Source organism: Myotis daubentonii, chromosome 3 (genome assembly GCF_963259705.1).
Source record: "Myotis daubentonii chromosome 3, mMyoDau2.1, whole genome shotgun sequence".
Classification (NCBI taxonomy): Eukaryota; Metazoa; Chordata; class Mammalia; order Chiroptera; family Vespertilionidae; genus Myotis; species Myotis daubentonii.
The window spans coordinates 194350277-194494455 of NC_081842.1; the positions used below are offsets into that span (position 1 = coordinate 194350277).

The following is a 144179-nucleotide window of genomic DNA, read 5'->3' on the forward strand; positions in this document are numbered from 1 at the left end:
AATATCTGGTACCCTTTCTTTGACCTCATTCACTGAACTCTACCCATGCACTGCCCCGTGGGCCAGGGATGCTGGCTTGCCATCAGCATCTCGCTGTTGACAAGCTCAGGGTCAGTTGGAGCAGCATTTACATGACCTGGTGGTAAACGGGCCAATGCATGTTTATTCAGAGCCCTTTGGGAAAGCCAAGGAGGGAACAAACAGCTTTGTGTAGTGATGGTGGCTAGGAAGCTTGAAGGTCCCCAAGCTTCATGGACCCCAGCCTCCTAGAATCACCAGAAAATTCCAGCCAGGTTCCAGCTGACTCCTTAAGTCCCCGCTGGAGAAAGGTTGTGGGGCTCTGTTCTAATTCCTGGGAACTGGGTTTCGATTTCAACCCCAGAGAACAGGCGGAATCTGCACCGGAGATCTCGATTTTGAGCATCAGGGAATATGCCACCACCTAAAAACAAAGTGATAATGTTGTTGACATTTAAACAGAAATATTTCTTGTTGGATGCTAGAGAGTAAGCCAATGTTGTTTTCTTAGAACAGGAAGAAGTGTGAGGTGTGAGTATAAAGCTTGATTATGTAGCATATGGGCCCCACCAGCTGTGTGTGGGAGGAGGGGTCAAGATGGCATCTCAATATTGTCCTACCAATGCCATGTCCCCTGGCTATGTCCCTACCTGTGGGGACTCCAACCCTAACTGATTCATCCCAGTAGATCCTGGGAGTTTTTGCCTATCCTGATTTGGGTTCTCCCAGAAGAAAAATCTGAGACAAGGTGTATGGACTCAATCTGACAGTTGCAACCACCAACAGGAAGAAGCAAAACCATCATATATGCCTCCGAATAGGTGCTTTCCTGAACTCTGACTGATACACTTTGTCTCTGATTTTCCTTCTGTTACAAGGATCAGAATTTAGACATCATGAAAGGCTGTGGTCACGGTGCCTGGTATTGGAGGCTGAAGACCAGATGGCAGGCAGTGGGAAGGGAAGATGGATGGAAAGGGAAGGAGATCAAGGACAAGCTGGGACCCCACCAGAACTCTCTGAATTTGGGGTCTGTTCTTGTTGCCTCTGATGGTATGGAGTGTCCTTCAGAAGTGGGGCCTTTGTCACAGAGCTAAAGACATACGCCTGAGGTGGTGGTCAGAGAAGCTGAGGGAATGTCCAGGGAAGTGGAGCAGGTGTGGACCTCATGTCAACAGGCCAAGTCAGCAGTTCAGCCCCAGTGTGTGCGAGCTAAAAACAGCTGCGGCTTCCCACTGCTCTCCACATCTCCCACATTTCTTTGTGGCCAACCTCAACCGGAAACACACAGGTAATGGAATTCTGGGAAATGTAGTTCAACTGGGTCAGGCCCTGCTTGGAACTTGACTTCTGCAGGTCCCGACTCCTGGGCATGTCCGCATATAACCTGTATGGACCTATGCCCAAATGCTAACATTCTTTGAGTTCTTTTTCCAGAAGTCTCCTTAGCTGCTCTGACCACAAAGTAAGTGTGTGCGTGTGTGTGTGTGTGTGTGTGTGTGTGTGTGTGTGTGTGTGTGAAGGACCCCTGGATCACGCACCGGGCTCTGCTTAGGACCTGCTGGAACACCCCGTTGCTGTTGAGTGAATGAACACATTGGTCCCCACCCTGGCCTCTCAGGGATGCTAGTTAAACAGTGAGAGCCTGGAGGCCAGGGGGGAATGGGTTCTTGGACCCAGTTCCAGTGTGTGTGTAGATTCCTCACACCAATAAGCACTTCCCAGACCCCAGCAGCGCGTTGGAGAACTCAACTCAATTCTGATACTATCTACCAGGAGACAGAATCAGGTTGCGTAGGTGAAAGTCTCAGTCCGACAAGACTGCCCTCCACTCCAGACACCAGTGTGAAACCCGATTTGTTACCTGGGCTTCTGACTGACCTGCTACAGATGGGAGGTTCCAATAACCCTCTCCAAGTCCGGATGCCAACAGGAAGTCCAGGTTGTTACCCGTACTTCTGATCTGCTGGCTATGAATTAGAGGTTCCCACGGCCTCTCCTTCGGTTCCATTAGTTTGCCAGAGGTGCTCACAAAACTCAGAAAACCTGTTTACTCACTAGATTACCTATTTATTACACAGGATGTTAAAGGGTACAAGTCAACAGCCAAATGAAGAGGCACAAAGAGTGAGGTCCTGAACGAGGAGCTTCTGTCTTGGCGCTCGGGCTGGCATGGTGCACGTGCAAGCATTCTGGGTCCCCAGCGTGGAAGCGCCCCCCAGAGGGCTGGCAGGCGGTCTTTTCTTTTTTCCTTTTTTAATGCAAGTTCATTACATCATGATTGACTAAGTCAGTGGTCGGCAAACTCATTAGTCAACAGAGCCAAATACCAACAGTACTTCTTCAAAATAGACTCGCCCAGGCCGAAAACCGACTTCTGCGCATGGGCCACGAAGTTTCAATCGCACTGTACGTGCGCCCGCACGTGGTATTTTGTGGAAGAGCCACACTCAAGGAGCCAAAAAGCCGCATGTGGCTCTCAAGCCGCAGTTTGCTGACCACGGGACTAAGTCATTGGCCATTTTTGACTGAGTCAACCTCCACCCTTTTTCCCCTCCACAGAAGTCAGGGGGTGGGACTGCAATCATGTGGTTGGCTCCATTGGCCGCCAGCACCCATCCTCTGGTGCCTTCCCAAAGTCACCTCATTAACCGAGAGACATCTTAGGACATCCCAGGGTTTTAGGAGCTGTGAGCCAGAAACAGGACGAAGACCAGATATATATTTCTTATGAAAAGTTACAGCATCACAGGGTGGGTGAAAGAATATCACTGCTGTTAAATGGCACCTTTAAGTTAGGCTCTGTTGACAGCCTTCTGGCGCCTACTATTTGGGTAAAGTTGAGCCAACTGCATAACCTCTCTGAGCCTTGGTTTCTTCTGTAAAACAAGGTTTAAAAAAAGTATGCCGTTTGGCGTTTGCAGTCTTCATGCGCGGCGTGCGATACCCTGCTTACTTTTTAGGGCTGTGGCAGGGAGAAAGTGGGGTTCTGTAGGACAGAGGTTTCTCCGTGAACCGTAAGCCTTGCCTGTAAAGGTCTGGGTTTGAGACAAAATCAGGTGTTCACAGTCTCCGGCACCATGTCTCGTTTGTCTGGCCTCAAGCCCAGCGTGCCCCTTGCCCGTTAGCGTTAGCGTTGCTGCTCGGCCCCAGTTCGGTTCTCGCCATCTCCTTCCATCTGCCGGTCAACTCCCGCAAGTGCCTCCGCGAGGGGATCCACAGGGACCTGCCGGTGACCGGCACACAGAGATCACCGGCCAGTCTGGGGGCGCTGGCGGCCTGCGCACCCACCTCAAGGTCACAGGTGCTGCTGGCCACATTCTGTACTCCACGGAGGAGGCAACCCAGGGGAAACTTGCCTTTACCACTGGGGTTTAGGACATGTTCCAAGTGTGTTTTGAGAGCAAGGGAGCAGGGCTGCTACCCGACCAACTCGTGATCCTAGATATGAAGCATGGAATGGAGGCGAAAAATTATGAAGAGATTGCAAAGGCTGAGAAGGAAGGAGGAGCCAGGAGGAGCGAGGAAAGAGGACACTGGGCAAGAGGCCAAAGGAGAGGCATGGGAGGATAGCTCGGAATTGCCCCAGGGATCTGCCCTCCAGCAGCCCAGTCCCACCGACCCCCAGTCCCAGGGAGAGAAAGGGGGAAGCAGGAACGGAAGGCGTGGTTCCTCTAAGAGCGGGCGAGGTGGGAGAACGTCCCAGGCCGTCCCATGGCACCTCCAGCTCCGTCCTCTGGTGGCCCATGTCTCCGCCTGCTCCCACCTCCAGCTCCTCCCACCCCCTGGTCCTCAGCTGCGCTCCCGCCGCGCAAGCCAAGCGGAAGGAACTGCGCTCTCGGCAGAGCGGGGAAAGCGGCGCAGATTATTTTGGGGCGTTTAGTCTAACTCTGATCATTGATCAAAACCAATTTTTCCTAATTTAGTCAGATGATTTCCTTAAGAACATTCGCGGTTTCTACAAATGCATACATTTACATAATCTATTCCATTGTGACATTCCCGCCTCCCCACACCTGCCCCATCCTGCCCCATCCGCTCCCACCCCACGCAGCCTCCAGGAAGCCACACAGCTTCGGGCTAATTCGATCAAGATGAGTAAAAGCAAAACCATCTGGTTTCCTTCGACAGCTGATTCGAGAGTCGCTATTGTAAGAGACCTGTCTTCCAGGTGGGCCCGTGATGTGAGGGGGTGTCTCTCTTAGCCGAGATGAAAGGGCTGTGCCGGCTACAGAATGCGGCCGCGCGGGCATCAAGCTCCCAGTGAATCACATCAAAGGCCTCCCTGCCAGTGCGTGGCCCCTGCCAGCTGGGGGAAATGGGCTCATTGAGGCAGGAAGAGTACATTGTTTACATTAGGCCGTGCTGATGTGCGAGGCTGGCCTGCTTCCCCGCACCTGGAGCTGGGCTCAGGAGAGCCCCCCACTTGCCCCAATGGCTCTTTGGAAGGAGTGCTGTGACTGCCCGCTCCCGGCTCTCCTTCCAACACTAATTAGGTTGTTACCAATTGAGCAATATCTGGGGCTCCGGCAGAGACTGGCAGGGGGACTGTCGGCAAAGGCCTCTGCATAATTGTGTTGATTAAGAGGTACAAGGCTGGAAATGTTGCCTTCCTTCAAGATCAAGTCCCTGCACTTGTGGGGGCCTTGATTTTCTGGGCCAATTTGTCTGTGTTGGCCTACTTGCTCAGAAAGGGCACATTTTCACAGAAGTGGCAGCCTAGATGCTGTACTCCTGCAGCCGGACCCCCAGGACTCCCAGATGGGCTGTGGGAAGTGGCCATAGGTCTGGTGGTCAGAGGTCAGAGCGAGCGTGGAAAAGTTACACCAGGGCAAATGGCACTAGGGAGAAGGCACAGTTTGGCTACTCCCAAACCATCGATGGCTGCAGCATCAACACTGGCTTTTCATCTATTTACTATGGACCATCATTGTAAAGAGAAAGCACTTTGTGTGTGTTATACTTGATCTTGACATTGACCTTGAGACACAGGGATTATTGTCCCCTTTGTGTGTGTGTGTGTCTGTGTTGGAAGAGACAGGCTCAGAGGAGTGGTCACGTACTCAAGATCACACAGCTGGTAGCAGCTGGTGGAGCCAGAATTGGAACCCAAGTCTGCCGGCTCCACAGCACAGGCTCTTGACCAGTGCTCTCTGTGGGGCCTCCCTGGCCCCAGCAGCCCCATCTGTGCTGCCCTTGGCCTTGCTCATAGCTCCTAGTCATGCTGCTTTCCTCTCTGATCCCTCCCTGATTGAAGGGCTTTCCCAGCCCAAGGCCTTGACATATGCCGTTCTTAGATCTGCAGCCCTGGATTCCTCCCCATCCTGTAGGTTCCACCTAATGCCACTTCCCTGAGGAAGACTTACCCCCAATCCGATCAGGGTTCCCTGGCTGTGACTTCTCAGAACATCTTTTCCTCGGAGCTGTTATCACATATCTTTATTTGTAGTAATTTGTGTCAACTTAGTTTCCCCTGCAGGCTAGGAGGTGCAGGAGCAGAGACAGAGGGCTTTAGTTACAATTGTCTCCCCAGTGTCGGGGACAGGAGGCCCCACACATTTGCTCCTTTGTTCTGGGACTAAAGGGGTTCGTTTGCCTGCATGCATCCAAGCCCCCAGTCAAACTAGAACGGGAGTTGGCAGCAGAGAAAGTAAAGGTTTACTGAGGAAGTGGTGCCACGCCCAGAGTCACAGGTGAGCCTGCGCTCAAAGACCTGGCTGCCCATGACTTCCCGAGATGGGTGTCTAGGGGGAAATCATGAATCATGGTGACTAAGTGAGTCAGGGTGCTGGTTAGGTTGGTTGTCTCTACTGATTGGTTGCTGCTACGGTAGTTGATCATTGCATCTGGTCCTGCTGTCAGCCACGGCGTGGTTCTGTCTGGGCCACTTTCCTGGGTCCGAAGCTGAGACACAGCTGAGGCTGGGTGTTACCTTTCTCTGTGGTCAGTAGACCTGAGGCTTCGTTCCCGAGTTTAATACTGACCAGGACTTCATTGTCCCGCGGGCTTAATGATGAAGGGAGCAGATGTGCCCGGGATGGGAGGCAGATGAGTCAGGGTGCTCTTTAGGTCGGATGAGGCCAGTTTGAATCAAAAGAAAAAGAGAAGCAAAGGTCAGAATAAAGAAAATGGAGGTTTCTGTGCATCACACCTTCATCTCTGGGAACTGGTTCTGTCCTTGCTGGCTCTGGGATTCTCTCAGTGGCCTCAGCATCTCAGTTCTTTGCCTCTCACTTGGGCTCTGGAGGTGAGTCCCGTGCTGACAGGGGATCAGGCCTTTGTCTCTGACAGGGGAGGCGGGGGCAGTCCCTGGCAATTCCTCTGCACTCTTTCACTGGGGTCTGGAACAGAGACCTGGGGTTTGACATACCTTTATGCCAGCGGTTCTCAACCTGTGGGTCGCCTAAGACATCGGAAAACACATATATAATTACATATTGTTTTTGTGATTAATCACTAGGCTTTAATTATGTTCAATTTGTAACAATGAAATTGGGAGTCACCATAACATGAGGAACTGTATTAAAGGGTCGCGGCATTAGGAAGGTTGAGAACACTGCTTTAGGCTGTGACCCATCATCTCCTTTGACTGGGACCCCTTCAACCCCCCTACCTCCCCCCACTGTATGATTTGGTGACCCCTCACATATGTGATGCCTTGGCTGGTGAGAGAGAAATTGCGTGCTGACATCCTGCACCACGAGGGTCTCTGCCCGGCGCAGGCAGGAGATACTGATGTTATTAAGTCAGTTTTTAAACTGGACAACATTCTTGACATTTGGGCGGAGATGCCTGATCAGGAGAATCTTCTCCCCTCCTGTTGTGCATCTCCAAACAGTAACTTTGTAGCAATATGACTCGACTTAAAACCCTGGGGCAGTTGCTCATAATTCTAATAACCACCCAGAATTAGATCTCTTCACATTCACCTGATTTCTTCCCTCATTCATCTTCTAGTCAGGTCATTAGGAACTCCACGATTCTTCCCCCAACCTCAGCATTCTATTATTTATACATGATACACATTTCTCTATTGAGTCCCTGGAAAATGGTGAAATGGACACAGAGAATGGGCTTTCTTCCTAATGACAGCCCGGGAAGCAATCTCTTCTTTATCCACGGATTCATTGGGAGATTAAAACTTCCAACAACAACAACAACAACAAAATGCCAAAGGGCTTCTTCCTGGGATCCTAGTGCCCACAGCTCGGTGTGAGGGGCGGGGGGTGGGGGGGTGGGGAGACAGAATGTTACTCAACTCCTTCTGTGGCCCCAAGCAGGGCTTTGGGTGTCACCCTGTTGATGTGGCCATATTGTGTAAGAGACATTTTAATGTGCCCGTTTGACAGGTTGGAAAGCCACCATTGCAAGATGACATTTATGTCTATTGTTAGTTAGGTTTTCCTGATGCCAAAAGAAACACATGCTCAACTGGGAAAAAAATTCAAACCGTACAAAAATACATAATCCTACCACTCCTAGAGATGACAGCCCTGTGGGTGACACTCTAGACTGTTTCTATGTATATGCAAACATAACTAAGGATACACAATTGCATACAATTGTTTTGTTATTTAAAAATGTGGGCCCCAGACATCTGGGATTCACACTCCATTTCTTAATTATTAATTTCACTAAACTTTTGGGGCTGACGGCTGGATTCGGGGTTAAGAATTAGGCAAGGATGTTCCTCACACACAATGCTGGTCATAGAGAAGATGAATAGCAACGTGTTTAGTCCACGTCAGAAATGCCTCGTCTCCTGCGGCTCCCTAAGTCTCCCATGAGCACCCACCTCGCCTTGCTTTTTCCTCCATCTGGCCTCATGTGGCTCCCAATATCACGGCCTACGGATCCCAAATGTCCCTTCCCCTGGGCCCCCCACTCTGGACCCCTCCCAGCCTGCTTCTGAAGTCCAGAAAAGCGCCACGTAGAAAGAGCAAGTTGCCCTGGAGATGGGCACAGCTCTAACATTGCCGGAGTTCCACCTTTTTTCTCTGAGGTTTGTGTCCTCGGCTATGATCTGACTGTTGGTGCCCCCGCCAGCTCCAAATTCCTATGTCGAAATCCTACCCCCACCTCCCCCCGGACCCCCATGTGATGGTGTTAGGAGGTGGGGCCTTTGGGAGGTGACTAGATGGTGATTAGGCCCCTCATGATGAGGTCTGTTTTATGAAAAGGTCTGAGAGAGCCCCCTCTCCCCTCCCACATGTGAGGACATACGAAGTGGTGCTGGCTGTGGACCAGGGAGAGAGCCCTCACCAGAACATGACCTTGCTGGGGCCTTGGTCTTGGACTTCCAGCCTCCAGAACAGTAAGGAAGACATTTCTGTTGTTTATACACTGCCCAGTCTGTGGAATTTCGTTATGGCAGCCTGAATGGACTAAGACAGTTCAAGGCAATAAACACCTTTGTTTCCAATGAACTTCCACGTCACACTTTTAAAGTCTTTCTAAAATGCAAGGCTAAGATAAATGATACTTGGTCTTGGCTGCAAGGACCTGACTTTTCACCTCTAAGTTTTAGTCCTCGCATCGAGGTATTAATTTAACACACTGAATGGCAGAGCAGATGAGCTCAGTGTGCCCAGTATTTTCTCCAGGAGCGAAAAGTATTAACAGCAGCAACAACAAAATAAGACAAATGACGTGGAGGTCAGTAGGTTTGTGAAGTACAGTATCTAATGAGTGTGATAGCGGATCTTCTTCCGATACGTCATTGCTCAAGCGAGAGACATTCCTTGTCAATATTTCACAGCATCAGACCAGGAACAAGTCACCCTGAGTAGCAGAAGGAGCTCATCTCACCTCTCACATCAGTTGGGCAAGTCAACTGCTCTCTCTGAGCCGCAGCCTTTCCTTCGGTGAGATGGGGTATAGGCCCTGCGCTGCTATCTTCTCAGGGCTCTTGTGGAAGTCATAGGAAGTAATTAGGTCACAGGGTGGACAGCAGATGTGTGTCCAGCATCCATATACTTTTCCTACTTGGGAGCTAGGTGGGAGGGAACGCTCTGCCTCCCATACAGGGAGGGAAGGGGGTCAGGTGCCCATGTGCATGGGCCTGAGCTCCACGCTCGGCCAACTGGATGCTCTTTCTCGGTGCAGCGATTCTGGACTGAGCGATGCCCAGAGGTAGGGGAGTCCATAGACCTGCGGCTTCCTCCGGGGGGCCCACAGGTGGAGGTGGTGGCTCCAGGAGGGGCAGCAATGTGTTGTTCTACCCAAGTTCCTCTTGGCTTCTGGGTTTCTACCTGCTTTTGAGCCACGTCTCCCCATTGGTGCTGTGAGCTACCTGACGCTCTTCCTTTGCTCCGTCAGTCACCTCCCATCGGCCTGATTTTCAGTGAAGAAACCTGACCTGGAGAGAACTCTGTGAACTGTGCACTGTGCGGGATTTCCTTCTGTGGGTGTGGCCCAGTGGTTCCTCCCCTCCGCCCGCCCCTGAGGCCCCGAGGCCGTCAATCATGTGGAATTTGGGTGTGAGTGGTTCTTCAAGCTGGGAGGGACTCAGAAGTCACAGTCTTGGTCCTGCCTCAGACTCTATCCAGGGCACAAAGGCGATGTCTTCTTTTCGGAAAAGTGCACAGCTGTGTCTCTTCTCTTCCTCTGGCTGGTCCCAGAGTTCCTCCCAGCTAGTTAACAGGAGCTTTATGCACAGGGGTAATTATTGCAGCATTGCATATTTTACAATATAGAGAGCTAGGCCTGATTGCCCAAAATGAAAAGTTAGGCTAAAGATTAAGTAAGCCATGGCTCGGCTACATGGAGGAATATTATGTAACTGCTGAAAGTGATGTTTGGGCAGAGATTTTTAGTACCATGAGGAAATATTTATGTTACCAATTAAACCTGCCTAGGCAAAAAGATAAAAGAAAACCTGCCACAATATTTATAGTGCAGTATAGTGTTTTTTTTTTTTTAAAAAAAACAAAATGCAAACTTTCTTTTCCTTCTTTCTCTTCATGATACTCTAGTCAGTCAAACTGGTTTGTGTGTATAGAGAAGTTGCATCAAAGTAATCATGGAGAAATGTTGACTGGTAGGACAGTGGCAATTTTAAGGGCAAGCATAGGGCTTGAATAGTTATGGGCTATTTATTTCCCCCTGGGCTTTCTGCCCCCAGTGGGGCAGCTGCCACCGATGAATGTGCAGGGGAAAGTGTAGTTTGCCGTGAAGGTTGAAGGCCAGGCTTGTCCTGAGTGCAGAGAACATTAGGCTGTATGGCATGATCTAGCACTGTATGATTTCCATATATGACTTGTTATTGAAATGAAACCAATGCTTGAAATAAACTGTTTTCCAGCTTGTAAGTAGTATAGATCAAGAACATAATACATTTCTATATAATATATAATATCTTCATTCATTAAAAATTATATATTTTTAGTCTTAACTTTTTTAAAAAAAAACTTGCCATGAATAGGTAGAAAATATTCATTTATTAGTTCATTCATTCATGAGTGATATATTTACTGAGAACAGAGCTTGGAACACTCTTCATTCACTTGCATCGTTTCCTAAGGTCAGAAACTTCTGGAATTTGTTCAGGCTTAGTCTCAGCTCTTTAAGGCTTTTGAACTCTGGTCTTTGCTCAAGCTGTTCCAGCTTTTTTTTTTTTTTTGTCTGCTGAAGAGGTTTTGTCCTCCCTTCTCCTAGTGCTTAGCTGAGAAGGTAGTCCAGTTAGGTTAAGTTACTCTCCCAGCAGCCCTGGGCAGAGCCTTCGCCCCACCTACCCTCAGCTTTCACAGAGGGCAAGTTCTGCCAGCCACCCTCTTCCCCTTCAGGTGTGTATGTCAGGTTGCTTCGAAAGACTCAGAGGTCCGTTCTAGCCCAGTTTAGTCCATTAAACAGGGATGTTTCCCTGAGCCGAGGGTGGGGTTGAGGTGGATATAAAGAAGGTAAGGAACTCTAAGCATTTTTGGAGGCAAGACAAACATACAAGCAGTGAGGTTCTATGAAATGCTCCAAGGACACTTCTTGGCCCTCCGCCCCAGCATGCTGCTGCCACTCTTGGTTAGTGGTCATCATTTAATCATTCATTAATTAATTTTTTGACAAACCTACTGTGTGTTGGGCAGGTACTGTGCAAGCCCTGGTAGGCCAGGAGTGAAGAAGAGTCAAAAGCTCACAGTTTTGCAAGGAAGATAAGATGTGCGTAAATAACTGTGCAATAAAATGGAGAAAATTATATTCCCTGAATTTCTGCTGATTCCACTTCCTTATTAGCTCTTTTTTTTAAAAATATATTTTTTATTGATTAAGATATTACATATGTGTCCTTGTCCCCACGTTACCCTCTACCCCCCGCCTCCCCCCCCCCCGCTCATGCCCTCACCCTCCCCCCTACCCCCCCTGTTGTCCGTGTCCATTGGTTAGGCCTATATGCTTGCATATTAGTCCTTTGGTTGATCTTTCCCCCTTACCCCTACCCTCCCCTACCTTCCCTCCAAGGCCTGACAGTCCAATCAATGCCTCTCCGTCTCTGGATCAGTCCTTGTTCATCAGTTTATGTTGTTCATTATATTCCACAAATGAGTGAGATCCTGTGGTATTTATCCGCTCTCCAGTTCCATCCATGCTGTGGCAAATGGTAAGAGTTCCTTTTTCTTCTTCCTCTTCTTAAAGAATACCTTTCAGCATTTCATATAATGCTGGTTTGGTGGTGATGAACTCCTTTAGCTTTTTCTTATCCGTGAAGCTCTTTATCTGACCTTCTATTCTGAATGATAGCTTTGCTGGATAAAGTAATCTTGGTTGCAGGGTCTTGCTATTCATCACTTTGAATATTTCTTGCCACTCTCTTCTGGCCTGCATGGTTTCTGTTGAGAAATCAGCTGACAGTCGTATGGGTACTCCCTTGTAGGTAACTGACTGTCTTTCTCTTGCTGCTTTTAAGATTCTCTCTTTATCTTTTGCTCTTGGCATTTTAATTATGATGTGTCTTGGTGTGGTCCTCTTTGGATTCCTTTTGTTTGGGGTTCTCTGCGCTTCCTGGACTCGTAAGTCCATTTCTTTCACCAGGTAGGGGAAGTTTTCTGTCATTATTTCTTCAAAAAGGTTTTCAATATCTTGCCCTCTCTCTCCTTCTGGTACCCCTATAATTCTGATGTTGGTATGCTTGAAGTTGTCCCAGAGGTTCCTTACACTATCTTCATATTTTTGGGATCTCTTTTCTTTTTTCTTTTTCGGTTGGGTATTTTTTGTTTCTTTGTATTTCAAATCTTTGACTTGATTCTTGGGATCCTTTTGTCTGCTGTTGGATCTCTGTAAATTATTCTTTATTTCAGTCAGTGTATGCTTAATTTCTAGTTGGTCCTTTTTCATGTCCTCCATGGTCTCACTATATTTATTGAGGGATTCATTAAATTTATCGGCGGTTTCCATAAAATTCTTGAAAAACCTTATAAACGTGGCCTTGAACTCTATATCCAGTCGTTTGCTTTCCTCCATTTCTGCCATTTGTGACCTGTTTCTTTGTCTCCGCATTTTGGCTGCTTCCCTGTGTTGATAGAGTGGCCCTGTGTGCCAGGTGTCCTGTAGGGCCCAGTGGCTCAGCCTCCCCAGTTACCTGAGGTGGACACTCTTGGTGCACTCTTGGTGCCTTGGTTGTTGTAGGATCACTGGGAGGAATTGACCTCCAGGCCAATTGGCTGTGAGAATCAGCTGTGTCCACAGTGGGAGAACTTCTATGCTGAAGACACCCTTCTGGTGCAAGACTTGCTTCAGTGGGGCTTTGGTGCTCACTGAGTTTGCCCCCTGGGTGTGTCCCTTATGGATCTGAGGAGTTGCAATCTGGACGGTCCCCCTCTGACCGCTGGGTACAGTGGCTCCTGGATCTAAGGAGGTGCTAATTTAGCCTCTGCCTGAGGCCACACAGCAGGAGCCACGAAGAGGCTCAGCTGTGAAGCAATGCAAGCCGCTGCAGGGCCTTGGGCCTTCTCTTGGAAGTTCCGGGTCTGCCTGGCTCGGCTGCAGTTAGGTAATTATCAGTTTGCAAAGGGCTGGTACATTCACATGCAAAAGCCTCTGCCGCAGCCTGGGTGGGGCGGGGTCTCAGGGAATCAAAGGGCGAAGCAAGCAGCTATGGCTGATTCTTCGCCCAGCCCTAAGGAGTCGCGCGTCTCAGTGACCCGATAATTGCTGCAAGCACCTCTGAGGGAAAGCCTCCCTCAAGTTCGCCCGCTGCCCGACAGTCTAGCTTCTCCTCGTATGAGTCCTGGGTCCCCAGAGACTTCCCGGAACCGGAGTTCAGAGCAGTTGGGAGCTTGTGATTCAAAAAGACAGCCGAGTCCTCAGGTGCCACCCCCTATCCGCGTGCACGCGCGAGCCGCCGTACCTCTGCACTTCACCTCCGCAGCTCCTCTGGCTCTCAGTGTGCTTTTCTTTCCTTCTAGTTGTAGAATTTACACTCAGCCAGCCTTCCTGTTGTTCTGGATGATGTCCACTCTGTCCTTTGCGGTATTTTTCAATTGTTGTGGGAGGCGGCAATTTCCCGGTGTTTATCTATGCTGCCATCTTAGTTTCTCCTCCCTTATTAGCTCTTAAAATGTTTTTCTCTTCGTTTCCACTGCCATCTCTTTTCTCTTTTGGATGACTATGTAAATTTCCTAACTCACCTTCCTGCCTCTAATCCAGCCCCCACATTCCCATCAGATGGATTTGTCTAAAATCTAGACAAGTACTCTCTCATTCCAAATTCTCCAATCTCTACCCAGGGTCATCCATGAGAGGGCCTCCACCTCCCCTTTCTAGCTAGACCTCTTGCCCCACCTGTCTCTATGGTATTTGTATATATGCCTCTGTGTCTTTGTACCTGTCAGTCCTCTCCCTACTTGTTCTAAAAGACTTTTTGGGCTCCAAGACTCAACTCATGTACCAAATCATCTGGAAAAACTTTCATTCATTCATTCATTCATTCATTCATTCATCCATCCCTTCATTCAACAACTCTTTAGTGAGTATCCACTATGTGCCAGGCATGATGCCAGGAATATGAAGGTGAGTCAAACCAATAGGGTTGACCTCATAGCGCTTCAGGCTGAGTGGTGGAGAGAGATGATCATTAAACAAGTTTTCACATAAATGTAGGATTATAAATTGTGATAAGCAGTATGAAGAAGAAGAATGCAGCGTGCTCTCAGGGGTATAGTCAGGGCTCTTCTCCCAGAATGTTGTGTAGCTACAACCCCTACTGGGTGCCAGCCTCTCACCCTAAGGAGATGGTCTGAGGTGCAATACAATAGTAATGGTTTGGCTTGGCTTTGGCTCCATGTGTTAGGCTGCTGCAATTGTCTGTGGGGCTGTGACAGTATAATCCCAGATTCTATCTAGCTCCCAGTGGTCTTCCTGAATTGCCTCCCTCATCCTTGGCTACACCCCCCGCTACCCATGTCTGTACTACGGTTGAATGTATCAGAATGGACACTTAACCCAAATTTAGAGATTCAGATTCTTTCTTCTCAGAATTTGAGACTCCAAGATTCTAGTACAGACTGGAACCGTCTTTAGAATCGACCAAGTTGGAACTATGGAGCAAGGGATGGCCATTTCCTTCTGCCTTGTGAACTGAGAAGCAGATGTGCTGAGAAGAACAGAAATGAGACACAGAGGAAGGTTTCTCTCAAGGTCTGGTGCTGTTCGAGTTCTGGGAAATACTCCTGCATCCTTTTAATGATTTTTCCTGCTGCCTAGGCTTGGCTTATGTTGATTTCTATTTCTTGCAGGTTAAGAATTCTAGCCAAACAGATCCCGGACAGACAGTCATCAATGCAGGCAAGTTGATGTCACCTAAGCAAAGACTTGAATGGACCTACTCAAGGCACATCAATCAATGGAGTCAGAGGGATAAGATTGGCAGCTTCTTGGCTGACCTTGACATGTTTCTTGGGTAGTTCTGGCATCTTGTGCACCTCAAGTCTATTCTAAAGTGAAATTTCCAGAGAGCTATTAACAAACCCATTAGTAACTAGTCTTCCGGGTCAATGGTTGCTTGTTACTTGTTTATACATCTCCCATGTTTACATAGGTGGAGCCTTACTTTTTTTGGAGGAGGGGTTAACTCTGCAGAATATACAGTCTTGTTCTAATCCCTGCAGGGGTATTGATGTTCTGTGCATCCATTGTTTGCCAAGTCAAATTTGCTCCTTTCTGTTTCTTTCCTTTTTAAAAACAAACAAAAATTCCCCCTCCTATATTATAAAGAAAATGCTTTTTATAAAAATTGGATTTTTAACAGACCCTTATGATTAAAATTAGCTGCCTTGACTTCTGGGATTTACTGTCTTGTTGGGTTAATTTTAGCTCCTCGGTGGCAAAATAAATCTCCTAAAAATCACACTTCCTTTCACAGTCTTGGAAAAATAAATGCTAAAACAAGTCCTATTTAAGTGGCCTTGTTATTTCTTCTACTTGATTTGCACAGCGTTCGTCTTCTGCTTTTGTCCATACAAACCGCAATACAAAGGTCACAAAAATCCCTTGACTTATTTAAATGTGGTAATAGCATCATTGATGCAAACATGGGGTTAACCCAAATATTTCATAGTTTGGAGATTTTCAACTAATAAGAAGAATAAAGTCCTGTACTTGGGGAAAGATTAAGGTCACTGGCCCTCATTTAAGTTGATTGGTCTCTTGAAATGAGATGCTAATTGTGAAATTGATAGGCAGATTTCCATTTGATTTTACCCCCAATAGTTTATGTTTATAATTAAAATAATAAAAGTGGAAAATGTCCAGTTCAATCAGCATAACCTCCCATCTATTCTCAAGCAACGTAACTGAAGTGAGATGCATCTGTGCATGTAAGTTGCAAATTCCTTTTACGTTGGCTCTGTTGGCTGCAGGGAGGGGGAGAGATACATTGCTTATAGTCTAGATATGTTGACATCTCCACAGAAGCTACAGAAAACCAACCACAAGGCTAACATTAAAAGAAAAACAAAAATTTGGGCCACTTTTATATAAATAACAGAAGATTTTTGTTGTTTGCAATTAAGGTTATTATTTCATTCATTCATCCAAGCAATATTTTCTGGATACTACTTCTGTTCTGGACACTGTTGTGGCACTAGGGGTAGAGAGGTGAGTGTGAAAGTTGTGTCCCAGATCTCAGGGAGCCTGCATTTTGGTAGGGAAGGGTTGAAAACAGAGGAGTGGCATGATCTGGTGCTGTTTCTGATGGCTGCTCGCCCTGGCCGCCTTGTGGAAAGTGCACTGGAGAGAGCACTAGTGAATGTGAGAAGACTAAATAGGAGACTCTTGCAGTGGTTCAGATAAGAGAGGACAACGGTGTAGACTTGGTGATGACAGTGCTGAAGACAGGAAGTGATGGATTTAGCAAATGTTTTAGAAGGTTAGTGGAAAAGACTTGCTGATAAATAAAATATGAGGGATGACGAATAGAGAAGAATAGACATGTGCCCAACCAACTTTATGGTGGTGCCATACTGCAGGTGGGAAGACTAGGGGAGACATTAGGAGTGCCATTTTGGATATCTTGGCTCTGAGATGTATTCAAGCTGATTGACAGGTTACTAGTTGCCTAGTTTCCAGAAGGGGCCGTGGAGCTCAGTCTTTGACAAGGCCTTTTGCCCAGTGACAAGGGAGGCAGTCATTCTAGCTGTGGGGAGCACTGGAACATGATTTGCATGACAATTTAAAATGAGAAAAAAATCTTGGCCAGCTGGTATATTGGGCAGCACCTGAAAAAAAGTACTTGAATAAAGGCGAATGAAAAATTCTAAACCCAAAGACAGAAGGAAGGTGGGGAGGTTGGGAGGGAGACAGGGGCATTTTGTATTATAAAAGGAGGGGTTTAGGGAAGAGTAAATACCATGGGAGCCAAATGTGAAGAGTATGACAAAGAGAGTGTGTGTCTGTCCTAGAGCTCCCTGTGTAATGGAAAGAGTCCTGACTTGGAAGTCAGAGAGACTTGGGATGTAATCCAGACGCCATCACGTATACCTCTGTGTCTTCCTGCCAGTTACTGAACCTCTTGGCACATACACTTTGAAAAACATTTGTCTCCCCCAAACATTGAAGTCATTAGGTAAAAACTAATTTGTTTCCATGTCTAGTGTTGAGCAAAGACACATTAAGCTGTAGTTTGAAATGTCAGGTCAACTTGAGAGAGTGTGACCACGAGAGTTGAAATAATTGTAGCCAAAAGCAAAGGCAGTTTTCTGTAGGCATAGGTCCTATCTTGCATGAGTGAGTCATTTCAGCTGTGATTTTAAAAATCTTGAGACAAGCTTTTGTACCCTTGAGGCTGTCTTCTGAGATGCCAAGGTAGGGACCAATGGGCCATTTCCCAAGCGTATACCAGGTGATTATCCTAGGGATGCCCATAACCTTGACACTTCTGTGATTAAGAGGGGACCAAAGGAAATGAGGTACACTCTTCCTAAGAATTAGAAGACCTCCACAGCAAAAGCAAAATAAACAAGTAAGACTACATCAAACTAAAAAGCTTCTGTACAGCAAAGGAAACCATCAAGAAAATGAAAAGACAATCTACCAAATGAGAGAAAATATTTGCATAAGGGGTTAATATACCAAATATATAAAGAACCAACATAACTCAATAGCAAAAAGTCTGATTTAAAATGGGCAGAAGTCCTGAATAGATGTCTTTCCAATGAAACCATACAAATAGTCAACAGTATATAAAAATGTGCTCAATGTCATAATTATCAGGGAAATACAAATTCAAATCACCATGAAATATCCCTTCACACCTGTTAGAATGTCTATCATCAAAAACACAAGAGATAACAAGTGTTGACAAGGATGTGGAGAAAGGGAACCCTTATGCACTGTTGTTGGGAGCGTAAATTGGTGTGGCCACTATGGAAAACAGTATGGAGATGCCTCAGCAAATTAAAAATAGAGCTACCATATGACCCAGCAATCCCACTTCCGGGTATATATCCAAAAGAAATGAAAACAGAAGATCAAAGTGATAGCTGCACTCCCATGCTCATTCCAGCATTATTTACAATAACCATGGTCTGGAAACAACCTAAATGTCCATCAACAGATGGATGGGTAGAGAAGATGGGAGGTTACATATAAAATGGAATATTACTCAGGCATGAGATGGAAGTAAATCCTGCCATTTGCCGCAACATGGATGAAACTTGAAGGCATTATGCTAAGTGAAAAAAGTCAGACAGAGGAAGGCAAATGCTGTGTGGTATCATTTATATGTGGAATCCAAAAAGAAAGTCAACTTCATAGAAATAGAGTAGAAAGTGGTTACCAGGGGCTAGATGTGGGGAAAATAGGAAGAGGTTGGTAAAAGGCTACAAACTTTCAACTATAAGATGAATAAGATGGGAAGATCTAATGTAAAACATGGTGACTACAGGTGATAACGGTGTTTTCTAAGAGAGTAGAACTTAGAAAAACACACAAAGAACAACAACAAAAAAGAATAATATGTGAGGTGATGGATGTGTTAATACACTAGATGGGTAGGGAAATCCTTTCACAATGCATGTATCAAAGATGTGAACAAATGAACAGTTTAAGTATCTTACAATTTTATATGTCAATTATACCTCAGTAAAGACGAAATTTTAAAACCATAGATTTGCACATTTTAGGAAGAGGTATGTAATGCTTTCCATGTCCACATTCTAGGAAGGCCTTAAGTAAAGAGTATTGATCATCTCTCCATCTCCATCTGTTTTTACATCTCATTAGGAATAAGGAGAAACTTTTCCATTGTGGGAACTCTCTTGGATTATGTCTGTGTGATGTTACAACATCTCAACTTAATTTCCTAATCGGGTTGTATGGCCCACATGATAATGAAGCTGGATCCTCTTTCACCACTGGATTTTATGGCTTGATGGCTCGTGCATGGACACTGGCCATGATGAGTCACCCATGTTCCCAATGCATCTCAAACTTCACTGTGCTCATGGACAACTTGGGCATCTTGGTAAAATGCAGACTCTGATTCAGCAGGTGAGGTGGGGTCTGAGGGTTTGCGTTTCTAACTAGCTCCCAGGAGATGCCTGATCTTGCTGGTTTGGGGATAGCACTCGCACTTGAGTAGAAAACTTGTAGAATCCTACTCTGCTAGAGGAATACAAGTTGCTCAAGAAAAAAACAAAAGAAAGAAGGGGGCTGTCTATGGACAAATAGCTTTGGGGAAAATTGTATACTCTATCTCTTTCTGTATATTTAAAATGTAGATTTGTTCACATCTTGAAGGCTCTGCGAAGTTCTGCAGTTAAAAAGAAACTGTTTAGCCTGACGGGTGTCCTGAGTGGTTGAGCGTCAACCTATGAATCAGGAGGTCACGGTTGATTCCCAGTCAGGGCAGATGGCTGGCTTGCGGGCCCCATCCCCAGGAGGGGGCATGGTCTCTCATTATTGATGTTTCTATCTCTCTCTCCCTCCCCCCTCCTCTCTGAAACCAATACAAATATATGAAAAGAAACTGTTTACTTGTTTGACTCAATGTCACACTCATTTGATCATGAAACCCTTTTTTTTTTCAAGGAAAGCCATTAACATTTAGTAGAATTAGTGTTCTTTGTATCAAGTTTTGGAAAATAATTTGAGGTATCAGAGTCATAGACTGTCCACACTCATGTTGATTGTAAACAGTAACTAGGCAGTCACTTAGGAAGATGCCACAATGTGTGATAATTAAGAAGATGGGCCCTGAAGTTGAGTCAGAGCCTAAGGTTGAATCTTGGCTCTTCTCTTAGTATAGCTGTGTGACTACGTGCCAGTCATTCAACTTCTCTGAGCCTCGATTTCCTAGTGTATAAAATGGGAATAATAAAAGATTCTGCAAAAGAAAGCTGATATTGTAGTTGCCTGAGTTGGCAAGACAAATGATGTTGAGCATCTTGGCTAGAATGAAGAGCGCTCAGGTCAGGGGACACCCAGGAATACAGAAATCTAGAAAGGAATGGAACTTTGAGCAACATAACAGAAAGAAGACCAGTCCTAAAACTCTGGCCTGAGCCTACTGTGCCCTCCATCCCACCGTCCAGCACATCACCAAGTCACCCAAGTAGCCCCTCCAGGTTTCCTATGTTCCGACATAGCGTTTTGGCGTGAAAACCTGGGCTTCATGCGTGAAGTCCAGGATCGGCGTTATTCTTGGGCCAGCGCTGAGCGTTTGAAGCTGTGGCACAGCAGGGGAAAGTAATACAGATTTTGCATGTCAGCACCTTTCCCACAGAGGAGCCCAGGTGAGTGGCCGTCATTGTAGCCAGGTGAGAATTCTCAGCGTACCAGGGTCCTCATGGAAGTGGTGGTGACCTTCAGGACATGGTGCAGCCTGACAGGGACCCTGCAGAGCCTGGGCCAATCTGTAGGGACCAGGGAGTGCCCGGAGCCCACTGGGACACTTTCCCATGGTGAGGGCTGCTGGGATTGGGGCATGGTGAGATGTGGGGGATAGCCTGCCAGGACTCTAGCTCAGCCCTGCTGCTGTGGGGACCAAGGGCACCAACTTATTCTTTCTGTGTGAGGAGGCCGAAAGGACAAGGACACAATGGCCCCATGCTTCACAGTTTCTGAAGGTCTTGGCATCCGGTTTGAGAAAAGACTCAGGGAGATGACATGCCCAGGTGTAACCAGTGGTGAGGCAGCAGCAGCCTGCTGCCCAGGTGTGCCTGCCCTGTTAGCCCCAGCCCTCATCTTCATGCAGCCGTCTCTAAACAACCAGATGGGTGCATTTGGTCCATCTGAGGGCTGTTACCTCCTATAAACATTATTCCTTAGCCCTCTCACTGCAGGCGGGAGGTTGGGCAGGGCCCTGGCAGCCTGGATGAGCTGCTAAAGGATGGGCGACCCAGGACAAAACCTTGCCAACACCCTAATCACATAATGCTGACGTGGGAGGGAGCTTACAAAGTTCTTCCACATCCATTTCCTCATTTCTTCCCTATGCTAGCCCCCCAAATAGACAGACGTGGGTTTGTAATTCTCCTTTTTACAGATGAAGGAACCTGGGCTTAGAGCTGGCGTGATCAGCCCATAACAAGTTACAGGGGAGCCCAGGGCACTGGGTTGGTCCCAGCCACCAGGAGCTAGATGAGAAGTCACCACCTACTTGGCCAGAGCTCCTCTGCCAGAGTCGCCTCCAGGGAAAGCTGTGTCCCCTACAACAGCTGCTCAGCGCCATGCTTCTCAGCATTGCCCACTGCCCGGTGCCAAAGGACAGAAGTGCGGGCTTTAAGAATCTTCTTGCGATAGCCCAAGACCGAGCCTGACCCAGAGTCAGGCAGAATGCATGCGCACACGTGCGTGTGTGTGTGTGTGTGTGTGTGTGTGTGTGCGCGCGCGCGCGCATGTGTGCGTGCGTGTGTGTGTGTGTGTGTGTGTGTGTGTGTGTGTGTGTGTAGGGGTGGGAGCAGGGCTGGGAAGGGGAGGGCAGCAAGAACCCTGGGCTCCGTGCCCAGTGCCTGCGATTTCCCAGGAGGGAAGCTGGCCTCCAGGCAGAAAGGCAGGAGTCGCCCAGGCGGCCCAGCAAATGGGTCCTGGAGGAGCTGTCCAACGTCCCTGCTGCTGATGGGTGGCATGGGGGCGAGGAGAAAGGGCACGGCTGCAGCCCCCCGGGCTCCTGCCCAATCTGGGAAAAAGCCCACATATTTATCTTATTTCCTGTGCACCATTGTGACTTATTTTCCTGGTCTGAAGAAAGAGCTGTAGCGTAAACGAGGGTTCTGATCTAGGGGGTCTGTTGGCTCCTTGGAGTCTATAATTGGGGCATTGAAAGGATACAAAAAAAAAAAAAAAAAAAAAAAAAAGCCCGCAGAGGAGTGGATGATCTTTTATACTTAGAGTTCCCCTCTCTATAAAAGCGACATATTACAAACCTCTTTCTCCTCTCGAACATTTCTTGCTAAGTGCATTCTGATGCCACATTGAAACGCAAAATAGCTGGAATCAAGCAGGCACCGAAGGCTATTTATATGCTAATCTCTATTTCCCAAGCTGAAGCGGGAACCTGGAGCTGGGTGCTGCTTCTAATGATGGCTGGCTTTAACCTCTCTGGAAGAAAGAAAAGTATTTTCCTTAAGAAAACAACTTGGTTTCTTTAAGATGAAATGTAATTATCTATTATCAGATGTCCCTTAAAATGCAAGGCCTATTAAAGCTGCTAAAAATATTGAAGCCCTAATTTCACCATAATAGCATTTTAATTTCAGCAAATCACGGCTCTATTGTTACAGGACATTTTGTGGCAGGAATGTGGTAAGAGGTCCATCTTAGCTTTTTTTTCCGTAACATTTTCCTTTCTTTGAGAAGCACAATTAAATCATTGCAATCATCTAACCTTGCTTGACACAAAATTTTACTTATCAAGTGCGAAAACAATGGTCATTAGCATTTAAAAGAATTTGTTTTAAAAGTAGCTAAAGTTTAATTGCTTGAAATGCGTCTTGTTCGAACGTGCAGCTGCTGTTGGCTCAACGCTGATGTTAAAGTCGGTGTTTAATTGATTGCTGAATTTCACTGAAAAATATTTACTTTTTCCCCAGGCAAAGTACAAAGAGAGGGCCCATCCAGGAGGACTGGGTTTGGGGAAAACTGACTGCATGTGGGAAGTTGCTGGCAAAACTCGTAGGCAGTTAGACAGACATGAGCAGAGCAAGGACGAATGGCCAGGTACAGAAGGTCACAGGGTGGAAAGCCCTGGGTGCCGAGTAACAGGCAAAACTGGGAAAACAAGGACCTTGTCCCCAGGGTGCCCTCTCCTCCCTTAGCATATCACTGGTCATGTGGTTTTGACCCTCTGACCTTTCATATCGCTGATCATGGGTTCCGACCCTCCCCTGACTTCCTTCCCGTGACATGTCACTAGTCGTGCGGTAGACCCCCTTAGAGGAGGAACAAGGGGCTGAAGAGTGGCCCCACTCGACTCCCATTCAGGCCTTTGCATGACCACTCCCTGAAGCATTAACCTCTAAGGACAACATTTGGCCTCAGTTGTGTTTCAGCTCCAGGTCCAGAAAAACAGCAACGCCAGACAAGTGATGCCATGGCTGACATCAGCAAAGACTGCCGGCCCCCTTGTGACCTGCGGTACCATTCGTCCTTGCTCTGCTCATGTCTGTCTGTCTAATTGCCTACGAGGTTTGCCTGGTGCCAACCAATCAGTAGAGACCACGACCCTGAAAGGGCCCCTCTGGAAAGCTGATGAATGTTCTGTTGAGATCTTCCCTGGGACCTCCCCTAAAATTCCCACCCTTGAAAGGCCTAATGCCTCTCCCTGCCCCCCTTCCCCCAGGTGAGTTTTCCTTGCCTCCCACTTTCTCCTAAGCTCCAAGGGCCCTTCTTTTGCTCCAGCTGGCTCACTTCTTCTACAGCTCACTTCTCCCTCTCTGACTTTCTAAATACTAGTAAACGTTTGCTTGTATTTGAGTCTTGGCTCGGAATTCTTTCTTAGCCAGAACTCAAGTACCGAGGTTGCTGAACTGAGGTCTAATTGCCAGTAACGTTCTGTTGCTGTTTTTTGCCACCAACAAAAAGCACGCAGCTTTGCTCACCTCTGCATTGGATGCATTCTTGGGAACTTTTCTAAAATGAACCCCCACCCCACCCTGTGCCATACTGCAAAATCCTGGAACTTGTATTCTTGTTTTTCAGAGACCCTGTAGGTGTTGAGGACATAAGGAGGAGCCCACTTCTCAGTGGGCTTACCTTTTCAGTGGATGGATGAAGGGAGGGCTGGGATGTAGGCTGGGGTCACTTTCCGGACAGGTCTTCTGCCCGCACCTGTTGGTGAAAGCAAACTCAGATCAATCCACATCTTCTTCCTCTCTCACTTAAGATAGCACTTTAGGCCATCTTAGTGGGGCTGAGTCACCACTGAGTCTCACCAATTTTGCAGCACTTCTGAGTTCCTGGGAGAGGCTCTGACAGGCAGGAAAAGGAGGTGGAGTGGGAGGGGATTCAGCTCAATAGGCTACTGATTAGGGTTGGCAAAAAAGGTGTGACTGGGACCCCAGTAATCAGTTCTATTTATTAAGCCCTAACTATGTGCCTGGCACTGTGTTGATTTCTTTATTTGCATCATTTCCCTTAATCTTCACAATGCATGCTATTATCTCACTTTTCCAAATATGGAAACTCAGGCTCTGAGAGGTGGATCTGCCCAAACTTATATAGCCAGAGGGAAGCAGAACCTCAAGTCAATCTGAGGTTCATCTGGAGACAATGTCTGTCCTGTGTGGCCTCTTAACAGTTCCTGTCCTCAGCCATTACCTTAACTCAGGCCCCAGACCCATCTCACACTGAGGGCTAGTTCCGTGACTCCACTCTACTGACTTCCTGCCCGCTTCACCCCAGGGCCCTCTGCACCCATGTACATATGGAATTTTAAAGCCCTCCCCCCGTCATTCTTTGCTTTGTGGGTCTCAGTTTGCTATCTGTGCAATGAGGACCTTGGATGACCTCATCTTCAAGAGCTCCCCTAGGTCCAAGTTACTATGGACTCAGTTCAAGCCCACTAAGTGGGTACTGAGTGCTCACTCTGGGCCGGGCCTGGGTGGGCCTTCGGGGTGCAGAGATGGGTAGTCGGGTCCCTGTCCTTTAGATGAACCTCCCAACAGCCAGCTCAGTGCAGCTAACTGTCCTCCTGCTGTGCCACACAGCTGGACAAGGGGGACTGCACCCCGCACAGTGTGGGCTGGGTCCTTCAGGGTCACAGGGCGATCTGAGATTTTGCTTGGGTTTCCTCTTTGTTTGCTGGACAAATTCCTGCTCCTATTTCAACATCCAACTCAAGAGGTACTTCTGGGGAAATTTTTGCCCCCCTCCCCCTTTTAAAATTTCCTTTTTAAAATTTAAATAACTCTGTATTGTTGAAAATATTACATATGTCCCCTTTCCCCCCCCATTGACCCCCTCCAGCCCGCCCACCACCCCAGGGCCTCACTGCCCCATATATGCATGGCCTCATCTGTGTGCATGGGCTTTGGTCCCCTTTGAAGCCCAGGTTCCCATGGTTCCTCCAGCATTTCTCTGTTGTAGCCTCTCCTCCTATAGCAGAAAAGGAAGAATGTAGCCCAGGTTAAGTAACTGGCTCCTCTCCCTACCAGTGGATGATCTCAGGTAAGTCCTTTAACCTTACTCAGCCTGTTTCCTTTTCCATACAGTGGGGTAATGATAGTGTGCACCTGCCCCTCTGGTCACGGAAGTGACAAATCAGATTTATATAAGCTCCTAGAACATGCCAGCAGGTCATGAGCATGACTTATTATTAATGTAGTAAAGGCACTTGTCTGTGGGTGTGTGTACACACAGCCAGGCTGTGAGCTCTGCAGGTCTGGCATCACAAGAACCTCACTGTTCTACCTGTAGCTACGCAGAGACTGCTGCCTAGTGCAGCGATGGCGAACCTCTGACACGCGAACTCATTTTTTTGGTTGATTTTTCTTTGTTAAATGGCATTTAAATATATAAACTAAATATCAAAAATATAAGTCTTTGTTTTACTATGGTTGCAAATATCAAAAAATTTCTATATGTGACACGGCACCAGAGTTAAGTTAGGGTTTTTCAAAATGCTGACACGCCGAGCTCAAAAGGTGCGCCATCACTGGCCTAATGGAAAGTACTGCGGGGTGGCCAGGAGCAGGTGTTCAAATCCATGTCCTGCCACTGACCAGCTGTGTGAGTGACCCTGGGTAGGTTCCATGACTTCTCTGGCTTTCACTCTCTTCATTTGTAAATGGAGATGCTTTCAGTGCCCTTGTTGTGTGATTATTGGGAGGATTAAACGAGGCCAAGCTGGTGAGTTAAATCCTTGCCCAGTGCAGTTGTAAGAGCTCAACCCTGAGTATCTATTAGGTTAACAGACTCTCATTAATAACTGACATCTGTATTCCACTTTCGCATTCTTATCTTATTTGTTCCTCACAACGTTTCGGGAGGGGCCTCTGTTATCATCTTCTGGTCCATCAAGATCTTACAGCTGCTTAGAGGCAGGTCCCCGCCCCCATTGGCCACCCCATGCCTGACATCTCATCTTGTGAAGGCAGATGCATGAGAGAATGATTCTCAAATAGGCCAAACAATCTTTCATAAAAGTTAGGTGGGGCTCAGGCTGGTGGCCCATTAGGAATACCAGCTAAATTGATTTCATAATGGCGGGTCCTGAAATGACACCTCCATCAAAAGCTGCACTTGGCTTTTTATACTCGTCAGGGTCTGTTATAAATCTGATTATATCTGAAATAGCAGATTTCAAGTTGAAGTCCCCTTTGTCCACACTGGAATTCAGATTTATTTCTAAGAGACCAGTGCAATTTTCTTATCTTTGTTACAAATTACTACAGTCTGGGTTAATCTCTCACAGCAATAAAGCTGTTTGCCTAGGAAGCTTCCTGCAGTGTCAGAGCTGATGAATGGCTCCCTCTGGCTATAATAATTCAGTCTAGAACACTGAAAAACAACAACAAACAAACCAAAACTGGGTTCTTCTGCAGGAAACTCACTCCACCAGTATGTTTGGCTGCTGAGATTGTCAGAGATCAGAGACTCTCACCTCGGTCAAGGAGTCAGAACCTTTGAATGGATGGGGTCTCAGGTGCTGCATGATGAATGGTGGGCCACACGGCCCCTCTACTTTGTAAAGAAGGCTGTCCTGTCTGGAGTTTTCTGAGGGTGGCTGTGGATCAAGTGAGTACAATAGAAGTCAGAACAGGGAGAGGGTACAGACAAGATAGTTCAGGAACAAGGGAGTGAGTGGGCCTGTCTCAGAATTGGAGAAAAATGGGCTGCAGGGCAAGGAGCAGAGGGCTGGTGTTTCATTCATTCAATAATTACTGTAGTTTAAAAAATCTAAAACACACCATTGATTATAACATGCACTATTGACTTAATAAGAACACTTTTTTTGGGGGGCCAGGGAATGAAACACAACCACTTTCATGGTGCACATTGATTTTAAGACCCAATGTTGACGGCATTCTAGGGAGGTTGAGATCTGAAGGAGACTAAGAGATGGTGTGTGTGTGTGTTTCTGAGCAGTTGAGGGTGTTTGGGAGAAAAAGCATTGAGGCAGAGAGAACAGCGTGCCCAAAGCTCTTGAGAGAAGAAGGCTTGCTCAAGAAACTGAAAGAAGGCCAGTGTGACTTTGGGTGAGGAGGGTGTGGGAATGTGAAGCGGGGGTCAGCTGGGCCATCTCATGAAGAACCTTGCAGGCTAGGTAGAGAGTTTAGATGTTGTCCTGTGGACAATGAAAAGATATTGAAGAGTTTTAAGTAGAGGGTCTATATATATTCTGTATTTAGGCTTCATGGGAGGCAAAGCAAGCATGTCAAACTTGTGGCCAGTGGGCTGCATGCTTTGCCAAGCGAGTTTGACATGCTTGGTTTAAAGTATTACACGAGTCTCCTTTTTCCCCCATTTTAAAATAAAATATTTTTATTGATTTCAGAGAGACAGAGATAGAAACATCAATGATGAGAGGGAATCACTGATTGGTTGCCTCCTGCATGCCCCCTATTGGAGATGAAGCCTGCAACACAGGCATGTGCCCTTGACTGGAATCGAACCTGGGACCCTTCAATCTGTAATCCGATGCTCTATCCACTGAGCCAAACCAGATAGGGCCCCATTTTTTTTAAAGGCCAAACTCTTAATTCTTTTTTTTTTTTGTTTATAATCATTTAATGAATGATTAAACACACCTTTATTGGGCTACAGGTGAATTTTATGGTGATGGAAGCTGATGAACCACCTGCCCAAACCACCATGATTGATTACTTGCCGTTTGCAGAAACCTGGGTACCAACCAGAAAGATTCGGTAAGGAACAGCATGATCACTCAGCCAAAGAGGTTCCTTGGGATCCTTACCTTCCTTCTCCTCCTCCCCTAAGGACCTTCTCCAGGGGTATGGATGCTCAGGAGGCAGAAGAGGCTGGGGGTGTCCCACCGCAACAGGGCACAGAGGAGTGCTGGGAACCCCACGCCCCAGATGCAGTCAGAAGACATGGGGGCACAGGCCCGGGGCAGGCCTGCTCAATAAATAAACACAATTCCCAGAAGCCACCATGGGGGTTAGCGGGCCCAGGGACACTGAGCTGGCGGGGCCACTCTCGGAGGCCCGGCCTCTTCACACTCACTCCATGTTGCACACCAGCAAAGGGTCCCAGGAGGAGCTTGTTGAAGATGCCGTGCACCCACACCAGGTAGGTAGTGAAGGGCTTGATGTTCTCGGCGAAGGTGTGGTTCTGCAGGGCCAGGATGTAAGGCACAGAGGTGTTCTCCCCCTGCTCCTGGAGCCACACCGCATACCTCACCTCCCGCACCTTCAGGTCCTTGAGGTTCCATGGGATCTGACAGGAGACAGTGAGGCGGCCTCGGAGGCGCCTCGCACCGACGCCTGGGTAGAGGCCGACTGTCTACTTCTGCTTCCGCGGCCCTGGCCGGCCCATCACCACGCACCGTATGGTTTGAATGAGGGATGGGATGTCCACCTTGGTCTCCTGGTAGATTCGGAACAGCTACTCGGTTCCGGCAACAGAGATGCCGTCGGACCTTCCGGCTCTGCAGGATACGGGCCTGCTCTGCCTGGTCTAGGTGGGCAATGCCCCCCTCATCCCAAGGCCGCTCAGGGTGCGTGACCATGTTCCCTGGCACCACATTCCGCCAGGCGACATAGTGGAGGTCCACACCAGGCACTGTGGCCAGCGTTTTATGGGGGGTGTAGTGGTCAGGATTGACGGCATATGGGAAGAGCTCAGCCACGGTGGCCCCACGGGGCAGGAAGAGGGCCGTGACCAGCGGGGCCCATGCATGCTGACCAGCATGGAGGCGTTGCTGACCAGCCCCAGGACATCTGCAAAGGCGTGGTCCTCCGGGGACACCCTCACCGTCTTCACCTGGAACTCCTGGGCCAGCAGCAGCTCTGCCTCGTTCAGGATGAGTCTGTTCTGGGTGCGACTGAAGACCAGAATGGACGACTAGCCTAGCTGGCCCCTGCGTGGCTCCCATTTAGCTTTTCCATCACGAACCCTGCAAACTGCTGGATCTTATGGCCTGAGACCAGGAATTTGGCTTTTGGGCCGTATTGGTACCAGGTGGTGATCTTGGAGGGGCCCACGAACACCTGGGAGAAGCACAGCAGCCGCCCGGGTCTTCAGCTGGGCCCGCAGGAGCCGCTGCTTGGGGCTGAGGAGCTTGCAGAGGTAGAAGGGCGCGCCCTCGCCCCAGCCCTCCATGCAGAAGCGCGGGCCTCGCGGGCCAGGCCGGGGAACTGGCGCAGGGTGTAGGCGAGGGGCAGCAGATCGCCGTGGAAGTGCGTGAGGTTGTCGGGGTTGAAGCGGTTGGCGACCAGGGCCGCGCCCGGCAGGAACACACACGGGCTTGGGGCAGGAAGCCAGGGCGGCGGCCGGCAGCTCCATGAGGTTGAAGTCCTGGGGGTGGTGGCTGTCCGCGGGGGACAGGTCGAGCAGGGCTGGCTGGAAGCGCCGCAGCCCAGGCTGCGCGGCAGGACGGAGGAGCTGCCGCGGAAGAAGATGAGCTCCTGGGCCTCCTTGGAGCAGCAGAGCCACTTGAAGCGGCAGACGCGGTGGGTGTGCGCGCGCCCTGTGCGCACCAAGTGCGCGCCGCCCTCCACCAGGCTCTGCAGAGACTTCGGTCATTGATCCTTGGAGCCCAGGCTGCCCGGGGCCTGTCGCCCGGGCCAGCTCCTCCTCCAGAGCAGCCGCAGACGCGTCCACTGACCGCTCCAGCACCGACACCAGCAGGCGCGGGCACCGCTGAAAGCTGCATCCTCACGCTGCCACCTCGGGGCCTAGTGAGATGATGGCCCCTGGTAAGTGCCACAGGCCTGGCGTTCTTTACCCATCCCCGTGGGCACCCCGAGCTGGCAATAGCCGGCGGCTGGGGCTCCGCGGGGCTGAAGACACTGCGGCCCAGGAGAGCTTTCTGAGGCCACAGCTTTGGCTGAACCTGGTGCCAGCTCCGAGCCAGGGACGTCCAGGCAGGGAGCGCAGGCCGCGCCACCTCCGGTCGCCGGTGCCCGCACGCCGGCCCCACTGGCAAGCCCAGCGCGGCAGTCCGTTCCAAAACTCTTAATTCTTAAAAACGACAAGATACTGTTACCCTGGACACACCCTCCCCCCAAAGCAAATGGAAATAACAAAGATGTAATCTTTTTAAAAAAACTAACCTATTAAGTGAGAAAAAAGATAACATCGATGTTGAAAATGTTGCAGTGAATAAGATATTTTCTTGTGCTCGTGGCATTAATGCTGAGTCAAAAAACTGGCCATTCCTTTTGACCCAGTTACTGCATTAATATCGAAAGGTTAGCCTAAGGAAAGAATCCCAAAGACCAGGGAAGGAAACAGTAAATACAAAGATGTTCGCTGCAGCATTACTTATGATAGAGACATGTTCATCAATAGATTAGCCAAGTAAATGATGTCACAGCCTCATGAAGTGTTAACAGTCATTAAAATGACAGTTATGGAGAGTATGTATGATACGAAAAAATGTCTTAGGGCGTAAAATAAGGCCCCGAAAATTGGCTACATAATTGTGAGAGCACCATGATTACAACGAGGTAAAGCTTGGAGCTTAGGCGCCAGGAAACACATCAAGAATGCTAATGGTGGTGGTGGCAGGGTAAATGAATTATGGCTTATTTTTGTTCCTTTTCTTTCTATTTTTCAATTCTTCTGTAACATAAGTTATATTATTTTTTATGACGAAAATGATGTATTTTTTTTAAAAGCTGATGAATAATTCCATAGCTGAGTCGTGTTAGCAGCCAAAGGTGACCTTGTCTAAGGAAGACATTCTCCAGCCTTGGATCGAATAGGCCGGGCTGACACTGCCCTGGGGGTGTGAGGGGGTGGACACCTGTGTGTGTCCCGTTACACTGGAAAACCGCCCACAAGGGACTGACCCCAGGGCCCTGAAGGTGCTGCACCCTGAGCGATGACCTAGCTTTCTGGGTAACGAAAGCACCCTGGACCACCCTTCCCTCCGGAGCACCCAGCTTCTGCAGTTGCTATGTCTCCTCACCGGTTCTGGACAAGAGCTGAGCATCAAGTTCAGAAGGTCAGGGAGGGAGAAAACCAGCCACAGCGTCTCCATGTTTAATTAAAAGAAAAAGCCAACAACAAAAACGGAAGCTGGGAGAAGACACTCAGGGTGATTGATGGCTTGGAACGTTTTTATGATCTGCTCAGTTAGTTGAAACTTGCTCTGTGGCGTTTGACCGCCTTCAAGGTGGCGGTTGTTTCTGACTTTTAGCCATTTTCAGGTCTTCCTCAGATCAGGGCTCTTAGGGAGGCTGAGAAAGCGAAGGAAGCGGCTTATAAAACTGCCTCAGAATTCCGGGGGGGGAGGGGGGGGGCGGTGGGTGGGCTGTGCTCCCTCCGAGGGAAGGTAAACGCAGAAGGTAAGAAGGCGGGCTTTGGACTTAAACACAGCCGGGTTTGAATCCTGTGTTAGCTACTTACTAATTGTTGCTAAATTATTTGGTCCCATTCCTGCAATTGGAGCGTCAGTTTCTTTTCCTGCAAAATGGATGATAAGGATGGTACCTGCCCCAGAGGGTTGTGGTGAAGTCAAATGAGTTGAGGTGTACCGAGCACGGAGTGTAGATCCGGCACATTCTTAGTGATCGATGAGTGCCATTATTATTATTACTGCCACTATTACTATTTAATGAACATCTCTGCCCCTGGTTCCCCTGCTGATATAGGTGGGTTTTTTTTTTTTTTTTTTTAAAAGAACTCTACTAAGGGAGAAAGAAACTTTACTGTGGTAGCAGACGCTACGAAATAGCCCAAAGACGTCTTACGCCCTTGAAGTTTTGTGCCTCACACTCTGTCCCTGCAGAATTCTCTTTTGCAAACGTTGCTAGCTACTCAGGATTTTGGTCTGGTTTCCTCTTTTTTATTATTATTATTTTTTTTATTGCTTAAAGTATTACAAAGGGTATTACATATGTGTCTCCCCCCCCCCCCCCCCCCGCCCTTGACTATCCCCTGGCCTCCCCCACCCCCCAGCGTCCCATGTCCATTGGTTATGCATATATGCATGGTTTCCTCTTGATACCCTCCTGGCCTGCCTCCATATTGAAGGCAGTTTCTTGTTTCCCACCAGGAGCCGTTGATCTCCTGGGCGTTGCCTCCTTCCTGCCAAGGACTCAAGACCACAGCTTCCCATGCACAAGGTACTGTGCTAAGTGCGATGCACACAATTTCCAATTTAGTGCTCTCAGCCTCTGGGGTGGCACTATTATTATCACCCATTTTAAAGTCAAGGAAATGGAGGCGCAGAAAAGATCAACCAGAGCAAGGGGTCTAATCTCGGTCCATCTGATCACCAGCCGCTGCTCTTACCCCCGGCAGCTATAGACGGTGACAGGAGGTTGTGGTGGGGATTGTGAATGAATGTGAGAAGCACACAGTAACCTCGTATGTGCTGGGCAAATACAACGGTGTAATAGCATATAACAGCACAGACAGGGGAAAGTACAGCACTGTGCTTATAGGCTTGTGTTCGAATTCAGCTCCGTCACTTATTGACCTCTTATCACATAAATGACCTTGGACATATCAATAAATGTTTCCAGGCCTCAGTTTCTTTCTCTCTGAAACAGGAAAAACGGTACAAGGTTGTGGTGACAAGTATGGTAGTATGGGTGAAGTTCTTAACGTCTGGCACATAACCAACAATACATAAATAAACCTCTAGAATGTGAACTCCATGATGAGAGAGGGAACTGGTTTGTTCACTGCTGGGTGCCTAGTGCCGAGACCAGCACCTGGCCCACATGGTGTGCTCCTCGAATCTCGCTGCTTGAACGAGTGGTGGTGGCCCTAGATGCCGTAGCCATATGTCTCTAGGGCAGTGATGGCGAACCTATGACATGCGTGTCAGAGGTGACACGTGAACTCATTTCTTTGATTTTGTTAAATGGCATTTAAATATATAAAATAAATATCAAAAATATAAGTCTTTGTTTTACTATCGTTGCAAATATCAAAAAATTTCTATATGTGACACAGCACCAGAGTTAAGTTAGGGTTTTTCAAAATGCTGACACGCCGAGCTCAAAAGGTTCGCCATCACTGGCCTAGGGTGGCCATTCTCTTTGCAGGGACACCCAACTGGGATGGATCCCTATGAACAGCCAGGGCTGGCTCTGTCACTTTGACAAACAATTTGGTGGATGGATCTGGGCAGCTCATAGACACGATGGCCTGAGTGGCCTCATGCAGGGGCAGGACTTAGGGGACAGTCACAGTGACACCCCAAGGACGGCTTCTACCTGAGAGTTCATCATTTCCTTGCGAGCCGAGTCTATCCAGGAAGTTCTTGCTGTCCTAGTTGGAGTTGCTGGTCAAAATTTATTGTCTGGAGTCAAAGGGAAGACCCTTATCACATTAGGATTACATAGGGCTGTCGAGACCACCGGGGCTTGGGCCTCTACCCCACCCCTCCCTAATAGGAGGCCACGAGTAGTTAGAATTCAATTAAGCCCCGGTGAAGGGAGTTTTCGAGGCAGAGCTGGGGCAGGCCCATGTCTGGGCTGAACAGAACAACCGATTTAAGCTAAATCAACGCCTACTTAAGTGAGCCGTAATAAGCATTCTGGGGGCCAAGCCAGCCTGGGGGCGTCATTTATCACCGGATAATAGAAAACCCTAATGAATAATAACTTGGGCCCAGCAGCCGGAGCGCGCATACATTATGGGGTTCGAGCTGCCGCTGTCCACTCAGCCAGGAGGATGGGGTCTGAGGCCTGGGTGGCGGGGTTTGCATATTGAATTCTGCTGCTTTGCAGGAAGGCCTTTGTTGCACAGGAAAGCCATTAATCTCACGCCCGCTTTGCCAGTCTTGCAGTTGGCGTGGGGAACACATGGTCTGTTTGCTTGTATTGCACGGAGAGGGAGCAAGATGCCCCTGAGGAGAAAACCTGTTCTGGAGAGATGCTGGCTTTGGCTTCTGCCTTGGCCGGTGTATGAGAATGCAGACCCCAAACCAGCTCCCTTCTGAGGCTGAATCAGAGTCCGGTTTCAAGCAACACAGTCTGAGCACCAGGGGGCACACAGTTCTGTGTTGGGCATGGTGGGGGGAAGCACGGGGACGGGCCTGTGAATTTCCTGCCCCAGCACTATGGCATTTGATAACCACTAACTGCTTTTGAGTAAGATGTGATATTTGTGCCCCATTTCACAGACAAGAAAACTGAGAGTCAGAGGGGTTAAATGGCTTGCACACGCAGCTAGGAACTGAGGGTCCTGGAATTTGAATCCAGGCCCTCTGATAGGAATTCTGAATCCTTTATCCTTACCACTTCCCCTCCCAGGAAAATAAGGCTCTATCTAATGCCTCTTCCTCTGTTCCTCCAGCATTCGTTACTGCCCCTCCCCCATCGAGTCCCTGCTGACCACGCCCCCCTTTGGGAAATTCTTGAGCCCTCCACAACATGCCTCTGCCAGTTCACCTCGCCTTTCTCCGTGGGATGATTACTGGCTCCCTGCTGTTGTGAGAATAATGCATCAATGCGGGCTAAGCCAAGATTCTGGTCCCATTGGCCTGGGATGAGAGCGGCCCCTAGAATAATTACAAAACAAAGTCTTCCTGACTCGGACCCCATCACAGGTTTGTTCCCAGTCCTTCCCCTAGTGTTGTTTGAGGGTTTATGGGGTACCTCATGTTGCTGGGCCTTTCTGCTGCCCCCAGAGCCTCGGTGATTTCCTACTCTCCCGTCCACAGCCCCCTGAGTGGCTTCCAGTTCACTGTTGAGCTCTTCTGCCTCCAACGCTGGCTTCTTGGCTCTGGGTCTTTGGATATTGTTCTCGGTGTCATTGACTGGGCTGACTTCTTTTTTGTTCTGTCAAATGTGTGTGTGGAGAGTGGCGGTTGCCTTCCTGCACATGCACTAATTCATTCAGCAAGCAGCGCTGTGCACCTTCTGGTGGCTGAGCATTCAAAGACTTAGACCATGTCTTTCTACACCAGACAGATGCCTTCTACTGGGGCTGCCCCTTCTCACTCATCTTCATATTTGATATTTAGACCTGCATTTGTTTTTATCCCTGAAGAATCAGCTGCTGCTGTTTTTTCTTTCTTTTTTAAAAAAGTATATTTAATTCATTTTTTACAGAGAGGAAGGGAGAGGGATAGAGAGTTAGAAACATCCATGAGAGAGAAACATCCATCAGCTGCCTCCTGCACACCCCCTACTGGGGATGTGCCCGCAACCAAGGTACATGCCCTTGACCAGAATCGAACCTGGGACTCTTCAGTCCACAGGCCGACGCTCTAGCCACTGACCCAAACTGGCCAGGGCTTTCTTTCTTCCTTTCTTTCTTTCTTTTTTTCTATCTTGACTGGCTCTTGACCGTAAAGTCAGCTCCTCAGGACCCACAGTGAGCTCCTGGAAGCCTGGAGCGGTGTGTGAGTACTGTGAGCTGCACTGGGCTCAGATTCCCCCCTCCTAATCTCAGCCTCTGTGCGGGCCTACATTTTCATTGGCATCTTGGACTTCACAATCCACTTCAGGAGCATACTTCAGCAGGCTCGTCATAAACCACTTTAGATAAATAAAAAAAAATTGAATTCACTTTCATCAACCATAAATTGATAAAACCAAACAATGCCATAAGAGAAGTGTTCTAGCTCTTATTTGAATTGTAATAGCTTAGTTTTGACCTACATTCTTCTACTTTACTCATATTTCAGACTCATAATCCTTTGACTCCTTAATGCCTTACTCCTAGAACAAAGCTTCTTTATGATGAAGTCAGCCATGTGATGGTGGGCTACTCAGCTTTTCCTTCAAAAGAACTGCCTGGCCAGTGTGGCTCAGTGGTTGAATGTCAACCTATGAACCAAGAGATCATAGTTCAATTCCTGGTCAGGACACATGCCCGGATTGCGGGTCTGACCCCCTAATGTGGGTGTGCAGGAGGCAGCTGATCAATGAGTCTCTCTCATCACTGATATTTCTATCTCTCTCTCTCTCCCTCTCCCTTCCTCTCTGAATGAATATCTATCTATCTATCTATCTATCTATCTATCTATCTATCTATCTATCTATCTATATAACCACTGTGAGCAGAGTTGGCTGATGTGCTCAGCTGTAGCTGTGGATCCCCTGTGATGCTTCTATTACAGCAATCGTTTCTACTGCTATCTTTTCAAGGCCACCGATCCTTTCTTTTGCAGTGTCACACCTCCTGGCAATCCTATCCAGTATATTTTTCATTTTATACATTGTATTTTTTAATCTCTAGAATTTGCATGCGCTTCTGTGTCTTCTATTTTTTCTATTTTGTATCTTCTACTTTTTCTTCTTATTGTGGTCATGTTTTCTTTACCGTCTTGAAAAAGATGGGGTATATTTATAATAGCTGTTTTATTGTCTTTGTCAGCTAGTCCCACCATCTCTGGGTCTGTTTCTACTGATTGATTTTTCTTCTTGTTATGGAGAATAAAAGGTTCCTATTTCTTTGCATGCCTGGTAGTTTTTTGGATTTTTTTAGATAGTGGATATTATTAATTATACATTGTTGCTTGTAGGGTTTAATTGTTTTTATTTAAATAGTGTTGGATTTTTTTATGGCAGGTGGAAAGCAGTTTTTGGCCGAGGCATAATTTTGCACCAATTCTAAGGCAAAGCCCCATGTGTTGCAAGGTCTACTCCCAGTCCTGTGTGTGCTCTTGGGATTGTTCTGCTTTTTTTTCTGATGGTTCTCCTCCATCTTTGGATAGGCTTTGCGTATGTATATGCAGATCAGTCCTCAGCCACAGACTTGAGGGGGCAACTCTGCAGCTCTCTGAAATTCGCCGTGTAGGTCCCTCTTTACTTAACACATCGATTTGCTGTTTGACCCCTCCCCTATGATGTCTACAGGCCTCTCATGCTCAGCAGGTCCACAGTAACACTCTTGTTTTATTCCTCTCTCCTCCCAATGTGTTCCCCTCACACTCTTTTTTTTTTTTTTTTAAATCTTAGTAACACAGTGCATGCAGTCACTCATCATCCGCCTTGAGGCTCACAGCAAACACTAGAGTTATCTTCACTTACATTTTTCTTCTCTCACATCTAATCCATTAGTAAGTCCTGCAGACTCTGCTTCAAAAGTGTATTCCAGAGCACCCACCTTCTGCTGTGGGTTCTACCATCATTTCAGTTTCCGCCACGGTCATTTCTTGCCTGGACCATTGCAGTAGTCTCCTACCTGACCTCCCAGCTTCCGGTCTTGCCTGTTCCCACATTAGCCTATTTTCCCCACAGCAGCCAGTGACCTCTTCGAAATTTCCATCACATCCCTGTTTCAAACTGCCCAAAGACTTCCTATCACATTTAAAACAAAATTCAAATATCTTACCATAACTATCAGGCCAAACATGATCCCCCGCCTACCATTCTCTGACCTAATCTCCTAGTATTTCCCCCTCTATTTACCTAACACAGTGAGACCCAACTTCTTTCTGAATCCCAAACACAATTCAGAATTTTTCCTGCTCAGGGCCTTTGCACATGCTGCCCTCCCTGCTTGTCTACCTAATCTTTGAAGCTTAGCTGCTCTTTCTTGTCACTCTAGTTCTCACTCTGAATATTGTCTCGTCAGAGAGGTCTCCTCTGACTAATATAAAGGAACTTCTCACCCCTGTTGCTTTCTTATCTCATTGCTCCCTTTCATTTTTATCACCCCTGTCACTGATGGAAAAAATGGCCACAAATTTTTTAATCTCTCATCGACACCTCTTTGCAATGTGACTTTGCAACACTTTCCATCAAGAACTGGAATCTGTTTCCTCCGCCCTTGAATCTGGGCTGGACTTAAGATTTACTTGGGCTGATAGAATGCTTTGGAAGGAAAGGAGTGCCAGCTCTGAGCCTTGCAGTCTTTCACTCCTGCTCCCAAGATCAACTGCCAGTGAAGCAGGCTGAGCTAGGATGGTGGAGGGTGAGAGAACACGTGGAGAAAATCTGAGGCGCTCCAGCCAGTCGCCAACCTTCCCTGGAAACAGAGCCACCTAAAGGCCGACCGAGAGCCAATCTCAGGTGCATGAAGGAGCCCAGACAAGACGGGTAGGACTGCGCGCTGACCTGTAATGTTACGAACAAGAACACGTGGTCATTCACAAAATTATTAAATATTAGTATGGTTGATTATGCAGCAAAAACTGTCCAATTATATCACTATTTGAAGTTATTTATAGGCTCACTTCTTCATTGCGTCTCCCCCACTAAAGTATAATTTCCTCGAGGGCAGGGAGTTTTGCTTATCATTGCATTGGAGTGGTATAGGCTTGGATCAAAATGACAATTTGGTCTTTTAAGAAAGACCTAAATATTGGCATTTTATTTAAAAAGTGAGGCATGGCTACCAGAGTCTCCTATACTTTGTCCCAAGTTTTTCCTGGAGGAAGGCCAGGGCAAAGGACTGAGAGAGTTGAGTTCTTCTGGGAGAATGATGATCAAAATGAGCTAAAACAAACCACCCTCGGGGTGGAGGAAGCAGGCAGCACAAGGGGTCTGGCTCTTACCTGGGAGGGGCGCAGAGAGAAGGGAGCCCTGGGAAAGGCAGGTGGGGCGATCTGGGGACCTCATTCTTTCCTTGTCCCTCCGTCACACCCCAGTCCTGCTGCCATGCCCTCCTCCTGTTTGCCTTAATGTCCTCTCACCCACCAGGGCCCTCAGGAAAACAGCAGAACCCAGACCGACTCTGAGAGGAGTATCAATGACTAATAACACACAAACCAAACAACACAATGTGACCAACACACCAATGGCCCAGGCCATGGGATTTTAGCAAGAGCAGAGAGAAATGCAGACAGATGGATCTCCGAAGGAGTACATCTTTGGCCAACTAGAAATTTTGGTGTGATATACAATTTCCTGGGTATCTCTCCAAAGGTAATAATTCAGTCTTCAAACTTTAAAAAGACTGAAATAATGGTATTACCCCACAAAGCATGACTATTTGATACTTTAAGTTGGCACGCTATTCTGGAATGCCCGAACACCTACAGCTGACCTGCAATCACAAGTCACCAGCGCCTAGAAGAGTGCCTGGCAGGTTCTCAATCGAGGAATGAATAGACAGATGAACAAACGCTTGTGGGATTTGGCTGTGGGAAGGGGCGGGGGGAGGTCCAGTCCAGGGGAGCACACACAAACACCCCTCCACACACACAGGCCGTCTCCCCAGACAACAGCTGCCCTCCCAGGCGAGCGCCAGCTCTGACAGGAGAGCAGGAGGGACACGGAGGGTGCTCCAGTGGGGTGTGCGTCCAAGGCCAAGGCTGCACGTCTAGCGGAGGTGGTGATGCAAACCCGCTGTGCCCTCCTGGTCAGGCAGGACCGAGGCTTGTGGCAGCGGCTCCCGTGATACCAGCAGGGGTGGAATTGGAGGAAAACACTAGTAAGCAGCAACAGTAATGACCTCCTCTTTGGTGCTCACTGTACACCAGGCACTGTGCTATGCCCTTTTTTTTGGTACTTTATTTTCATCTTTATAGCAGTCCATTTTGTGGATGAGGAAACTGAGGCTGAGAGATGATAAGTCACTTGCCTTATTAGGAGGTGGCAGAGGTCAGGATTCGAACCCAGGACTTCCGGTGCCACTCCCTGAGGGCTGTGCTGGGTGAGGGCTTCCCTTGTTCACCCCTCCCTTCTTCTATCACCCGTGGGGGCCAGACCCCTGCTCTGAGCCCTTAGGTCTTCTGGGCCTGCCTCTGACTATTGTTCATTGGGCTTTATGTGGAGGTTGTTTGTTACGCAGTCTGAAGGCCATTCCTGGTAAGAAGCAGATTTCTCTTTCTGGGGTTGCAGTTTCATTGTGGAGTAAAGGACGATGATACAGGAAGGGACGGTCTACCATGTCCCAGGTTGGCTTTCCCTCCCTCTGCCACCTCTGGATGAGCCTCAGGACTCCTGGATGCGACTAACACTAATATCTCAACAATTTGTGTGAGAGCCTCTCACCCCAGACACAGCTCCATGGTCTCTTGCAGTGAAGTGGCAGAATGCAGAACATGTTGCTTTGGTTTTGTTTCACCAGCCTTGCAAACTAATAGTGTCTCTCCAACCGCCTTGCACCTGCCTGAATTCTGCCCCAATCCTGGGAGTCTCATTGCTTATTCCTAATTCTCCACCCTTACTCTGCATCCCATTCTGGGCCAGACTTTCCTATGCAGGAGGAGGGGAGGATGTGTGGGAAAGGCTGTTGCCCCAATTAACTGTGAAGAGAATGGGCATTGGCCTAGGCCTCAGCCAGGGAACAGGGCTGAGCAAGTCAAGGGCAAAGAGGACCCCAAAGAGTCCAGGAGAATATGCAAAGCGCTGCATTAAAGAGGCAAGGACTCAGCTTTCCAAGTCCTTTGCTCTGAAGTTCAAGCAGAAAATGTGCGAATTGATATGCTAAATGGATGCAAAGAAAGAAATTCTTCTAGCTGGTCCCCGGGACTGAGAATTTCCCCCTGAATGAAGGAAAGAAAGGTGATGTGTGCTCTAAAGCAATTTTAATGGACATTTCTCAGAGGAAGAGGCTGTTTGACCTTGAGATCACTAGGTTGGGAGAAAGAAACTGGAGCCAAAGCTGGGTGGGGACTTGTCTGAAATCAAACACAGTTTTGGGGGCACAGGAGGGACTGGGAGCCAGGTGTGCTAGGTCCTGATTAGGCTCTTCCTGTGCTGAGCAGGTTTTCAGGACCAGCCTGGTCTAAGACCAGGGCAGGGTCACCACCCCACATGGTTCAATTGTCACCCATCTTCTTGCTGGAAAATGCTTGTCTTTAAGGCATTCTCATGGCATGGTCCTGCTTCCCCCAGTCCAAAGGGTCACCGAGGTAGTTTGTGCTGTTGATGACAGGGCTATGCACTGTTGTCCCCGAAGCCAATTACCCCGAACATTGCTGCTGCCTGCACTGCTGGTGCCTGGGCTGCTGCAGCCCTGATGCTGCCAATCAAATGCGGAGGCTTGCTGAGTGGCTCTCTCTGGCCCACCTTGCATGGTCTGGGCAGCCCACTCTCCTCCAGTTTTTCCATTTGATAGTTTGGGGCCAAGGAAATCCTGGTGCATAGCAGAGAGAAAGGAGTTTTCTTCTATCTGCAAATGCAGGAATGTTTCTTTTTCCTGGAGAATATGGACCCCCTTCTATGCAAGATCCATTCCCATCCTTGGGGAGTAGTATTTCTCCCATGGTCTTGGTAAGATAATCACCAAATAGTCCAATATTGATATCTTTCTAAAGGTAGAGCTCTCACTAAGTTTTATCCATGGTTACTTTATTATTCTCATGTAATGAATGGGGAACTGAGGCCCAGAGAGTGCAAATGGCTTGCCTAAGCTCATACTGCTGGTTATTGTTGGAGCGGAGGTGTTATGGGATAAATGTTTGTGTCCTCCCAGAACTCATAGGTGGAAACCTTAACCTCCTCATATGATAATATTAAGAGGTGGGGGCCTTTGGGAGGTGATTAAGTTCAGATGAGGTCATGAGGGTGATGCCCTCATGATGGGATTAGTGCCCTTTAGAAAGAAAAAGAGACCATGATCTCATCTTCTTCATGAGCACATGGTGCAGAAAGGCTACATGGTGGGAAGGTAGCAGTCTATAAGCCAGATGGTGGGTTCTCACCAGACACCATATCTACTGGTACTTTGATCTTGGACTTTCTAGATTCCAGAACTTGAGAAACAAATGTTTGCTGGCATGGCAGCCTGAACTGACTACAATAGGAGTTGAGAAGCTTGGCCTTCTGACTCTTAGCCCAACTTTCCTTCACCACAGTCTTTTGGGGAAGGTGGTAGGTGCAGGGTCACTATCGTCATTCAAGGTTTTGTTTACCTGACTCCTCCCAGGATGGTGAGTTTCATTCTGTCCTTCCACTGGGGATGGTGGAGTGGGCGTTGCTGAGATCCATCAGCTACAGTGATGACACAAAGTTGGAAAAATGTTTTTCTCTAAGAACACTTGTGACAAGAGAGCAGGAACAGACATCTTGCTGTCCAACAACCAAGGTAATTAATATTCCATTAACAAGGCCATTACAACTCCTGAATAGAAATATGCTTCGTCTTAAGGTGGGAAGCCCACTTCTAAGTGAGGTGTAACAGCTGAATAAGCATACCTGCTGATTTATGTCCATAAAACTTAATTTATTAGCAATGTCTTAATTGTGATGGTGCGTAGAGTCCCCGAGCCATTAGCAAAATCCTCTAAAAGCCACTGACGAGAATAATATGCCTAATAAATGGGGTGAGCAGCACTTTTTCTGCCTCTGAGGCTATAGACTTGCTAATAAGGCTGGGCTGCTCTTTTAATGGAGTGGCCAAGTGGGCGGGAGGGAGCCTGGAGACTGGGATGGAAGGTGGCCTCTTCCTGTGTCATACTGCTGTGTTGTGAAGGGTGGGTGACATTTGGACAAGGGAAGACTCCAGGGGAGGGGGAGGAAGCAGGAGAGGGTTCACGCAGTGGTGGCACACAGGTGAATCCAGAGGTGTGCAGCGCCAATGAGTTGTTCAGTTTGGCTGGAGACCAACTCCCGCCCCCCTTCCTCCTCCCATCTTTCCTCCTAGCACTGCCAAGGACTTGGCCCTGTATGGAGCACACGCAGCACCTTAGTACTGGTGTCTCTATGAATGCCAAGTGGTGGACCCTGATCCCCTCTCACATGGATTCAGACGTGGCCCCACTAGAATGCCTGAACGCAGAAGAAGGAAAGCCTGGGTAGAGCCAACAACCCACAGGATTTGAAGGGCACGTATTTCACACACTGCAATATCCATCTAGATGACTTTAGGCTGCAAAACAGAGTGTTCTACCTCCTCTGGGAAGTCTAATGGTCAAAGAGGACTCACGTGCCTTCTTCTCCCTGCTTCCTCCCCACGTGGGAAGGGAAGGTATCAGAATCCTTGTAATCCCGGAAAGTAATTGCTATGGCTGCTGCCAAGGTTAGGCACCCAGAAATTCAACATTTCTTCCATGGGCACCATTTTAAGAGAAGAACAAATGGAAAAAATGGGTAGAATATATCTACTCTCATGCTGCCCTGGTGGCCAGCGTTGTCTCCCAGCTCCTGGCTTGCAGCTATGAGCCACTGCTCCCTTCGTGCCGCTGTCCGTACAGAGGGCTCGAGGCTTCCATGCTCCTGGCATGAAATGCACTAGAGTCCTGCTGGCTCTGCCCGAGTTGTTCTAGCCAGCACAACTGTTCTTAAACTACTTTGAACTGGAATTCTGTTACTTAAAACCAGTGGTTCTCAACCTTCCTAATGCCGCCACCCTTTAATACAGCTCCTCATGTTGTGGTGACCCCCAGTTTCATTGTTACAAATTGAACATAATTAAAGCATAGCGATTAATCACAAAAACAATATGTAATTATATATGTGTTTTCCGATGGTCTTAGGCGACCCCTGTGAAAGAGTCGTTCGACCCCCAAAGGGGTCGTGACCCACAGGTTGAGAACCGCTGCTTAAAACCAAAAGAATCTTGGTTAGTGTAGTCTGCCAGGTTTCGCCCAATACTTTTCTTACTAAACAATGTGGGGGGGAAAGTGAGAAAAAAACTAGCAATATAAGGAATAGACACTACCCTTGAGAAGCTGTCAAAATCTTGCTCCAATGTCCCCCCCCCAAAAAAAACCCCAGTTTTATTGGGGTGTAAATACAATAAAATTTCCATGCTTTAAGCATACAGGTTGATGACTTTTGATAGAGGTGTATACCTGTATAACTACCAACTCAATTAATATATAGTACACCTTTAACTCTGCAAAAAGTTTCCTGGTGCCCTCAATGCCAAATTGTTGTCTGGCTACCACTGCTCTGATTTCTGTCACTGTGGATCAGTTTTGTCGATTAGTTTAGTAAATCATATAAACCGAGGCCATAAATCATACAATATGTACTCCCTTTCCTGGATTCTTTTACTCTGGATAATTATTTTGAGGTACATTCATGCTATTGAATGTATTAATAGCTCATTTTTATTACAGAGTAGTATTCCATTGTTCTGAAACAGCATAATTTGTTTACCCTTTCACCTGATGAACATTTGTTTTTTTTTCCCCACCCGAGTTTGGGACTATTATGAATACATATGTTGTAAACATTTATGTACAATCTATAATAATAAAAGCATAATATGTTCATCAGACCAGACACCCTTCTGGACGAAGCTGGGGCTGTGAGGGAAGCCTGGGTCCTGGGTGCCTTTCTTCATTGTAAATAAAGAAAGAGCAGGACAAAGTCTATGACACATCTGTTTGCAAACATTGACAACTGGCAATGCAGAATTTTTTTAAAAAATATATTTTATTGATATTTTACAGAGTGGAAGGGAGAGGGATAGAGAGTTAGAAACATCGATCAGCTGCCTCCTGCACACCTCCCACTGAGAATGTGCCCGCAACCAAGGTACATGCCCTTGACCGGAATCGAACCTGGGACCTCTATCCACTGAGCCAAACCGGTTAGGGCGCAATGCAGAATTTTGATCACTGAGAGAAGGGAAACAAAGGGAGAGAGCCCTGATATGTATGTCCCTGATTTTCTGCCTGGAGAAACTTTCTGGATTGTACATAGTATGTGGAAGGGGATTCTAAACAAAGTATGGTGGTCTCACTGAGTTGGGGAAACCGACCGGGAATCAGGGAGGTTGCAGTGGTTAGACTTTGTGGGCCAGTGTATCAGAGAGAAGGGCATTGCCCAGATAAAGAGCCCCAAACATCTGCATGGGGTCTCATTGCGTCTCTAGCTGAATACTGTGCCCTGCATACTTAGAATGAGATTTCAAGTGGTTGGTCAAAGAACAGTTACTGAGAACAGAACAAACTACTAAGAACCTATAGGCTAAACAAGTCCCAGCACTAACAAAGAATTGAGAGATGGCAGAGTTCTCATCCCACACAGTAATGAAACCTTTTTGAACATCTGGTACAGTTAATAGAGACCCCAGAAGGGCCATGCCTTGATATTAAGGCTAAATAGCCCTAGATTAAAGGCCACCATAGGTCCATACCAACAGGGCTTAAATTCAAGTCTTGAAAGCTGATCTGCCGGCAATTTAACTGTCTTTCAAGTAAAGCTGCTCTTTAAAGAAGAACAAAAAATTTAGACACTTAGCAATTACTGGGAAGAAGCAGGAAAGTGGGAATCAAAATCAGAAAATATAAATAGATTAAAAACCCCCAATAATGATCGAAAGCAGACAAGAATTTTAGACAGCTATTATAAATATATTGAGGAACTTAAAGGAAAGCATGAGCATAATAAGGAGATAAATAGAAGATATAGAAAAGAACAAAGTGTGCCCTAGCTGGTTTGGCTCAATGGATAGAGCGTTGGCCCGTGGACTGAAGGGTCCCGAGTTCGATTCCAGTCAAAGGCATATGCCTGGGTTGCTGGCTTGATTCCCAGTGAGGGGCATTCAGGAGGCAGCCAATCAATGATTCTCTCTTATCATTGATGCTTCTATTTCTCTTTCCCTCTCCCTTTCTCTCTGAAATAAAATAACATAAAAAATATATCTCCTATATAATAAAGAGGGAATATGCTAATTGACCCTCACGCTGTGGCAAAAGATGGCAGTGTCCACAGCCAATAAGGAGGGAATATGCTAATTGACTGCCATGCCTTCAAAGATGGCGGCACCCACAGCCAATAAGGAGGGAATATGCTAACTGACTGCCACGCTCTCAAAGATGGCAGCTCCCACAGCCACAAGATGGCTGGCAGGGGAAGGCAGTTGGGAGGGGGGGGTACTAGGCCTGCAGGGGAGGGCAGTAGTGGGGGACCAGGCTTGCAGGGTAGGGCAGTTAGGGGCAACAGGGGAGGGCAGTTGGGGGTGATCGGGCTGGCAGGGGGGCAGTTAGGTGTCGATCAGGCTGGCAGGGGAGTCGTTAGGGGGTGATCAGGCTGGCAGGCAGAAGCGGTTAGGGCTGTGGTCGTCAAACTGCGGCTCGTGAGCCACATGTGGCTCTTTGGCCCCTTGAGTGTGGCTCTTCCACAAAATACCACGTGCAGGCACGCACATACAGTGTGATTGAAACTTCGTGGCCCATGCGCAGAAATCGGTATTTTGTGGAAGAGCCACACTCAAGGGGCCAAAGAGCCGCATGTGGCTCGCGAGCTGCAGTTTGCTGAGCCGCAGTTTGCTGACCACTGGGTTAGGGGCAATCAGGCAGGCAGGCAAGCGAGCGGTTGGGAGCCAGCAGTCCCGGATTGTGAGAGGGATGTCTGACTGCCAGTTTAGGGATCGGGCCTAAACTGGCAGTTGGACATCCCCCGAGGGGTCCCAGATTAGAGAGTGTGCAGGCTGGGCTGAGGGACAACCACCACCCCGCCCCCCCCCAGTGCACAAATTTCGTGCACCAGGCCTCTAGTATATATAAAAAAGAAAAGAGCAAAGTGGAACTTCTAGAAATAAAAGATCCTATATAATAAAAGGCTCCTATACAAATTGACTGAACAGCAGAACAACTGGTTGCTATGATGCGTACTGGCCACCAGGGTACAGACGCTCAATGCAGGAACTGCCCCCTGGTGGTCAGTGTGCTCTCACAGAGCGAGCACCACTCAGCCAGAAGCCCTGAGCTGGGCTCATGGATGGTGAGTGCAGCGGTGGTGGCAGGAGCTTCTCCCCCCTCTGTGGCAGCACTAAGCCATCAGCCAGACATCACCCGCGGGCTCTCAGACTGCAAGAGGGTGCAGGTTGGGCTGAGAACCCACCCCTCCCCTGAGTGCAGGAAATTCATGCACCGGGCCTGTACTTATATATATGTTTATGTACAATTATATACATTACATATGTATTATATATATTAGATATAATTTCTCTTGGATAAATATGTAGGAGTAGGATTTCTGGGTGGTACAAGTGTAAGCTTAACTTTGTAGGAAACTGCCAAATTGTTTTCCAAGGTGGTTGTACCATTATAAATCCTCATCAGCAGTTTCTGAGAATTCCAGTGCTCCCATGTCCTCATAATCTAATTTTGGAATTGTCTGTCTTTTTTTTTTAACTTTAAATAATTTTTAATTTTTTAATTACAGCTGACATACAATATTATATTAGTTTCAGGTGTACAACCCAGTGATTAGGCATTACATAACTTACCAAGTTATCACCCTGGTAAATCTAGAACCCATATGACACCATACACTGTTTTACTATATTATAGACTATATTTCCTATGCTATACTTCACGAGCCCATAACTATTCTGTAACTACCAATTTGTACTTCTTAATCCCTTCACTTTTTTTACCCATCTTCCCAACCCCCTCCCATCTTAAAGAAGGCCCTTTAACATTTCTTATAATACTGTCATTATTTTTTCACATAGGTTTTCTGTTATTATTTTTCCACATAGGTTTGGAGGTGATGAACTCCTTTAGCTTTTTTTTTTTTTTTGTCTGGGAAACTCTTTATCTGCCATTTAATTCTAAATGATAGCTTTGTTGGGTAGAGTAATCTTGGTTGTGGGTCCTTACTTTTCATCTCTGAATATTTCTTGCCACGCCTTCTGGCCTGCAAAATTTCTGTTAAGAAATCAGCTGATAGTCTTATGGGAGCTCCCTTGAGATAACTTATTGCTTTACTCTTGCTGCTTTTAAGATTCTTTGTCTTTAACCTTTGGCATTTTAGTTATGATGTGTCTTGGTGTGGGCCTCTTTGTGTTTATTTTGTTTGAGACTCTGTACTTCCTGGACTTGTTTGTCTATTTCCTTCACCAGGCTAGGGAAATTTCCTGTCATTTTTTTCACATAGGTTTTCAATTACTGATCTTTCTCTTTTCTTCTAGTACCCCCATGATGCAAACATTGGTGGTCTTGAAATTGTCCTAGAGGCTCCTTATACTATCCTCGATTTTTTAAAAAATGTATTTTTATTGATATGTGTTCCTTTTACAATCTGAAATAACAATAAATCTATTTATTTTCTAGAAAATAAAAGAATCAATAGGACTTGATGATTGATTGTAAGTGAGGTGTTGGGAGTGCTGGTCTGTATTTTGGCTTGGGTGGCTGCTTTTAGCGTTCTGTCTCCATTTGGGATAGGGATATCAAGAGGAGGGGAAGGAGGACGAGCCCAGTGTGTGTATCTTTGTGTTACTCATTAAATTTTCCACCTGTGTTTGGAGTGCCAGTGGGGCATACAGTTGGATATGGGGATTTGAAGCTCTGAGAAAGAGGCTGGGTCACAAATCAATTACCACTGATCATAACTCATGAGTTAGATGCCAGCAGGTGGCAATTACAGTCGCAGATGTGAGCGCTGTTGCCCAGCGGAGGGCAGAGTTGGGAGAGGGCAAGGGGCAGCCCGCAGAACACTGACATCTTCAGGGAGGGCAGGGAGTTTCCAGGAAAGGAACCAGAGGAGGAACAGGGAGTTAGGAAGGAGGCGAATCAGCAGAGTGCTGTGCTGAAATAATGGGGACAAATGCAGCTGAGAGATTAAGCTGGATGCAGAATGAAAAGAGCCCAGTGGATCTGGTAATTAGCCATGCATCTGTGACCTTGGTAGGCGTGGTCTCCTTGGAGTGGTGGGCATAGAAGTCTAAATGAAATGAGCTGGGGAGTAATGCCATGTAGTGTGTTCAGTTCTTGAGACACTTGGATGAGAAGGGAAGACAAAACCAGTGGTCTTAGCTGGAGGGAGATAGGAGGTTAAGGAAGAGTTTTGTTTACTAGGATGGGAGAGATTTGATTATGTTCATAAGCTGAAGGGAAGGAGCCAGCTGAAAGGGAGAATGGCACCGCGTGGGGAAAGACCAGGTGGGAAGGGTAGTAAGGGAAGGATTGGTCTTAGATCAGGCGGCACCCCTCTTCCACTATGATGGAGGAGGAGAGTCTGGGCGTGGGTACAGTGGTGGCTATAGGGTGGGGGGCAATAATTAGAGGTGGTTCATGCTTGGTTTTCTCCAGGAGGTGAGAATGCACTCCTTCTTGATGGCATTTCATCATCTCACTACCAGGAAGATCAGAGTTTTAAGGTTCCCGCTTGATGAAGTTGGCTTGACGCAAAGCAATAATGAAAGTTGCCCATGGAGAATGTGGCAGGAATCAGCCCGGGTGTCAAATTCACTCAGCGCCTATGTTCAAATAGATAATTACGAGGCATCGCCACCAGTCGAACGGATCGAGATTCTTCTCGTGCATAAGCCGGCACATGTTTAAGATTTCCAGAATACAGATTTCCGAAATAATGATTCTAATAAACAGCGGTTATCTTAACACTATTTTCAGGCCATAAAACACATCCTTTGATAAATTATTTCACCGTCTATCCCCAAGTGCCCCTCTCCAGGCAGGCCGCCCCTCCCCCGGCCAGCAGCCACCCGAAAGGAAGCTCCATATATTATTCATTCCAATCAAATAAGACACAGTGGTGCCTCAGTAAACTTGCTTTTCATATCAGAATTGCTCTTATTGAGTAATACACACGGCAGACCCCAGCTTCCAGCACCAGGCCTGAAATGAGCAATTCTCTCATTGTAATAATGTGCCTCTGTCATCTCCTTATTATCAGCATGATAAAAGATGAAATATTCACAGATGCTGCCCTCCTAACCTGATCACAGCTTGATATTTGAGCTTTGGAAATGAGTTTTATAAGCTTTAATATACTCCTTGGCGGAGTGACCCCTGAAATTAAACATTATTACAGAGCGGATATTTAAAAAGCTGGGGCCGCAAATTACATCAAAATGAAAATATTAAGGAGTATTACGAATCTACCAAGTGGGAGCTCACAGCTCTAGAAGCTGTGAGCGCCGGAGAACTCCACACGCGGGTGTCAAAAACATCAGAAAAATAATAACAGCAGAGACACCTTGACTTCGGTTATTTTATACGTAGGACTAAACGAAATTATTTGAATGGATTTTTTTTTCCCCCTCCTGTAGGCTAGCTTTCCAGGAGGAAGAAAAAAAAAAAAGCCCATTATTCTCAACTTTAGGTTCCTAATACATTTCATGCTTGGTTTAAAGAGGCACCTTCCTTTTTTTTTTTCTTTCCTGGTGCATGGATAAATAAAAGAAATACCTAAATATAATGAAACCGAGGATCATGCTAAGAAAAAAGTGAGCAAACATGACTAGAAAAAGCCCCCGGATTCAATTTCCCCTGCGATTGGCACTCTGATGGATAGGTTCCCAGCTATGTGGGGGCTGCAGGAAACCAAGGCGGGGAGGGGGGGTGTCACCAGCCTGCTGCAGGGCCATGGCAGCTTCCACAGGGGACCTGGAAATGCTGGGCCTTCACGCGGGAGTTCTGTGTGCCTGATGGTGGGGCCTGGAGTTGGGGGCTGTGGGTGAAACGGGTGATGACTGGTTTAATGCCCGACTGCCCTGCTGGATTGAAAGTTTCCTGAGGGCAGGACCTGTATCTGGCTTGTTCCCAGCTCTATTCCCACCAGTGACCCCAGGACTCAGATGGGTGGCCCTTAATAAGTACTGTATGTGTTGAATGAATGAATGAGTAAATGCAAAACAACAATGACTTCTCAGTTCTTTCCCTTCCCAGCTCCCATGAACTCCAAGGAACCAACCTTTCCAAGGCCTTATCTTTCATATTCACCTCGGCTATAAAACCAAATTGCAAAAAATTATACTTTGAGGCTATTCCATTTTTTTTTTTGATGCATCACACAGATTTTGCTATTCTTGCTTGCCACTGAAAATTCCTCTTTTGGTTGTTGCTTTTTTTATGTTCATCTCTCTGAGCCTCAGTGTTCACAGCTGCAAACTGGGAGCTAACACCCAACTTGCTGTTGCTATTTGGATGGAATGATTGAACCCATTAGAAACAGTACATTAGGTCCCTTCCCCCTTTAGTTCTTTATTTGTGTGTGTGTGTGTGTGTGGCTCCATGATGGCGCAAATATATGGAACAATCCAAAATAATATATATATATATATATATATATTTAAAGGAAACAAATGAAGATCCTCCCCTTCAATGGCAGATCAATGCTTTTATGTACTAGGATTTTCTTTTACAAACCTCAAATGTATTTGTGTGATGGGGAAGGGAAAAGACATCCCTAGCATAGGGGATAAAAACATGGATTTTGGAATGGCTACACTGGGGTTTGAGTCCTGACTTTATTTTATTTTATTTTTTTCATTTTAAGCATCTTTTAATAATCTCACCAATGTGAGGAAATACATAATCATTTATAATGCAATCTTGGATTTACCTCTCACCTCTCATTGCAAGAGTTTGAAGTATTTTTTTTTTATTGCTTAAAGTATTACAAAGAGTATTACATATGTCTCCTTTTTTTTTTTTTTTTTTTTTTTTGAGTCCTGACTTTAGCTCTACCTGTGAGACTTTAGGCAAGTTACTTAACCTTTCTGGGTTTTCTCATTTGAGAAAATGGGAAAAAAATTTTAATACCCCATTTGCCAGTTTCATGCCAAGAAATATATGTACAAAAATTTAAATACAAAGTATAAGAATTTGGAGAAAAGAAACAAAATGATTATTTGCAGATCTATGATTAACTATGTAGAACTCCCCCCCCCGCCCCCCTGTAAACCATACATACATTTTTAGAATAAAAATGAGATGTTGGCAGGGTTGCTGGATACAAAATCAATATACGAAAGTCAATTAAATTGTTATAAACCAATAGCAACCAGTTAGAAAATTTAATTTAAAATAAACCATTCACATTAGCAACAAAATATAAAAGTACACATGAATAAACATAACACAAGCTATGAAAGTTTTCATGAAGAAAATAATAAGATGATACTGAAATCTGTTAAATTAAGACCTAAATAAATACTTGTTCTTAGACAAAATACTCAATATTATAGATATAAATTTCCCAACCCAGTCTGTTGATTCAGTGCAATTCCAGTTAGATTTACAATGGGTGGCAACTTGACAAGCTAATTCCTACACTTACTCAGTATAACAAAGGGCCAAGATCCTTCTGAAGAATAAGAATCAGCTGTACCAAACAGCAAGATTTATCGTAAAACGTCAGTAACTAAGGTAGTGATAGATAAACAGGAAAAGGGAATGAAAGGAGAGCCCAGAAAGGCATCATGCACACATGGAAACTCGATTCTCGATGGAGTGGCCATTGTAGAACAGCGGGGAAAGAATGGAATATATTCAAGTCATAGTGCCGGGAAAATTGGCTATCTTACTAACAAATAAGGAATTTGGTTCTCACCTCACATCTATCTAAAGATAAGTTCCAAGTGGATTAAGTAATTAAAAATGAGGGAAGTATCTAGAAAATGTTTAAAACACAATGTAGGAGAATATCTTCATAACCTGAGGTCACAAAACATACACACTAGAAAGACAAAGATGAATAAATCTGACTATATTAGAACTAAGAACTTATTTATCATGAGACACCATAGAGTGAAAAGACAAGCCATATCTTGGAAGAAGGTTTGTGGTAACACACACAAGCAGCAAAGGATTAATATTCAGAGTATATAAAGAATGATTGCTTATGTGGAAGACCAATACATTTGTAATAGACTATTGGGCAAAAAACATAAGCAGGTATTTTCCACAAGAGGAAACACGAATGGGCAATAAACATGAAAAGATGCTCAATGTTATTGATAATTAGGAAATTGCAAATTAAAACCACAGTGAGATACCCTTATATATTAATTAGACTGCCCCAAATTAAAAACACTGTCAGTACCAAGTGTTGGTAGGGATTGTTGAGCTAATCGAAACTCTCACCTACTTCTGCTGGGAGTATAAAGTTGTGTAACCACTTTGGAAAACTGAAATTATCTAGCAAAGTCATATGCTATGACCCAACAAATCCATTCCCAGAGTATATCCTAAAGAAACTCATATATGTATACCAGAAGATGTGTACAAAGGTGTTCATAGCATCATTTCTATACTAGCAAAGATAATGTGCTTTTATAAAAATGCCTAGCTACAGTATAACAAATAAACAGTGTTAAACTTACGCAATGGAATGCTATTCTGAAATAAAAATGAGTATATTACTACTATATGCATTAAGTAGGATGAACTTACAAATCAATAATAAGTGAAAGAAAGGAACACATAGCAAAAAACCTATAGTATAATTCCATTTATTAGTATAGACCAGCCGTGGGCAAACTACGGCCCGCGGGCCGGATCCGGCCCGTTTGAAATGAATAAAACTATTGAAAAAAAAGACCGTACCCTTTTATGTAATGATGTTTACTTTGAATTTATATTAGTTCACACAAACACTCCACCCATGCTTTTGTTCCGGCCCTCCGGTCCAGTTTAAGAACCCATTGTGGCCCTCGAGTAAAAAAGTTTGCCCACCCCTGGTATAGACAGTTCATTAACAGGTACATAAAATAATGTTTTGTTTAGGGAGTCATACATAGATGGTAAAACTACAGAGAAAAACTAAGGAGTGATTAAAACAAAATTGAGGGTAGTGGTTACCTTAGGGTAAGGTGAGTAGGTGGTGATAGGATAGGGGGAATAGGAGATAAGATGGGAGGAGTATATAGGGGATGTCTAATACCAGCAACAGTCTATTTCTTAACCAGGGTTGTGAGTACATAGATTTTCTTTCCATTATTATTCTTCAAGCAGTATAGATGTGTTTTAAACCTTCTTTTTATGATATATTTTATAATAAAAAACAAAAAGAAACAAGCTCTGAGGTGGAAGCGACTTGCCCAGAATAAGAAGTAGAGTTGGGATGTAAACCACCGTCCTTACTCGGGTGTCCTTTTCTGAAGCATTAGAAATTGCTTTCTCTCTCTATTTTTTTTAAAAAAATAGATTTTTATTGATTTCAGAGAGAAATGGAGAGGGAGAGAGAGAAACATCAATGATGAGAGAGAATCATTGATCAGCTGCCTCTTGCACACCCCCTTCTGGGGATCGAGCCTGCAACCTGGGCATGTGTCCTTGACTGGAATTGAACCTGGGACCCTTCAGTCTGCAGGCTGACGCTCTATCCACTGAGCCAAACCAGCTAGAGCCCTCAGCCTTCTCTTGACTGTGGCTCTTTCTCTCCATTGTAGCTGTGTGCTCCTGACTCTCCGGGCCTTGCAGCTCCTTCTCAATATGTAGATCTCCACCATGGAACAGAAGTTAAGTTATGGGGCCGTATTTCCAATTAGGACTTTGTATTTTCCTTCACTCCGTCATTAGAAGACAACATTGAAATCCAAATACCAGCTGTCAGTCATCAGCAGAAGGGTCAGTTTGCAGTCTAATTTCTTGAGCATTTATAAACGCCAGAAATATCTGGCAAATGCTAGAAAGGAGTTACCCCAAATCACTGACATCCATCAGAAAGGACTTTGGGGGTTGACATTGTCCAAGCCCCTCATTTCATCTCGGAGGACTCTGAGGCCTAGACAGGGCTAGAACCTTACCAAGGCACAGCCAGGACATGGTGGGGCTAGGACTACAGAGCTCAACTCTTAGGCTCACTGGGATGTTACCTCCTGTGGTCCAGTGTCAGCAACATTGTCCTGCTGTCCTCAGATACCTGAGAGCACTCAGAATCATGGAGACACGTGGTATTAACAGTGCCTTTGTAGGTTTACACACTTGTTCCGATTATTATGACCGCTAGGTTGCAGTAATATGAAGGATCTCCTGACTCATCAGAGAAACACTCTGGGATACTCTGGATCATTTTGGTGATAACTACATTCTAACATCCGCCATCAAGGGCATTCTAAAATCTTGGTTAATAAGGGTATTCATTGATTCAGCCAATATTTGCTCTTCCCTTCCCAGTACAAAGCACAGGATCAGCATTGTGGGGGTGGGGGTGGAGTGGGCAGAAGAGGCGAGAGACCTTGTTTTTAAAGAACTGAGACCCTTACAGAGTTGGATATGGAAAGGTGAATCAAAATGTCGCTATAAAGGTGGTGTATTTTTTGTTGTTGTTGCTGCTACAGTGGATTACCACAAACTTGGCTTTAAACAACACCAATAAGGCTGTTCCACTCCTTTTGGTTTTATGAATTGGATCCTTTGCAAGATGTTCTCTTGGTAAAAGGCCTCTGTTACTGTAAAAACCTTGGAAAGTGCTGTGGTCCTCCACTGACAACCATCGATCTTTCACTTTGCCCTGTGGTTATGGGTACCATAGACTCATCCATCTAGGCTTTCTCACCCCATCGTTCGCAACATGGATTACCTTAAGGTGACAATTTGATGACACCGTTCTCATGGTGCCAGCTCATCCTTAGCTACTTAATTGGCCATGAAATATCAGGGAGAGGCAATTCCAAAGTCAGCCAGCTCTGGAGGGAGCATGCCCAGGCTGGCTGCAGTGCTGGTAAGATGACCCTTCCCAGAAACATGTGTCTTTCTGTGCCTCTGTCTGAGTGGTACTCATGGAGGGCAGCACCAGCCCCTAACGCTCCAGTACACTCATGCACCAATGGCCCCAGCTGATACCCTTATTAACCAAATGTTAGAATGCCCTTGATCGTGGATTTCAGAATCTAGTTATCACCAAAATGATCCAGAGTATTCCAGAGTGCTTCTCAGATTCCTGCAACCCAGAGCTCACCTCCTCCACCTCTCCCATCAACACAGGTCAGACCAATGGCGACAATACTAATATTAACACCTACTGTGTGTTAGGCACTATTGTTGTAAGTGCCTTTATTTAGCCCTTAAGGATACTGTGATTACTCTACATTGTCTTCCTGGATCTGGTTTCAAACCCAGCAGGTCCGGCTTTAGAGCCTTGACCGTCCCGCATACATCCCACTATTTATTACACGTCTATGATATTTAGATTCGTAAAATAAGTAGTGAGCAAAACAGACACGCCTCTGCCTTTATGGAACTAACAACGTAGCGGGGAAGGCAGGCAGCAGTCGTTCCTCAAATATGAAATTACAAATGGCAGTAAGGCTGTAGAGGAGAGGTATGGGGAGCTGGGAAAACATATGTCAGAGCACCTGATCTAGGTTGGGAAAGTCAGGGAGAGTTTCACTGGGAGGTGACATTGGAGGTGGAGGTGGAGTGGGCATTAGCGAGCCTGGGGATCTGGTTTTCACACTGCGGAAGGTGGGTGTAGAGCAGAGGGAGGCCAGGGCACTGCAGGAGGAGGGGATGAGGCTCTAGGACAGTGATGGCGAACCTATGACACGCGTGTCAGAGGTGACACGCGAACTCATTTTTTTGATTCATTTTTCTTTGTTAAATGGCATTTAAATATATAAAACAATTATCAAAAAGATAAGTCTTTGTTTTACTATGGTTGCAAATATCAAATTTCTATATGTGACATGGCACCAGAGTTAAGTTAGGGTTTTTCAAAATGCTGACACGCCGAGCTCAAAAGGTTCGCCATCACTGCTCTAAAGCAAGAAGGGTTAGAGAGGGATGATGACAGCACTATTTTCTCAGGAGACTTCATGTTTGCAGAATGCCCCGGAGTTAGCAAGAGGAGGAAGGGTAGCTGGAGAAACATCCTTGCCCAACCCACCCAAATGGGCTGATGGGATTTAGCAAAGTAACATGCGTGGTCCTGGGCAGAGGTCCATTTGTTTGGGAGGCAATGGGAAGACAGGACGGAGATCCTGCCCTTCCAATTTCCCTCTCTGAGCGCAGCGGAGCTACTTTCAGCATCTGGCTTCCTTCCCCTGAGATGGAGGTGGCTGCTTTTGGACCACGGCTAAATTAGTTCCTGGCACTTGACTTTAGGAGCTTGTTAATGCAGAAATCCAAGAAATTCAGCCAGATCTCAGTGTTAACCAGGCAAGTAAGATGTGCGTTCCAGCTGTCTCGGGCTGTGACTGGGACTCTGTCATTGTCCTTTCCCACTTTTACTTTTATCAGAAGTAGTCTGCCTACCATTGGCCCCTCTCTCCCAAGCTTGCTCATTTCCAATTTTCTCTATATGAATTAGAACCAATGCTTGCAAGTGTCATAAACTCAGTTGGAGCTAGAAAAAAAAAATGGGGCTTATTATAAGGATATTGGAATGTTTCATGGAATCCAAAGAGAGAAATGAGGCTGGGCATTAAGAACAAACAGAACCAGGTGGTGGAGCATAAAGCAGGACCCCCCTCTCCAATTCTGTAACTGATGGGAGGAGGGGGCTCTCCTTGATCCCCTCACTCATGGGTAGAATAGAGAGAGCTAGTCCTGCCCAGGAAGCAGAAAAAAGCCCATGTGCAAAAGGAAGGGGGTGTTCTACTTCTTGCTATCGACCACTAATAAAACTTTGATCACTAATAAAATGTGGTCCAGTGAATGTCTAGACCTGCCCAGTCGGATTAGCCATCCTTCCCCCAGCAAGAAAAGAAAGTGCAGGGATGTGGAGAGGAGGTAGAGTGTTGCTAGATGAGCCCAGTTGGAAATGTGAGGCAGAGAGGACATTGCCCATCAATGCTGGCAAATTGACGGGGGTCTCAGAATGTCACCTACACCAGCAAGACACTCACGCAGCAGCCCTGGCCTGTCTAGATCTCATTCTGTTCCCAGTATTCTCCTGCTCTGATGTCACACTGGGCACTGGCTCCTCATTGGCCCATCTCCCCAAGGGGGCTTCATAAAAGGGAAGACTTACTTCCTATTGGCTCACATACACCCAACATTGTCATAGCAGTAGCGAGGGCTTACTCCTCATCGGTCCAGCTGCTTCTGTCTTTCTTAGTACATCAAAATGTCAAGGGCAGAAACAAACATATTTTTGCATCATCATTTGCCAGTGGACATAAAGTTGTTTTTGCTCTCTTATCACAGCTCTTGCTCAGCATTTGCTTCCCTCTTTTTATGTTTCAAGGTAAAATAACCATGAGCAGAATTTTAAGGAAATTCTTATTATAGATTTTGAGGCATTAGGTCCAAAACATGGTACAGAGTTGGAAAAAGAGCTATTCCTTCTGCCTCTTCATGGAGCTCACCCAGATTCTGCCCCAACAAGTTCTGCATCTTAGTACAGGAGTGAGGGGCTGGGACTCTTCCTTGGGGCTATGTCTCAGCCCTTGGGGGTAGCAGTGGCTGCTCCTTGCATCTGCTATTCCTGTATGCTTTAGAGTTCTCTTTACTTATCCTTTTACTCCTGATATACAGTAAACCCTTGAACAACATGGGTTTGAGTGATTGGTTCACTTATAGGTGAATTTTTTTTCAATAAGTAAAGTCGGCCCTTTGTATCTACAGATTTCACATTGATGGACTCACTCAACCACGGATTGAAAACAGTACTTTCAATCTGCAGTTGAAAATCTGTGGTTGGGAAAGGGAAAATCTGTCTCAGATCCGTGGTTGGTTGAATCCGCAGATGTGAAAGACCAACCTGTCCAAAGTCATACATGGGTTTTCGATTGTGTGGGGTCAATGCCCATAGCCCCCGTGTTGTTTAAGTGTCAACCGTAGTCACTAATTCTTATATTAAACTTTCCCTGGTCAAATTATTGTGTGTTTTCTCTCTCCTGATTGGAACACACACAGTCAGTTAGTGAAGGAGCTGGGATTCCTAAAACTCGTGGTGATGAGAGGTGAGCCTGTCCTGTCTCCTTTCCTTCTTTCTGCTCCCCCATCACCGCTGGTTGGTGGGGTATGTACACCTGATCTCTACCTGTCCCAAGCATTGTCTTTCTCCCTGGAGTGAAGGGTTGGTGCTCAGAGAGACTGACTCTGCCTGGAGCTCCTGAAGTGGGAGACTGGGCAGGGTCAGAGGCGCAGTAGGGTGGAGCCTTGGACCAGGGCGCCGACACCATCCGAGGAAGGAGGTAGTTTGAAGAGAGAGAAAAATGGGGCAAAACAGCTGAGCAGGTGAGATGGAGATACCAGCCTCGGTGATGTCCTCACTCTAAGAGGGTTCTGGAACATTCTCCCGAATAAAAACAATAACATTTATTTGCCAGCCAGCATTTGTTTGTGTTGGCAAAGAAACCTTTTCATAAGTGACCTCACGTCACTGTCAGTAAGCCGTGGCTGTGCTCTGCCTTTCCACAGATGGCCTCGTGTCACCTCCCTAACAATCCTGTGACAGATGCTGGTGTCACTCCCTGTGAGACTGAGGACAGAGGCCCAGGGAGTGTCTGACAGCAGGACCGTGGCCGAACTGGACTCGGATCCATGCGGTTTCACCCAGAGCCCTACGGCTCATCTCTGCCTAGTTACTTTGGAATCGTTAGAAACAATAACAACAAACACACAAAAACCCCAAAACATCTTTTCTATTCACGCCGTTCTGTGATGTCTGATCCTTGGCACTAGGCAACCGTGACTGGAATAGAAGTTTCACAAAGGATTTTGTTTTCCCCTCTGGGTTTATCTTGCTTGACTATGGTACCAGTGACAACATCTGCTTTGTAGCTTTATAGATTCTTTTTCAAAGCGTGTACTTGAAGCGTGACTGACTATTTGATTTTGGGGCTGAGTGAATATGTTCTCTTTCTCTGATAACACACATCTCTTGGGCACATGGCGACTGAACTGTCCGGATTGCTTAATTCATCTGAGCAGCCCATGTCCCATGCTTAGCTTCTTGCCAGCTCTCCGCATCCCCTTTTTGGAGACTCTATTTGAACAGGGTTTTTACACTTTATACATAATTTATTTACTAATTCAGGTGCTCATCTGGCAATGAGCATATACTGAGTGCCTGTTCTTTCTTAGACATTGTGTGGCAGCCGGAGAGCGCAAATGACAGTGAACTTGCTTCGAGGAGCTCACAGGGTTGGGTGTGGAGAGGAAGGTGGGAAAGAAGGAGGTCACTGATGACCCACAGCATCCCAAGTGCTATCGCAGAGGTCAGCACAGTGGTGACACGACCCCAGAAGAGCAGCATGTGCTTCAGACTGGGGTCCCAATAAGGCTTCCAAATGAGTTAACGGTGGTGTTGAAAAGCGGATGGGTGTTGGCTACCTGGAGAATAGGTGGGGAGGTGGGGAGCGTTTGAAGCAGAGACAATAGCAAGTATCAAAATCAGGAGGGAGGCGACAGCAAGTATCACAGTCAGGAGGGAGGTTAGGAGACCTGTAGGAGAGCCTGGTGTAGCAAAAACATGGGGTGAGTGGGATGTGGGCAGAATGACCATCAGCACACTCTGGGGTTCCAGGGGGCAGACTGGGAAGGAGCCTTACTGATAAGGGAAGGAGCTGGCTGGAAGGGCTGAGGTAGGGGCGTGTTGCCGCCAGGCAGGTTTCTGATGGTGGCGGTGTGGTGAGCGGGGTGGAGTGGCAATTGCCACTGTCAGGAAATCCAGTGGGAGGCAGTGGCTCTGACTCAGGAGAACAGTGGCCGTGGGGAGGGAGGAGAGAAAACAGATCTGAGAGCCATTTGGCTGAACTTGATGACAGTGTAGAGCAGTGGGTGAGGGAGAAGAAGACATCCTTGGTTCTTAGGTCAGTGGCTTGTGGTGCTGGCACCGTGTACGGAGACGGTGATGGAGGTGGAGGAGCAGGCACGGGGACTGGGCCCGGATGGAGAGGTGAGTTCCGATTTGAACATGCTGCAATAGATGCGCCTGACAGACACTTAGAAGAATGCTGGGCATTTGGTGTTAGAATGCTGGGCATTTGGTGTTAGAATGCTGGGCATTTGGTGTTAGAATGCTGGGCATTTGGTGTTAGAATGCTGGGCATTTGGTGTTAGAATGCCAGTGGGTAGTCAGAACCAGAGAGACCATGCTCAGACAGCATCTACAGCTGCCCTGGGCGAGATGGGATGGTGCTGTAAGGACAACTCTTTTGCTTAGCTCAGACATCCTGGATCTTTGAAGTTTTTTACTTGAAAAATTCCCCTGTCTGTTTTTAGGGTGCAGAGTCAAATCATAATGTCGGTGCACCCAGTGCCCCTGGTTTCCTGGAGAGTGTATCTCCTCACCCATTGGGATGCAGCTTGTTGGAGCAGATGTGCAGGAGTCTGCTGCTTGCAGTTCATTGATACATTCCTTGCATTTGGCACCCACCGTCCTCTGGTCATCCCCGAGTCAATGGGATTCTAATATTCCTTCCCCTGATCCAACCAAAGCTCTTTGTAAATTGGACTCAGCAGGAATAAGTCCAGTGACCTCATAAATAGTGGAAATGATTGCAAATCAGAATTCATATATGTTCCAAACTCGGTGGGTATCCTTCTCCCCTACAAAGGAAGCAATCATCGCTTTCAAATTTCTGTTTGCCCTTTCACTCAGCTACGTTGGAAGAAAATATATAGATTTTTGCTATACTAGCCTAAAAGGCCCACTTCCTCCACGCTGAAAAAAGAAAAGTCCTATGTCTGGCCCGGTGTGGTTAGATGGTCCCACGTGGGGAAGCACCAGAGATGTGAGCCTGGCTGGGGGCTCATGGAAAGGGTGTTCCATGGGCATCATAGAAAAAATGTCACACTCAAAGGAACTCTTTTAAAAAATGGTGGCAGACAGTCAGAGAAAGAAAAATATCACATGATCTCACTCATTTATGGAATATAATAAACAACATAAACTGATGAACAAAAACAGATCCAGAGACAGAGAAGCATCGATCAGACCGTCAAACCTCAGAGGGAAGGTAGGGGAGGGTGGGGGTAAGGCGGAGAGATCAACCAAAGGGCTTATATGCAAGCATATAGGCCTAACCAATGGACACAGACAACAGGGGGCATGAGTGGGGAGGGCATGAGTGGGGAGGGCATGAGTGGGGAGGGCATGAGTGGGGAGGGCATGAGTGAGGAGGATGGGAGGTAATGTGGGGATAAGGACACATATGTAATAACTTAATCAATAAAAAAAATTTAAAAAAATGGTGGCAGAGCAGGCCAATGCGCCCTCCACATCTGTGTTTTCCCTCCTTCATGGCACACTGTTTCCCTGGCGCGGAGGGGGAGCCCGTGACTCATTTTGGCCAGTGGAACACGGGCAGAGTGCTCATGCCCCTCCCAGGAGACCCTCCGCATTCTCTTTCTTTTTTCTGGTTTTGCAGTGATCAAGTGGCAGCTCTGAGTCCCTAAAAGGTAAGGGAGCTACGGGGAGTTTGAGCCGCTGACTGATGGCATGGAGTGGAGTCCCATCCACTGACCTGCACTGAACTATGGCTAATAGGAAAGAACGCTTTCTTGAGTTTAAGCAGTGAGATGTGCGGGTTCTGATGTAGAAATCAGGTTATCCTTTCTGATACCTGTCTCTTCTCTGAGTACCGTCTCAGGAGCCCTGCTTAGGTTTGCATGGAAAAGCCTTCTTCTCCCCTACCCTGTTCTTCCCCTGGCCTCCCTCTGCTCTTTCCTGCAGAGAGATAGATGGACCCCACAACCTCTGGCTGTGGTGTGAAGAGGCACCTGACTAGAGTGAGGGCAAGGGGCTGCTTGGAGGAGAGCCTGGAGCGTCTCGGATTCTCATCCTGCCTGTCACTTTCACTAGCTGATATAAATCACTTAATTTTGTCTAATCTCAGTTTCCTCACTTGTGAAATGGGTGTGAATGAGGGGTTGCTGTGAGGATTTCAGATAACGTGTCCAAAGGCGCTTTATAAATTGTAAAACTAAGATGCCTGTGGTTGACGATCAGGATCAGTCGAGCAGGAGGATGTTAAAACTTTCCTGAACGATATCTGCCCTCCCACTGCTCTCCCACCTCTCCTCTGCATTTGTGGGTGTTCACATTCTTTTAGTGGGAGCCCCAACCATATCAGGTTGCCTTGCTGGAAATAGTTTTTTGATAGTATTTATAGAAAGTTCAGGTTAATTTTGCTTACTCTCAATGCTGTTTTTTTTTTTTTTTCTCTCCCCTGTCCTTTTAGTTGTTGGTAGATTAATGGAGGGAGAATTCCTAGCAGAGTTAATAAGTCAATTAAATTTCATTTAGCTTAGGAAAAACCTCCCTTCTAAAACCGCCCAAGAAACGAAACTACGTCTACTCACAGAAATTGCCGCGCTTTTCTCTGCATAAACAATTTCTTTTGGTGTTTTATTGTTTTTGTGTCCTAAAAGGACAGAGAGATTCACCAGTCTTGGAGTTTCCATAATTTAAGAGCAAGCATTTGCTTTTTCTAATTCGTCCTAATGAGCCCACATTTTTTCTTTATCAGGCCCATTTTCTCTGGCGAAAGGTCATCACAGGCAATCATCCATGTCTGCTGGGTATAAATTGCTTTCATAACAATTTTCATTTGCCTTGGAAAATGCAGCAGGCTGGAAACATGGCCACTTTGTATCTATGACAGCGTGCATCACACTTCCCCCACTTTCGCTGGAATATCAACCTTCCGAAAAATAAAAAGCCATGGGCTTAGGAATGTGAGCTGAGGGGGGGACTGCCAGGACTCCTTCCTGCCTGAAGGCCCTTTGCTCTCAGGCCCTGCTATCCAGCCCTGCAGGACTGTCTTGCTTCCTCTCTGTGGCTCACCCAGGCTCTAGATCCCATCATTACTCCCCCCCCCCCACCCGCCCCCCGCTTCCTTGCCTCGGCCTTGGGCATCGATTCCTCTTTCCTGTGTGCCCCATGGCTGCAGGCTGGTCAGGCCTCCTCCCAGCCACAGTCTCAGCTCTTGCACAACCTGGGCCGAGCCCAGGGACCCTGTGGTAGTCAGAGAATGGGAGGAGCTCATAAAACATTTAGTATTTTATCTCCAACAGCTCAAGGGTGTGTTCTGTTGATTAATTCGCTCCTTCACTTGACAAAGATTATTGAGTATCTACTCTGTGCCAGGCGCTGGGCACACAGATCACGTTCCTGCCCACAGAGCGCTTAGGGTCCAGGGGTGGAGACGGACAACTGTACATCACATTGGCACAGGGCTCGGGTCAAGACAAACAGACACAACATTCTCACGGAGAGGCTACACCAGCACTGTCTCCAAGGCATATAATGTGGGCTACTAATGTAATTTTATTTTTAAAGTTATACAGAATGGCTTTTCTTTTCTTCTTGTGGTGCTCAGTTCCAAGAATTTTAACACATGGAATAGATTCATGTACCTACACCACAGGCTGCAGAACCTCCCAAAGCTCCCAGGGCTCTCCCTTCATTGTCACCCCCCCCCCCCCCACACACACACACCTATTGGTTGTGGCAGCTACTTATCTATTCTCTGTAGTTTTTTTTTTTTTATGAATGTCAAGTAAATCAAATACATAGAATCATATAGTTTGTAACCTTTCGTGATTGTCTTCTTTCACTCAGCTTAGCAGTGGTTCTCAACCTTCTGGCCCTTTAAATACAGTTCCTCATGTTGTGACCCAACCATAAAATTATTTTCGTTGCTACTTCATAACTGTGATGTTGCTACTGTGATGAATCGTCATGTAAATATCTGATATGCAGGATGGTCTTAGGCGACCCCTGTGAAAGGGTCGTTCGACCGCCAAAGGGGTCGCGACCCACAGGTTGAGAACCGCTGGCTTAATGTCTTTAAGATTCATCCAAACTGCTGGGTTTGTCAATAGTTCTTTCCTTTTTTATTGTGAGTAGTCTTCCATGGTGTGAACTGACCACAGTCTGTCTGTTCACCCTCTGAAGGATGTTAGAGTTGTGTCCAGCTTTGGCTATTGTAGGTGCTGCCTTAGTCGGTTTGGGCTGCTCTAACAAGCACCATATAAAACAGAAATGCATTTCCCACAGTCCTGGGGGCTAGAAGTCTGGGATCAGGGTGCCGCATGGTCGGGTTCTGAAGAGAGCCCTTCTCCGAGTTGCAGACTACTGACCTCTCTCTCGATCCTCACATGGCAGAAGGAAGGCGAGAGAGCTCATGGGGTCCTTATATAAGGGCACTAATCCCAGTTATGAGGGCTCCATTCTCATGATCTAATTACTCCCCACAAGACCCCACCTCCAAATCCATCACACTGAGGATTAGATGTCAACATGGGAACTTTGGGGGGACACAAACATTCCGTTTATAACAACTGCTGTAAACATTTACACACAGGCTTTTGTGTAAACATACATTTTCACTTTTCTAGGGTAAACATCCGGGCGCAGGGTAGCTGGGCTTATATGGCGAGTGTACGTTTAACTTCAACAGAAACGGCCCACCCTCTTCCCAGAGTGGCTGTGCCATCTTGCAGTTCCAGCAGCAATGTATGAGAGCTCCAGTTGCTCCTCGTCCTCGCCAGCTCTTGGCGTTGTCGATGCTTTTTATTTTGGCCATTCTAACAGGTGTGGAGTGGTATCTGCTGTGGTTTCAATTTGCATTTCCCTAATGACCAGTGATGCTGAACATCTTTTCATGTGCTTATTTGACCTCCTTGTGCCTTCGTGGGTGAAGTGTCTGCTCTAGCCCTCTGGCTGTTTCTTATGAATGCATTTGATGATTCTTTATAGTCTGGCTACCAACCCTATGTCAGATAGGGGGTTGGAAAATATTTCTTCTCAGTCTGTAGCTTGCCTCTTAGTTCTCTTGTTAGTATCTTTGGCAGAACAAACATTAATTTTTATGAAGTCCAATGTATGAACTTTTTTATGGGTTGTGTTTTTGGTGTCATTTCTAAGAGCTCTATGTATTTTAATTTTCCTAATGTCCATTTAAAAAAAGTAAAACAGGCAAGAAATGAATTCTAATAATGTATTTTATTGAACCCCAATACTTCCAAAACACTATACATGTAATTGCTCTAAAAGTTAAGGAGGTATTTTCCATCCTTTCGTTGTGTTTACTCTTCAAAATCAATTGTGCATTTCACACTCACAAACCAGCTCACTTCCGACTATCCATGTCTCAAGTGTTCAATGGCTGCCGGGGTCCAACCCCAGCGGGTCCAGGGGTTCCCAAAGGCATGGACGGAGTTGGCGAAGAAGGAATGACACGGAGACAGTTCAGTTGATCTGCAGCCTAGCCAGGATCTCCAGCCAGGATCTCCAGCCAAGTTCTGGTCTGGATCTCCAGAGAGGTTCTGCTTCAGATCTCCAGCCAGGTTCTGTCCAGGCTCTCCAGTCAGGTTCAGTGTCCAGGTTCCAGTCAGGTTCTCCTGCCAATCTCTGTAGTCAGGTTCAGTCCAGGATCCCTTGCCATGTTCTCCCGCTAGGCTCTGTCTCTAGGCTCCGAGGCCAGTCCCTGTCCAGGATCCTCTGGCATGCTCTCTCCAGCGAAGTTCTTCTGTCTCTAGAGAACGTTCTGTGTAGGTTCTGTGCCTAGGCTCTGTCTCTCTTGGTCCTGTCTTCCAAGCCCTGTGTCCTTAGTTCTGTGTTCTGAGTTCTGAGTGTTTCTATCTTGTTACAACTGTATTTATACCAGTTGATTCAATCCTATCAATCTCTATTACAAAGGTTAGGGCGTTTCTTATCTCCATTCCAGGGAGAAAAGATTATGTAGTTTAAGCATGACTGTTCGTAGTTAAAGGGATTAATTACCCGCCTGGCACTTAGTTGAGGGGTTTTATTCCCTCCCTAACTTCAGGGGAAAATCCCTACCTGGGGATTCAACCTTTCTCGGAGAGGTGACCTTGGTTAAAACACAGCGCCAAGAAGGTGAGCAAACATATTAAGAACCGTATGCCATATATGCCAGGTCCCTTGAAACAGCAAGGATGGACTGGCTCCCGGCAAATGGCCACGTGTGGCTGGCGGCTGCTGTGTTGGAGAGCGCAGAGCCTGATCACGTGAGACATTTCCAAAGGTGACGGTGGGCAGCTTTTGAACCCCTCACCTACTCTGAAGGTACAAAAAGGAGGAATTCAAGACTCAGAGAAGATCTGGGGGAGGATTTCTTCAGAGAAAGCTGTGCTGTGAGTTTCACTCTGTCCCTGGGAGGGGTGAGACCTGCTGCCTTTCATTTCTAAACCAGATGATGGGGCCACAGGGAGAGGAGGGTTTGGGGAGAGGAGCTGTGGAAAGGGGTGGTGTTGTGCTGCGAGCCCCAAGGGGAAGGCTGTGGGATACCGGCTTCTTGCCTCATGTCTTGCGAAAGGTCTTTCCTGGGTCACTTGAGAGCTTAATACACATGCCCTCTAGTTTGAGGGACAACAGTTCCCTGGTGTTTGGTTTACACCCAAGACACCTAAAGGTCAAGAGACTGCCTGAGGCAGCTGGGCAGCCTTGTAGAAGCTGCTGCATTTGGAGGCCCTGCCCTCCCATCTGTTGGGTTAAAAAATGTTTTTTGAGAATGTGGGAGAGGGAAGAAGCCAGCGAGAGGTCCTCTCCAGGTGGGCCACCTGCCATCGGCCCTCAGCAGAGAGCCGCTGCAGCTGTTGCCCCAGCCCGGGGACCTCTCCTTGGATGGCATGCAGAGTGGAGGAGGAGGTAAGGGGAGCCAGAAAGTTCTCTTTGGACTGGTGCATGGAGATGTTGCTGTTCATGAACTGAGCAGGTGTTTGCAGCGGACTTCTTCCCTTTCTCTTGCGGGTTTTCTGCAGCCCTGCTCTCTCTCGGGTGCAGTCCTCTTGACCATGGAAAATGTCTCTCTGCTGAGGCATCTTTCTATGCAGAAACCACCGGGTGCTGTCAGGGTGGGTGCAGGAGGAGAGAGGCACCGAAAGCCAGGCCCTGTGGCCTGGTATCACACACACCTAGTTCAAAGCTTGGCTTTTCCACGTGTGGCTGTGGGATCTGGGGCAAGTTACTTAATCTCTGCTACCCTCAGTTTCCTCATCTGTAGAATGGGATACTCATTTCTTTCCCCTTTGGTGGGAATTCATTGAGATAATGCATGAGAAGCTTACCACAGTATGTGGCATAGTTGCTGAGGGTTTTATCCCCTTTGTCCTTCATTCTTGCCCTCTGCAGAAGGGAGGAACTCTAGTGCATTTGGTTCTCTTTCATATAGGGCTCTGTGATACACTACCCTTTAATACTGCTTCATCAAGGCCTGACCCCTCCAGGCAGTCCTCCATGACTGCCCCAGCGCCAGGGGTGAGGTCTTTTGCTCCTTTCCCTGACCTCCTGTTAGTGACCCTCTCTTGGTTCTGAGTGTACAGGGCCTTGTATGGGTTTGCAGGGAATCTCTCTAGCCCCGCTTTCCAGGAACTGTTCCTCTCTACCCTTGTGATCATCATGGGAGCTATGTTGGTGGACTGCAATTCTATCCCCTAGACACCGTTGGTTGTCCAGGGGTTCTGAAATGAGCCATAGACGTCCCTAGGAATTTTGGACCCAGAACAAGGAGCATCAGGTTTATCTCTCTGGGGGCAGCCAAGGCCTTCACATCTCAAGCACTTTAGCAGCCCTGGCACGTGCGCCGCTGCATGGAAGGAGAAAGTCAGGCCTCCAGGAGCTGTCACAGAAGAGGGGGAGAGAGGAACATTGGAGAGAGGGCTGGTGGCTTTCAGGTTCTTGGTTCTGGTTATTCCTTAGGTTCTGTGAGACACGCTAACATCCTCATAACCAGCTCTCTCCTCGCTGAAGCTGGTGTGAGTAGGATCTGTCACTCACAGTTCAAAGGGCTCTGAGCAATGGGAGTGTGCTTTTGTTCCATGTGGCCACCCTGCCTTCCCACCTTGACTGTGAGCCTCCCAGGGGCAGAGACCATGCCCCTCACTCTGCTTCTGCCCACAGTGCCCGGAATAGTGCCTGGCGCTGCAGCTGCTCCAGCAGATGTGCTGTTGACAACGAGGCTAAATCAAAGATTCTGCTCATGGAAGTTTTCTATATATTCCATGTATGATGTCATACGACCACTTTAAATCAATGCTCACAATTCTGGTTTAAATGTGCTAAACATCCTTGTGGCAAGGACTGGGGGCCCTTTTGGAAAAAAGCTCCTGGAAGGTGTTTTGTAGAGTTTCAGGTGGATGGGTGTTGCTAGGAGAAGTCACTGTACTTGCCACCACCCCACCCCACCTCACCTCACCCCACCCCACCCCACGCTGCCTGCTCCCCCTTTCCTTCTCCTGCTCCACAAGCAGCCAATTTAAAAACGCAAACATGGAGGACACTGAGGTCACAGCGGGCCTCTCTGTGGCTGTAGATGAGCAGAGGGTTTGATTCTTTTGCAAAGCGCTTTGCACACATTATTTCATCTGACTCCTGACTACGGGGTAACATCCGTGAGGACAGAAGTTTGCTTTTGTATTTCATACACCACCTAGCCCGAGCTGGCCTTTTCAGTAAACACTTCGCACCCAGATTCTGTCAATGATATTTGTTACATGGTATCATGAGCCTGGGCCTGAGGTATTTCTCATGTGCTCCCTCATTTAGCACAGGGACCCCATGACTCAGGGCCTGCGAATCCTATTTTGCAGATAAGCAAGCAGACACAGAGAGGTCAAGCAACTTGTGCCACGCCACACAGCCAGCTCGGCAGCGGTTGAGCTGGCATTTGTCAACATGTCTAGTTCTATTTCTACCGTAACATGTGGGATAAAAACATGATGGAGGAGCCTCACGAGTGAGCTGTTCTCCCAAAAAGAAGGAAGTGACAAATGATTCCCTCAAACTGGGGAAAAATTAGTCTCAAGCGGGGTTTCTGTCCTTGATTCTGCAGCATGAGCAGGGCTAGGACTTGGGAGAGATGAATGGACACACACCTCAATGCAAGATTTACTCAGTCTTCAAGAGAAATGGTATTTTAATACAGTGTTTTTTTAAAAGTCAAAATTAATGAAAAAAAATCTGTGATGAACAACAATATCAGCATTTCAGTGAAAGGCAGGTCCTTTTGATAGGGCCAGGATTAGGGTGAGGTGAATGACCCTAACTGTGCAAGTTCAAGGCTGGACCTTGACAGGGATGGAAGACATTGCTATGAGTCCACCAAAGGCCGTTTGTCCTCCTCCTTAGAGACGACGACAGTCTCATTCTCCTCGCAGTTAAGTGTGGCCATGTGACTAAGTTCTGGCCAATGAGATGTCAGTGGAATTGACGTGAGCCATCCCAGACTTGGCCATGAAAAACTCCAACATTTAATCTCCGTGCTCTTTCCCTCTCCCAGCTCGATGCAGTTGAGCAGGGTGACCTCAGAAGCCAAGGATCAAATCTGACAGAGCCACCGGATAAAAAGAGCCTGGAAAGTGGGGCCACTGGGAAGATCAAGACTTGAAGGGAATAAAAAAAACTTATACTATGCATATAATATATTATATTTAAAAAACGAGTACCTTGAATCCATTAAGGTCTGGAGGGGTTATATGCTCCAGCAGCTAGTATAGGGTGTCCCAAAATTCACGCAAGATTTGAATTTTGCATGAGCATTAACAACAACAACAAAAAATAAAAGCCTAATTTTACTTGGTTTATTGAATCAGATTCTAATATCTGTTGCCCTTTGATTTCAATCCCTTCAATTTGATAAGCATTACCAAGTACCAATGATGGCCCAGGAGCAGGGACAATGAAGACCAATGAAGACCACGGCTTTGCGTATGTGCCCGCAAAGCCATGGAGGCCATTTACCCGATGTGCTATTCCATACATAACCCTATACTGTATACTTTATGAGTCAATAAAAAAATTACAATTTTTAATTATAAACCTGTGTTTTCTATCAACATTACTTCTTGCGTGAATTTTGGGACACCCTATATTATTACCTTAACTAATACAGAATTTGGCACCAGACGTGGGATGCTGCTATTGCAAAAGCCTAACGTATGAGACTTTGCCTTGGCGGGCAGGGGGCATGCAGCCTGGAGACTGATCGTGGAGGCTGGAAATACGGAAACCCACGTGCACAGGGGCGAACCCTTTGGTTCAACGGTCCCCTGGGATAACTTGGAAGGGAGACCACGGGTCTACTTAGCCTGTTGCTGCAGGGAACACAAGTGGAAGGAGTCAGAGCGGTAATGCGCTGGGTTTTACTCTCTGCTCTTGACAATGTGCTACAAGAAAGAGATGAGCTCAGGAGAGATTTGGCTGATCAGCCTTAGAACACTCCCGAGTCCCTGAACTTGCACCAGAAGAAAGCAGCTGCCCAAGTTGCACAGCCTTCCAGGAGGGAGGGCCCTCCTACACCCACTTCTGAGGTGGCCACGGAAGATAATGGGCGCACCTGTGAGAGCTTCGAGTTAGGAGCCACAGGAAATAATGAATGTGGGAGATCCTCCCAGAGATCAAAGTCAGCGCCTACTAGTAATTAGGGTGACCTCCCCGCTGCGGTGGCGGGCACACCTCTCCTCACTCCTTTAAATTCAGGTAAAAGGTGGTTTATCTCGGCCTCCCTCCTCTTACCTCTCGCTGGGTGTGTGTCCCCTGATGCCGGGGGTGCTGCTGGGGAGTATGGCCCGATTAGCATTTCACATCCCACTAGCAACAATATAATCGTTTCTGGAACACAGTAGACACCAGCAGCTTTGACATGCTTATATTCTTTAGCCCAGCGATGTTCACGATTTTTAAGCGGAGTGCTACAAGGAATTTTAGAACATGCAGTACCTGACTATTTAGTCAGGGTCAGTGACCTCTTTTCCTTCCAGGGGTGGGCAAACTTTTTGACTCGAGGGCCACAGTGGGTTCTTAAACTGGACCGGAGGGCCGGAACAAAAGCATGGATGGAGTGTTTGTGTGAACTAATATAAATTCAAAGTAAACATCATTACATAAAAGGGTACAGTCTTTTTTTTTTTTTAGTTTTATTCATTTCAAACGGGCCGGATCCGGCCCACGGGCCGTAGTTTGCCCACGGCTGCCTTAGACTGTCAAATAAGACCATGACAACAGCCAACACAACAATAGCTGTCCTATGTGAATGAATAAAAATATACATTTTTTTTTTTTTTGTCAGATGGGCAAAACATATATTTTTCGATGTGGAGCAGAATTTTGGAATTGGTTTATGTGTGCCATGAAATGAAAAGGTTGAAAATTGCTGCTTTAGCCCAGTAATTCCATGTCTAAGACCTTAGTCCAAGGAAATCATCTTGTATGTGGATAAAGATTTAAATACAAAGAATCTAACGCTGTGCTTTTTAAATGATAAAAAATTGGAGACTAGCCCAGCCGGGGGCTCAGAGGTTGGGTGTCAACCTATGAACCAAGAGGTTCCCGGTTCGATTTTCAGAAGGGACACATGCCCAGGAGGCAGGCTCAACCCGCAGTGGGGGGCGATCTACGGGGGGGGGGGGGGTGCGTGCAGGAGGCAGCTGATCAATGTCCCTCTCTCATCGATGTTTCTATCTCCCTCCCCCTTCCTCTCTCTCGAAAATCAATAAAAACGTATTTTTTAAAAATTGGAGATTGCCTACATATTCAACAGTAAATTCAATAAATGCTTGAGTAAATGTATAGTATATTTATAGAGTGGGTATTATTCATGCATTAACTTCTTTTTGGATGTGGAAAGTTTTTACTAACTTGGGGAAGTGCTTATCATGCAGAACTGCATGTCTAAGACTTCAGCTACGGAAAAGACACAGGCACAGGAAAAGGGCTGAAAGGGAAGGTGTGAGTGTATGGGGAATTACAGGATTTACTAGAGATAATACCTCGGAGTTTTGGGTGATTAGCTGTGTGATCTTTGGCCGCACGTGGGCCTGTTTTTCCATTTGTAACAGAGAAAGAGCTGCCCGGGATGATATGGAGCTGGCCTTTGCAGTTCAAAAAAAATCTATATACAAATGTGCTGAATCACCCCCTCGTTTTATCGTTCCTTCTCCTTCCTTAAGGTAAAACCAAGCCTAAATCTTGGAGCCTGAGAGACTTTGAAATTGGCCCTCATTCTAATTCTCAAGTTCTTAGCATGAGAGCAACATTCAATATGGTTCTGAAATATCTTATGCAAAAAAGTGCCAGAGTCATAGACTGAAATATTTATTTGAATATAAATGAACTCAGATGTGCCAAAATACGTTCCCCCTGTTGTCATGGACACAAATGCCTGACTTTATGATTTGCATTTCTTTTCTAATGGGTACAATATGTTTCAGCTCCTCATTGGATACGAGAAACTCGCCATTCTGTGAACCCCCCCAAATGTCAGCCAGTGGGGAACTTTGGTGCCTTGATTCCGCTCCACGGAGCAGCTGAAAATAAGTTTTGTCCCCGTGGGGTCGGGACAGTGGCTCAGAGAGCCCCCACTCCTCCCTGCCAGCTTCCCCGGGAGGTGCCAGCAGTGGGCTTGAGAGGTGCCAGGGAGCCTTCCTCCCACTGGTCTCTTCTTCAGCCCAGCCCCTCCCACCTTCCCGGGAGTTCTTTCTCCTTCGCTCTCTTGTTCTTGAATAGCGAGGGCTGCAAGCAGTCCTCTTACACAGACACCCCTGGTGCCTGCCAGTACCTGCTCTTTCTCCCGTGGCCTCCCTCTGGATCTTGGGGTGCCATCTGCCCCTCCCTCTGAGCTCAAAATCTTCAGATACATGTTCTCCCCTTTCCTCTTCACTGCAAAGAATAAATAAAATAAAACAAAAATCGCCAAATCCTGCAGTTCTGCCTCTTAAGGATCCCCTGGCTCTCACTGAGCCTTCTTCCAATACATTTTCCACAAAATAGGGAGAAAAGTCTTTCTAAAGTCACGTGGGGCCTGCTAATGGGATCTTGTCATAGTTTTTCTTAAAACCCTTTAATGGTTTGACCCTGGTTTGAAGAGAACATCCCAGACCCTTACCATGGCTTTTGAGGCCCTGTCCTGTCTCGATCCTGTCCCCCTTTTTCAATCTCATCTCACACCATCCTCTCCTGGGCTCCCTGTATTCCAGGCCCCTGGCCCCCTCCCACCTCACGGCCTTTGCACACACTGCTCCTTCACTTTGCACACACTGCTCCTTCACTTTGCACACACTGTTCCTTCACTTTGCACACACTGCTCCTTCACTTTGCACACACTGTTCCTTCACTTTGCACACACTGCTCCTTCACTTTGCACACACTGTTCCTTCACTTTGCACACACTGCTCCTTCACTTTGCACACACTGTTCCTTCACTTTGCACACACTGCTCCTTCACTTTGCACACACTGTTCCTTCACTTTGCACACACTGTTCCTTCACTTTGCACACACTGTTCTTGCCTCTGAGCTGATGCTTCGCAGTTTTCAGATCTCACCTTAGATGCCACTGCTCGGGGAAGCCTTCCCTGATGCCCAGGAGATGCTGTATGGATGCACTCACCATCCCCGGCTTCCCCTCTGTGAACCTGCACAGTTGGGATTAAATACTTAGCTAGTGCCTGTGGTTCCCACTGTCCACGAGCTCAGTGACGGCCAGGACTGGGTCTATTCAGCTCGCCCTGTATCTCCAGTCCCTCGTGGAGTGTCAGGGACATGGCAGGTGCCCAATGATTATTTGAATGAAAATGAATTCTTCAGACTGGTTGTCAAAATAAATGCCTAAATTGCAAATCTGACACATAAACCCCAGCCCACAACTCTCTCTCCCCCGACAAAAATCACGCAACTCAACACTCACCCTGGGCTTCTTGCTTATTGAAAGGAACGGCCGAGTTCGCCGGCATCAGCACAAGGCCCGCTGCAGTCTGACTTGCAGCCCCTTTCGGCTCCGGCAGCCTCTCCCCGCCCAGGCCCAGCCAGCACTTCCGTCCCCTGGCCCACCTGCGGCTGTGCGCGCTGGGGCGTGGCTCTGACTCCTGGACTCCTCTCCCCTCCTCTGGTGGAGAGCTTGAGCACAGCCCTCAACACCCAGCTGGGATGCAGGAGCCGAGGCCCCCCTCCTCTAAGCAGCTTTCCCCACTCCCAAGCAGCTGGTCCAGTTCTGCTGGGCTCGCCTGTTCACGCAGAAGTTCGTCGTCTGTCTCACCCTTGTCTGAGTCCCTTTGGGACAGGAACCCAGTCTTAGTCTCCGGTAGCCCCTGTGACCAGCCCAAGACCTGGCCCACAGTGATGACGGACTGTTTCCTGCCCTCTCCCCATGTCTCCTCTCTGTGCAGAGTTAAGAAAGCACTTCTGCCCAGCCGGTGTGGCTCACTGGTTGAGCATCGACCCATGAACCAGAAGGTCGTGGTTCGATTCCTGGTCAGGGCACATACCGGGGTTGCAAGCTCAATCCCCAGGAGGGGGTGTGCAGGAGGCAACCAATCAGTGATTCTCATCATTGATGTTTCTATCCCTCTCTCCCTCTCCTTTTCTCTCTCTGAAATCAATAAAAACATATTTTTAAAAAATGCCCGGGGAAGAACCCCCCCCCCCCCCCCCCAATTCCTTCTAAACTCTGCCCTCCTGCTAGAGGAGACGTCGATAATCGGATTGATCAGAGTAAGGACATTTTCTGGAACAAACTGAACTGTGGGTGGGGTGTCTGTGTCTTGAAGGCAGGAACAGAGGCTCTGAGCCTCCTCCGCCTGCGAACCCAACCAGGCACCCAGCCCCGCCACCTCCTCTCCGATGCAGCTTCTGCGCCTGAGCTCGCGAGAGAGGGCACGTGGGGCCCGCCCTGCGGGGCTCACCGTCATGGCTTCGGAGGTTCAGGGCTCCTGGCAAAGCATCAGTCCCTCTCGCTGTCCTCTCCCTGGACGGCTTAGGATGTGATGTTAGGAATAAATCGCTGCTTCATTTTCCATTTGACTGTGGCGCCGGGTGTGCGGGCTTCACCAGCCAGGGCCCAGGGCCCACATTCACTCCCTCATGCACTCATTGAGAACATGTGTTCGCCATTCAGAGTGCCTGGGCTCAAATCCCGACTCAACTACTTGTAGACGGAGTGACTTTGGACAAGTAATTGGGCCTTCATTTCCTCGTCCAAAAAATGGGGACATCCATAGTGCTACCGATCGGGCTGTTGAGAGGACTACATGAGAGATTCTGAGCACAATGCCTGGCACTCAGGAAGCACGGAATAACAGTTAGGGACCCCTGTTGGGGTACCCGAATGTGAGCCTTCTGAGGGTGGGAATGTCTGTCTTATTCGGGGCTGTATCTGTCATGCCCAGAACTGAGCCTGACGCTTAGCAGGTGCTCAGTGTATGCTTACTATATAAATATTATTATTCCTATTCTTAATAATGTATAGGAGGTGCTCAATAAAGCTTTTCAAATGAATGGATGGATGCATGAATGTCTCTCCAACCCAGTCTCCCGCAACCCAGGCTCACTGGAAATCTAGAAGGGCCTGTTTTAATAAAATCAAATATATGGACACAGCTCAGGGAGACTTCTGCTTGGCATTAATCTGAAATGTCAGCAGAATTTTCCAGGTCTGAGTAGCACTGGCATTTCGGAGTGGTCATGTGAAAGTGTCACTCATTCGTTCCATGGGATCCGTTGAGCTCCTCCCTCCCTATCTCAGCCACTCTTCTGGGGCCTACAGACAGACACAGCCGAACCTGGCACTGTCCCTGCCCCCAGGCATTCCAGGCTCACAGGTGAGAGCCCGGCCAACACCTGAGGGGTGGCTCCGGGCACCCCATGTGTGTCCAGCTCCAGCTCTGTCCCTTCGTTGGTGAATCTGTTGGGAACACCCTTCCTCTCTTTGGACTTCTTATGATGTGATTGGATTAGGTCAGTAGTTTTTACTCTTTTGAGCAGAGGAATCTTTTTTTTTTTTTCCAGCCAAAATGTTATGTGGAAGCTGAGGGTCTAAAGCAGATGAGAAGGGAGTTGATAGGGAAGGGGAGGCAGGTGCTGCCTGCGCACTCAGCCTGGCCTCCCTGCTCACCTCCCCCAACTCAAGAATTCCAAGGCTGACGAACAAAAGGCCCTCAGCATTATTCATGATTCTGAGGTAATGCAGTATAAACAGATTTGTCCTGGACTATCCAAGGAGATGGTCTTGCTTTTAGTTTTGTTTTTTTGAAATAAACGTTTAGCCCCAGCTGCTTTGGCTCTGTGGTTAGAGTGTTGGCCCGTGGACTAAAGGGGCTCAGGTTCGATTCCGGTCAAGGGCATGTACCTCGGTTGCAGGCTTGATCCCCACCAGAGTGTGTGTGGGAGGCAACCAATTGATGTGTCTCTCTCACATTGATGTTTCTCTCTCTCTCTCTCTCTTCCCATCCCTTCCAGTCTGTCTATAAAAAAATCAATGGAGAAAAATATCCTTGGGTGAGAATTAACAGAAAAAGAAACTTTTATTACCAAATAGTTTTAGATTTATAGAAAAAATGTGAAGATGATAATTCATGCCCAGTTTCCCCTATTACCACCATCTTACATTAGCATGGTACATTTATTATAATTAATGAGCCAATCTCGAGACATCATTATTGACTAAAGTCCATACTTCATTCAGACCTCTGTAGTTTTCCCCTCATGTCCTTTTTCTGTTGTTGGACCCCATCCAGGAGGCCACATAATGTTTACTCATCGTGTCTCCTTGGGCTCCTCTTGGCTGTGATGAGTTCTTAGATTTTTCTTTTCTTGATGACCTTGGAAATTTTGAGGAGCACAGGTAAGATCTCTTGTAAAATGTCCCCCAGTGGAGGCTTGTCTGATATTTTCTCATGATTAGCCCGGGGCAGTGGGCTTTTGAAAGACTCCAGAGGTGGAGTACGGTTTTCGTCACATCATATCGAGGGCACAGGTGACCTACTTCTCATGATTGGTGGGAACCTAAATCACCTGGCCAGGTCCCTTACCGAAAAGTTACTCTTTCTTCCCCATTCCCATGCTGTACTCTTTGGAGGAATGTCGCGATACGCAGCCCACACCTAAGGGTGGGGAGTTGTGCTCTAGCTCCCAAGGGCAGGGCAGCCAGGCAGGGAGGCAGAGCTTAGCATAGGAGGAGGGAGGGGGGGTACTGGTTCCGGGAGGCTGCCACTGCACCTACACTCTGTGCTGTCATAGGACGCCTGGCAGCTGCTGCTGAGGCCGCCCTCAAAGAATTCAAAAAGAACTAGAGAGATTAAGAAAGGCTAACCTAAAGGGATTGAGAAGTACAGGTTGGTAGGAGCCATGGGGATGTACAGTACAGTATAGGGAATAGAGTCAATAATATTGTAATGACTACGGATGGTGCCAGGTGGGTACTGGAAGTGTCAGGGGAACACGTTGTAAAGAATATGATTGTCTAACCACCACATGGTAGACCTGGAGCTGACACAAAATAATAGTGCATGTAAGCTGTAACTGGAGGAACAAGAAGGCTGACCTCGCTGGGGTCCACTCTGCTCCCCTGAAGGCTTCGATCGCAGGATTTAAAGGGGCAGCTGCGTGGACTCACACCATCTCCCATGGCCTGTGTCACATGTTGAAAAGCTTGTTGATTAAACTGGGAGCAAAGCAGAAGGAAAACCTGGACAGTGTCACCTGCATGTGTACTTCGAATGCAAGACCTCCTTAGTGGGAGGAGACAGAAGTGGGGTGTGTGAACATGCACTCGTGTGTGTGTGTGTGTATGCACACCAGTGTGTGTACGTGAGTGTGTGCATGCGCATGCATGTGTGCGTGTGTGCACATGCATGCATGTGTTTGTGTGTTAAGACTGGTCCCGATGATTCATGGCGTCTGCAGAGAAAATGGCAGGAATCTCGCTGCTGGTCAGGGGCAGCCGGGAGCTGAGCTCCAGCGCCTGTCTCCTCATCACCTTGCCACAGGCCACTGGGCAGGATGCCTTATGGCACACATCTCTGGGTCTTCCTTTCCTCACCTGTAAAATGTGGGGTTGGGAGCACAGAATACAATGACAGCAACAGGAACGAGGCCAGGGGCGATACTGCCTTTTATGAAGTTCTTCTTATTAAGGTGCTGTGCTAAGTGCATAGCATCATCTCATCTCATCCCCACAGCAAACCTGAGAGCCAGCGTCCTCATCTTACAGCCGAGAAAACAGGCTCAGGGGTGGTCAGGACAATAGGTCAGGCAACAACTGTGATTGAAAAGACGGTTTGCTCCTCACAGTTCCCAAGAGGAGGGGGCGTGCCGTGCCGGGCAGGCCACACGGGAAGCGCCAGGGCCGGCCAGCACACTGTCTAGCACAGCCGTGGGCAAACTACAGCCCCCGGGCCGGATCCGGCCCGTTTGAAATGAATAAAACTAAAAAAAAAAAAAAGACCGTACCCTTTTATGTAATGATATTTACTTTGAATTTATATTAGTTCACACAAACACTCCATCCATGCTTTTGTTCCGGCCCTCCGGTCCAGTTTAAGAACCCATTGTGGTCCTCGAGTCAAAAAGTTTGCCCACCCCTGAGCTAGCAGGAGAGAGCATGGTGGATAGCAGAGCTGGAGTCTGACTCCTCCCGCAGGACTGGGACTCTCATGATTAAGAACTGGAGCTGGGACAGATCCCTGGGCTCAGAGGCTGTGCAGCTCGGGCCGTTTGCATCAGCTTCCTGTGCCTCCACTTCCCTGTCTGCAGCTGGGGGATGGCAATGGAGTTTGACAGGAAGGAGGCTCTGTCACCCGAGAGATGGTCCTTGAAGGAGAACCCGTGTAGGGGAACCTGACACAGCTTCCGGAGGCAAAGGCATGGAGGTCAAGCTCATTAATTCCGATTTCAGTGGCTTGCAGTGGCGAGGATGATTTGAAGCCAGTAAAACCAGGCTTTCTTTTCACTGTTCATAAGAGTGTAAACAAGATCAGGTGGAGAGTGCAGGGAAACGAAGGTAGACCATTGTTATCATAATATTGCAAGGAATGGTAATTCACACAAGCAAACAAACTATTTTCAACTACTTCCAGGCTGCTGTTTACACACCGACAATGTGCTAATTGCAGGTAACTTCTCTCTTCCTCAGTGCAGCTCTGAGTCTACTCGGTTAGCTGCAGTGGGAGCACTTTTCCCATGTGAGGTCAGCTAGCATGCCTTAAAAATACTCTGGGAATCGGATTTCCACTCACCTTGGCATTCCCCAGCCGTTCGAGGGTCCCGGTGACTCTTGGAGGGAGCTCCCAGAAGAGTGCTGCCTTGGGGAGAGGCAGGCAGGGGCCAGGAGGCTGCAGAGAGCTCCGGGGCATGTAGGTGCCCGAGTGAAGGCTTCTCGGGGGAAGTGAGGGTGGACTGGGTCTTGAAGGATGTTGGGATTGGCTTGATTTGGGGCCTGTTCCTCAGCTCACACCCCTCTTTCATTGTCTTCTTCACCCCACCTGTCTGTCCAGCCCCCTTTTCTCGCCTGCCCTACCCTTTACATGATGCTCAGCTGCCAGATCAGAGCCCAAGGACCAGGCCTGTACACAGGCACCAGCCCTTGGGGAATGATGCGGGGCCACATGTGGTAAGGGAAGCCAAGGTACTGCCCCTCCTTTGAACTCATAGGACAAGATGTTAGGACAGGGTAGACCAGTGGTCCTCAAATCTGGCTGCATATTAGAATCCCCTGGGAAGGGTGAAAACATCTCATTCCCAGGTCCCCAGGCCCAATTAAATCAGTAGCGTAGAGAATCACAGCTTAGGGTTTATTACTTACGCTCCTCAAAGGTACCCTTAGCCCTAACCAGTTTGGCTCAGTGGATAGAGCGTAGACTTGCGGTCTCAAGGGTCCCAGGTTTGATTCCGGTCAAGGGCATGTACCTTGGTTGCATGCACATCCCCAGTAGGGAGTGTGCAGGAGGCAGCTGATTGATGTTTCTCACTCTCTATTCCTCTCCCTTCCTCTCTGTAAAAAATCAATAAAATATATTTAAAAAAATAAAAATCATCATTCTCCCCTTTAAAAAAAAAGGGACGCTTAATCCCACTGTGCCTTTCGTGGCTGTTGGACACCTCTGTGTATTCTCCTTGCTTCTCCCTCATTGAGGATCATAACTGTTTCATTCCTTAAGTTAACCTTTATTGGGCATCTACTTTATACCAGGCATGGAACCATAATTTGGGGGCTCAAAGATGGATGACGTAATTCCTGCCCTTGGGACTTCACAGCTGGGAGAGAGAAGCGTGAACAGGCCATGGTACCCTGGTGTGGCGAATGCCGAATGCTGTCACAGAGGAGGGAGCACTGTGGCGTAGGAGTGCGAAGAGGCTGTGCAGGGGTCAGCTTGGAGGAGATGAGAATACTTCCTGGAAGAGGTAGTAGCATCAAGGCAGAATCTTGAAAGGAAAAACGGAAATCTCCAGGCTCAGAAGAGGGAAGGGAATTTGGGGTAGAGGGAACAGAATCTGCAAAGGCCAGAAAGTGTGAAGATGGGTTTATCACTCTGTCGGGTGCTATGATAAGCTCTTTACATGCATGAACTCTCCATAGTCCTGCAAGGGGAGGACTCTTGCTACCTTTAACTTACAAACTGGGAAACTGAGGCAGAGGAGCGTGCTGCCTTGGGGAGAGGCCGGACAATGTGTCTAATGTTGACAATCAGTAAGTGGAGGAGTTGAGATGGAAATCACGCTGCACCCAATTCTAGAGCAATTGAGGGGGCGGGAAGCAGGGTGGGTGGAGATGTGCGACAAGGGTGATCTCCACAATGAGATCATTTATTTATAGACTGTTTATAGGGTGCATCATGGTTTCTAAGTCACATTTCTTTTCCTTTTGTGTCCAGCAGTTTCTGGTGGGACTGACTTTCAGTGCCCTGGCCTCGGCCCCTTTAAGGCCAGACAGACACAGGAAGGGCAGCCGGGCTCTGGGCTCGTGTCAGAGTCAGGGGAACTGCTGCTCAGAGCCCTGGCGTTGGAGGTCCCGGGCCAGGCTGCAGGGCTCACTGGCTCTGGCAGATAGTGTTATGTTATGACTGCCTGGGGGCGTCATGGGTTCCTGTGGTCAAGGGCCGAGGAGCCTCATTGATTTGGAGCAACGTGGACAGTTGCTTTGGTGCCAGCTTGGGGTCCCCACTACATGCCCACAGTTTCTCTGAGGTTGTCCATGGTCGTGAGACTGTGTGCATATTTTTTTAAGAATGACATTCTTGTGGCAGAGCTAAGAGGCTGCTTTTAAAAAGCAAGAACTGCTCAGCTGATGTGACTCAGTGGTTGAGCATTGACCTATGAACCAGGAGGTCATGGTTGGATTCCTGATCAGGGCATATGCCTGGTTGTGGACTTGATCCCCGTAGGGGGCATGGCACGCAGGAGGCAGCCCATCAGTGAGTCTCGGTCATCACTGATGTTTCTATCTCTCTCTCCCTCTCCCTTCCTCTCTGACATCAATAAAAACATATTAAAAAAAAAAAAAGCCAGAGCTGTGAGCCGATGGAGCCAGTCCCACTCTCTGTCCGGACATCAAGTGGGTGACCTGCTCGTAAGGCAGGAGGGGTCTCACAATGTGCAGGCTCAGCTGCTTCTGGGAGCTCCGAAGGGCGTGGCGTGTCATTCCCAAGGCCGGTTTCGAGGGACAAGGACTGCTCGGTAGTATCACAGAGCTCACGTTGCAAAGCTATACTCGCACACATCACACTGACAAAAGCTAAGGCTTGTTTAAAATACGCATCTCTGGGAATCCTCTCTTGCAGAGACAAATGAACACTTTGTGTCTACGTTAGACACAAAGGGGATGAGAGACTTAATTCAAGGGAAGGAGCGCTATGATTTCGGGGCTTGAAGCCTTGAGCTTGATTTGGTCCGCCTGTGACAGCCCGATGTTTGTGCTGCGATGCACTTCAGACGCGACCTCCCCGTGCAAGCAATGCAGAAATGACATTAGCGGCCGGCATAGGGGCATTAATGGACTGTGGTTCGTACACAGGGCTGGTCTATATGGCACCTGAGTGAGAGCCAGAAACAGGAGCCCTTTCTGGAAGGAAACAGCCTGAGGGTGCCGGCTTGGCAAGCAACAGGGGCTGATTTTTCTTGTTCCCCTGCTCCGTGGGCCAGGGGCCCTTGTGAAAACGGCACACCTGTGCCTAGCAGCCCGGTTTGCAGGGGTCCCCAGGGTGAGATGGGGGCTTTGGGGTGTGAGACGACTCCATCAGGGGGGTTACCTGAAGCTGGTCTGGGAGCCAGATAGACCTGGGTTTGCATCTCGGCTCTGTCGGTCGCTGGCTTTATTCCTCACGTGTAGCTTGGGAATGGGCAGTCCCCGCTCAGCAGGCTGCTGTGAAAATCAATGAGATGGTTCAGGTAAAAGGCTGAGCACAGCACCTGTCATTCAGGGCGTGCTCAGGGCAAGGCAGGGTTAGGCGATGTCCGTGCCCTGGAGGAGTTCACAGACAAGCTGTTTTAAAATTAGGTTTTGTTGTTATTCTGGTGTGGTGCGGCCGACAGATCAGGAGACAGCTGCCATCAGAGAGATGGTTGTTGCTCAGCCCCCAAGAGGAGGGGGCGCACCACGCTGTGTAGGGAAAGCACTGAGTCGGTTGGGAGACTAAAGGAACGGGAGGAAATGTGGGCGAGAGCTTCCATTGTGGTCCCCGAGGGCAGGAACGGACAAGGCAGAAGGAGCCGTGTTCTGATCGGCTGGTTTGAGTAAAGCCAGCGGGCTCTGGGGTGTGGGGACTGTCCCGGTTTCAGGTGCCTGGCCCTGGGGTGCCTGGCAGGGGAGTACTGGAGTGTCAGAGCCTTGTGAGGTGGTGGGGGTGTGGGCTTGGATTGCCTGGTTTGGTCTGAATGGCTCACTTGCAGGGGGTTTTCTCCCGTCTTGAGGAATGAGCTAGTCCTGGGAGAGGCAGTCTCTCCCTGGTTAGCAAGACCCAGATGCCAGAACACCAAAAATGGAGAAAATAACGTCACTCTACAGGTAAAAAGGCAGATAGGTAAATAGGCAATTCCCAAGCACTGTGGTGAGGGCTTCGTTTCTGTGCGGGACTCGGAGAAGCAGGGAAGTGGGGGAGGCTCCCAGGAGGAGGCTGCGCCCGAGCCAGGCTTGAAGGACGGCACCGACGCCCGGCACAGCGCTAAGGCGGCTATGATGTGGGTCTCTTTGGGGACCATGGTTCTTCCCGCCACGACAGCTACATGTTGCCTTTTCCCCTTCCCAATGTTTATGGCTCCATTAGACGTGAGCTTCTTCCCGAGGATGAGAATTTGATAAGGTCTGTATCCTTGGCAAGTAGCACGTTGCAGCTGTGGGCAAACTTTAGTTCTCGAGCAAATACATTCCGACTGCTTCACCTTATGGATAAGAGCATGGGAGCCTAGAGAGATGAGTGGCTTGTTCAAAGTTATACGGGTCCAGTGGCCGAGCGGGATTCAGAACCCATGTCATCTGAATCTGTCCACATTCATACCTAAGTAGACAGTGGCCCAAAGCTCAGTGCACAAGGTGCCCTATTCTATTCCCCTGGGATGACACTGACGTTTCTACCAACCCTGCCCCCTGGGGTTGTTTAGAAGGACAACCTATCTATAGAGCATCTAAGAAAGAATCCAGGCTGTGGGGCCTATAAGACCTAGATTTTAGTCCGGTGTCTACCTTGTATCAGTTAGTTATTACTGCATAACAAACTATCCCAAATCCTAGTGGTATAAAGCAACAACCATTTACAATTTCTCATTTGTCTATGGGTTTGTGTGTGTGTGTGGGGGGGGTTCTGTTGATCTGGGCCAGTCTTGGCTGATCTTGGCTGGGGTTGCTCACATGTCTGTGGTCACCGAAAGGGGTGACCTTAGATGGTGGTCTAAGATGGCCATGAGCTGGGACAAATAGCTTTGCTCCATGCAGTCTCTTCTCCTCCAGTGGGTAAGTCTGGGCTTGTTGTCATGGCAGCGGCAGATTCTGAGTAAGAGGGGAAGTGAACAAGATACGAACTGGCACATCATCACTTTTACTGCATCCTCTTGGCTAAAGCAAGTCAGAGATTGGATTTATGGAGTAAGAAAATGTGTCCTTTTTAATGAAAGGATCTATGAAGTCACATTGATACAGGGAAGAGTGGAAAATTGGGGCCAGTTGTTGGCCTCTATCCCAGGAGTTGACCTCATGTCTGGTCAAGTTTCTTAACTTCCCTCATCCCTAGTTCCCTATTCTGGAAAATAGACAATAGTGATAATAAATACCACATTGTAGTGAGGATTAAATGACATAAGACATACAAAACACTTAATCTGACAGGTGCTCAAAAAGGACAGCAGTTGCACTGCTCAGTAAGATCAGCAGTTACTATTATTCCTGTTGTTACTATTTTTATTACATAACTAGAGGCCCGATGCATGAAATTTATGCATGGGTAGGGTTTTAGGCCTGGCTGGCGACCAGGGCCGATCTGTGGGGTGACTGGTGGGGTGATTGGGGGGCCCCTGCTGGCACCTGCCTTGGCTGGCCTGGGGCCTGTGGGCTGCAGGCAGCTTCTGAGTTGAGCATCTGCCCCCTGGTGGCCCGTGCATGTCATAGCGACTGGTCGTTCCACCAGTCATTTGGTCAATTTGCATATTAGGCTTTTATTATATAGGATAATTTTTCCTATCATTGCAGTTATTATAAGGACTGGCAGAAAACCATGGTTCTGATACAAGATAACAGATGCTGACATGACAAACCTCACTTTGCTGGGAAAGGGAGGAGGCCAAAGCACTGCCGTTTTCCAGGTCACTGAGCCCCCTCTACCCTTCTCTTTCATTTCGTAGGGAGGTGACTGTTGTTAAAGATAAATATGAAACAGCATTTAGGGAAGGCATAGGACTTGAATTCAAAGGACCTGGATCCAGTTACCAGGTCCTCATCTATTAGAAAATTTGGGCAACCGACTTTACCACTCTGAATGTCCATTTCTTTACCTAGAAAACGGAGCTCATAGTAACTACTTCACAAGTCTGTTTGTGAGATGAATCAATTGACATAGGTAAAGAAAAAAAAGCATTGTAAGCAGGAAAACACTAGATAAATATTAATTATTACAATCAGTTCTTTTCTTTTTGTCACTTGCATCTGTGCCCTCAAAAATCTCAAGCTGTCTCAGGATGACAGAGCTTTAAGAAGATAATAGATGTTTCTTGGCTCTCTGGTTACCTGTGAGTAGGAAACTTATTTTAACTTGTGCCATTTTCCAGCAGTTATCTACTAAGCTTAAAAGTTTCCTAAGAAGGGACAAATTCCAAATGTTCGATGTTCTAAAATCAAAAGGAATGACTCACAGGTCATTAGCATCCTGGAACATAGTGGCTTCTGTTTTATTACTATTAAGTAGGATTTAGCTCTATTTTATTAAGGCAATTTTTACAGTCATGTGAGAGGTTAATGCATTTCGCACATAATCCACTGCCTCGCTCACTAAATGCTGAACCCATTAAAGCCACGCCAGGCAGGGGGAGGTATCAAGACAGAGTGACAAATTATGGGTGGTGCGGAATGAGTGACTGCAAGTATCTGAGAGTATTTCTTTCTCGCTTCAAAATATAAAATTTGTTTTCAAGCAGGAAAATAACCGGGCTGTCCTGGCAAAAAAAAATACTAATTTAGGAGCATGTTGCTGCAGTGGGTGAGTTCTGTTGGGCGTCGATGGACTGACGTTTAGGTGTTAAAGCTGGGAGTACATAGAGATCATCCTTCCAATGGCTCCCAGCCCCCTTGCCAGTTAGATCTCCTTTTATTACTTCTCTCCATCCCGGGACCTGAAAGATAGTATCTGCCAAGGATGCTGCATTTATTAAACGGTAATGGATTTTCCCTCCCACCGTACTCTCTTCATCAAAGACATAGCTGGTTAGAGGTTTGAGCAGCAGTGGGTCACAATGGTCACATGGGTACCCGAAGGCCAGAGAAGGAGGCAGGGGCCAGATCATGAAAGACTTTGTAAGATTTTTAGAGAGTTGGAGCTCTCTCCTTTAGGATGTAGGAAGCAGGGCTGGTTTTCTTTTTAAATCAACTTTACTGCAATATGTTATGCACAGTAAAATGTACCCATGCACGATAAAGTGCACAGTTTGATGAATTTTTTACAAGTGCATTCACTCAAGTAAATACCACCACAATCAAGATGCAGAACATTTTCATTGCCCTCCCCCCAAAGTTCTGTCGTGCCTCAACCCCTTAAATCTTCTTGGATCAGAATGGTACAGATGGAAATAAAGAGGGGGGAAGTTTTATGTCAGAAACTTCTGGGAAGACAGGAAGGAGCAGGGAGGGTTCAGTCCTCCAACAGCCACCCCCAAGACGGAAAAGGAAAGTTAACTTCTGTTTGTACCTTCATATCCATTCTCCTCTTCTTTCATAGCAGTAAAACTCAGATGGTCACACGGAATAAAAAGTACATTTCCTAGGCTCCCTTGCAGCTAGGTATGGTCACATGATTGAGGTCTATATACGGGAATGTACGTAGAAATGGTGAGGGTCATTTGCAGGACATGTGCTTAACGGGAGGTTGTGTGTGATTTCCTCCATCATCTTACTCCTGGCTGGATTATGGACTTGACGGCTGGAGCTGAAGCATCCACTTTGGACGAAGGCAATATGCTGAGGAAAGTAGAGCAGGAAGACTAAATGAGCCAGAGCCCCTGACACTGCGGCATCCCATCATTAACTCTGGACTGACAACTTCTGGGTTTCTTTGGCCCGAGAGACAAGTACACATACATCTTGTTTAAAGCACTGTTATTTTTTATTGTCCATCACTTGTAGCTGAAGCTCATTCTAATTTATCGACCCTAATTGCTGATTGCCCTGTTCCTCAGGGAGAAGGTACAGTGACTTCCTAATCAGCAACAGATTATCCAAAGTGAAACAACTGTAGATGTCATCACCAAGCAGGAGCGAATAGCGAGGAGCTGGGCTTGTGAAAGACAAAGCAATTCAACAGGGACTGAACATTCAGCACGAACCGCACCCAGCAAAAGAAGTATTTTCAGGAAATGGAGAAGAACTTTAAAAAGCTCTCTTTATTGTATTTTTAGTGAGACTTAAGAGGGTGTTATGTTGATTTTAAAAGATCAATCTGAATACAATGAAGAGTTCTTAGAGAAGGAAGGTGTGATTTCCAGTCCTTTCTATTCCATTAAGGCTGTGCATAACGGAACGGAAACTTCAGAAATCATCTTGATTAAGTAGAAAATGAGCTTGAAAATTTCTCCCAAAACTCAGATGAAAATTATGAGGAGGCTTAACAGAAATGTTAAAGGAAAAGAACTTTAAAAATAATGGAGCGATATAAGCAAAAGTGGTCACGGAGGACCAAATCCAAGAAATTCACCATCTATTAAGTGGAAGTCCCAGAAATAGAAAGCTTTACAGATGTAAAACTATAATAAAAGGAAGATTTTCCTCAAATCGAAAAGAATAAATACTTCTTTGAACAAAAATATCCACCAAGGTTTAGGAAAAAACATTGAAGAAAGTTTAACTTAGGAGAGTGTCCTATAAGTATCAAAGAATAAGGAAACAATGATCAGGTGGGGAAAAAAATCAGGCCGATTGCTGATTTATCTTCAAATTATGCTCAAATATAATGAAAAATATTTATAAAATTCTGGGGAAAAATAATTGTGACTAGTTTTTCCTCTAAAAATAAAGTATGAAAATAACAACAAACTTTGGTTCTTTACTACGTGCCAGGCACTGTTCAAAGTGCACTTGCTGAATTATTTCATTGAACACTCACAACCCCATAAGGGAGGTGCTATTGTCCTTTTTACAGATGAAGAAATAGAGGCACAGAAAGGTTCAGTAACTTGTCACACAGTGTAGGTAGAAGAGGCAGAGCTCATGCTCTCAGCCACCATACGACACTGCTCCCTAAAATAAGATGCGAAATATCAGTCTCTTCGTAGGGAAGCCAGATTTTAATCAAACACTCCCACATACACATGCAACTATGATAAATGCCATGAGGGGGTGCTATGGATTTTTTCTGCCTGGGAATCCAGCCTGTCATTTCACTGATGAATGGCACGTAGCTACTGTTTATGGAATGCTTAAAAAAAGGTACTGAGTGTCGCATGCAGGGGAAAGTCGGGGGAGGACCTGGGGAGTGCGTTTCCACTCACATGGAGCACAGAGGAACTCAGGCCCGGGAGGCACCTTGCCTCGCAGACGAGGAGGGTCATCATCACCGTATCCAGCGCCTGCTTCTAAACCCATCGTCGGGGAGCTCACTACCTTCTGCAAAACCCATGTCTTCATTGGACACCTGGACCCCAAAGTGCCCCAGACTTCACATCTGAGGCTGTCTCTGAAGGTCTGACATAGAAAATGATCATTTACATTTAAGAGCAAGGGACAACGTGCCTGTTTGTCTCCCATTCTGAGCGTTCAGTGTCTTTCCGAAGGGCAGATCATGCTTGTCACGGAAGAAGGAAGTGCTTCTGAAGGCTGTGCTGCGGCTTCCCAGGGGCTGACCTGGCACCCACGCCTCCTGGACATCTGGGGTATCCTCTAGCTCAGTGGGTCTCCTCATTTCCCGATTCACTCACTACTCATTCACCCGTTCATTCACTGCTCCCCCCACCCCCCCCCATACACACTCACATCTATTCATTTACTTTTTTCATTCATTGATTTCTGCAGGCATCTGTCAGGCCCCTGCTGGTCTGTGTGCAGCACAGGGGAACAGGATCCATCTCCGGAGGTCCTGCCAGGTTTGGAGTCGCTCTGACTCAGTTGCTGACCATGAAAAGTCCTGCAGATTCCAAGCAGGGACTACGCTGCGCATTACCGAGAGGACCAGAGCTGTGTGTCCACGTCAGCGCTCCTGTGGCCCTGCTGTCCCGGCAGCATAGAGCCCTCGCTGGGGAGATGTGGGCCTCTGACAAAGCTTCTGTAAATGGAACAGGGCTTGCGCTTTCCGTCTCGCTCCCATTTTATAATGAGGATGGGGCTCAGGTCGCGTTTTCCTGAGCCACCGCCCGCAAACAAGGTATGAGGCTGCTCCACTTTAGCAGATGTAGACAGTAGAGGGAATAATTGTTCAGAAATCAGTTTGAAGGTATTTACACTCTGTCCAAGCTTACAATTTTCCTATCTTAAGCCAGACATGACTGGGGAGTAAGGGAGGAGCCGGAACTAAGAGAACGTTTGGTGCAGTTTTAGAGGAGGCTGGAGAGAGAAAGGCAGGGTGCCTCCTGTAGGCCAGAGGAGTGCAGGTCAAGGTCAGGGTCAGGGCCCCAGTTGGGCCTTCAGAGGATGGAAGATGGAGACTGAAGCATGAAGAGTAAGTGAGCTCAATCCAGGGATTTTTTTTTTGCTGGAACTGGCATGTAGTTTGCCTCAAGGTACAGCCTTTGTGGCACTCCTGCCTGTGCCCTTGCCGCCACCTGGGTGGCCCAGGGAAGACATTCCCGGGTCTTCAGGAGCAACACCAGGCACAGGGAGCTCCCCACAGAAGGCATATAAGGGACAGGACCATGGATGACCCCGCCGATCCCCACTCCTCCATCTCTTCAGCTCTCTCTCCCCCTTCCTCAGCCTCTCTCCCTCCCTTCTTCTCTCCTCCCTTCTCTTCTTGTGTCTTTTTTTTCTAGTTTCTGCTGACTCCCTTTATCCCCCTCTTTTTATTAATCTGTCCATTCCTTCCACGTATGTTCGTTTTACATCATTGCAGTGAATACAAACAATGCTTCCCAACTGCCAGATGCCAGAGACGAAAGGGCCGGGGTCCCGCTGTGGAGCGGCTTGCGGGGGAGACAGACAAGTACTGCAATGTTAGGAGGAAGCTCCAGGAGCACCGAGGAGGGAACGTTATTAAATCAGTGGTTATCGGGGATGGGGTGGGGGTGGGGAAGGTCAGGAGAGTTACAGAGACCCTGGCCCTTGAGATGGGCATTGGCCAATGACTGGGAGCTCACAGGTGGATGAGGGAGAAGGCCTTCTGAGGGAAGAGGGGCGGGGCGGGGGGGGGGGGAGCGGGCGAGAGGGGTATCAGTGCCCTGGATCTCAAGAGGAATGGACACAGTGGGCAGTAACTGGTCACGGACACCGGCAAAAAAAGACCCCTTTGCTGTGGCCGGTTTGGTTCAGTGGATAGAGCATCGGCCTGTGGACTCAAGGGTCCCAGGTTCGATTCTGGTCAAGGGCATGTACCTTGGTTGCAGGCACATCCCCAGTGGGGAGTGTGCAGGAGGCGGCTGATCGATGTTTCTCTCTCATCGATGTTTCTAACTCTATCTCTCTCCCTTCCTCTCTGTAAAAAATCAATAAAATATATATATTTTTAAAAAAGACCCCTTTGCTTCATCACGAGGAAGTGCAGGCTCATTCCACTCGCTGGGCCAAAGCACTTCCATCAGACCTCTGGCCAGGAGGAATGTGGGGAGAGCCCCCCTTTACTTCCCGTTGGAGGAAGCTGATGTGCTGTGAATAAACAGGAGAGAGAGGCCAGGTGCTGGGCTACCGAAGCTCACTGCTGGGCCCTGCCCTGCACTGCCGCCCCTGGCCAGTCAGCTGTGGGGAGGAAGGGAGGCATAGAGAATTGCAGGAAAGACACCACGGTAGCTACCCTCTCAGTGCCTGAGACTTTGCTGGGCTTGTCTGCTTGCCCGTTGGTTACTCGGGGTAAGGCAAGGGCAAATCTTTAAGTGCGGGGGAAGGAATCCCTTTTCTCACACTTGGGCCACAGCCTCAGGTGCAACTGGGCTTCTTGCAACCCCGTGCAGGCAGCCCCGAGCGCTCCCAGGAGCGGCGCTTCCATGGCAAGGAGCTGGCATCACAGCGCAGCCCCGGGCTGGGGCCTGACTGGGTGCGTGGACGCCTCTGGCTCCCTATGAAGCAAGGCCCATGAAGGGCCCGTCATGAGCCACACAAGGGCTACCACTGCCCAGGCCTTCGGGATGGGCCACTGCACAGGCCTGGAACCCTGTGGTCCTTCTGCGTGCTGTGTCGGGCCCTGTGTGTCCACGAGGGGTCTGGTGGGTGGCAGGAGAGACAGTCTTCCCACCGTGTCCCTGTACTGCTCCGGCCTCTCCATGTGGCCAACTGTGCAAACCTCTGCTCAGCCTGGCAGCCGGAGCCGAGCCAGAGGCCTCTCGACTCATCGCTGTAGCTGTTCTGGAACTTGGCACCGTTACTCGTGTTCCTCAAAGTCGTAATTACCAGCACTCGGCCTGGGTTAGTGAACTGGAGCAGGGAGCAGCGTGGCCCGCTCTGCCTCCCGCTGCCCGCAGACCGATGGCGGGTGATAGCTTCGTGGTTCACAATAATACCAGTGATGATAATGGCTATCATTTATTGGATGCTTGCTGTGGAGCCGGCTCAGGCTAGGTGTTTTAATGCGGAACCTGCTCCTCCCCCAGTTCTCTCCACCCATCGCCCCCACCCGGGTCTGGTTCATGGCCCTGGATTTGCATGGCAGCTTTTATTTTAGAGCAGGGGAGGCGAGGGGTATTCTGGGGACGACAAGATTAGAGCGGGCCATGTGCACTGTTTCCCCTCCGACCCCTCGTGTGGCCTGGGTTTGAGCATTTAGGTTGGGGGGAGAATTTTAGGGACGGACAGAAGTCTTTTTTCATGAGATACTGGTAGGATTCTGGGCAAGAAATTCTGCACAGAAATCCAAGAGACTTGGTGAGACGCTGGGCACAGCAAAGCTGCTTCCGAGGGCGACCCTCTGCCCACCTCGGCCTGGACCCCGAAGGGTGGTGGCTGAGGAGCATCCGGGGCAGCCCTGTGAGCACAGGTAACACCGCCTGTGATGGACAGTGCCGGGGAGGCTGCTTGCTGCAGGCTGCATTCTCAGAGCGGATGCTGCGAATAAGGTGCTATCCCGTGAAGGGGGGGGCGAGCCTGAGCGGGATTGTGTGGAGGTGGACGCTCAGCTAAGGGGTAAGCCTAACAAGGTCATGGCCAACCTGATGGGGAGCGTTGAAACGAGTTTATTCATCAGAGTGTCCATATCTGGCAGGAATGGTCAGCTCTCATATCCCCACCTCCCTTAGTCACAGGCTGCCCCAGGAGGGTGACCGAGGGCGGAGCTCCCGAGGCAGCTGGGTTCTGGGTGGTAGGGGTGGGGTGGGGAGGTGATAGGGCTGCCGGCCCTGCATTCTGTAAGATGACGCCGTCCTCCTCCCCCTTTCAGAGCTGAGTCTGATACGGTGGGATTTTTGTGGTTTAGTTACCAGCCCGCCTCCGTGATTTCTGGGCCCTCAATCAATGTTTGTTGAATGGTGAATGAATGGACGGCTCCCAAGGACAGGGTTACTGTGGCGCTCCCGAGCATTTATCTTGAATCTGGGAAATGCAAGAAAAATTGGCCCATCTGTTTCTGTATTATATCAGGACAGCACAAAGCCACAGAACTTAACTGTAGCCAACTCCATCATGTGTGACAACCCGGTAGCAACGCAGGAGGCATTTGTGAAAAACACTCTCTCTGTGTGTGCATGTGTGTGTGTCTGCAAGAATTGGATGTGTTTGCATATAGAATCACAAGTTGTAAGAGTGCATGTCAGAGTGTGTGCTCATGGATGTGTGTGCCTGTGTTTGTGTGGTTGCCTACGTGTGTGTATCGAAGTAAGCAGATATTTGCAGGAGTGTTTTGTGTGTGTGTGTGTGTGCGCATGTGTGTGAGTCCACATGTATATACGCTACACTACGTGCTCAGATGAACAGGTGCACTGCACGTTGCCATCTGGTTGTGTCCATACATCATGTCCCTTGAAAAATCTCTTTTGCTACCAAGCTCATGGCATCCAAATGTATCTGAGAACTACTCCACCTCACTCATTCAGACTAACCTGAGCTGAGTCAGTGTGAACCGGTTTTTAAAAAACCAGAATTATCCAATACTTAGAGAGATAGGCAATCACTAACTGTCCAGAATAGCTAGTTACTAAACAGGCTTGCCTCCTACCAACGCGGGCATTGCTTATCTACCAGCACTTCCAGCAGGACTTCCTGTGATGATGGGAAGGCTCTGTGTTCATAGGACACAAGGCTGCCTGCATGTTAAACACCCACAATGTGGCTCGTGTGCCTGAGGGATTTAATTTTTAATTTTATTTACTGCCAATGAACTAATGGAAATGTGCATGCAATGGCCACACGTGGCCAGTGGCTGTGGGATGGGACAGTGGGGACCTAGACCCTGAGCTCCATGCCTTCTCTCCCCACTGTCCCCAGAGCTTAGCTGAGGGCCTGGCACTGGAGGGTGCCGAGTAAATACCAGCCGACTGAAGGGCCTGAAGCCAGGGCAGGTCTTTGGGGATTTTCCTTAATGAACAGAACCATGGAAATTTGATATTATAAATGGAAAAATAAATATTGTTAGCAGACAACTGAGTGCTTCTGAAGTGTTGGATGAATACCTTCCCTGATGAGTTACACGATATCTTTATAGTGGAGTTTATCCTAAGAGCTTATTGAGAACTGGCAATTTTTCCCCTTCTCTCTCTCTATCTCCCTTAAGCATAGCATGAGCAAACCTCAAACTCATATTTGCATGAGGTATTCATTTCTCCCCCATGGAGGCTCAATGGTGATATAATGAAGATTGTCACACACATCCCCACTGCCCCCCCCACCACTGCGTGCCCTTGTGAGCTTAGTGTATCAAAACCTGGGCCGTTGCCCTCGCCGGCTTGGCTCAGTGGATAGAGCAGCCGTGGGCAAACTACGGCCCGCAGGCCGGATCCGGCCCGTTTGAAATGAATAAAACTAAAAAAAAAAAAAAAAAAAAGACCGTACCCTTTTATGTAATGATGTTTACTTTGAATTTATATTAGTTCACACAAACACTCCATCCATGCTTTTGTTCCGGCCCTCCGGTCCAGTTTAAGAACCCATTGTGGCCCTCGAGTCAAAAAGTTTGCCCACCCCTGGGATAGAGCATCGGCCTATGTGGACTTGAAGGGTCCCAGTTTCGATTCTGGTCAAGGGTACATACCTGGGTTGCAGGCTTGATCTCCAGTGTGTGTGTGGGGGTGTGTGATTCTCTCTCATCATTGATGTTTCTCTCTCCCTCCCTCTCCCTTCCTCTCTGAAATCAATAAAAATATATTTTAAAAGCCCCACAAACCTGGGTTGTTCAAAAGACCCTCCATCTCCAAATGTACATCCTTTGGAAACTGTAGAACCTCTGAATTAGAATAGGACTCAGCATACCTAGCAGCCCATCACTGTCAAGCTCAGCTCCGCCAACGGGTCACAGTCGGCCGTGGGAGGGGTGAATTGATTTGGCAGCCTTCTCCCTCAGCCTGCTGAGAGGGAGCACAAAGCCCTCCCCAACCCCAGACTCCTCGGTCTCTTTCACATCCACTGTTTTTCTGCAGATGTACTTTGCACAGCTGGTGTTGCTCAACCTAAGTGCATGACCTCAAGTGAATCACCTCCTGTGAGCTCTCTGTGCCTCAGTTACTTCACCTGTAAAATGGGGATGATATTAGGGTTGTGGGGACAAGCAAGCCAGTTAATGTGTGTAGAGTACATAGAAGAGTCCCTAGCATAAGTTCTAAATAGATGTTTATTATCAATATTAGCATTTTTATTTTTTAAAAGTATATTTTTATTTATTTCAGAGAGGAAGGGAGAGGGAAAGAGAGAGATAGAAACATCAATCATGAAGGAGAATCATCGATCGGTTGCCTCTTGCACACCCCACACTGGGGACTGAACCTAGACATGTGCTCTGACCTGGAATTGAACAGTGACCTCCGGGTTCATAGGTAGATGCTCAACCATTGAGCTATGCTGGCCAGCAGCCTTCTTATTTCTAATCATTATTTCATCTCATTAGGATCAGTTGAGATGAACTGTTTATTGAAAGATATCGACAATTATCTCTTTTTTTTCATACTTTAAGTAAGAAATTGTGAAGTCGATAGTCATGGCACTTTATAAATATCGTTAACCATTATGTCTACGATTAAGCCTATAAACCAATAGTTTTCATATTTTTAAAAATCATGGGCTCCTTGACTTAATGGAAGCTCAAATGTAAAACAGATATAAATGGAGCTTCTCTGGGTGAAGATAAAGAGGGGCTTCAAGACCCTCCCCGCCGAATCTGCTCTTCCATGGGTTTCCTAGGGCCCTGGCGCCAGGGGAGTCCTTTAAAATCAAGGAGATTATGCTCGAGGGGATGCCATTCATATCCTCAATCCCTCTTCACACTGGGATCAGGTGACATGCCTTTTCATTATTAGTTACTTCAAATGTGCTAATTAAATATAACAGTTGACTCAATTTCTGTGCTTTGGATCCCGATTTGAGCCTTTGCCCATTGTCTTCTGTTGATTTGCACCAAACCCTCCTTAATCTCTTCAAATAGACTGACCCTTAATATGTGAGGCCCAAAGATGTTCTTACAGGGACTTTTATGGACACCCACTAAAGATGCTATTGGAATCCAGGGTTCCAATAGTTCACCCCCCGCCCCAACCGCTGTATCCTGAGCTTTGAAACACCAGGGACAATGCAGGGACAGGCCTTCCTGTCCTTTCTGCAGCCTGTTATAGGCCAGGCTCCAAGTTGTCTCTCAATACATATTTGCTGAATGAGGGTTTTGTGTTTATTTTTTTAAGGAAAGAGCAAGCAATTTGGGGTCAGGAGACCTGTGTTTAAGGTTCAACTATGTGGCTCCGGGTACGTCCACTTAGCCGCTCTGAGCATCAGTTTCCTCATCTGTCAAGGAGGGATGTGTATCTCACAGCGGGATGATGGGAGGAGTAAATGGGCGAGATCTGAAGTTCTCTGTAAACTGTAAAGGAATGCGCACGAGAGGATTGTCCTTCTTATATCTCCAGGGGGCCACTTTGGCCTGGTGAGTCTTCTGGGGCTCCCTTCTGGGGCTGAACAACAGGGCTGGATTCATTTGCAGAAAACATTTACTAATTATTGTCTGGTTTGAATAATTATCCAGGGATCCTGGAAACAGTCCTTCCCACAGATCAAACTGTCACATCTGCAGCCGACCTTTAAGTAATCTGAGTGGGGGTAATTACAAAGGGCTGGTTTTTGCTAAATATAGCTGTGCCCCAGCTAAAGGTCAACGTGAGGGAGCACAGTTTGATAATTGCAAGCAGTTTGATAATGAATCAGGGCAAACACTCCCAGGGGTGCAGTCAAAGGTTCCTTCTTACAAAGACCCGGGTGTGATGCCCTGATGAGAGCACCCAGCTTTCTCACTCCTTCTGGAGAACCTCAAGGCTCCCACTGTATCCAAGTCCCAGCCATAGAGCGTCCATGGGCAAGTACCCACAGTGAAAACTTGCACGGGGGGTGGGGTTAGCTCTGCCACGCCCAGAGTCCTGCAGGTTCTGCTGCTCTGCTGTGCTCTACTGTGTCTTTCCTAGCCGCATGCCTCACCTCTCAGAGGGAGTTTTTGCTCCTCCGTGGCTGGGACCACCAAATGAAAACACCAGCAAGTGTAAGAGCAGAAAAGACGTGGCTGTGAGTTCTGGCCCTGCCAGGATTCTCTGTGGAGACTTTGGACAAGTCACTTTCTTCACTGAGCTCAAATGTCCTCGTCTATAAGGTGGGGGAGATCTGCTTTCCAGGCAAGGCCATGGGGGAGACCCAGTAAAGAAATATATGGGGAAACACTTTGCTAGCCTTAGAGTCCTCTGGAGATGCCAGAGGAGGCCCAGAAAAACTCAGTCTATCTCCTTAGCTTTTTTTAAGCTTCTCTGAGGTGGGCCTTAGACATCTCTTGCAACTGTCCCCCCTCCTCACTTTCTCTCTCCCCATCTGGTGCTTCAATTCAATAACAATTTGAGGGATGAAATTGAAATAAAAAAGGGAGCCTAGGAGAATTAAATTGAAAGGTGACTGTGTTGCAGAATGTGAGGCTTGGTGGCCATACTCTGAGAGGGCAAAGGCTCCACCTCATGTTTCCTTTTTTCGCTGCTAGACTGGTGTTTCACTCCTACCCCTCTTCTAGCCCCACCCCCAGGCTCCTTCGAAGTCTTATCTTAGGTCCAGAGGATTTTCTCCTATACCCGAGTTTCCCAATCCTATATTTCAGTGCCTGGAAAAGCGCTCACTCCTTTTGGTTTGGCAATGATCATGTTTAATAGAGTTGGGTTGCAATCTCCACGTTGCCAGCAGGTGTCACCGTTGAGCACACAATGTGTTCATTCATGCAGCACGGTGTTTATTGGGATTGCTGTGTGCGAGGTCCTCTTCTAGGAACTGGAGATACAACAGAAAACAAAACAGACAACAACCCTGCCCTCATGAATAAGGACAATAACTAAATGAGCGCTTAGCTATTTAATGTAATGTCAGATAATGATAACTGCTATGGAGGAAGGGCAAGCTAAGGATAGACACTGAATGGAGGGCGAGGTGGTGAAGGAAGGCCTCTCAGATGGTATTATAAAAATGTCTTATGGACACAGATGGCATATCTACCCATTCATGTGTGTAAGGCGTATTACCTTAAACCTTTTTATTCTATTGCTAAATTGAATATTTTGACTTTGAACTCACATTTCATAGACCTTCAACCTCACTCATCCTTAGAGACCCCCACTCAGGGAAGAGTTGCAATTCCGGGCTCATCGGCAGAGCCAAAGCATTGGGAGGGAGAGCGAGGGGCTAGGCCTCTTGCCCCTGGTCCTTGGTCCCCACAGCACTCTCTTCTATGGCTTCCTATATGGCCTCAGGGCTTTCTGTTGCTTCTGGGTCATGCTTGAGGGGGGAATGGTTTATGAGCTGTTTACAGTTCTATCTTCCCGGGGACCCACGCAGAAGGGTTGGTGAGAATAGATTCTCTCTCCTCCCTTCTGCCTCCTCCCTGCCTGGGGGTGGGGGATGGGGAACAGGATTTCTATCTGGTCCTCTGAGGAGAGGATGAAGAGTGAAGCCAGCTCTCTCCCTGCCTCTGGACGCTGTTCCAGGCCTGAGAAGTTCCTTCTGTGAAACACGGTAGCCAGAGAGATCAGCAGGCATGTTCTGGTTTTGGCCTACCACTCCTCTCCCCTGAGGCCGTGAGCATGGAGCTGATGATTTGCTGGAGGGTGGGTGTGATATGGGGGAAATGGAGGAACAAAAGCACAGACAGGACAGATTCATCGCTCTCAATATCATCTCAGCCACACCTGTCACAGAAACTCCAGCCTCGCTTCTCTCTAAGTTCAGCATTCTGCGTGGGTTGTTATTTCTTTTCTTTACCTTCTTTTTCAAAAATATTTTTATTCATTTTTAGAGAGAGAGAGAGGGACGGAGAGGGACAGAGAGGGAGAAACATGAATGTGTGAGAGCAAAACATTGAAGGGCTGCCTCCGGCACACCCCCTGCGGGGGATTGAGCCCGAAACCAGAGCATGTGCCCTGACTGGGAATCAAACCAGCACCTTTCCGTGCATGGGATGACACCCAACCCACCGAACCACAGTGGCCAGGGCTGTGTGGGTTGTTCTTAAGACAAGGATTGCCAGCAGCTGTGTGTTGTGCCACACATTTCAAATCCACGCCTGCTTCCTCTGAAGTAAGTGTGGTTTATCCTAAAGTGTGGGAGAAATAAAGTCTTATTAATAGTTTTCCTTCCCCCCTCCAAAATGAACAGCGCTGCTGCCAGGCAAAAGGCAACAACAAGCATTTCATGAGCTTTCGGGTGACTTGGAAACTCTTGTCGAAAAATATGGACAAGCAGGAGTGTGAGGGCGTGTGTAGGAGGGCTGTCCCCACAGTTCTGCACAGTCAGGACAACGGGGGCCACTGTGCGAAATGTGCCAAAACGTCCCGCTTAGAGTCTCTTAAAATAAGCTCCTCTCCCACCCTGAGGTTTACAGGGCACGTCTCAGCCGATCTGGGCAATTTTCTCCAGGCCCTTGAAATGGAAGACAAAGGAAGCTGAGTGACAGGGCATCAGAGTGTGGAGAAAGGGATTGCGGGGCAGGCCGGACCAATTAGCTGCCTTCTGCCCCTCGGCTCTCTGCGGTGGTCCCCGGGAGTTTGGTGGGGAGGTGAGGGGAGCCAGTGGGCCCTGGCATGCTTGACACCCAATTAGTGCTCATTCACCAGCTGACCAGCCAGCCTGCTCCCTTCCAGCTGCTCAGCAGCCGGCTCGGCCAGCAGCTCTAAGAACAGAGGGTGCTAATTGGAGGCTGAAACCCAGCCGCCTCTCCATCAGCCTGGCCCGCCTTGGACAGGCCCGGGCTCTCTTGGCCGAGCTCCTGTCCCTGGTTCCGTCACCAACTCGTCCTCCCTGAGAAAGTGCCTTTCCTCTCAAGTAGAAACAGATGGGCTGGCCCAGCAGCTTCTGCCAGGATTCTGGAAGAGCCCAAGTCAGGACAGGCAAGGTCAGTGGGGGATATTGTGAGGGATGGAGTTCCCCGAGACAAGTCAAGATACTTGGGGAGCAGATTCTGGTCCTGCGAGTCCAGATGCTCAAGTTATTCTACGGTTTCAGTGCTTCCAGGGAGGTCACAGGGGCACCATGAGGTCACACGTGCTCTCCAGAAGGAACCACGGCCCCACACCCCATTCCCACGGCAGCTCCACGTGTGTGTCCCCACTGACAGCTTTCCTGCTCATCTCCGGTGCAGATGCAGAGGCCATCCTGCTGCAGGCGTTCGGAACACGGTGTCCCAGTGCCAACTCCGATGATGTTGTCTTTGTTGCTCTGATTCCCACTCCCTCCCTGGGTTAGGATTACACGTCTGTGCCCTCTACCATGTGACTTTGCAGTTCCTGCAACCACGGAGTGGGCGGCATATGCTTCTCTGCTTGGTGACGAACTGGGCCAGATGCCCTGCCGTGGCCTTTGCAAGGGGGGTGGTAGTGACCCTGTGCCAGTTTGGAGCTGAGATCCTAGGATCCATCCCTGTTTCTCCTCAGCCTCCTTGTGCCCCTGTGATCTGCCGTGGAAAGATCATGCTCCCGGCAGCCACTGCCCCAGCATCCTGAGCCCCAGAATGAGGCATGCAGAGGAGACGGGAACCCAACTCAAAGCCTGGGGCCAGCCTGGTCCACATGAACTCACTCCACGTTAGCCAAACCTAGGTCGACCTGTAGACCCATACATTTGAAAATAAATGTGTGCTGTCATAAACCACTGAGATTTTGAGGTCATTATGTGACAAGAACTAGCCGATATGCCAACAAAGGTGAGAAATGCCAGGAAAGGGCTGCTGAGCACCTTGCAGGCAGCCAGGAGTTGGGTGCGAAAGAGAAACCATCACACCGCCAAGGCCAGGGCAGCAGGATGCCACATGGCATGGCCGGCCAATCATGGGCACCCCATGGGCTGCCTTCTGGCACTACCCAGGCCAATCCAAGCTCCAGAGGGACCCCGCCACCCTGAACGGATTAGGGAGAAGCTCCTGGGCTGTATTTTTCTAACTTCCCCAAGGTGAGGCCTGGAAGGAGCGGGTGTTCCTGTTCTCCAGGCAATATGCTCTGAACGAGCCTGGCAAGTCCATGGCCAAATCACCCTGAATGTGCCCAATCTCGTCTGATCTTGGAAACTAAGCAGGGTCGAGCCTGGTTAGTACTTGGATGGGAGAACTAACCTGGCAAGAAGGGAAGGGGGCAGAAACAAAACCCCACAGGACTGCCAAGGCACGTGGGGCGATCCTGGGAGAGTTAAGATCCATGTTGATTTGGAAATCTGGGCAGCAACTCTACTCACTGCTGAGATTCAGGAACGACTGGAACAGAGAAAGTGATTCCTAATCAGTTTAACCGAAGGACAGATGACTCTTTCCCGGGAGTCTGCAGCACTGAGACAATTGCTGTAATTGCACGCCCTTGGCAGGGAAATGAGGCGCCTGCCTCTAGTCTCTCAGGCTGCATACCCCCGGGGACACCCAGTTCAGGGACCGTCTCACTGAGACTTGATTCCCTGAGCTGAGCTGACCCCCATTGCGGCAGCCTGTTATGGATGTTGACCGCAACCTGTTTGCATATGGCTTGAATTTTGGTTCGGGGCTTTCAAATTGCAGCTTCATTTGTCATTTAAAATACGCACAGTAATTAGAATGCACTGGGAATTTTTTTAAAAAATATATTTTACTGATTTTTTTACAGAGAGGAAGGGAGATGGATAGAGAGTTAGAAACATCGATGAGCTGCCTCCTGCACACCCCCCACTGGGGATGCGCCTGCAACCAAGGCACATGCCCTTGACCGGAATCGAACCTGGGACCCTTCAGTCTGCAGGCCGACACTCTATCCAGTGAGCCAAACCGGCTAGGGTGGAATTTTGATTCTAGCCTTTCTTTGTGCTTGGAGAAACAGGCTTCTACCTTCTCCAGGGAAGCCTGCGGAATATGCTACCCAGGGAACCTCTGCGGCCTTCCCGGAGTTTCAGTTACTCAAGGACAGATGGCAACCGGGCCTAAATGTCAGCAGTCTGAGTTCTGGTCCTGGCTCGGCCACCAATGTCTATGCAACTCTGGGCAAGTCTGGCTGGTCATTGCGTTGAGTGTCAGTTCCAGCCTCTATGACAGGAGGGTAATAAAAACCAGCCTCGGAGGGATGTTGTGAATACCAAATGAGATAATGCACGTAAGTCCTTCTCACTTTCTCACTGTGTCTGGCACCTGAGGCCATGGTAATATGCCATGTGGTACCTACACAGTAGCTTTTGTTACCATTATTTTTAATAACAGCAAAGTGCTTAGCATATAGTAAGTACCCCATCCATGGTAGAACTATTATTATAATTAATGTTGTTATGATAATTATTAAGGCAGATCTGATCGGGTGTATCTCATTTCTGAAATCCTTTGTGAATCCTCGTGCCCTCAGAAGTGGATTGCACACCGTACTGCTTGGTGCCCTAGGAGTTCTGAGGCTGAGTGCTTATCTGTTTGATGTTCAGGAAACAAGCTCAGAGTGACCCCTCACTGACCAAAGTCCCAGGGTATGCATCACAGAGTCCACCTTGGTTGCCTCCACATTTCTTCCCAATGCACCTCATGGTCCGGGCTCACCCAATGTTTCTCTTTTCCTAGAGCAGCGGTTCTCAACCTGTGGGTCGTGACCCCTTTGGAGGTCAAACGACCCTTTCACAGGGGTCGCCTAAGACCATCGGAAAACACATATATAATTACATATTGTTTTGTGATTAATCACTATGCTTTAATTATGTTCAATTTGTAACAATGAAATTGGGGGTCACCACAACATGAGGAACTGTATTAAAGGGTCGTGGCATTAGGAAGGTTGAGAACCACTGTCCTAGAGCGTCTCTGGCACCGTCATATGTATGCTGCGTTGCACTCATCATTCCCTCCGGTGGAAAACTCTTTCCACTTCTCTGCTTGTCTAAGGTATTTCCTGGTCTAAGAAGCCTCCCTGAGCCCCTCGGCCAGCATTGCTTCAGGGTCTCTGTTGCAGCCTAACCCCAGGCAGTAGAGATCTGTCTTTGCATTGGGCTGTGACCCCAGGCTCCAGGTCTGACCCAACTCCTACCTGTTATCCCACCTCAGCATTATCTAAGTGCAGTAGGAGTGGTTTGTGAGCCAAACTGAGGCTGGCTCTAGGCTAGTTCTAAAGGAGCCAGGAGGGTTTAGACCAGGCCACTCAGCCCTGCCTCACCCATGCCCTGAGCTCATGTGCATGAGGGGCGAGCCAGTGGGGGTGAGCCAGTAGGGCAGCCAGAGTCCTCCAGGCACCCACGCCCGGCCCAGGCCCAGCATCCTGGCCATGTCTGCACATACTAGCTTTGCAGTAGGCACCACAGTAGGGTTGCCAAGTAAAATACAAAATGCCCGGTTAAATCTGAATCTCAGATAAACAATTTCTTTTTAATATAAGAATGTTCCATGAAAAAAAAAAAGATACCTTAAAAAAGAGAGAGAGATGACAACTAAATACAATGAATGACCCTAGATAGGACAAGTGACAAAATATGAATAGTATGTACTGTGGAATAGATAATAGTACTATGTTAATATTAAATTTTATGATTTTGATAATGGAACCATAGTTATATAAAAGAATTATCTTATTTTTAATTAAATTTATTGGGGCTGCATTAGTTAATCAAATTATGTAGGTTTCAAGTGTACATTTCTATGATACATTAGCTATATATCGCCTTGGGTGCCCATCACCCACGATCAAATCTTCTTCCATCACCATGTATTTGACTCCCTTTACCCTTTACCCCTCCCCACTCTCCCTCCCCTCTGGTAATTTTATCTTTTATGGCTGAGTAATATTCCATTATATATATGTACCACATCTTCTTTACCCAATCATCTATCGAAAGATACTTTGGTTGTTTCCATGTTTTGGCACCATGAATAATGCCACAGTGAGCATAGTGGTACTTATATCTTTGCAAATGAATGTTTTCATTTTTTTTTTGTAAATACCCAGAAAAGGGTTTGCTGGGTCATATGGAAACTCCATTCTTAATTTTTTGAGGAGCCGCTGTGCTGTTTTCCCTAGTAGCTGTACTGGTTTGCCTTCCCACCAGCAATGAATGAGGGTTCCTTGTTTTCCATAACCTCTCCAACACTTGTTGTTACTTGTCTTGTTGAAGAAATTGTCTTATTCTTAAGAAATACATACTGAAGTATTTAGGTGTAAAGGGACATGATTTCTGCAACCTATTTTCAAATGGTTTTGAGAAACAAAGAATTATCTATCTATCTACTTACCCACCTATCTTTTTATCTATAATAATGAAGCAAATTATATAAAATTGTACAAATTGATTAATCTGGGCATAGGGAAGTACTTTATATTACTTTTGCCACTTTTCTCCAAGTTTATACCCAATAAACTGTTAAATAATATTTTAAAAGAATGTTCCATGAAATTCAAGTTGGGACTCATACAAAAATTTATGTGTTTTTGACCTGAAATTCAAATTTAACTGGGTGTCCTGTAATTTTTTTTTTCTAAATGTGCCAACCCTACAACACAGGCTCATCTACATGCATTGCCCTGGGACGGGCATCCCGGGCATGTCTGCAGATAAGGTCTCTGAGGCAGTTTCCCGGGCTTGTCTATGCATGCTAGCTCAGGGCATGTATCCATACAGGCCAAGTAATTTTCTAATGTTATATTTCATAGATTCTAAGCCCTCCGCTTCTTCCCATTTCAGCATCTCTATCATCGGAACCCATCTTATCATCTTACAACTGCTGCTCTTTGGGCAGCAGTGGCGATGTAGCCACCACTCACTCAACAGGTGCAGTCTTCCTGGTTAGGCTGGGAGGTCTAACCAACAGGTAGGCCCTCAATGGGTTAGTCAACAAAAGATTCTGTGACCATTTGAGGAAGGATTTAAGTCTTGTTTATTGTCTGAAAACCTTCTGTTGACACCTTCTGGGAAGATTAAGAAAGAACCATCCTCACCCATGCACAGCAGCTCAAAAAAAAAAAAAAAAAAAGTGCTGGAGATGCTGGTGGAATGCTCTTTGAAGAAATTCAGCATCATCTACATTGTTGGTGTCCCAGAGGATGAGACCATGTGGGATAACATGGACATTGATAACTCTGAGTTGAGACACGATCCAGAAGAGTTGGACCTAGAATAGGAAGGTTAGGAATACTGTAAGCAATTCATTATACTTATAACTAGAGGCATGGTGCATGAATTCGTGCACCAGTGGGCTCCCTTGGCTTGGCCTGCATCCTCTCACAATCCAGGACCCTTGGGGGATGTAGGAGAGTCTCTTTTGGCCCAATCCCCGCAGGCCAGGCCGGGGGACCCCACCAGTGCACAAATCCATGCACCGGGCCTCTAGTATGCATGTAAGATCTTTGGTTAATCTCTTCCTGTCCTCCCTCCTCCCCGCTTCCCTCTGAGATTCATCAGTCTGTTCTATGTTTCCATGCCTGTGGTTTCTGCTCCTGCGTTGAGTGTCTGCCCCCTGGTGGTCAGTGTGTGTCATACCTACCAGACAATTGGCCAGTTGGCTGGTCACTTAGGCTTTTATATAGAGAGATTCTTTGCACTTGAGTCTATATAGCACTTAAATAAGTATTAAAGTAAAAATCTAAGTGACGAGAAAGCATTGAGTCACAGCCATGTTTTCCTTTCTTAGTAGTAAATAAAACAATGATGTCTGTTACAATCAGTGACGTCTTAGGTTGGATGAAATACAGGTAGTTGAATTCAGTTAAACCAGCAGTCAGTACTCCTAGACCAGTGATGGCGAACCTTTCAAGCTCAGCATTTCAGCATTTTGAAAAACCCTAACTTAACTCTGGTGCCATACCACACATAGAAATTTTTTGATATTTGCAACCATAGTAAAACAAAGACTTATATTTTTGATATTTATTTTATATATTTAAATGCCATTTAACAAAGAAAAATCAACCAAAAAATGAGTTCGCGTGTCACCTCTGACACGCGTGCCATAGGTTTGCCATCACTGGCCTAGACAAATTGACTTCAGTTTAAAAGAACCCAAGAGGTCATGAACCCGCCTGTGGTGGATGGCCCCTGTAGTGAACCGTCTTGATAAATGGTCATTTTTCAGGAAAACCATGTACTTTATAGGAGGACAGCACAGGGGGGAAGTGGTGGCATTCTAGAAGGAATAGGTCTTCCTTGTGTGGGAGTGTTCCATGCATTTCAGGATATTTAACACCATGGACTTCTACCAGGCTCTGCAGCGCCTCCCCATCATTGTGACCGCTGACAAAATCCTCAGCGTGCCGTACATTCCAGATGCCCCCTTGGGGGCAGCACCACTCCTGGCTGAGGCGCGGGGCTGCAGGATGGGGGTGGTTTGAGGCAGGCCTGCTGCCTGTCGGTGCAGAGCACCATCCTCCCTCTCTCCCCCCTCTGTAGCCCAGTCCTCATCTTCCAAGAAGTCCCAGCGCTGCCAGGATTACTCACCTCGGTGTGTGCCCGGCCCTGATTTGGAGGGGCTGGGGGCACGGCCCTGGGCATTTCTGCCTCCTTGTCGGCCCCAGTCAGCCTTCCCCGACCCCGCGTCCGTCTTCCAGGAACATTTTCTCTGTGTTCCTGCAGGCAGCCTCGGAGAGAAAGGCACGTCGCCTCCTTTTCATTTACATGGGGATTACTGGAGACCAGAAAAGTGCTTTAAAATGATATAATGTCTCTGCACCTCATCAAACCCTTCCCCTTCCACCAATTTCTGCCTGATTTACAGTTAATATTGCACACTCCCATCACCCTGCCGGAGAAGCGGTGATTATGTCTCCATTGCCATAAAGAATGTAAAGGAGATGGGAAAAATCAGGTGAATTCAGAGAAAGTTTAGTGTAAAAAAAAAAAAAAAGCGCGGAGGGAGGAGGTGTCAGGGAAGGCAGTATAATAACAGGAGCAAAAGCATTCCTGGAACCAATTTCAGAGTCAAGCGGTTCCTCCGCCGGGCCTGGCGACGGGGCCTGCCCTGCAGGCGTGGGGCTGCGGGCGCACCTGCAGATGCGTGGGGCTGCGGGCGGGCTGGCCCTGATCTGGAGCCCTGCCTGGGTGTTCATCTGCCTGGGGGGTCTGGTCTCCCATCAAAGAGCCAGGCCGTCCTCTCCTCCTTTCCCTAGACAATAAGGTCTGAGGAGCGTTTCAGCTTTTGAGTCTTTGAGATGCAGAAGGTGGCCTTGAATTGAGAGCCCCTGCATATCTGAACACTAACAGCTCAACTGGGTTCTGAGTTCAGATCCTGGCCCTGACAAGGCTGCCTATGAGACTGTGGGCAGTCCTTCACAGCCCTGAGCCTCAGTCTCCCCATTTACAAAATGGGATAAACCAGCATAGGATACATGCTAATAAAACGCACAGCTCTGTCTGGCCAGTGTGGCTCAGTGGTTGAACGCCAACCTATGAACCAGGAGGTCAAGGTTCGATTCCTGGTCAGGGCACATGCCCGGGTTTTGGGCTCAATTCCCCAGATTGTGGGGGGGAGGGGGTGCAGGAGGCAGCCAATCAATAATTCCATCTCATCATTGATGTTTCTCTCTCATCCTCTCTGAAATCAATAAAAATATATTAAAACAAAACTCACACAGCTCTGCTTGTGTTTAGCACCATCGTCCACTCACGCTCAGCAGCCGCATCGCCATCTCCATCCTTCAGCAGGTGAGTGTCCCTGTGACAGCACTCATTGGAGTGGGCCCTCCGTGGCTTTTGCCGATTTTACCATTAAGGAGCTGAGTATCATGTGTGATCCTTCAGAGGAAAGAGATGCTCCGACTCTCCCACATCACCCATCAGCCAAAGAAAAGGATGGAGCCCATTGGTTTTACTTAGTGTGACTGTACTGAGCCAGTACCTCAGCGTCTGGTGCTGCCTAAGGAACTGCTAAAGATGCAGTGACTTACAACACAGCCATGTCATTATTTGCTCATGATTCTGCAATGTGGGCAGGGCCTGGTGGGAGGGCTCATCTCTGCTCCGTGTGACTTCAGCTGGCGGCTGGCTCAGCTGGATTTGGGTCAGATCTTCTGGGGCCTTGGTTCTCTCTTGGTTCTTCCCCGTCCTCCTTGTGGCCTCTCCAGGTGGTGAGCTCAGCATCCTCACAACAGCAAGATGGCCTCCGTTTACTCAGACTTCTTACTCAGTGGCTGGTTTCTCATAGAGCGCGTGCGCGCGGACACACGGACACACGGACACACCTGCCAGGACTTCTTAAGGCCTAGGTGTGGAATGATCAGTGTCCTTTCTGCCACCTTCTATTGGTTAAAGCAGGTCACAGCGCCAGCCCAGAGTCAAGGGGAGGTGGTACCCCAGGCGTGATGGCCAAGTGATTCATTGTGGACCACTGAAGTAACAGTTCACACCTAGGCCTTTGGTGTCATTATTTTTTCCCTTCTTCCGTAATAGTTGGACTTAGCATTTATCACGCATGGATCTTTATGGCAAGTGACATCAAATCAAATCTTTTTTTTTTTTAAATTAAACAAGAGCACAATAAGGAAGCACGGGCCTGGCTGGATTGGCTCAGTGGATAGAGCGTTGGCCTGCGGACTGAAGGGTCCTGGGTTCGATTCTGGCCAAGGGCACATGCCTGGGTTGCGGGCTCGATCCCCAATAGGGGGTGTGCAGGAGGCAGCTGATCAGTGATTCTCTCTCATCATTGATGTCTCTCTCTCTCTCTCTCTCTCTCTCTCTCTCTCTCTTCCTCTCTAAAATCAATAAAAATATATCACACAAAAAATAAGGAAGCATGGGTGGTCCGTGGTCATGCCTGTCAGCTGGTCTTCCTGGCTCTCTGGGTGTTGGGCGTCCCTTCCTGCTTCTGTAACTGGTCACTGGGTCATGAGTATCTCTCCCTGCCTGTGGGGTTGCCTTGATCTGTTCTTATCTCTTTACCTCTCATCTTTGTCTGCCTGAGGCTGTGACCCTGCTTCTCTATCTATCTCTCCATCTCTCTCTGTTCTGTGCACATTTTTCTGTTTTATTTTTGTTGATTTTAATGTTCTCTCTCAGATTCTCTCTCTCCTCTCATCTTCTGTTTTCTCTCTCAATCTCCCACCATCACCACTGTAGCCGGAGACGTAGTCCTGTCATTGCTGTACAGCGTGATCTTCTCACTGGTGTTGCCAGAGAACTGCAAGGCCTGTCTCTGATGGACAGTCAGGGCTTTCCCCAGTAGCACAGGCCAGCCTGCCCCAGGCGCCTTGCCTTATGTGACGGCGTCTAGGGATTCCTTTCCTTCCTCTCTTCTCAGCATCTGGGCCCTGGAGCCTGAGAACTGCCTGGGCCCCAAAGTTTTGCCAAGCCTGGGGGTGACTGTCTTCAGGGGTCTCCCTTGGGAAGCAGGGGGATGGAGGGGAGGTGGTGGATGCGGGAAGGGCAGGAAAGTGATGGGGGGGGGGTGGTGGTGAGGCACACCTGGCACACCGTGGGTGCTCAAACCTATGGCTGCAATAATGACTGAGGAAATGAATGAGTAGCAGGCCTGAGCCTTGTTTCCATAAAGTCAGCTGAACAAGAAGTATTGCTTTTCTTATTTAAAAAAAATCAGATTAATTTCTAATCTGAGCCCCTCTCCTGGAAGTGTGCCTGGGAGGAGCCTGGGAGTAAGCCCTGCTCTAGGAGAGAGGCCCATTCTCTCCTCCATGTAATTTCCTGCTCCTAAGAAGGTCTTCTTGCAGAGGAAACATGAATGATCATGTTTCAGAATGATCTGAGTTCAAGCCCTGGTTCTGCACTTCCTTGCCATGTGACCTTGGATAATCCATCCATTTGAATCTCAGTGTCCTCATCTATAAAATGGGGCTCATGCCCTAGCTGGTTTGGCTCAGTGGGTAGAGCGTCAGTCTGAAGGGTCCCAGGTTCTATTCTGGTCAAGGGCACTTGCCGGGGTTGCGGGCTTGATCCCCAGTAGGGGGCGTGCAGTAGGCAGCGGATCAATGATTCTCTCTCATCATTGATGTTTCTCTCTCTCTCTCCCTCTCCTTTCCTCTCTATGAAATCAATAAAAAAATATATTTAAAAAATGAAATAAAAAAATAAAATGGGTCTTATGATTCCTTCCTCCAAGGATGGTTGTAGGGTTCAGTGGGGTGATGGAGGCTCCCAGGGCAGTGCCTATCACAGGAAAGGGGTCAGGAATGGCTGCCCTTTGGCGTCCTAAGGTGTCATCCAGATCACATCCCCTGACAAAAGGAGAGCGAGCCTCCAACCACAGTGACCATCAGCTCGTGGCTACTGTCATTGGACCTATGACCTCCCTTGCTCCTCCCCCAGCCTCACCCCCAGATTTTCTTGAAGCAAATCCCAGAATCAACATATCTATTTTCTCTTCTCCTATATATGTTTGAAATATTATAGAATAAAAAACAAACAAAGTGGGGCTGCAGGAGATAATTTATGCAAAGCTCCTGGTACTCAGCAGGGTCCTAACCCCATCCTGTTATGGGGAGAGACTTCTTGAACAAAACATCAACAACTGCAGAGAGAGTTAACGATTTATATATTCCAAGAAGCAGCAGAAACGCAATTAAAGGCAAACAAAGTAAAACAAAGATTTTCAACAAGGATAACTACAAGACTTAATATCCCTATTATATACCGAGAGCTCTGACAATTCATTAACACTAACACTTCAGTTACAAGATGGGAAAATAACATAAACAATTCACAGAAGATGAAATACAAATAGTCAATAAACATGGGAAAAGATGTTCCACGTTACCAGTGATCAGAGAAATACAAATTACGACAAAATAGCATTTTTTATCTACCAAATCAGCCAAGATTTAAGAAACGGTGATGCCCAGTGCCAGCAGGGCAGAATTGACACAGCACTCTCATCTTCTATTGTTGGTCATTTAAATTGGCATCTCTCTTCTCGGAAATAAGTTGGGGCTAGCTACTGAAAACTTAAAACACAAGTTGGGACTATGTATTAAAAATCTTTTAAAAAAAACCCCCATATGCTTTGGGGCTAGGATTTTGCCTCTAGGAGATAATCAGAAATTCAGGCAAAAATTTATACATCATGACATTCATTATTTATCATTGAAATTTTAAAAAGAGAGAACCTAAATATTCCAGGTTGTAAGAGAGTGGTTAAATAAATTCTGGTACATCTGTATGATATAATATTCTATAGCCATTAATAATTATATTTTCCAAGAAATTTTAATGACATGGAAAATACTCTATAATGTTTAAAGAGAAGAACAGGATACTGAACTGTATGTCATTATGCTGTGTAATCCCCATTATGTAAATAATTAAATATACATGTAGAAGGGTGATCAGTGAGGCAGAGAAAAAATATTACCAGGTGATTCTGCAGTTTTTAAAAGTTGCTAGCCAATTTAAGTCCCTACCGGTCACTGGTGTTAAAGACAAAAGTCACCTTGGAAAATGGTTCTTTGTTTCAGAGGTTTTTAGTTATCACAAATATAGGACAAATATCCATTTAGTGTTCTTAGGGGTAATACTGAGTGTCGGTGACATACCCAAAGACAAATGATGAAATGGAGAAGTAAATACTCTGTTTTTATTATTATTAATTTTTGGAATAAAAGACTGTTTTGTGGTAGAGTAGGTACATCTGTGAGAGAGATCTTTTTTAGGGGAGAACAGTAGGGAGAAGGGAAAGGATGCTTGATAGAAAGGTCTAATTCATTCTCTCAATAAGGACTGATAGTCTACTGCATGCCAGGCTGTGCTGTAGACCACAGTGTACTGTCAATCTAGACTGAGTCCCAGTGTGTGTGGGGGAGGTGTGGAGGGGTGTGTGGGGGGGGGTGTGGGGGGATGAGAGGGACAGCAAACCAATACAAATATAAGGACATGATATGTGATCTGGAAAAGAAAGAAGGTAAAAAGCTAGGGAATTATGAGGTGGGTATTGTTTTGTGTGAGGGCTGGGGTCAGGGAAGGCCACGCTGGTGGGTAACTTTCGCACAGAGAGCTGAAGGAGGTGAAGCAGTGAGTCCTGGGGCCATCTGCAGGGAGAGAATTGCAGGCAGTGGGGACAGCAAGGGCAAAGCCCTAGAGATGGCAGTGTGCTTGGACGATGTGAAGAGCAGCTGGGAGGCCTGGTGGTCAGACAGAGGGCAAATGAGAGCGAGGTAGAGGTGGAGGAGGAAAAAGGAGGGCAGGATCATAAAGGCATGATCAGCACTTTGGATTGTGTTTCAAACAACCTTACTGAGGTGTAATTTACACGCAGTAAAATTCACCCATTTTTAGTGTTCATTTGGTGGGCTTTGACATATGTCTACACCCAATGTAACTGCCACCTCAATCAAGATAGAGACCTTTCCATCACCCATGTTCCTCTTTGCCATCAATCCCTGCCCACCCCAGTCCTGGGCAGCCACTCATCGCTTCCTGTCACTGTCATCACGCAGTTTGCCCTCTTGTGTCTGGCTTCTCTGACTCAGTGTATAGGTGTCAGAATCCATTCCCACTGTGTACACCGTGTTCTGTCCCTTTGTATTGCTGAGCAGTTTTCCCTTGTGTATATACCCGAAGACAATTACCCACTCACCTGGTGATGCCATTTAGAGTTGTCTAGTTCGGGGCTGCTGTGAACATTCTTGTACATTTGTTGTAGGCACATGTACTCATTTCTCGTGTGTGAAACCTAGAAGTGGAACTGTGGGTCAGAGGTAAGGGTGTGTCTAAATTTACTTAGAAGCTGCCAGTTTTCCGAAGCGGTTGTGCATTTTCCGCTCCAGGAGCAGTGTGTGAGAGTGCCAGGTGCTCCACATCCTCCCCAGCACTGGGTGGTGAGTCCTTTTCGTCGTACCGTTCTAGTGGATGCACAGTGGCATCTCCTGCTAACAGCAGGCAACTGACGCAAGCTCCCTGAACTTTGGCTTCTGTGTCTGTAAAATGGGAGTGAGAATAGTTACCACCTCATAGTCAGGCCGTGAGGATTAACTGTGATGATGCAGGGAAAGCATTGGCTCAGTGGGCACATGGCCGGTCTCAATAGAGGGGAGCCAGTTATGTTATCCCTTGGCAGAAGGGATGCTCCCCTTGCTCCCAGCCACAGGATGCCTCTCTTTTGCCATAAAACTTCATCATCTGGCTGGAGACCACTGATCTCTCTTGGTGAGGTGTGGAGAAGCATGGGACTTGGTTGGGAAGTCTGTAAGGAGGATTCTCCAAAAGGTCGGAGGCCTTAGGGGGACCTTGCCAAAGGTGACAGACCCTGCCTTGACTTTTCCAAACAAGTCTGAGCGCTCGGATGTTTTGCTGGAATCTTTATGTTTATTCTTTAGACATCCTTGCTTAAAGGACGCTATAGATGTATGAGTCTTCTCAAGGATACTCTCCCTGCTGATAGTATCGAATAGTTAATTTCAGTTCAAGTGGTTGTTACAATAAAAGCCCAAGGAGGCAGGCGAATGGGGCTGTCTGGTTCCTTTAGCCAGGCAGTCCCTTAGCCCTCTCTTTCACAGAAACGTGTGTCAGAGTAATCATTCATCTGTTGCTCAGGGTCTGCTGGTCAGCCCCAGCAGTGAGGGTTCTCTCTCTTGGGTCCCCTTATCCTGTCCCCTGATCTGTAACCCCTGAAAGACGAAGCTTTTAAATCACTGAACGTCCTAATGTCTGTGCTGGGTCTTACTGTACCTCTTCAAGGCATTTCCCAATGAACATGGTTTTCACCCGAGAAGAATTTTTGGGACAGCTATTAAGGTAACAAATAATTTCAGTTATCTCTTCAAGCCCTGCCAGAGCTAATTCTTATGGGAATGAGGGCTCCCCTGGGGATGGATGGGGCGGCCAGCAGCTGAGGCCGGTATCCAGACAGGCATAGAAGGAGAAGGACCTCTGTGCACCCCGCTGGCTGCCTCGGCCCAGGGCCCAGCCGCTGAGACAATCCCACCTCCCAGCTCTGCGCTCCTGCTTCCTCAAGGAGACCTTGAATATTTATCACGTATTAGGTGGAAAAAGAAGTGGAACAGAAGGGAATTGTGTTGCTGCATATGAAATTTGCCTGAAAACTTTCCACTTTCTTCTAGCTGGAAAATAGTTTTGATTTGAAATATGAAGCTTCTCTCCAACTTATTAGCTCAGAGACAAGAATGGAAAATGATGCTCCTTGGGCTTCGGGTGGCGCCGCCGGAGCTGGTGGGCGTTTACGGGCAGCCAGGATTGTCTGTAGAAAGTTCCCCTTGTGCATCAAAATTGAAAATTTATATTTTCTTCTCTGGCTGCTTCCCCCACCAAAATTTGCCCAAAGATAACAGGTGGGGTGGGGAGGGGGGGAAAGGAGAACCTGGGGGAGGCAGCAGGGCCCCAGGTCACACACACACCAGGCTCCTTCTGTCCTGGACACACATGTGACGGCAGCGGCCTTTGCTCCATCTCCTTTGGTTCCAGGCTGCAAGGGTTTCTTAGGCCACAGAACCCAGTTTCCTGTACAGCAGATGTGCTCTGCTTTTCTGGTCCTGCTCCCTTTGAGACTCAGCCGACAGTGAGGATCTACACTCTAGGGAAGCACGCGTACACCAACTGGTGTACACACCTTCAGGGGGTTGGTGGATTCCCTCAGTTCAATCCATAAGACACCTCCAGGTCAAGAACTCTACTGCAACATTAACACACCACAACTAATTATAATGGATGCCATTCACCGAGCACTTGGGTGTCAGCACTACATTAAGTATCTCTAAGCGAGTTAACGCCAGTAGAGGTGCCTAGAATGGCGCCTGGCACATAGTCCCCTTATGACTGCAGTTCTCATGTAATCTTCACGACTCTTGGTGCTGTTATTATCCCTAAATCACAGATGGGATTCCAAAAATAGGGTAGACGTTATTTTTAGATAAGAATCCAATAAGGTAGAAACTAACAAAATTAGAACACAAAAAGCCCCTGCTGCATGGGGGTGAAGGGGCAGGGGGAACAGGCTAGAAGGGCCAGAGGAAAATGCGTAGCCTTCAGCGTTCCCTCTTAAACCTAATAAACAAGAATGCAAGCAAAGCACCCAACCCGGGAAGTTAGAAAAAGAATAACAAAATAAATGTAAGGAAAGCAGAAAGAGAGGATAATACAATAACCTGAAAGAATAACGAGTTAGAAAAGAGAATAATAGTAGAATAAAAAAAAAACCCAGAAGGTTTAAAAGTCTATAGTAAAATATTTTTATAACTTTCCTATAGAAAAAATTTCAAAGGCAAATTTCTCATAATAGATAAAAATTAATCATAAAAACCATTTTCTCAACGTGGCAGAAACAAATTTGAAAATCAGAACGACTATGAAATTTTCTGAGAAAATGTAATTTACCAAAATGATTACAGGAGACATAAGACATTATAAATATACTGATATCCATGGGAAAATGGAGACAAAGAGTGTCAAAAAGCTGTATCCCTAGAGGCATTAGGCCAAATGGTTTTACAGAAACATTTTATCTTTTCTAAAAACAAATAATTCTAATATTAAGAATTCTGTTCTAGAAATTGAAAAGAATAGAAAAAAAAATCCAGATTGTTTAAATGAATTAAGCAATACATTGGTACCAAATGCCAGTAAAGATTGAATACCAAGGACATGCCAAACTAGTTTCAATTATGACTATCAATTTTAAAATCCTAAATAAAACATTAGCAAACAGAATTAGTAGCACTTAAAAGTATAATAAATTATGTCCACGTGGAATTTGCTCTAGGAATGCAAGGATGGTTTAACATTAAGAAACCTATTGAAATGATTTATTTATGAAAAAGAATGATCAATTCTTGATTTTGAAAAATGCACTCAATAAAATGGAATAGATGGATATTTCCTTAATATGAAAAAAATCTATTGTAGCTCAAGAAACCAGCATCATCCATAATGGGAAAATGCTGGAAGATTTCATACTAAAGTCAGAAACAAGAGAGGACTTTCCATTTTCAGCCCGGTTATTTAATATTGTACTGAAAGCAGAAGTCAAATTAGATAAGAGAAAGAAATTAGAAGTGTGAAAATTATACAAGGGGAAATAAAATTACAATTCTCAGATGATATTGTATATCTGGAAAACCTAAAAGATTGATATTTTGGAACTACTACCAACCGTAAGAAAATTCAATAAAACAGCAGTGTACAAAAAATATACAGAAATTATTAACTTTTATGTATATAAACAATAGGTAGAGGATAAAATGGAGGAAATGAGCTTATTTATACTATCAACAAAGTGGTAAAAACTCAGTAATAAACTTAACAAGAAATGTCCAAGGCACATATGAAAACAAACAAGGCACATGTGACAACAAACAAACAGTATCCTTATCTGAAAGATACTGAAAGAATCTTGGACAAATGGGAAGTCTCTCTATATTCTTGGATGGAAACTTGACCTTATAACTATTTCATTTCTCCTAAATTAATTTTTTTCTAATATTTAAGCTTAACATGACCCTAATCAAAATACAAATAGCTATTTTGGTGGGGACGGGGGAATTGGGAACTAGAAAGGTGTTTATAAAATTCATATGAAAAAATAAACAAGGATAATCCTGAAATTTGTTTCTTTTTACTCAAAATTATGTTTTAAAAATTATTTATGTTGATGCAGTTATACATTATTCACTCTGAATGCTACATAATACTTTTCATTGTTTGAAGACACTGTAATTTATTGGTGATCCTGTCGATGGATATTCAGGTATTCAGGTTGTTTCCTGGGTTGTGGAACGTCCTTAATGGTTCAAATCATCCTAGTAGGTGTGTGTGTGTGTGTGTGTGTGTGTGAGAGAGAGAGAGAGAGAGAGAGAGAGAGAGAGAGAGAAAGGGGGGGGGTAGAGAGAGGTATTGAGAGAGAGAGAGAGGCAGCAGGGCTCCAGCACCACCCAGGGAATGTAAATCCAGACCTACACATGACAGTCACCTGGGATTTTGAATTTTTGCAAATGACTTAAAATTTGTTTCTATCCCTGGCCCTAGCCATTTGCCTGATGCTTCCTTCTTGGCCCTTTCTGAGAGTTCTGTATTCTCACCCTGTGCAGGCTGGAGGCCACAGTGCTGCTCTGTGAGCATTAATATCCCAGCCCCCAAGTCATTTAGGTCCAGCACCCTTGAGGGCCATTGTAGTATCTGTTTCTTCCTCCTCCTTAGGCTCTGAGGTCCCTTGTTTTATCCAACTCCTAGGAATTCCATTTGTTTCTTTGAAACTCGGTCATGTATTTGTAATCGTTTGTTGTACGTTAACGTAGCCTTTCTCTGTGGCTGTGGAAGGTCAGCTCTCTTCACTGTGTGGCTGGAAGTCCAGGCTCCACCTTGGGTCCCCAGTACATCTTCTCTGGTAGCTCCAGCGGCTGAGTTCCTTTCGGGTTCTGACTCGGGTCCTGGCCTCCTGCTCGTCAGCCTGGATGCCTCTATCCAGGTCACCGAGGGGTGGGTCTGTGGCAGTGCTGTGCACAGCACCCAGCACACAGGCTGCCCCCAAAAGCTGTGTGCTAATTTAGGGCATTAAAAACAGACATTAAGAGGAGTCTTTAAACTGCTCTCCAGCTCGACACTAACCCATTAATTAGCATAGACAGGGAACTATTTCCAAACCCATGGGATGACATTACCAATCAGTCCATCTGTGTAGTGTCCATCCTGGGCTTCTAGAACCTTCATGTTAGGGGCTGGGGTTTGGAGAGTGTAGGGACAGAGGAGAAAACCTGAATAAGCCTCGCGTAAGGCTGGGAAAATTAACTCTGTTGTGGGTTTGCTCTGCAGGAGTCATAACCTATGGGCCAGCAGCGGAGCAGGTTTGATGTGACCAACAGAGACTTCTAAGGGCTCTGATTTGAGGTTCAGTTCACGGCCAGCAGGGTTCCTGGGCCAGGGTCCTTCCTGTCATTAATAATTTTGAAGAACAAGGTTCAGGGTGATCTATGTAAGTGAGGAAGAAACTGTGATGGCTGGGAAGAGTCCACCAGGCAGAGACTCAAGACAGGGCTCCCCTCCCAGGGATCTGGGGGAGAGTGTGGCTCAGTGACCCCTGGGGCCTGGCACAGGCCAAGCTCAGAGTGGTGCAGCTATTGGCATCTTCCTTCCACTGCTGGGAAGGCTGGGTGGTGCCCCTGGTACCCAGCCAGGCTGGTAGGTCCCCAGTGCCCAGCAGTGGGCAGGATCAGGACAAAAGATGTGAGTGATGGAGGTGGGAAGTGCTGCTATATTTGGACAATGTCACCTGCTCATGAGGACTCAGTGCAGCAGGAGATTCTGTGAAGTACAGGGTCATCTTGAGGAGGTAGAGCTGAACTATCTCTTATACTCAGTAGAGTACAACTTTCTGACAAGGAGGGAGCTGAGATCCAGCAAAGACGTCAGTTTTTGCCAGAAGATTCAGTCTAGGGGGACTGAAGACATTTAGGGGATTGGGAGGGCGTAATTTGTCAAAGTTGTTGATTACCTAACTTCCCACAGATTGGTGGCAGTGTCTGGCTGCAGCGTGGCCTCCTGACAGCAAGGGGGCAGCCAAGGGAGGAAAGGATCACTGGCTCATGGACCCAGGCAGGGATAGCTGGGGAAGCAGGTCAGCAGGCATCTGGGACAAGTGGGACTGAGGAGGCCACACCCCAGATGCCTTCGGGGATGCCAAGACTCCCTTCAGAAGGCATACTGCTGTCACCTTGCAAGGCCTGGGGTGATGCTGTGCCAGCAGGATGCTGGGAAAAAAGACCTATGGTTTTTTCTTTTCTCTTCTTTTCTCTTCTCTTCTTTTCTTTTCTTTTCTTTTCTTTTCTTTTCTTTCTTCTTCTTCTTCTTCTTTTTTTTTTTTTTTTACTGGTTGTGGCTTATTGTATAACAGAAAGGAGGCAAAGGTTCCCTATGATCCCTGGAATCTTAAAACACCCCCCACTTGCCAGGAGAGGGAAAATGATCAAACCCCCAAGTTTGGCAGTTTCTACAGGGCCCCTCCTCTTTCCTTCCTTCCTTCCTTCCTTCCTTCCTTCCTTCCTTCCTTCCTTCCTTCCTTCCTTCCTTCCTTCCTTCCTTCCTTCCTTCCTTTCTCTCTCTCTCTGATTCTCAATCAGGAGCCACTTGGCCCCACCCCAGCCAGGGACGTTTGCCAATGTCTGGAGACATTTGCTGTGTGACCTGTGGGGAGAGTGCTGCTGGCATTTACAGGCAAGGGATGATGCTAAACAGCCACCGTGCACAGGAGAGTCCCTCACAAAAAGAATTCTGTCCCCAAATATCAACGGTGCTGAAGTTGAGAAACCCTGATCTAGAATAATCTTCTGGCTGAGTTTATGTTTTCAAAGGCAAGTGCCAAGCTTCAGGCTACTTTTGATTTCAGCCTAGCCAGCGCCAATGTCCCTGAGGCAAGAAGTCCTGGGTATTTTCTTAGAATTGGGAGGAAAACTTACAGAGAATAAAATGTACATAGTTTTCTGATCCTCCTATATCAGGGAAAACAAAATGTAAATTACATTTTCAATCCATTATTCTGCCACCCCTTCAACTTGCCAAGCTTTGAGGTGCCTAAGGACTTCCAACTTGACAATTTTACTTTTCTTCCTTTTTTCTCCCCACTTTTGGCTTCTTGCATCAGCGTGGGATGGAAGTTGAAAGTGTGGGAGTGGATGAGATCACTCACGGAGCATTCTCTCTGCAGAGCGGGAAGAGTGGGGGAATAAGGACAGAACCCTGAGGAATGCAAACATGTAATGAGGGGCAAAAGAGAGCAGGGAGAGAATGAAATTCCACAAAGGACTGGGGCAAGAAGCAATGAGAAAGGAAGGAGGAGAATTTAATTCAAACACCTCACACATTTTAAGGCCCTGACTATGTGCCAGGCACTTCTGGATTTCAGAGACATTAGTGTATTGGGATCCAAAGAATTTCAAGAAAATAAGTGATTCATTCATTCATTCATTCATTCATCCATTCATTCACTCATCTGTTCCTGCATCCATTCGCTGAACAGCTATTTATTGAGTGTTTATTCTGTGCCAGGCAATGCTCTGAATACTGAGGTCAGTGGTGATCAAACAAAGTCTCCTCACAGGCAGCTGGTGAGGAAGACATGAGGAAAAGGTGAACAAATGTTGCCAAAGAGATGAAAACAGAGGCCATTCAATCTGGCTTCCAAGGGCGGCCCAGAGAGCAGGTCTGGTAGCAAAATCGGACTATAAATGGCCCAGTGGCACAGCCTGGAGCGGGGACCGGGGAGGCCGGCCACACAGTAGGCCTCACCAAATGTTGGGCAGAGAAGCCAGTTTCTGGGTCACCACCTAGAAATAGTCTCAATCTCCTTCCCTAGTGATTTACTTGAAGCCGCTGTCACGGCCTTTGCACTTTTTCTGAAAAGTTTTACAAGAAGCAGGAAATAAAAAATGCCGGAGCCCTAGATTCAGAAAGGGAGAAGGAGGTACTTATGATTTCTTTAGTATAAGACAAGGCACAGCACCGGGGAAGGGATAATCAAAGTTGACAGCTCAGAGGAGATGACAGGAAATGGTTTGGAGGAGTCTCCTTTGGTCACGAATGCTAAGAGAATTTGTGCCGAACCAGGGAGTTAACGGTGAGAGATTTTGCCTCAAAAACATGTCTAATTTCATTTTTTAAACCCTTCTAGTAGAGGTGAAGCGGGCTTGTATCTGTGGATTACACCGCCCCGGAGGCCTTCATAATCGACATGGAAATAAATTAGTTATGACAGTCACTTCCTGAAGTCGGCAGTGCCCGTTCTCACTTGAGAGCCAGTGGCCATCAGAGTTGCAGTGAAGGAAGTTTAGGAAAGCCTTCACACGGGTGTGTTTTAGGGCCTGGAATCAGAGACGGTCGGAGAAAGTACATGGTGGTGCTGAGACCTCCACATATGACAAGAGCGGGACATGCCTCTTGAGGGTTTGTTTGAAGAACAAGGATGGATACCAAACCCTGATGACGTTGGCATTCACGCCAATCTGGAGCAGGGTGGCCCCAGTCTGGTCCTGGGTGACCTGCTGGCAGACACTTGCCCTCTCTGAGCTTCTGCAGCATCAGGAGATTGGACCCGCGCTCTGTGAGGGTCTGACCTTGTTTTTTGCCTGTCCAGCACCCATTCTCCAATGGTCGGGTGATAGCATAGCCTTTTTCCTTGGCCAACCCCACCTCCCATCATGGACAGTGTTCATGAGCTTGTCAGTCAAATTCTCCTCCTTTCCTGGCCAAGGGGAGTCATGTCTGCTTCCCATCGCTTCTGAAGTCTGGTTCAACATCCTTTCTTCAACAGTGCAGCTATCCCATTCCTTCCATTGAATTCCCTTTTTGCCACCACTAGTAAGCATTGTTTCTATTGTTTGCAACCAATGAATCCTAATGGTACATGCCCCCCCGCCCCCCCTCCCCAATTCTGAGGTCTTTGTTTGAAATATAAATGTAGGTTCTGTTAAATGTCTTCTTGTTGGGTTAAGCCCACTGATCCAGCAAGTGAGACTTTTCCGGATCCTGATTCTGTCACCCAACATATATTTTTTCTACTTTGTGTCACCCACAGTCTCATCCCAAAGCCACCCATGTCTCACATGTGCATTTACATGCCCGGACGGGCCTCGGTTCTGTGCGGGGCTCTGGCCAAGTGCTGCAGCTGCAGACATTCCCTTGGGGAAGCTGTAATCTGGTTTGGTGGAAGATGGGAGAACAGGTAATTACACCACCGTGTGTAAGTTCTTTGGGAAACTGGTTGGGGTGGGTGTCGGGAAATGCACGCAGAGGTGACATGGAGCAGGCACATGCCAGGAGGCCCATTGGAAGGAAAGGCACCTGGGAAGAAAGCACAGAAAATGCAAAGGCAAAGGAGACAGAGGCCAGTATGGTGGTCAGGGACCCGCCCCTCCGTCTGGCCTGAAAAGTGGGTGAAAGAGAGCCTCATCTTGATTGTTTCCCAAGGGGCAGCCGAATCCAGGGAACTTGCCATTTTCAATGTAAACACGCCTCGTGGGATTTCCTCAGGGGCACCTCTAGGCACACAGCACTCCATTTAGTGGGGCTGCCATTTGAGGTATCCATGTATCAGATGCTCCTTTCTTGGGGACTTGCCTCTGCACCCCACCAGAGCCAGGGCAGCTTGGCCTCGGGGCTTGTGAGAGCTGTTCTCACTCAACATCCTCCACGGTCTTAATCCAAACTTCTCCCGGTCCTTCCACCTTCCCCGTGGCGCTCCGCCTGTCCCGCCTGTCCCTGTAAGATCTTTGAAAGCCTGGAGACCCAGGATGACTTATGTTCTGAATTTAGCACCTTAGCCCAGCAGCATTCTGTCTTGCAAAACCACCACTCTGCCAGCTTCACATGAAGGGGCCATTTAATATGCAGCCGAGAAACAGCCCTACAAAGCAGAGAAGATAAGGTGGGAATGTTGAATATTCATTTTCGTGGTTAGAGGGTGTTTTTCCTTGATTCTGTTATTCAAATTAGCTTGGATTGTAACTTCCATTTCAACAACAAACGCTTAAAGAAACACAACAGGATAATCCCTAGTTTGTTCTCCTGAGATCTCCAGAGTGACCTGCTGCCCGGAAAACTCCACCTGGGAGGCAGGGACCTTGAGTGATCATTTCTTCTACCCTCACCGACCTAACAGAGCACACGGGAAGAGGAGGACTGAGAGCTGGCTAGTCGTTGGTACTGGGGTCAGTGCCCACAGTCCCAATATCTGCCAGTTGGTCTATAGCCTTGGACAGGGCAGTGGGCCAGCCCGACCGCCAACTTAGCTTAAGAAGCAACTGCACAGGGCGTTCAGCTAAAGATCTCTGGGAACCATTGTCCTGCGTTCCCAGTGGAACCGGTGAAGCCCATTCTCCTAGACCTGGAAACTGAGCCTGGGACTAGATACTGATCAGTGATGAAAAGGTGGGCGGCACTTAGCCTTTATATTATAACAAAATTCATGTCTTTCTATCGCTGATCTTGGTTCAAGCTTGGATAGACACACACCCCTTAAAACTCCCTGCTTCCACCCTTGCTCCTCTCCAGTCTTCATCTGGAAGCCAGTATGGTTTCTGAGAGTATAAATTGGATCATGTCACGCCTGCTTAAAAGCAATGGCTTCGCATCGAGCTTAGGATAAAACCCATGGTCTACACAGCCTTGCAGGCCAGACCCTGGCCTGCCTCTGTCCTCCCCATTCACTGTGCTTCTGCCATCAATTCCTGGAGCTTGCTAAACTGCTTTCGGCTTCAGTGACTGCACCGGCTCTCCTCGTCTGTGGGACACAATTCCCAGCTCCTCTCCTGCCTAGCTCCATCTTTTAGATTCAGTATCACCCCCTCAGAGAGGCCCGCCCACACCTCTCTGAGCCGGTTTCCCTGTATGACTCTCTCATAGTGCCCTCTTCATTTTCTTCCTGGGCGTTTTAGTCACAACCTGCAGTAAGTTCTTCACTTGTTATCTGTCTATTAATAGGCAAGTCCCCTGGGGCAGGGTCTTCTCGTCTGCGTCATCGCTGCACCCTCAGGACCCAGTACAGTGCTCAGTACCTACTGACCAAGTGAATTTACTGGCCCCAAGTGTGTGTCAGGTTCCTCATACGCTTTCTCCCATTTAATCTTTACAATAACCCTGTGGGGTTGGTCAGCGTTCCCTACCACACAGGACGAAGTTAGCTCTCGTGACATCACACAGTGGCAGAACAAGACATTGGTCCTAAGTCTCCATGCCCCACAGTCCTTGTTCTTTCCACCATTTCCTCTGTGCCTAAGAGCCCATAGCCTGGTTTTGCTACTTACCGCCCATGGGACATAGGGCAAGGCCCCCAACCTTTTGGAACACTTTTACCTTAACTGTAAAATGTGGGCATTAATAAAATGTGCCCCTGCACTGTAGCGTAGCATGGAATCTGGAGCCAAATTGCCCGGGTTCACCAGCTAGTTACTAGGTCTGTGTGTCCTTGGATGAGTGACTTAACCTCTCTGTGCCTCAGTTTTAAAACCTGCAAAAGGAGCATAAGCGGAGTTGTTGAGAGTATTATAAGAGCAAATAAATATATGTAAAACCTTTAGCGCAGTGCCAGGCACTTTTATTATATTACTAGGGGCCGGTGCACGGAATTAGTGCATGGGTAGAGTCCCTAGGCCTTCCAGCTGCCGGCCGGGGACTATCTTAGTTCTGCACCGCCCCCAGTGGTCAACACATGTCATAGTGAGCAATAGAACTCCCAGTTTCCCCATCGAACTCCCTTGGGGACACTTTGCATATTAGCCTTTTATATATATAGATTATCATCACCATTAATTACCATTTATGAACTTAATTGCTTTCCAAACCCCATTCACATTTCAGCCTCACAAACACCCTTTGAAGTAAACAGGAAAAGCTTTATTTTCCTTTTTTATAGACAAGGAAACAGGCTCAGGAGGTCTTGCTCAGACCTGGCAGGTGGAGGCTGCAGAACTGAAGCCCAGGTCCTACCTCGCCCATCACTCTTTCCTCAGCATCTCTGCCATTGCTCTGACTTCCACCCCGGTGCCCACCCGTGCTCCCCCTGCAGCCCCACCTGCCTTGCTTCTGCTGATCTGTCTTTTGCTCCATTAGCCAGAGCAGCGGCCCCTGGCCCTCGCAGGCGCTCTGCGCCCTCTGCGAGCTGCGGCTGCCGCCCCCGCCTGCGGAGGTGACGGCAAAGTGAATTAGCGAGCAGCCCAGGGCGCGGGGCCGCCGAGGTGCCCGGCAGCTTCGCGGGCGCAGCACTTCCCGGCCTGATATTTGCACAAAGTGCTCTCAGGGCCTCTTTACATTTGCACTTGACCGTGGAGTTAGCGTTTCCGCCAAGCGCGACTTCTCCAAAGGGCGCTGGCAACTTGTGTTCAAGGAACCCAGGCGCATTCTTTCATGTTCTCTCCGTCTCCCTCCCTCCCTCCCTCCTTCCCTCACTTCTCTCTCTCTCTCTCTCTCTCTCTCTCTCTCTCTCTCTCTCTCCCTCCCTCCCTCCCTCCCTCCCTCCCAGGCTTGCCTCTCTCCATCAATCTTTCTCCCCAAGTCCCACTTTCTGTCTCTCCCCATCTGTCTTTACATCTGTTTTCCCCCCTCCCTCTCATTCAGTCTTCTAGTCCCTCCTCCTCCGTCTTCCCTCCCTGTCTTTCCCACCTTCCAAGGGAAACAATGGGGTTGCAGCGCTCAGCTCGCGCCTCACAGTCCCAAGTGGCTGTGCCCATGGCGGTTTGGATGATCCTTGGCCCCAGTGTTTTCAGGTCCTTTCAGCGGGTGGCTGGATAGTAGGAGAGTAGAAGGGAAGGGCTCTTGGGTCCCACCTGGGACAAGCTCTGGGCACTGCCCACTTTTCCTTTTTGCTCCCAGTCTCATCTCCCCACAGGGCCCCAGGCTGGCTGAGAATCCCTCCAGGGAAATCCCTGTGCTTCCAGCCTCTCCTACCAGGCAGACCTCTAAGCCAGAACCACCCACCTGATGTGCCAGGAAATATTTCCCACCCCCACCCGCCACCCCCACCCTAACCCCCCTCCCCTCCCCCCACCCCCACCCCCAGAGTAGCCTGGTGGTCTGGGGCATCTGGAACTCATGGGCTGGGAGCAGCCTGGGCTGGGGGACTGGAGGGGGACACCCTGAGGTCCCTGTAAGTGGCCAGCAGGCGGAAATGGGCTGGGCGTGATCGAGGAGATGAGCCCCACCTCACACACCTGGACGCCTACTGTAGCAACCGATTTTGGAGTATCCACAGTCCATGGTGAACAGGGGACCCGTGGAATGGCTGGAGCCCCGTGTTCAAGGTGTCACCGGCCCAGAGTGGGGTCCAGGAGGCTGGGGATGGCGAATGGGGAAGCTCCGGCAGTGACCTCGGATGTCGGTTTCACCTTCTGGAAATTTCTGTCCTTTCTTGCCTGCTTTGCCCTCCCGGAGGCAGCCAGGCTCCCTGCAGCCGCTGCTCCGATGGTGCATGCTGGCCTGCAGATGAGAGCTGCCGCGCTTGGAGACACTGCGTATGAGAAAGTTCGATCAGATCCCACAGCTGCTTTAGCACAAGGAACGCCACCCTCGCTTTCCCCAATAAAGACCTAGTCGAGTCTGTAAATATAATTGCAATGGTTGTCTTGAATCCTTGTTTGAAAATGGTTTTAAATATTTTATCACTTACACGTGAGAACAAACTATCCTGCCGATGGCCCCCGTCAAGAATTTGAAAAGATCTTCAAGTAAAGTTTTGATTGTTTGTGTGGAGTCATTTGATCAACTGTACAATCACTTCCAGTATAAAACCTGATATTTAAAAAAAAAATGTGTCCAGAAGCCAACTCAAGTTTCTCATTAAAACATCTGCAAGGATTTAATTCGGACATTATATACAAACTCAATAGTTAATATCTTCCCTACTACTTTGTATTTTTTCTTATCATAATTATGAAAAATGTAGTTAATGTTTAGATGCCTCCCAGTGGGTCTACATGAGTCTCTGAGGAGCGGAAGAATCGGCCTTTTGGTGAGATGGCGGCAAATGGGAAATTGCTGAGGACCTTGCGGCATCAAGGTCACAGCCTCAGCCTTGGGGGCTTCCCCTCCCGGAGAACAGTCCAAGTTCAGCCCGGATTCCGCTCCAAGAGGCTGGATCCCAGCCCCGGTTCCAGGCACTGTGTCTCCAGACAGAAATGCGCCTGCCTCCTCCAGTGCCCCTGCTGCTCTCTTCCCCACCAGCTGCTGCCCTAGACCCGGCTGCATTGCTGTCGACAGGGACCCGGGGGACCTGCTCCCTCAGGTAGAGTTTGCTCCTGGGCGGACCTTCCTTGGAGCACTCCTGAATATTGCAGATTCCAGGCAGAAAATGCCTGGCCCCAAAACCTGCTTGCCAGGGATTGAACACAAAGAAACGTGAGTGCCTTGTTTCCCCCAGATACCCTGCCTGACCAGCATGCCAGGAGATTTATAGGCACTGGGGGAGGAGGATCCAGCTTGAATAGAAGGCTCTACTCCTTGCTAGCTGTGTGACCTTGACCTTGACCTTGACCTCCTCTCTAAGCCCCAGTTTGCCCTTGTTACTAGGAAGCATGGATACTTGCCTAGTAGGGTTGTAAGGAGAGAAAGGAAGTGTATGTAAAAATGCTTTGTAAACTACAAATGCTGTGTATGTGGGGGGGTTGTGACCATTGCTGTCAGCAAAAGCAATGATCATTGCCAAGTCTTTAGGAACAATGCTACAGTGAGAACCCCTCTGGGGTGCAGTGTCAATGGCTGGGTGGGGAGGTTGGACTTGGTGGGCAGGGCTTGACTTCCACTCCAAGATCCAACTCAAATTAGAGTCTCTGGTAACATACTAGAGCAGCGGTTCTCAACCTGTGGGTCGTGACCCCTTTGGGGGTCGAACGACCCTTTCACAGGGGTTGCCTAAGACCATCGGAAACACATATAATTACATATTGTTTTTGTGATTAATCACTATGCTTTAATTATGTTCAATTTGTAACAATGAGTGGGGGTCACCACAACATGAGGAACTGTATTAAAGGGTCGCGGCATTAGGAGGGTTGAGAACCACTGCACTAGAGCCTGGTTCTTTCATTCACTAAACAAACATTTACTTATTTATTTTTAAATAGCTTTTCTCCTTTTCCCCATTCTGAAAGTAATATATGCTCATTCTAGAGCATTAAAAAACACAGCTATGCTGGATGAAGAAAATAAGTCACCCCCAAATCTGCCTCCATGAATGAATGTCTTGGGTCCACACACATTTCCCCATGTTCCTTCAAATGCATTTTAGAAAAATGTTATATAACACTTGCTGCTTTGTGGTCTGCTTTCGAAAAAGATCTTATGAACATTTACTTGGTTAAAAACATGACAAAAATCACTGCCCAGCTGTCTGTACAATGAAATATCCCGTGGTGCCTACTGTGTGCAGAGCCCTGAGCAAGCCCTTTTCACGGGGAGAGGAGTATCCAGAGACATTCTTGCCTGCCCCCCCCTGGGAACTCACCATCCTGCAGAGGAAATCAGGCCAGCCCAGGAAGAGGGGCCTGCTGAAACCCAAGGCCGCTGTTGAGCCGGTAGAGGGGTGCTAGGAGGAATAGGACATTTCCAAACAAGGGAGCAGGGGAGGTATTTGGAGGAGTGGACTGGCCCAGAAGGGTGGGCTGGGTTTAAACATGTGACACTGTGAAGGGATTCTGGATGACAGGAAGAATGTGAGTTACAGGCGTGTGTGAACCCCCACATCTTCAGAAAAGTGACAAAATCATGACATGTTCTCGGTGCTTTTGTGGCAGCTAGACAAGGAGGCGGGGTTTTGCGTCGGTACTGGTGAGCTCAAGTATGTTAGCCCACCCAACGATGGGCAACATTTACAGCAGGTTATGTCGGCAACACTGAGCTGAGCAAGTCATGTAACTCAAAATTAAAGCAGGAAACGCTTGGTGACCTCTTCCCAACTTTGCATTTTATAGATGCAGAGTTGAGGCCAGAACAGGGGGTGACTTAGCTGAGATGACACAGCCACTATAGGGGGTGATGCTAGAGAGCTGGTGGACCACTTCAAGGGCAAGGACCAAGTTGTCCAGCCAGCACTTGGCACAGAGCTGCATAGGAACCTGCCAGGACAGGATCCTCAAACCGAGCTGAGCTCCCGTGGCTCCGATAACAGCCCAGCCTTCCAGCACTGCTTTGGGGAAGACATCCTGCTTCCTAAGTGCCACTTGTGGTGCAATCAAGAGGCATTCCTTCCTGCACACCTGTCCCTCCCTTCCTCTACGTGGGAGGAGGGCTCCTCCCCGAGTCAGGCTCCGTGGTTTGAAGAAACAAAGATCCCCTCAAACTGCCTTAATAGAAGGGAGTTTATTGTAAGAATCATAACATTCTCTTGGGAATCCAAGGATGGGAACCACATAGAGCAGTCAGGCCTCATGGGAATTGGAGCTAGGACCTGAAAAATGATTAGAGGTCAAAGCAGCCATCTTTTCCTGAGACACCAATCTCTCAGGCTAAGGATGCATCCACCTAAGATGCAGCCAGCCAGCCATTTTATCCAACCCTCTATTCCATGACCCGTGCATCCATCCATCCATCCATCCATCCATCCATCCAATCGAATGTTGCATGAGCCTCTGCCCTCCAGTGAGCTGCTGCCGTAGGCTTTCTCATATTATGGTGGAGACAGACATGAACAGCCACAGTCCCTGCTCTCAAGGAACTCACAGTCAAATAGAAAGTTGCTGTCATGTTTATTCATCCCCTCATCCTTCAGTGAGCATTTCTGTGTGCCAAGTTGGGACTGGCATCGAGGATGCAGAGATGAACGAGGCACCCGTATCTCTCTCCAAGAACTCCCGGTCCAGGGAGGGGGACCCATGGATACAATCATAATACAATCTGATTGGTGCTAAAAGAGAAAATTGATTGACTGATGGATATTCTGCCTTGTTCCACGAAAGATTTAAGATTTCAAGATATGGAGATGAAAACTCTGGGACGTGTATCCACGTGGAACTATTTTTCAATTGTATTGTTGGGGTCACAGGGCCAGAGCATATCCTTATGGACGGGAGTGGGGTTTTCACAAAAGGAAATGAAAATGCCCAACGTCAGTCTCCTGAGAAAGATGTCATTCGCGCAGCAGGAAATGAGGACGTTGGCGAGCGGACATTGGATGGGGGCGAGAAAAAGACTTTCTGTCTGTGGGGTGAGGGGCGTTTGTTCTGGATTCTGAGATGTGGCGATCCCCACCCCTGGAGGCGGTGGGTGGGGGTGAGGGTGGAGGATGAACTTCCCTGGACCGTGCGGGAGCAGGCCAAGAGGAAGGCTGGAAGCCGGTCCTGAAAGGCATCAGGGGCAGGGCTGGGCCTATGCCGTCCTTTCTCTGTGGTACTTCCTTCCCATCTTTCACAGCGACCACACAATGGATGGTCCAAACTGGCACACCCTAGAGAGTAACTGGGGGGCGGCTACTGAGAATTAGGCACATAACCACTTGCACATCACCAACCCTTCAGTAAAGTGACCTGAGTCGTAGACTGGCCTCTGTCATCCGGGGGGACACAGGGGAGGACCTGTGTGCATGCCCGAGGCCCGTGACAATATCTGAATTCTGAAAGACATTCTTATTGATTCCAACATAAAAGGCAAACTGCAGGATGAAAAAGAATAGGTGTGTAATTAAATGCCTGTAAAACATTGGGTCAACTTTGTTAATTGTTAAAGACATTAAAAAAAAAAAAACCTGCTTTACAATTGAAGCCAGTTTGCAGATTCAAATCTCTTTTCTCAAGACTCCTCGGGAATGACTGCTGAGAAATTGCAGCCAAATGTAAATCAGCTGTTCGTAGCCATGTTTCAAAAGTCACATTAGAAAATGTTTTTCAAAAACACTTTTACAGCAAGAAATGATACCAACGGAGTATATGTACGTGTTTTTATAGGGCAAGGGGGCCTTCAGAGGTCAGAGTGTCCAGAATCATGGAACGTCAAGGTCCCGGGCGCAGGCAGGGCCACCGTGGCGCGGGGCGTCATTCCCATCACGGCTTTCGTGACCGGCACCCGGAGTTGTGCAGTGCCCAGCCGACACGCCGGTACGCGGGGATCTTGGACACAAGGTGGGCAGGGTGTTTGTCCAGAGGCCAAGGAGGGAGTGGCCGTGGGTGGAACAGTCTCCGGGGAGGACAGTTGTCCCCTGGAAACAATGTGGTGACGAGACACGGGGACAGAGCAGAAGACACTCAGCACTGAAGAGCCGAGTCCTGGTTCTCTGCTCACGGTCCAGCAGGGAGACAGCCCTGTGCCCACAGCACTGGGGCCAGAGGTGGCGGTGACGGTAAGGGCTACGGTGGCGGCCAGAGAGAGTGTCATGGGGACATGAGGCAGAGGGAGAAGGTAACCCCCAATGAAGGGACGGAGGAGGCAGCATAAATAAGGGTTGATTCACACTGAACCTCAGAACAGCGAGGATTTCGACAGGCGGAGAGCCAGGGCTGGGGAGCCAGGACACGGGGCTCACTGGACACCCCTGGGGGCGTCTGGCAGCTTGCTCCTCCGCCCTTTCCCAGCTGAAAGATGTCAGCCGTCAGGTGCGTTAGCTTCAGCGGACAGAGCCTATTGGATAGGAGCGTGGGGCGCGGCCTGGCTGAAAGCAAAGGTGCTCAGGTGGGTGCAACCTTTTTTCTGACACCAGCTCCTGTCTTGGCAGAGCATGTGGCTGGGGGGAAAGGGATGTATCCTGGAACTGCCTCTTCCATCACTCTGTTCTAACCCGCCCCTGGTGGGGGAAGAAGTGTGCGGGGATCTTTAGAAGCGTCCCACGGGGGACTGGTGCTTGGGTGAGGAATGGCCCACCAGCTTCAGCACTGGACAGGGCCAGTCCCTTCTCTGAGGGGTAAATAAATGCTTATCATCCCCTCTGACCTCCGAGGAACTGGGACAAAGAGGGTCACCCAGCGATCCCTGCAGCCAGCATTCCAGGCTGTTTGTCCGGCATAACAGTGGGGGTGACAGCTGAGCTAGTTTTTAACACTGAGAGGATCGGAATATGCAAGGATGGGGAGGGAAAGGCTAGACTAAAGGGCCAGCTGAACAAAGGTGAGTGGCAGACAATTGTGATAGCCATCCTGCCTTAGAAAGAGCTGACTTGTTGTTTGCTTTTTGAGCCAGGAGGGACTTTTAAGTGCTTTACTTGTGTTAGCTTGTGGTGCGCCTCACAACAACATTATCAAGCAGGTACAGTTAAGCCCCATTTCATGGATGATAAAACTGAGGCACAGAGAGGTCAAGTGACCTGCCTAAGGTCACATGCCTACCAAGTGTCAGAGTGGGGACTTGAACCTAGGCGGCCTTGCTCCGGGCCCTCCTGCTGAATCACTAGGCGCTGCTGGTGCTCACACGCTGAACACCTGCTGTGCGGCCGCCGGAGGCTCCCTGAGCGCTTTCCACACATCATCGCGTGCCACCCGCATCCCAACTCGAGAGGCTGGAAGGATTTCTGTGACCATTTCACAGATGCAGGAACTGAGGTTCAGGCTGGGTCCGTCTCTTGCCCAAGGTCACGCTTAGCCTCCCGTGCTGGGAGTTATTTCTGAGGCGCTCCCACTTCGTGGGGGAAAGCCGCGCGTGCCCCACCGTTCCGCAGTCCCCGATCAATCGCTCCCGGCTTGCCACGGAGGCCCTTGTCGCCACTAGATCAGTTTTAGGGTTTTCAATAATTCTGTGAAGAGACAGAGCTGCAGAAAGCAAAGCTAAAAATATCATTTTTCTGTAGCTGTCATAACAACATTTGGGCTAATTGATTCTCAATAGAATAATGACATCCAGTATGTAGTGAGAAATATTCATGAAGAGATCTGTGAAATCCTCGAGGTGCCGGGCCGCGCTGGCACAGGGCAGCTCAGGAACGTGTCCGCGTAGATGGTGCCTGCGCCAGGCCCGCCACACGCCACACGGGGTGGGTGTCGCCTGACCACCAGCCAGTGCCACAGCCTGGGGCCTGGGGGCCTGCGTGTGGACATCAAAGCATTTTAGTCACTGAGGACTGTGGCTCCCCACCCCCAGGCTGCTTTAATCAGAGAAAGGTGATGAAAAGATTAGAGGGTATGATTTATGGAGAGAGATTAGCATCGGAGGAGTCTAGGGGGAGAAAAGAGAACTCTCTTAAAGTAGTTGAGATAACAGAGGCTGCAGGGGAGCGAGGGGGAGGGGGGGGGGAGTGGCAGCTGCGAGGTGGGAGCTTGAATGAGTCCTGTTGGGATGGGCAGGAGGGGAGAGAAACATCCTGGGTGTGAGGCCGCACAGCCCAGCCCCCATCCTCCCAGCGGCTCCTGGGGTGCCTCCGAGGGCTCAGGCCCTATGGGCGTTCCTGGCAAAGGCCTCTGTGGGTCTTTCCATGGGGCCACCTCGAGGTGAAGGACCAGGCTCGGGGTCTTTGGGGTGGGGCGTGTGGTGAGATCCTGGCCTAGTGGGATGGACTTGCAGGCCGGACACTGTTGCCCAGGGCTGTGTGTGCCGTGTGACCCGGAATAGACTCGGGGTCCAGAGGGATGCAGTGTTTGTGGGGGGTAGGTGTGCTGTGACCCTGGGGTGGGGTGTAAGGAAGGTACTTTTGCTTCCTAAGCACCTGGTATGTGCCAGGTACAGCTTCCCCCCACCATCCGAAGGCAGAAGTTGCCTCGGAAACCCTTCGTAAGCTGAGATAGCGGCAAGTGCAGAAGCAATAACCTTAGGACACATCTTGCTAACAGATGCCCAAGTAACTTGAGAGAAAGCACAGATGCTCACAGACACAGCTCGCAGCCATGTGGGCTGGTGCTGAGATGTGAGTGCAGCCCCCGGGGAGAGAGCTCGGTGCTGCCACTATCGCTGTCCTGGTTTTCGCTGCAGAACAGCACTGACCCTTATTTTTGCCTTTTTTGGGGGTTGGAGGGTGGGGGGCAAAAGTGAAAACCTTTGGATTTCTTTTGGTTAGCGAAAACAGGCACTAACTTCGGTCTTTTGTAGAGCGAAGTGGTGTTAAAGGAACTTTTGAAGAGCAGGGGCTACCTGTGCAGAGCTAAAGACGACCTGCCCCAGCTCGTTTCACCCGCACAGCAGCCTTGTGAAAAGGGGAGCTGAGGCTCATAGAGTTTAAATGACTCTACCAAGTCGCACAGTTAAGTGGCAGAGCTGGGATTGTGGTCGGGGGCTGGAGAGAAGGGAGGGGGGACAGGGGTGGGATGGCGAGGGGAGAGGATACTCGGGCGTGTGTAGGGCTTGTGAGGTACGTGCCTGCTGAGCACCCTGTGCTGTGTCCCTGTGACCTTCTGTGGGAGCTCAGTGTGCTGGCTGTGCAGAGGAATGGGGTGGCGTGTGTGTGTGTGTGTATGTGTGGGTGTGTGGGTGTGTATGTGTGTGTATACATGTGCATGTGTGCATGTGTGTGTATATGTGTGTGCATGTGTGTGTGTATGTGTGTGTGTGTGTGGGGGGGTGTTGTATTGAGTGAGTCCGTGCCTGTGGGAAGACCCTGCCAGGGGCATGAGCCATCCCTTACTGAGCATGTGGCTCCCCATTTCCACCTCAATTTCCCCAAGTGTCACTGGCCCCTCAACCATCATAGCCCTAAATTCTCTCATGCTCCCCCTTGCAGAATGTCATCCTGTTATTTCTGGAAGCTTCCTGGGGTGTCTTATGTGAGCTCAAAAACTGTTCTCTGATGTTCTGCTCTTGCAAACACCTCCATGAGTCTGCAGCCTAGGACTCATCGAAGTGGGTACATCACCCTCCCTGTGTTGTGCTGGGCCACCCCACAGTCTCTAAGATTCACCCCCAGGAGACCCCAAAGCACCACCGGATTGTGCACTCCATGAGGGCAAGGCTGTGTCTCTTGTTCACCACTCAGTCCTCAGCTCCAAGCTTAGGACTGGGGACATAGTAGCTACTCAATAAATATGTTTCTTAGATTCCCTGGAGATCCACTGACCCAGGGGTCCAAGGGTGGCCCCTTCCCCTTCATGCTGCCGGCTGCCCACTGCTCCACAGAGCTCAGACACCAGGCAGCCAAGGACCCATACCCGAGACAATATCTCATTTACTTTAGTCAAAACCTTATGCAAATCAGTTCCTCCCAGACGTGCCTACCGGCCCACTGGCATAATTAATGGTGGCTAATAATTAACGGGGAACATTTCCTGAGTACTGGTTAAGTGCCAGACACTGTGCTAAGCTGTTAGTGTGGATTATCTCATTTTATCACAAAGCCAACCCACGCGTGAGGAACTATTTTCATCCTGTCTTATTGGTGAGGAATCTGAAGCTCAGAGACAGGGAGTGGCTTCCCCAGAGTCACACAGGTGGTGAGTCAGTGCAGGACCTGAGAGTGCCGTCTAGGAGGTCCGACTGAACCTCACTCAGGTGGTCTGAAGTCCAGCTCCATGGGGCCTGAGCTGAGACCCCTGCGCATGTCGTTAACTTCAGGTCAGCAAACCTGTGATGTGAGGATTGTGATCCTGATTTTACAGATGAGGAAACTAAGCTCAGAGCAGTTTAGTGACTTGTCAACGGTCAGTCGAGTATTAAAGATCCGCGCGCTCCGAAGCCTCGTTCCTCGTGCTACGCCATCCTCGGGGACTGCAGACAGCCCTCAGCCACGGGGGTTTGGATGGGAAGAGGGAGTAAGGGAGGGGACCCAGCCAGTGGCATACAGTCTGGAGCTGGGTGCCAGGGCCCTGGAAGAAAACATTGAACTCCCAGCACCTCAGGAAACCTGGGGGCAAATGGGGCAGGTGGGTGACCTGGCATCTATTAGGGGCATTTGGAGTTGCTGCCGCCATACCATAGGCGTGTTTGGGGATTCAGCCCGTTAGCAGAGAGCCTCTAAAATTACTTCCCAACAGTGCCCCCAAGTGACCAGGAGTTACCAGGACACTGTCCATTGGCCTTCCATTGGTCTGGGAGGGGGTAGGGCTCCCCATAATAACTGGGTGCTCATTATGAACAGAATGAGATCTCTGTCCAGAGGCAGCATATGATTAAATAGGAAAAGAAGGAAAAAAAAACCTGGTTTGCACAAACCCAGGCCCTGCTGTTCATGAACCCTGTGACTGTAAACCAGACACAGGTCTCTGGGCCTCAGTTTCTTCATGAGGGATATTACTGTTTGCCTTTCCTACTGGGCAGGGCGCTGGGGTGAAGCTTCTGGGACAGATGTGCTCCACACGGTACATCAGAATGGGAGGAGTGTGAGAGGGGGGGCAGCGTGGAGGAGCAAGGGAGTGAAGAAGGCACGGAGACGCATTCCTCCAAAGCACGCAATCCATGGGGTCAGGTCAAACGGAAATCCTCACTCTCTCTGCCCTGAGTCCAGAAGTTCAGCACCTCTGTGTCAGCAAAGGACAGATGTTTCCATTTCCCAAGATGAGCCCGTTTTGTAGTTCATTCATTTATATGCCTACTCTTTGCATCAACCCGTATTGGAAAGGGGTATGTGGGGAGTCACCGGACCAAATACTGTGGGGACCCCAGAGGTGGAACAGACGAAGACCCTGCCCTCAAGGACTTCATGGCATATTTGGCGAGATAAGACAGATACATAGTTACTGTGAGCTGAAACACAGGGTGACATTGGTACAGATTGTGGGAGTTTATGGTTGGAGACACCACTTCCGGGCAAGGCAATCAGGGAATGCCTCCTGGAAGAAGCGGCATTTAGAATGCAGAAGTAGTAGCTGTGAAGGATGTAAACATTTTGGAATGCAGGGAATGACTTTTCCAGGGAGATCGCACTTCGCGTATTTGAATTCAACCATGTACTGGTATATGCACACAGCGCAATAAGAATGACAACAAAGAGTGTGTATGGAGAATAAAGTGGGTGTTCTGACCACCAATTCACTCAAAGAGCTATGCCCCAGAGCAAGCACGAGATGGGAGAAGGATCCTGCTCTCTCCGCCGTGGCTTTCTGGATCTCCACACCTCTTTTCCTGTGAGTATCACCCAAAGGGTGATTCTAGTGTTTAAAGACATGCATTTGTCATGTAACATGGTCCCTCAAATCAAGCCAGTCACCTCATCTGGCACTTAACCCAAAGAAAAGCGATTTGTTCCAAGGCTGAAGGAAAGCCGGCTGGGCTGGACTTACTGAGAGATGGTGCATTGGTCTCCCTCCTAAGGGATTTGTAAGGGTAATTTCGACCATGCCTGGTTTTTCCTTTTATACGCCGACTTTAAACACCATCTCTACATCACACGGACTCATGTCATGGGAGCCGCGCGGCAAAGGCGTGGCCGTGGGCACGTGAGATGTGCAGGGAGCGTAATTAGGGGCTTCATGACTGTTAAGGGCCCATCGGATTCCGAGGCTCCTCAGCCGGCTGTGATCTCTGGAATCCTCATTAGAAATTCTCTCCAGAGCCCGGGGCATATGCTTTTGCTCGTCTTTAATAATGGCAAATCTTCATGCTTTGAGGTTGGATTGGATTTCGGGAAACAACCACAAGAGGCATTTGGAGCCCAGCCTGGTGGGAGAACAAGCTGGAAAATGTGCTTCTGGTTGACAGGGAGGGGTGGCTCTAACTGGCACACGGGGATGCCAAGTTCAGGTGGAAGCCAGAGCAGGAAGCTCCTGAGTTGCTGCAGGGAAGGCGGCCTGGGGGCAGCAGAAAGGGAAGTCCGCCCGTCTGGGCTGGGTCATAGGGTCACCCCACCAACTTGATGGACTTTGTCTCCCTCCCACAGCTCAGCCACAGTGCTATGAAGGGTGTAGGTCAGTGTGGAGTTAGGCCAGTAGCCCCCGGATGGCAGAGGTGGAGGGAGGGAGGAACTGTTCTCAGGGGGTCTGGGTCCAGTGAAAGCCAGCAAGTGTACCGCAAAGGCAGAGTTGCTCTGTGTCTCGGAGGCCGTGATGGGGCCGTGGGGGACCTCCAGGCCTCTCTGTGAGCCGCTTCTGGCGCAATAAGACCTCAGGGGTCACCCGTGAGGAGACCTTTGTGGACCTTGTCATCTCACAAGCTGGAGATTAGCCAGAGGAGAACTTGAGGGACTGCCGACCGCGCCTTCAGAGGTCAACCACCGGACCCACCAGGACGGGGTCTGCCCAGGCAGAGGGTCTTCAGCAGCCTGCTGAGCTGAGCTGCCTCAGTGTCCCTGCAAACCTCCCTCTGACCCCGGGCACAGTGACAGGATTTGGCACACCTGTTCCGCCCTCCCTCCACCTCTGCCATGGGGGCTATTGGCCTAACTCCACACTGACCTTTCTGTGTCCATATTGCACCTACAAGATGATGGGCCTCCTTTTCTGGGGACTTGATCATGGACTCCAAAGGCACTGCCCAGAGACTAGCTCCAAAAATGTGGGGCCCCTGCACGGGGAGCCTTTTTTGAGGGACTGGGCATGTTTGCTGACGTGTTTGTTTTATAGTCATCCCCAAATAGTCTGCAAATGGTGATCTATTGGGTCTTCTCATCCTAAGAGTCTGAACCCATAGACTCTGGGCTCTGAAGACAAAGAACAGAGTGATCCGCCAGAGGAGGAAGCTGGCCACAGGTTCACACCACATGTGCACACACTCAGACACTCGGCTCATCTCCCTTACACTCTGCACGCTCATACTCAACCAAGCCACATCCTCACACACATGCACACTCAACCTGCACAGGGACACATACCCACCGACTCTCAGATATCCCCCACATAGCCGTTCACATCTCCCTTCTGTACAAACCGCATAACCACATCCCATTCCCTGCACGCCCCTGGAGGATGTTGGGACTTGTGGGAACAACTGAGACCACTTACCAGTATAAATGCCCTCTCCCACGTGAGCTTTTAAGCAAAATGATATAAAGGAGAAAGAATGATCTCACAGTCCAACGAGTTGAGCTCAAGGGTTAGAACTGCTACATGTGAACCATGCCATGTTGGGCAAGCCACTTCTCAGTGCCTTGCTTTCCATATCTGTAAAGTGAGCATAATAATAAACCCCTCCCCAACAAGGTTGTTGTGAGGCTAGTATGAGCTGATGGAGGAGTGCTCTTTGCTTTGTAAACTGCACAGTACAAAATCTATTTATCATCAGAATCATCATTTGTATTTCCAACTGAAGAACAGGCCATACTCCAATGAAATGGACCTTCCTCGGCCGGCCTGTCCAAAGTAGAGTGGGCCATTCAAGTCCATCTCGGATGGGTAGCGCCATTGTCCCTGCCACATGTGAGGCCGTGCCCCTCCCCCAGCCTCTGGCTCAGGTGGTTGGCATCCTGACCCAGGAGAGCCAAGATGTATATTGGAGGTGGAACTGGTCAGTGAGGACCCAGAAATGGCCAGGCGATTCCCAAAAGAACTTTACATAATCAATGCAGCATCTATTAGAAAACATCTATATGCAAAGATGACTCTTGCCCCAGCAGATGAAAAAGTGATTATTGGCAAATCCCTGACAAATGTTTCTGGGATGTGAGGGCTTTGGGGAAGGTAAGGAGGGGAAGGAAAGGGGAAGAGCCACAGCCCTTTCAGTTTGCGAGGAACAAGTGAGGATCGAGGCCTGGTGTTTGGGAGCAAGAGGAGCTGTGGGGCCTGAGTAGGATGCCCACTTCAGAAAGGCTCCGGGGGAGGGGACCTGGGGTCACCAGTGGCCGGAGGGACATGCGCTTGAATGATGCGTAGATTATGCTGCGAAGGCGTGGACGGACTGTGATGTGCCACAGGCTTCCTGTAACTGCTTGAGAAGCAAACAGTTCCAATAAAACAGTCGGGGTAAGGAGAGGGGTGGGGTGATGCATATAAAGTGGTTGGAAACTCCAAGAGAAAAACAGTTCTGCCTTCCAATGATAAGAACTTTCCAAATGGGAGTGAGCAGACGGGATGGGGAAGCAGGACTTGGGTAGCTGCGTTTGACAGGGAGGAGGAGAGCGAGGGACCCTTGGAGGTGAGACCCCTAGACTTCTGTCCTCACAGGAGAAACTGAGGCCCAGAAGTGGAAGGGCTGTGCCTAAGTTTCACAGTGAGGTGGGGGCCAGGCGTTCTCAGGATAGACGAGTGTGCACGTGGTGACATTGTGTGGCTATGTGTGTATAGATGTGTGCATTGTTCCAAGGAGGACCATAGAGTTCCTCATATTTCCAAAGGGTGTTAAGACCTCACACATGAAGAATATAATTAAAGGCAAGAACGCTGAGGTTCCAGTCCCAGCTCTGCCCCTTTCCAACTGTGTGATGTTGGGCAAGTTCCCAGCCCACTTGCACCTCGTTTTCCTCATCTGTGAAACGGGGATCATGGAATCCCCACTCCACAGGGTTGTTGAGAGCATCAATCAAATAAAATCATGTCAGGTGTTTAGCAAAGTGCCTTGCATACAGCAAGTCCAGAAATAGTAGCGATTATGATTTATTTACACTACTATAATAATTATTACCTTGAATATAAAGGAAAAAAAAGCAAGCCCCTCTTTCTCGCACTTGGGTGCAGTGCATACTGGGGGTGGGGGTGGGGGTGTGAGGGTGAGTCCAGCCGGGTCTGGCCCGTGGGACTGGGGTGCAGAGCCAGGGGCCGCTGACAGGAGGGCTGGAGGCAGCCCCACCCCCGCCGGGCGGTTTGTATGCAGCGGCTGTTGTGCGAGTGTGTCCCAGAGAGGGGGAGGGCTGCTCCATAAGACTGATTTGTTGCCGCTGAACCTCATTAATCAAATCTTACCGGAGAGAGCCTCCTGCAGCTGCTGGCAGGTCAGCGCCGGGGAGATAAGTGATGTAGCCAGACCCAGCGAAGGGGAGCGGCGAGGCAGCCATAAGTCTTGACAGTGGCAGGCTCTGAAGCCGGGGCTCCCAGCAGGCGTGTCCTGGGCGCCTGGGGCGCATCTCAGAGTCAGGACACAGTTCCTCCGCCCCAGGGATGCTCTGGAGAAATGGGGAGCTGGGGTGAGAAGCCTGGGAGCTCCCCAAGAAGCAGGGGAGGTGAGGGTGTTTGGGGCAATCAAGTCAGAGATGACTCATGACGTCAGTGGGGTCAGGTTTTTCAGATCACTGGGCTCCCCACACAGGCACCCAGCACACCTGCAGCCCCTTTCACAGCCACACTGACCCAGCAGTATTTAAAGTCAACGTGGGTGGTTGGCCTCATCTGCTGCTGCTCAGAGTCACTGGTCTGCCCCGAACCTCAGTTTCCTCACTGGTGACGGCAACCGCAGAACCGTGAGCTCAGTGCCAGGTACACCTGCTTTACTTAATCCTCATTGATGTTCGTATGGTGTAGGTGCCAGGGTCTTCCCATTCTACAGAACTGGAAACGGAGGCCATATAAGGCTGCTGAGCCACAAGGTCACTGCTCAGACCAGCCGCACATCTGGGGAGTAGTGGTTGGCTCTGTGGGGGCTCTCACTGGCCTTCGGGGGCTTGCTCTGATTTGGGGGGCTTGGGCGAGGAGTAGGGAACAGGCCTGAGGGGCCTCTGCCCCTAGTGAGCTGGTAGAAGGCTTGCAGCTGACTTGATTGCCTACTTGGACCCAAGAGGCCATTCCTGCTCTCTCTGGGCACAGAGCTTTTCTCTCTGCTACAGGATGCCCCCTGGTGCCAAGACCTGTGCAGTCCAGCGCTCGGGGCTCTGGAGCCTGACCGCTGGCTGGTGTTCTAGCCCCGTCACTCCCTGGCTAGCTGTGTGACCTTGAGCCTGAACTTCCCTGAGCCTCCTTTTCCTACTCGAAATCATACCACTTCCCTAAGCTGCTTTCAGGCTTACATGGAGGGGAAAACCCCAAAACTTGTAAAAGCGTTTAGAATAGTTCTGGGCACATAGGAAGCACTTAGAATGGGTGCTGTTACTGGGACCCAGTGAGGAAGCAACCTGGTTCCCTCCCTCTGAGCCGCCCTATGCTGCCTGGAGTGCCCCTTCCTTCTCTCCAGGCTCTGCCTACCCCCCCACCCTCCCGCCGCCCCAGGCCTCTCTTCCTACTCTGCTCACCACATTCCTGGGACCACAGGCTACCTCCAGCCCCTTGAAAGCGGTGGGTTGGACAGAATTCCAATTCCAAGGGCAGCATCACCTGTAATCACAGAGGCTGGAAAACAGGAACGTAGGCGCCACCACCCAGTGGACGTGCAGATACTGACGGCAGCGTTTTGCACACCGGGTGTGTGCTGGGCCTCGGCCTCCTGCTAGCTAGCACGTTACAAGCCTTAGCTCCTGTGATCCCTACAACATCCTGCGGGAGAGGCCCTGCTTCGGGCCAGGTTGGCCGCTGCAGAAACTGAGGCTCAGAGAGGGCGGTGACATGTCCCAGGTCACCCAGCAAATGAGGGGCGGACTTGGGCTTCAGGGCCTCGCTGGCTCCCTGCAAAGACCATGCTACCCCGGCCCTAAGCTGAAAGCCCCAGCCCAGAAGGCCAGGCCGGCATCAGGCCCCCGGAGAATGCCGGGCCCTTCCCTCCTCCCCCTGCGCCCGAGAAGCCGCCACACTGAGAGGGCTGGCTGGGCCCAAGTTCAGAGTTGCTAACTTCTTAGTAGTTCTCTCTTCGCCTCGTTATGGGGGGTAAAACTGCATTTGGTTTTTAAAATTCCCTTTTTATTTAGTCGCTGTGAATGTTAAGAACTGCCAGTACTGGAAGCTGAGAGCCCATCCATATGCCAGGTTTTAAATAGCAGACTAGAAACAAGTTTACACAGGAAGAGCAAACCCATCCCAAACACGCTGCCGCGCTGTTCAGACAAGAAGCCGTGCCCCCCCTCCCCTGCCCCGCCCCGCCCGTGCGCCCCTGTCTCCCCACTTCAAACGGTGTCGGAGGGTAATCTTTCTTGTTTTAGAAAAACACTTCTGAATTCTGTCTGCTGCTCTTCATGCATGAAGAAGCAAGTGGTGACCCATAGCAAGGTGTGTGTTTGGTTAGGGTTTTCCCCGGCAGTCGGGAGGGCCTTGGATAATTTATCTGCAGTTCACCCCTGGCAGCAGTTTCCACCTTCCTGGACTCAGAGCACTCCATCCCTGCCCTGAGCAGTGGGGGATGCAGGCACAGGGGGATGCAGGCACAGGGAGATGCAGGTACAGGGGGATGCAGGCAGAAGGGGATGCAGGCGGAAGGGGATGCAGGCGCAGGGGGATGCAGGCACAGGGGGATGCAGGCGCAGGGGGATGCAGGTACATGGGGATGCAGGCACAGGGAGATGCAGGCACAGGGGATGCAGGCGCAGGGGGATGCAGGCACAGGGGGATGCAGGCAGAAGGGGATGCAGGCGGAAGGGGATGCAGGTGCAGGGGGATGCAGGCGCAGGGGGATGCAGGCACAGGGGGATGCAGGCACAGGGGGATGCAGGCGCAGGGGGATGCAGGCACAGGGGGATGCAGGCACAGGGGGATGCAGGCACAGGGGGATGCAGGTGGAAGGGGATGCAGGCGCAGGGGGATGCAGGTGCAGGGGGATGCAGGCGCAGGGGGATGCAGGCACAGGGGGATGCAGGCAGAGGGGGATGCAGGCGGAAGGGGATGCAGGCGGAAGGGGATGCAGGCTGAAGGGGATGCAGGCACAGGGGGATGCAGGTGGAAGGGGATGCAGGCGGAAGGGGATGCAGGCAGAAGGGGAGGCAGGCGTAGCGGGATGCAGGCACAGGGGGATGCAGATGGAAGGGGATGCAGGCAGAAGGGGATGCAGGCGTAGAGGGATGCAGGCACAGGGGGATGCAGGCGGAAGGGGATGCAGGCGTAGAGGGATGCAGGCACAGGGGGATGCAGGCGGAAGGGGATGCAGGCACAGGGGGATGCAGGCACAGGGGGATGCAGGCACAGGGGGATGCAGGTGGAAGTGGATGCAGGCGTAGCGGGATGCAGGCACAGGGGGATGCAGATGGAAGGGGATGCAGGCGGAAGGGGATGCAGGCTGAAGGGGATGCAGGCACAGGGGGATGCAGGTGGAAGGGGATGCAGGCGGAAGGGGATGCAGGCAGAAGGGGAGGCAGGCGTAGCGGGATGCAGGCACAGGGGGATGCAGATGGAAGGGGATGCAGGCAGAAGGGGATGCAGGCGTAGAGGGATGCAGGCACAGGGGGATGCAGGCGGAAGGGGATGCAGGCGTAGAGGGATGCAGGCACAGGGGGATGCAGGCGGAAGGGGATGCAGGCACAGGGGGATGCAGGCACAGGGGGATGCAGGCACAGGGGGATGCAGGTGGAAGTGGATGCAGGCGTAGCGGGATGCAGGCACAGGGGGATGCAGATGGAAGGGGATGCAGGCAGAAGGGGATGCAGGCAGAAGGGGATGCAGGCTTAGCGGGATGCAGGCACAGGGGGATGCAGGCGGAAGGGGATGCAGGCACAGGGGGATGCAGGCACAGGGGGATGCAGGCACAGGGGGATGCAGGTGGAAGTGGATGCAGGCGTAGCGGGATGCAGGCACAGGGGGATGCAGATGGAAGGGGATGCAGATGGAAGGGGATGCAGGCAGAAGGGGATGCAGGCGCAGGGGGATGCAGGCGCAGAAGGGGATGCAGGCGCAGGGGAATGCTGGCGGAAGGGGATGCAGGCGGAAGGGGATGCAGGCGTAGGGGAATGCTGGCGGAAGGGGATGCAGGCGGAAGGGGATGCAGGCGTAGGGGAATGCTGGCGGAAGGGGATGCAGGCGCAGGGGGATGCAGGAGGAAGGGGATGCAGGTCCAGGGGAATGCTGGCGGAAGAAATGCACTGGACTTGACCTCCGCTCTGCCCAAATTGAGCTGTGACCTTGGGTAATGACCTCACCCATCTGAGCCTCAGTTTCCTCCTTTGCCAAATGGATGTATCAGCACGATGGCCAAACGCTTGGACACTGGCATCACACTGCCTGCGTTCAAAACCCTCAGCCCTCATCTTCCTGCCCGAGGAGCCCTGAGCACGTCCTCTCTGAGCGTTCCCCTCCCTCTGAAGTGGAGGTCGTGGTAGCACCTGCCTTCAAGGGTACTTGCTGGGGGTCAGGAGCCATCATCCTGCGAAGCACCGAATGCAGGGCCTGGCACACGGTGCGTGGCAGCAAATGCCACCGAGAGGCATCAGAGCCCTGGTCTGCGTGCCTCACCAGGCCCTTGTGGGGTGGTGGAGAGTCTATGTGTGAGGGTCTCAAGCCCCCGACTTGGCACTTGCTCCAAAAACTCATCTCGGTATTCTAATCTGAAGTGGTG

General features: G+C 48.4%; 1 pseudogene; it reads right to left on the reverse strand.

Annotated features, from left to right (window-relative positions):
* Nucleotides 1–27906: 27906 nt before the first annotated feature.
* Nucleotides 27907–31634, reverse strand: LOC132229783 (protein O-linked-mannose beta-1,4-N-acetylglucosaminyltransferase 2-like; annotated as a pseudogene).
* Nucleotides 31635–144179: the final 112545 nt, after the last annotated feature.